At 42.9% G+C, this 126,281-nt stretch overlaps 5 protein-coding genes across 17 annotated transcripts; 4 read left to right on the forward strand and 1 right to left on the reverse strand.

The window, feature by feature from the left end:
• Positions 1-2,576: 2,576 nt before the first annotated feature.
• mocs1 (molybdenum cofactor synthesis 1) lies at positions 2,577-13,316 on the forward strand. Of its 3 annotated transcripts, none has more exons than XM_041059968.1 (12): positions 2,577-2,867; positions 4,154-4,265; positions 4,791-4,958; positions 6,013-6,177; positions 7,807-7,868; positions 8,127-8,238; positions 8,562-8,674; positions 8,937-9,047; positions 9,159-9,279; positions 9,394-9,441; positions 9,579-10,731; positions 13,178-13,316. In XM_041059968.1, exons 1-11 carry the CDS (start codon positions 2,658-2,660, stop codon positions 10,697-10,699), a joined length of 2,343 nt encoding a protein of 780 aa, XP_040915902.1. In that variant the 5' UTR covers positions 2,577-2,657; the 3' UTR covers positions 10,700-10,731; positions 13,178-13,316. The 3 variants fall into 3 exon arrangements, with proteins under 3 accessions (XP_040915902.1, XP_040915903.1, XP_040915904.1); XM_041059969.1 differs by lacking the exon at positions 13,178-13,316 and adding an exon at positions 11,688-11,895; XM_041059970.1 differs by lacking the exon at positions 13,178-13,316 and having other exon boundaries at positions 9,394-9,456; positions 9,579-9,719.
• Positions 13,317-13,406: 90 nt separating this feature from the next.
• On the forward strand, positions 13,407-17,269 carry LOC121196831 (cilia- and flagella-associated protein 100-like). The gene is made up of 8 exons (XM_041059981.1): positions 13,407-13,487; positions 13,971-14,058; positions 14,983-15,025; positions 15,141-15,295; positions 15,492-15,621; positions 15,829-16,031; positions 16,874-16,967; positions 17,038-17,269. Coding segments are annotated over exons 2-8 (750 nt in total). The 5' UTR covers positions 13,407-13,487; positions 13,971-14,056; the 3' UTR covers positions 17,161-17,269.
• A 436-nt stretch (positions 17,270-17,705) lies between these two features.
• On the forward strand, positions 17,706-20,056 carry LOC121196828 (interferon-inducible GTPase 5-like). 2 transcript variants are annotated; one of them, XM_041059971.1, is made up of 4 exons: positions 17,706-17,860; positions 18,215-18,778; positions 19,157-19,774; positions 19,810-20,056. In XM_041059971.1, the coding sequence occupies exons 2-4, from the start codon at positions 18,223-18,225 to the stop codon at positions 19,857-19,859; spliced, it is 1,224 nt and encodes a 407-aa protein (XP_040915905.1). In that variant the 5' UTR covers positions 17,706-17,860; positions 18,215-18,222; the 3' UTR covers positions 19,860-20,056. The 2 variants fall into 2 exon arrangements, with proteins under 2 accessions (XP_040915905.1, XP_040915906.1); XM_041059972.1 differs by having other exon boundaries at positions 17,707-17,860; positions 19,157-20,056.
• Positions 20,057-20,742: 686 nt separating this feature from the next.
• LOC121196829 (interferon-inducible GTPase 5-like) lies at positions 20,743-25,199 on the forward strand. Of its 7 annotated transcripts, none has more exons than XM_041059973.1 (5): positions 20,743-20,919; positions 21,246-21,258; positions 21,591-21,763; positions 22,218-22,792; positions 23,391-25,199. In XM_041059973.1, the coding sequence occupies exons 4-5, from the start codon at positions 22,225-22,227 to the stop codon at positions 24,026-24,028; spliced, it is 1,206 nt and encodes a 401-aa protein (XP_040915907.1). In that variant the 5' UTR covers positions 20,743-20,919; positions 21,246-21,258; positions 21,591-21,763; positions 22,218-22,224; the 3' UTR covers positions 24,029-25,199. The 7 variants fall into 7 exon arrangements, with proteins under 7 accessions (XP_040915907.1, XP_040915910.1, XP_040915909.1 ...); XM_041059976.1 differs by having other exon boundaries at positions 21,640-21,763; XM_041059975.1 differs by having other exon boundaries at positions 21,643-21,763.
• Positions 25,200-29,133: 3,934 nt separating this feature from the next.
• daam2 (dishevelled associated activator of morphogenesis 2) lies at positions 29,134-113,747 on the reverse strand. 4 transcript variants are annotated; one of them, XM_041060172.1, is made up of 26 exons: positions 113,603-113,747; positions 90,581-90,630; positions 78,988-79,275; positions 70,746-70,835; positions 63,240-63,314; positions 59,606-59,700; positions 51,889-52,222; positions 51,132-51,242; positions 50,854-50,957; positions 49,976-50,042; positions 49,699-49,816; positions 49,447-49,585; positions 46,927-46,985; positions 46,547-46,731; positions 46,021-46,320; positions 45,570-45,677; positions 43,956-43,985; positions 42,015-42,121; positions 40,952-41,036; positions 40,527-40,633; positions 39,564-39,652; positions 37,843-38,119; positions 37,572-37,632; positions 37,185-37,316; positions 33,180-33,350; positions 29,134-33,048 (listed from the first exon to the last, which is right to left on the reverse strand). In XM_041060172.1, the coding sequence occupies exons 3-26, from the start codon at positions 79,153-79,155 to the stop codon at positions 32,836-32,838; spliced, it is 3,225 nt and encodes a 1,074-aa protein (XP_040916106.1). In that variant the 5' UTR covers positions 79,156-79,275; positions 90,581-90,630; positions 113,603-113,747; the 3' UTR covers positions 29,134-32,835. The 4 variants fall into 4 exon arrangements, with proteins under 4 accessions (XP_040916106.1, XP_040916107.1, XP_040916105.1 ...); XM_041060173.1 differs by lacking the exon at positions 113,603-113,747 and adding an exon at positions 98,182-98,942; XM_041060171.1 differs by lacking the exon at positions 90,581-90,630.
• Positions 113,748-126,281: the final 12,534 nt, after the last annotated feature.

Raw genomic sequence — 126,281 nt, forward strand, 5'->3', positions numbered from 1 at the left:
GTCAGGTAACTGTGTTTAAAGGTTAAACTGTTGAAAACAACTTCCCTCTGAAATACAGGGGAGTACCTAAAAATTGTAGTTTCGGGCAAAAGTTCAAGAATCCAAATGATGTATTTTTAAAACTTATTGAAAGATGAATTGGGGCACTCTGTAAATAGATCTGATTCTGCTGGTGAACAGCTCCCTGTAGAGCTTGGAGTGTATAACACCAAGACAGCCTGTTGGAGGCTGGTGGAAGGCCAGTGTGTCTCAGGAACATAAGCTTGGTCTCTAAGAATTCACTCAATTTCCCTCACATTTAGAATAAAAGTGCTTAGCCTTATAAAGAGGACGTGTTCCCCCCCTCTGTCTGTTTGTAAAAGGGGAGTTTGATAGAGACAGTTTTGACAGACACCTCATTTAATTTTAGGTGCAACTATGAAATGACATGGGATGTAGACTCGAATTCATACACAGGTTATGTTTGCAGTGTCAATAAATCAATTTAATCTAAATGTTAAAAAAAAAAAAAAAAACTGTAGTAATGTGATGCATGGAATGAGATGTTGAATCACTGATCAATGGTGGTGGAGCCCCGTGACCTGTGCGGGCTCTCTGCCACCCACTGCTGGACCTCTTTGGCCTGTGCGCTGAACCAAGACATGAACTCCTGAGTGTTTTCAGGAACAAGATCAGCTCTGATGACCTATTGGTTCATTGCCATGAGCACCAAGTCAGTGAGAACATGGTTCACCTCACTGCTGAAAGAAAGGTAAAGCATTGGTATGACAATGTGAACACCAGATAAACAAGCTTTGTTTTTGCTTATGAACACATCACATGTCGATTCACATGATTTAAATAAAACTGAACTTTGCAGACCAACTAATCATGGTACATACTTTTTATTTAGCAGATTATCATTTTGTGGCGCAGCATGAAATAGACTTACAATACTCTGAACTGGGTTACTGGAGCTGAATGCGTTATTTTCACACTGTGGTTCACATGTAAATAAGGCTGGTTTATTAAAAAGCACATGTTGTTCAAATGGAGATATATGTACTGGCAGGGCTGGACCCAGCAGGGCTACTAGAAAAATATAGACCACAGATAAACAGCTTTTTAGCATGAAAGAGGTGCGATGATTAGAATACAATACCCCTCATCAGGAAACAGAAACCCTGTGCAGATCCAACAGTTGGTTATCCTATTTATAGCTCTGGAGGGGAATTGTTACTTTTCAGAAATGTGGACTGGGTTGTAGGTGGATAGGAGTGTAGAACTGTGAAAAACGACATTACTGCAGTTGTGTTTGCCAAAATGCTTCGCCACACTGGCATTTTACAACCAGAACGTTCACCTTCCTCTGCTTAATGTTGATTCTACACAACCACAGTCTGTCATTTTATATTATTTTATGAACCAGTTGATTATGCTGAGAGCTCTTCCAAGAGATTACTCCAGCAGCAACATTTTCTTTTTAATTCAATTAATTTAAAAAGTCAGGGTTGTACTGCCACCTAGTGGATACATCACACATTGCAAACAGCATCCTCACAATGACCACATTGCTATGAGAACCATTTGGCTCAGTTGTTATCATGTGACCTAAGCATGAAATTTCATCCATATGATATCAGGATCACATTGCCAAATGGTTAGCTGTGGGCAAATTGGTCAAGGTGCAATATGGGCTCTGGAAAACAAAAAAGCACATGACATATTATTAGAGATCATTGGTAACAGTGGATGACTAATTTCCCTGCCCTGATCAGCTGTGATCCAAGTAACTTCTGTGACATGACAAAAGGTACTTGTATGTGGGGTGGGTGTGGTCAGATGTGGACCAAGAGATAAAGACACAAATGTCCCAGACTCCCATTATGACAAATCACTGGTTGTAATTTCTATTATTGTTTTCATTACTGTTTAACTGGAAAGTGTATTATTTATATAGTTCAGAGAAAAACAATAAAACCTGGCACAGCTTTATTATAGGTCAGCAGTACGTGCTTGATCACTCCACAGAACACCTGAGGATCATGGGAGGCATTCATATCAGAGCTTTATTGGGGTATACGCTTTAAAAGGTGTTCCATGACAATTTACTGACTCCAGAGACTGATCTTTCACCAAGTCCTTGAAAAGATAATGTTTACTCTTTGGCTTTAGAGAGACAAAGTGAAATCTGTGCTAACATGCACAGCAGCAATGCAACTGCACACAAGAAATTCCAATACTGCGCAATTTTGGAATACTGAATGGACAAATGTGGCAGCTGTCCCGGGGAAGGCCCATACCTCATTGATGGCTACAGACTCACTGTGTGTGAAATATTTAAAAGCAATTTAACGTGGAATATGCAGTACAAGAGTAAATAAAATAAAAAAATATAGAAATAAAAGAGGGAGTCACGCATTAATGATCTCTCAGAGGGGTTCTGAGTCAAAACTTTGATAAAAAAAACACAAAAACTTTTGTTCCTCTATTCCCGGACTACACTACCCAACATGCACCAGCACTTGCGTACGTTTACACGATTGGCTGACGTAACCCCGCCCCTGGTACTCCCTCTCCAGTGTTCGGGTTAACTGACATGTTCACCGCAGAGCAGTTCTCACCACGAGCTCAGTGATTGTGAACCGGAGAGGATCCCGGAGCCGTGACATAACACCATGGCCGCTCCCGGTAGCTTGTTCCGCCGCTTATTTGACAGACATAACAGTTTAACTCATCTCAGAAAACTCCTCGTACAGAGTGTAAACGGGAGCGGTGGGCGGCCGTATTCCAGTGCTACTACGCACAAGGAAAATGAAGTTGAACTTGGAGACTCGACTTTAGCTGCTCCCAACTTTGCCGCATCTCTGAAAACCAGGTCGAGACAGGTAATGACTCCACGACACTGCCTTACAACTCACACCTGGTGGAGAGGTGGACAGCGTGAGCGTCTAATCTCAGGCTTGGTACCGGATTTACTAGCTAACGTTAGTTAACGACTAAAGACACGTCGTGTGACAAGAGGTGCGGGTCTGTAACGGATCACAGTCCAGTCTACGGGGACATTAAAGGCTAAACTCTCTTAGGGACTAAATATTAAACCAGCAAGAAAATGATTTAGACACTGGTGCAAAATGGCTAATGGCAAGTTTATAACAGCTTCTTTATAGCTGATTAATTACAAAGTAATCCTGATACTACCTAAAGATTTGCTGTTATTACTACAAGCCTAATTATCTTTATTATCACTACTATCACTGCTTCACTCCTAAATCAATACCTGTGTAAATAGTTTGCAAATGGGGAGGTTCCTGAGATCAGATTAGAGGAGTAAATATCATACAGGGCTGTGAGAGGCATGGCTCACTTGTCTAACTGTAAACTTGGTTTCCTTATTAAACGCTACTGTAGGCCTGTAAACCTCAAGATGTGATCAACTTACATTGTGGTAGATAACAGCCTTTGCTATGTTAAGTTCATTGTTCAGATAGTTGCTTTGTCTAGCATTGACTAGGTGAATTAATCAGGAACATTTTTTTCGACAGCATTTTTAATGGTCTTTCTGAGATGGAAAGGTGGCTGCTGGTGAAGTGGATTCATGAATTTAAACTATTAAACTTGTATTGTTGTTATTGGTTTTACACACAGGAATATAAAAAAGGGGGTGCATAAAGATTTGGTGTCTGACTGGGTCCTGTCATTAACTTTATGGTTGAGCCTACCGCTGAGTCACGTTTGCCTTTGTGTAGATAACTTCTAACAGCAGCCCACTGTTGACAGTCAAAGGTCATGAGTCGTTACAAAGCCATGTGCAACTCACTCAGTGTGTCTGATTCAGTGAAACCTTTTAATGTGATGATGCTGGTATTTAAATGTAACTATTTAAATGTAACTAATTCAGCATTATCGCATATCACATGTTTTACTCAGCATGCAGCTCTGGTTTATCATATCCTGCAAAAATAAGAAATGGTTTAACTGTTTTCAAGTTCAGGGACACAGATTCAGCCTCAGACTAAGGAATCTGTGTTCTCTGATAAGGCATGAATACGCAGAAAATAAATGCACTGGATGTTAACAGACGAAATCTTGTGTCTGATTAAAAAAAAATGTTTCAAACAAGACATAGCAGATCAGTTCCACAGTGTATTTTTCCTATTGTCTGTATCCCCAGGAGAGGCTTAGACCTGACAGCATACTACCCTTTTCAGCGTTCTTGACTGACAACTTTGGCCGAAGGCACAGCTACCTACGGATCTCCCTGACAGAGAAATGCAACCTGCGCTGTGAGTCGAGTTTAATTCAAATCAGACAGAATCAAGGAAAATGGTTGCGGCACTGTGTCAGATTTTGTTCAGAGTTTGCCTGCATGATGTTTGGGTCCCAAAACTAAGTCCTGTTCTATTCCAGTGTTTTTACATATATCTCAAAAACAGCATATCTGTGAAGCTAAGTTTAGGCATTAACATCCTGAAACTTTGTAGGTAAACATATTCTTGATATGACTGAACCATTAAAAGTTTGTGCTAAATGCCTGTTGATTTTCTTTAGGCTATTTGGAAACAAGTGCATATTTCCTAAAAAAAAATATTGAAATTAAGGGTGTTATAAAAAAAAATGTGCACCCATATTATAGCATCATTATTATCCTCCAAGCCACTTTTATTTCAGTATTATTTCCAAAAACCTTGTTGCTTGAATACACCCACAGAAAAATATGTGCACTCTTTCATTGTATAGGATAAAGGCATCTATTACATTATTACACCTATGGTACCATGTTAATATTTGACTCTTCTTCCCATTGTCAGGTCAGTACTGCATGCCAGAGGAGGGGGTAAAGCTTACACCACGGGGCCAGCTGCTGTCCACCTCGGAGATACTGACCCTGGCTCGCCTCTTTGTCCAGGAGGGGGTGGATAAAATCCGCCTCACTGGAGGAGAGCCCCTCATCAGACCTGATGTGCTGGATATCATTGGTAAGAAATAAATTTAAAAAATAAAAATTGAGTTGATAGAGGCTGGTTATTTCAGCTAGTATGGAGGTGCGATGTCCTTTTGTGATCCTGGTGTGCTGCCAGTCTGTTCCATGATGTAGAAACATTGACTGAGCGACTGCTTCTTAAGAACTGCAGTTCCACCAAAAGCTGCTTTGAGTTGTTTTAATACTTTCTTTTCAAAGAGATGATTCAGCATGTGGTATCCAAGGCTATCAGCGATTCGTTTGCTAACTCTGTTGACTCCTCTAGAGCTTTTCTAAGTGACATGAGAGAAGAAGAGAGAGAGAGGAGGAGAACTAGTTTTTCATGCATGCCTTTGGGTTAAGACATATGGAGGGGGAAATTGTTTTTTTACGCCTGATTTGTAGATTGTAGATTGTGGGAGCAACATTAAAGCATGACATGAATGAACAAAGCAGGCTGCCAACAGCCCCCCCCCTAAAGATCAGCAGTTATCAATGTCACGTGATAGGCCATCACTCTGACCTCACATAACCCTCATGAAAGTTAACTGGAGCGAATCATTTTAATTAAGTGGAAACAGTGTCCAAGGTTTTGACCAACTGCATTTGTTTCCTGACAACAAGTGAAAATGAGCAGAAAATATACAGTACATATTTTTAAACTTGAATTATGTGTCTCAGGGATGGGCTGTGTGGTGAGCATCCTTGACCTTTGTTAAAGGTTAGGGTTTGGTTTTTTTTGACATATCTCCAAACATACATTTAATGTTTCTCTTCTTGGTGCAGTCATCTTCTGGAGAATGCTTTACACACATCCTCCTACTCTCATCACAGTCCGCAGAAGTAGTTTGTTAAGTACGTTGCTGGAAATTTATGAACAACAACCCCATAATTTCGTCATCAGTACAACTCTAACATACATTGGCTTATAGATCGATATTGGAATGTTTTACTCCATAAAATCGGCCCCAAAAATCCATTCGGGCTCTAATCCTCATGCTTCACCACAGTTCTCTCTTTGTGTCTGACTCTTTCTCTCTTTTGTTCCCACGTTTGCTTTCCCTCTACAGCAGAACTGAGGAAGTTGGAGGGCCTGAAAACCATTGCCGTAACAACCAACGGCATAAACTTGGCCAGGCTTCTACCTAAGCTGAAGGATGCTGGACTTGACCTGATTAACATCAGCCTGGATTCACTGGTCCCTGCCAAATTTGAGTTTATTGTCAGGAGGAAAGGTAGGGAACAGTATCTGACCCATAATGTCAGCTGGAAGACAGAAGGGAAGATGTAACAGTATAAAAACAGATATTAGTAAAAGGTCACAAGGATCTGAGAGGGTCTGAGAGTTTTTGATGCCGTTCAACAGGATAATCTTAGAATCATAGTGAATGTTTGCTACTGTGGCTACTGCAGCAGTGGCTTATGTTGAATAAAGTACAGATGATCAGTGTCAAGTCGTGTTATTGCCCTTGTTGCTGGTTCAGTGTTACATTTTCAGCACCCCTCCCCCGACAAACTGTGTTGTTTAGTCTGCAGTTTCTTTGACAAATGTGATGGCTCTTATCTCAAGCTGTTTCTCTATGTCTCTGTCCAAAACCACAATTATGTGACGGTATATCAGTACTGTGGCTGTTTTTTTTCTTTGGGGCGGGGGGCCAGTTCCATTAGGTTACAGAGGGAGCCTGCAAGCCCTAAACACACATGTTCTGGAGTTAACAGCAGGGCAGAGCGCTAGGTGGTTGGCTTGTGGAAGGCAGACACAGATGGACCAACTGAGATAAGGAAATGAGGGAGAGAAACAAAGAGCGATGGCGGTACTGGCAGTAAGAAGAAGCTACGTCTGAGCCAGCCCCCTTCCACAGCACCTGATTTTTTTTTTTTTTTTTTTCAGGAAAAGGTTAGGCAGACATTAGGTGCTGTAGGTATAGTCTGAAAAAATCTTGTCTCTTAACATTCACTAAGCTTATTTAGGATATGTGGACAACATATGCAGTATTTAACTGCTATAAAGAGAATTATAGATGACTAAACATAAGCCTCATCCTCTATTAAGAAGCTCACCTGTGAGAGTCTGCCTGGATTTGTGGGATTTGTGCAGATGAAAGCAAACGACGAGTCTGACCTTGGCAGTTTGTGGTTAAAAAGCTGCGGTTGCTGCTGAGGGATTAGTTGTATTTGTTTCCATATCAGTGGTGTGCGGCAAATTGTGGACTTTGTCAAATGTTAAAAGGCAGTAAACAGAAAAAGCAGTCCACATTTCAGAAACCCACTCTTATATCAAGATAGTTTTGTGCCGGTTTGGCTCTGTATATCCATCCATCCATTCAAACCTATGAGAAAGTTAGAGTCACCAATTAAAGGACCAGTGTCAAGGATTTAGGTGGCTCTAATGGCAGAAACAGAATATAACATTCGTAACTATGTTTTCATTAGTGTATTATCACTCGGTGTGACAACGGATTGTTATGTTATTGTTAGCTTAGAACGAGCCCTTCAAAGGGAGCAGGTTGTCTTCCATGTTGCACCATGGATAAATCAAGCACTCTGTCTAGAGAGGGCCTGTTGTGTTTTTACATGAGCTGAAGGCGAGTGTACAGTAGGTTCTCCTATATGCATGGAAAGGGAAGGTTGTGAGGAAGGGTATTCACCACTAGATGTCACTACATCCCTATGTGTCTTTTGAAACGCGACAGAAAACTGGAGCACCTTTTGACCTAAAACTTCCCACGGATCAGACAACATATCCACCTTCCATTTGAACTGGTAGCACAGAATTTGAAGATACCAGGGTACTGTTAATATGTTAGATGTTGAATGTTGACATCTCATCCAAGCTCAAACGTTTCATCATCAATTTTTTCCAGGGTTCCACAAGGTCATGGAGGGCATTGATAAGGCCATTGAAATGGGCTACAACCCTGTCAAGGTATTTCATTCACCTTTTGAACTTTGCTTTTACCTAAAAATGATATTTTAGCTTCTACCAAAATATTAATTATCATTTATTTACTGGTCATTTAGTTAGATAGTTAGTAAAGACTGAGACGGGATGAGAAGTTGCACCTTGCCCTGTCTACACTTTAATTGCTGTCTGCAGCATTCTCAAGTGTCTTCTTTACTGTGTATATTTATTGACGTACAGCTTAGCAATCAACGGCTTATTGTTTTGTGCTGCCCTCTGTAGGTCAACTGTGTGGTCATGCGAGGCCTCAATGAGGACGAGCTGCTAGATTTTGTGGCGCTGACGGAGAAGAAGCCTCTGGAGGTGCGATTCATCGAATACATGCCCTTCGACGGTGAGTGCTCACCTCCTACAGTGTGTGTTAATACACAGGTCTGGAAAGGAACTGGGCCATTTTCATGGCCCATACTTGCTACAACAGACAGATTTTAAATCATTCATTTGAGTGTTTTATATACAGTGCTCTGATAGCTTATTTAAGAATCAAGTCACATCAGTAAAATGGAATTGTTTTACTGCTCCTTTCCTCTGTGAAGAAGATGTGGCCTGTTCAGCTGTGCTTTCAGAAGCAGTGCTGCTGATGCAGAACTCAGTTGTAAGATGCTGTAGCATGTTGCACCCTACACTGACCCACGCTGTCTCCTCTCCTCTCTGCAGGCAACAAGTGGAACTTTAAGAAGATGGTGAGTTACCAGGAGATGCTGGACCACATCAGGCAGCAGTGGCCCAATCTGGAAAAGCTTCAAACTGGACACACAGACACTGCCAAGGTTAGTGTCTCCAGCTGTGCTGTATGCTCACCAAGAACCATACTAAAGCTGGGTAGTTCCTCACTTTGCTCTCAAACAACTCTATTCATTTTCTCCCGTCAAGAGCTGGAACAGTGGAAAAGATGATTTATTTAGTATCCTGAGTTTCTTGAAAAAAAAAAGAGTCAGGATCATGCTAGCACTATTCATTATTTTAAGGCTAGTGTGCATTATTTAGAAAAAGTGGTATAATTGTTTGACACACTTCTCTGTCTTGCCACAGACATTTAAAGTGCAAGGCTTCAAAGGTCAGGTGGGCTTCATCACCTCCATGTCTGATCATTTCTGTGGCTCCTGCAATCGCTTACGCATCACCGCAGATGGCAGCCTGAAGGTAAAGCTACAGTCGTGCTTCATTGGAGCTGTGAGAGGTTGGTGTTTGTACCCACCCACGATTCTGTTTTTAGGGTCTTACCAACACTCTTCCCTGTCTGTCTTTTCTCAGGTGTGTTTGTTTGGTAACTCTGAGGTGTCCCTCAGAGATGTCTTGCGCTCTGGGGCATCAGATGAGGAGCTGTTTCAAATCATCGGAGCAGCAGTGGGCAGGAAGAAGAAACAGCATGCAGGTAGATTTGAGAAAAGTTAATTTATATATGTATCATTTGTGGGCTATACCCACAGATTACTGAGGATTTTTAAGTTCTGCTGGAAATGTAATCTCTTCGTGTTTGTCTTTTCAGGCATGTTCAGTATTTCCCAGATGAAGAACAGGCCTATGATCCTCATTGGTGGGTGACTTTGCTGTACGTACGCATCTCAGTCAAACCTTTTTTTCTAAACTGTGAATAATGCTCCATCTAAATATTATTTGTTTTGTTTTGTTTTTGTTAAACAGCATCCTTGATATAATCTCTTTTTCCAACAGGCACCACAGGCCAAAGGCCCTTGTCTCTGCCAGAGTCACAAGACAGCCAGAGGGCTTTCCCCATTGTCTCCCAGCTTACAAACAACACATCCCTCTCTCCAACAGCAGCTCCTCACATGTGTAATTCAGTAAGCAGGAGAGTGCTGAATAGAGGGGGGGGTCCGTGCCTTCCAGGTAGCACTTCTTTAACACAGACAGCCCGTGTTTGCTGCTCTAGAACCTTAATGAGTCGGGGTACCCACACTAAGTCACATATCTACAAAGAAGAACCTAATGCAACAGACGACCTCCACAGTGTAGCACCTCTTCACTCCTCTGAGCTTGGTACTGGTCTCACTTTCACCAGTTGTCACACCAAGACTCCAAGTTCTACTATACGCACAAATGTCATGAGCAGCATTAACACAGACTGTCTCAGATACGCACAAGCCAGAAGTCCTAGTGCTTTGCAGAGCCACTTACTCAGGACCTCAGGCACACCCATGTTTTGCACACTAATGAATGCCAAAATAAACCTTAAACACCACAGTGTTAGAATGTGCCACAGTCAGTGTTCCAGCGAAGACCCCAGGGTCACACAGTGTGTGAGTGATGAGACCAAGTCAGGCACAGATGTGCCCAACATTCACCTGGATGAAACCACCAAAGTCCAGCTGACGCATACAGATGCCCAGGGCCGAGCCATCATGGTGGATGTTGGGGGGAAAGTTCCCACACGTCGAACGGCTACAGCCCGTGCCACTGTCGTCTTGGGCCCCACTGCTTTCCGGCTTCTTCGAGATAACCAGCTGGCTAAGGGTGACGCCTTGGGTGTGGCGCAGTTGGCCGGCATCATGGCTTCCAAACAGACCTCAGCCCTTATCCCACTCTGCCACCCGCTCCCCTTAGAGTGCACCTCTGTTACCTTTGACCTGGACGAGCTGCAGAACGCCACGGTCATCACAGCAACGTGTAGCACTACAGGCCGGACAGGAGTTGAGATGGAGGCTCTGACAGCCGCTTCCGTGGCAGCACTGACCGTCTATGACATGTGCAAGGCAGTGAGCCATGACATCACCATCATGGACGTCAAACTGGTCAGTAAGACAGGCGGGAAGAGGGACTTTCATCGTCATCCTTGACCACCTCCCCTACAAGTTAATCTGAATGAGTTGTGAGTATCACAGCAATTGTCCCGATTTTCACTGGCATTGTTAAATTCGTCCACAAACTAAAATTGATGCTGTCAGAATAATGTGAAAGATTTTATAATCTCATAAGAAATTCCACACACTTTTACCTCTGGAGTTTGCTAGATTGCCTAATCCAGTGACATTTTACCACTTTAATTACCTGACCCCACACAATATGAGTTCAAGTTCAGGGAGCAGGAAACTGGAGCACCCAGAGGAAACCCACACAGTTACAGGGAAAACATAGAAACTATGATAATCATCTAGGAAATACCACAGGGTGTGGGGCTGCAGGATCCCGGAGGAAGGAAGCTGTCACTTACTAAGTCTGAGGCTTTTTGGACACACTGATATTTGTAGATGGGAGCAAGAGTGGGGAAAGAGACAACAGAGACGTGAATCATGTCATGTGAACAGTGCTCAAGTTTAATTTTTTATTTAGCAATGCTTTGCAAATAATTGAGTGTCATTCATCTGATTGTTTATTTCTTGGAATACACGTGCAGCCCTTGGAGAGTTTGGAATAGATAGAGCTGCAGTGTTTCTTCTTGTGTCTAGTGTTTCATTCACAAGCCTCCTATGTTTTTCCGTAAGGAACAAACAGAGGGTGTCCTCCGTACGTTGAATTTATTTGTTGTTATCATTAGCCTACATGAACTTTGAAGGCATTGAAGGAAGGGACAGCAGAGTAATGAGAGCAGAGGAGCTTTTCTCATGTCTGCTGTGACTCTGTCTGCCTTTACTCACCCGATCAGCACTGTAATCCCATAATTAACAGCAGTATGAATGTTTTTGATGATGAATTTTGAGTTGAATTCATTTGTATGAAACCTATCTCTCCTCAGAGATGTTGGTTTTCTGATTTTGACTGCGATGATCATTGATTCATTGTTGTTTGGTTGTTGTTGTTTTTTTTTTTTTTTCCCGCTCTTTCCAGAAAGAACTTGAATGCTTGTGTTTGCTGATTTCATGTCAGCTCAGGAGGAAAATGAATAACTCTTAATATGAGTGAACTGCCTGGTGAAACGACCACTGATGCAGCGTCCATGTATTGTACGCCACATTTCGTGTTGCCACTGTTAGCTAGTGTCTGAAGGCTTTATCATTTGTTTTCCCTTTTAAAATATTAAATATTCTACAGATTCTCCTGTGTTGTCTTGTGATGTCTTTGTACACTGAAATTTGAGTATTGTGTGATTCCACAAGGGGGTGTCACTCAGTTACAGTGTGTTCCATGGTGTTTTATAAGCTAATTAAAGAACACAACATGTTTTTTTTTTGGTTTCTGAAATTAAATACAATACTATTGTCCTCATTGGTGGTTGATGGAAGTGTACACATGTATTTCTCACACTCTCACACAAAACCATATGAATACTGCTGTGTTTTCTGATTTAGCTGCTATTGTTCCTCACTTTACTTGGGTAATACCAATATTGCCTCCCTCTTTCTTCCTTTGCATTTGAGGAGCTTCTGCTTTGTGTACGGGAAATTCTTCCCATCAAATGAAGGTTAAAAATGTTGTGTTATAATTGCTTTTGTGATTATTTCTCATTAAAAGTAATGTTTTTTTTTAAGGCGGCAGTCACCAGGTTACTGTGACAACGGTAAACATCGATAGAGCCCAGTTTGAAATTTGTTGTTTGTTTGTCTCGGTTGTGATAAAGTTGTAAAGAGCCGGAGGTCACAGTAGGTTGAGTTCTTCATTAATATCACATTGTAAATTGCTGAAAACATTTTCTCTTGTGCTAACCTGTAGCTGTTTGTGACAAGCTAACAGCACTGCTAGCCCCAAAATGTTGATAATAACAGTATCTGATAACTTCGCATTCAATACACATTATTGCATTTAATAGATTGTTAACTCCTGGCTCATATTTTTCAAGTGCACCTGCTGTTTTGTTTCATGTAGGTGCAGCAATGTTAAATGTAAAAGGGCTGGGGGAGGCTGACCACGTAGCTTAGCGAGACTGGGAGCAGGAAGGAAACAACAGAAAGTTGTGCTTTTACAGGAGCCTATTGCCCACATATGCAATGTTAGCTATTGAGCTTAGCTTAGCTAAGCAGCTGCTCTCTGTAGCTTCATATTTAACAGGCACATGAGAGAGTGTGACATCAATCTTCTCATTTAACACTCTGCATGAACGCAGCGGAAAATGTTTCCTAAAATGTAATGAAATAAAAACTGGGAATACTTTGAAAATAAAGCTGCACAAATTTTAGTAATATTTTGTTCCGGATGTTTTTCATAATTAAGTAAAGGCCAGCATCAGCCTAATACAGGGCTGCACTGTCAGTTAATTCCATGATTACACAGGGTGCTGAACAAGTACCCTGTTTTTTCCTCTGGCCGTTTGTATCTGGCTTTACCCTCCTCTCCTTTGATTATCTCCAATATTCCCTTTACCCTCACCCTTCTATCCTCAGAGAGATAAAGAAGATGGACAAGGCCATTGCAAGAAAGGAGCGTAAACTCAAACAGCTTGAACAAATGATTGAGATAGAGAATAACATCTTTGAAGAGCTTTGCAGGAGGACTGGGAAGAAATACTCGGATGCCAGAGAACGGTAAACTGCAGTGGATTGTTGTTGTAATTTAAGACTGGATTAAATACTTTTTCCAATTTTGTAATAATTTAAATGACTCTGTTGTCAGTTTTGAAAAAGAGAGGAAGCTCAAACAGGAGAAGAATGCAGTGATTGAGGAGCTCAGTGACAAAATGAGGACCAAAAAAAGGTAGGTCTATGATTATGTTGTATATTTAATATAAATATATGCACATTCTCCCTTTTAAATATGTCTATTTGGAGGCATTAATCTGCAATGACTGCGTTGTAGTGGGATGCAGTCGAATGCTATATGGATCTAAATTACTCTTTCTTCATAGTGAACTTGCTAAGCTTGAGGAAATCCTGAATAATTACAAGAATTACAAGATCATGCTGTCCAAGCTGTCACCTCTGGAGTGGCAGGAGGCACAGGAAGCAAAGGCTTTGAAAGCTGAAGTCCTGTCTGACAGAGATGCTCAGGATGAGCAGAACAGGGAGCCACAGGGGTCAGCTGTTAGGCAGGGTGAGTGTTAAAACCCAGTGACTCAGCATGAAATATATAATAGAGTAAAGGCCAGGGCATGCTAGTTTAACCCCTGATATCAGTCTGCAGCACAGCATGGGCTCACATACCCTGACTTGTAAGTGTGAAATGATAACATGCACACAGGTGTGGAGAAAGGTTTGGAGTCCAGTCCAGGTAGAGTGCTGCCTTCTACCGAAGAGCCCACACTGTCCTCATCCCACGACGACACAATGTAAGGAAACACCAACCCACTCACTCATTTTAATGTCGACATGGATCTTGTCATGACCAAGGCAACCAGAAACATGAGGGACAAGAGGACCCAAATGCAAAAAAACCCCATGACAGGCAAATGAGTAAACTAAAAGTATCTTAATTTCAACTCAAAAATCACTGGAAGAGTCCAGGGCCAGGGAACAAAACTAAAACAACTAAAAATCAACGGCTGGAAACATAAAACACAAAGAAAACTCCTTACAAGAAAACAAAAGGCAACCAAGGTAATTTCATGAGGGGGAAGATGCAAGGCACAGATACCAGAATGCACATGGGGAACTAACACAGGTAAAGACACAGGCAGACTCAGGTACAGACAAAGACAAACTGACAAGGACACAGGGAAACAAGGAGACTTAAATGCAGGAGGTAATGGGCAACAGGTGACACCAATTAGGGCGGGGCAGACAATCACAAAAGGAGGGAAACCAGACAAAGGCAGGAAGTAGAACAAGACAAGATACACAAGGGCTATGACTTCAAAATAAAACACGAAATACACAACAAAACTTAAACACCCAAAACAAGAGTAACTTGACTTAAAGCAGGAACTACTAACAGAACTTAGACTAAACCAAAGTCCAAAAGTCCATAGAAGAGTTCAAAACAAAAGGGTTCAGAAAACAGCCCTGTTAGGGGCTGGTCATGACAGATCTGATGAGTGTCATGCTGCACATCCATCCAGTCGATTACTTCCATTCAGTGCTCAGCATAAGCCAAAAGAATTACAAGTTTAAACAAAAGTATGCGTTTACAAATTGCTTTACCTTCTAAAGAGCTACATCCCTCCATGTAAATCGAATTGTTTTTCATGTGGATATATTTTAAGTTTATTTCATTGTTTCACATCTTGTTGCTTAAACTCTTTCTGACCTTTCAGGGTCACAAATGTTAAACTGGACAGCGAGAGATCAGAGTATGAGGTCAGTTTCCCTAAAAGGTGCACTGAAGCACTACCTCTTCGTACGCTACTTCTTCTTTATCTTGTGTGTTATCCTGCAGTTCTGACAGTGTGGTTTCACCTTCCCCTTCCTAAAGGAGAACCTGGTGTTATACTTCTCGGATTCCCAGCAGCTACAGGGTCTGGTAGAGGAGCTGACAGAGCAAAATTTGTCCCTTGTTCAGAACTCCAACAAAGTGAATGAGATACATGAGGAGCTCCGGCAAACTGTTTGTGTCAAGTTGAAGAAAATGTAAGCATCATATTCAAATATCAAAAAGGCTCATTTTAAACTTCAGGTTGATGAATATTGAAAATTGCAATAAATGAAACCAAAAAAAAAAAAAAAGGACATGTATGATGAGAGGATACAATATAAACAAAAAATGCTTTGATCAAGTTGTGGCAATATAATCCTGTTGGCAATGCTAAATCCCCTCTGTCTGAAGGGAAGTGGAGGAAGAGAATCTGATGTTGCAGGCCAAAGACATGAGGGACAGAACTAACCAAGAAAGGTTGAGAATTGTCCAGCTCACAAAAAAGGTTCAGCTGCACGACTCATTAAGAACAGCAGACCAGGTAAGGAAGCAGAATGTATGTTTGACATTTCATTTTCCAGCATCCCCCTAAAATCACCTCAAAATCACCCTTATAACACCGAGGGTGGCATCAGTAAAGTGCATGCTAAATTTGACCGATCCTAGCTGGGCTCAGATGTTTTCTGTCTTGTTCTATCTCCTCTCCTCCTGTTCATTCATCTACCCCTCTTCCTCTCCTTGCCTGCAGGATATTATGTTGAACGCTTTGGGTGTGAAGGTGACGGAGGTGCATCGCTGCTGCGTGGATAGCCGGCCGACCAGCCTCAGCACCCTGGAGAAGCTGTCAAGCATCGAGTACCATATGGCTTTGCTGCTCCAGCACATTGAGAACATCCCTGAAGAAAGCTTGGAGAATCTGAGGCAAATCAAGGACAGTGAGAGGAGGAGCAGGTTTGTCTCACCGACTGTAGGCCTGACAGGAGACCTGTAGGATAACATTTATGTTTAGATAAGTATGCTGTTTATTGCAGCATAACTTACATAGTGTCAGATAGACTGCAATGCTTTGTCCAATGGTGTCTGGTATCTCTCTCTTATTATTATTATTATTTTTTTTTTTTTTAACATTTTCCACTAAACCAGGGGTGAGCAAACTGTTCCACAAAGGGCCGGTGTGGCTGCAGGTTTTTGTTCCAACCAAGCAGCAGCACACCAGACTTGACTCATTTAATCAGCTGATCTCACTTTTCAGAACTTTTCAATCAAGAGCACACCGTTTGACCAATCAACTGTCTGAAAAGTGAGATCAGCTGATTAAATGAGTCAAGTCTGGTGTGCTGCTGCTTGGTTGGAACAAAAACCTGCAGCCACACCAGCCCTTTGTGGAACAGTTTGGACACCTCTGCACTAAAAAGTTCATATGTTTTCTAAATGGTGTAGATTGGTTTAAACAAATTTTAAATTCACAGCAGTTGTGGTGAGGACAGCTTAGCATATTATGCTTCCACTAAAGAAAAATAATTCAAAAACAGATGTAGTGTGGTATTTAGAGTGGTATTTAAATGTTTCATATTTTAATAATTGAATGCTTACTGGAGTTTTGGGGTTTTGGGGGTTAGTCTTGGCATAGATAGACTTCTCAGTCTGGATTTTCTGTCTTCAGTACATTGATATATTGATATATAAATACAACAGTGTAAACACCACGTAATGTTAGGAACTCTGAGAAGATATATATCCCCAGGATAGACATGAAAACCCCCTCTCTTCTTGTATCCTGTATGATGTCCCAGGCTGCGTGAAGAAAAACTGAGACTGGAGAGAGAGAAACAGGAAAAAAGGATGGAGAAGTGCACGCAAAGATCCCTGAGTGATGCCAAGAAAATAGTGAGTAACTCCACGCAGTTGTTCTGATGAACTGAAGTTACAGTTAGAAACACACACATTTTTCTTTCAGAGAGGAAGAAAACTCATGCCCAGATGTATCCCTGTCGAGCAGAAGACCGAAGTCTACAGTACGGACGACCTCCCTGCCGAAGATGAGTTCCAGGCCCACCTCTTTAACCCTGAGGACGTGTAGAAAAACATATTATATTAGTACAAATTCTAAAACATAATGTCTTTTTGAATGCCCAGGATTCTGGTTATGAGCTGAATCAGAATACATGCAATAAAGCAGTTGGATTGTATATGACTGTATGTTCAGTATGTTTGTAAGTGATTGCTTTCACATTCTTGTGTCATACATTATGTTCCCACCATGATTTCATATACTCTACAGGTCACATTTACCATAGCATACACTGCTATTTCTGATATAAACAAATACCTGACAATCTGAACTTTGCCCCTAAAATCAATACATTTTTTTTCTGCTGGGTTTCATATCTCCATATGATGCTCTGGCTGTTCCACTGCCAGTGTAGAATCGGGTCAGGGCACAGTTGCTGACATTGGGAGGGCGAGTCAGTTTATTTTACAGTTACAGTCCGTTCACAGGCCGATTAACGTGTAGATCAGACACGAAGCACTGAGAGTGAACTGTTCATATTCGAGGTCTGTGAGACGTGATGCCCCTAAAACCAGCTGCGGGACCCCTCCTCTCTGCGCTTCTTCTAAACCAGCTGATTTACAAGAAACACGGGATGAGGCAACCTGACGGACTCTGATTGGTTTAGACTCTCTGCAGCGTTTTTATCAGTCGCTGACCGGAGGGGCTGATCTCCCAAACCGTACGAGGATCAAAACTTTTGCTGAGCAGTAACGAAGTTCCTCATACAGTAAGTCATACATTTACAGTTACACACTGCACTATACTGTGTATTACGGTGTATGGATTATGACTGGTCATCTGTTTAATAATTAGCATTAGTTTCTGACCGCTGAAGTTAATGTAACACACGTCGCACCGTCCTAGTGTAGGGTAATGAGGACACAAAGTCCTGGGAAAAGACGCACTAGAAAAACATTTCTGAATTTATCTTTGCACCTTTGATGCTTCTGCTTTTATTTTACGTGTTCAATATCATAACTTTGCATGTTCTTTTTCATGCTTGGTTAGATAGGGTGATCTTATATTCTGGAATTACAAAAAAGAAAATTATGAAGTGAGTTTCTGTTTCTTCCTTTTTCAGGGAGTGCCATGGAAAATCCACTTGATTATGAACCAATAGAAGAGTTTAGAGAGGTGCTGCTGACTGCTGGACCTGCCTCTGCAGCTGCAAAGATCCAGGAGTATTTGGATGAGCAGAATAATATTCCACTAAATATTGCTGTCACAGGAGAGTCTGGCTCTGGTAAATCCACCTTTGTTAATGCCTTTAGAGGCATAAACAACAGAGATGAAGGAGCCGCTCCTACTGGTTGTGTAGAAACCACATCAAAACCTACAGCATACGCCCACCCAAACTATCCCAATGTTACATTATGGGATCTCCCTGGGATTGGTACCACCAATTTCCCAGCTGATGAGTACCTGAAGTATGTTGAATTTGAGAAGTTTGACTTCTTCATCATCATCTCAGCTGATCGCTTCAGAGAAAATGATGTGAAACTTGCTCTGGAGATTGAGAGGATGAAGAAGAAGTTCTACTTTGTTCGCTCAAAGATTGACAGCAACTTACGTGATGCGGAAGAAGATCAGAGGGATTTCAGCGAGGAGAGGACTCTTGCACAAATCAGGGAGAACTGCATTCAAGGTAAGGTTCAGTCATTTTTAATGACTGTTGTACTTCCTGTGTTACTGCTATTGAATCTAAGAAATATTATCTTGTGTATTTGCTTCAGGTTTAGAAGCTTCCACGTCCAGCAGACCCTGACACATTCTGCTCTCTCTTCTATTTAATTACAGATCCAAATTCAAAACATGAAATAATTAGCAAGGATATAAATCTGATGTCTTAGAATGAGACTGTTTTCTGACTTTTCCTGATCCTTCTTATGAAATACTGACTAGTTTTAAGATTCCAGGCCACTAACAGTCAGGTGAAGCTTATCCTGACATGATGAAACTCAAGAGGCTTTTTCTTTTTTTATTTTAATTTCCTCACCTGATATCCATTCTCTTTGTGACACAGGTCTCCAAGAACAAGGTTTTGAGTCTCCACAGGTCTTCCTGGTGTCCAGCCGTAAGCTCCACCTGTATGACTTCCGTCTGCTGGAGGAGACATTAGAGAGGGAACTTCCTGCACACAAGAGGAATGCTCTGCTGTTTGCCATGCCCAATGTCAGCCGTGGGATCATCGACAAGAAGAAAGATGCTTTACAGTCAAAAATAAAGTACTTGGCCTCTCTATCTGCACTCATAGCATCTGCACCAGTCCCTGGGCTCTCGATTACTGCTGATCTAACCATGATAGTTAAAACCATCAAAGAGTACCAGGTTACTTTTGGCCTTGATAACGAGTCACTGGAGAATCTTGCTCGTAGCACACGTCTGACTTTGGCTGATCTTAGAGCAGTGATGAAGTCACCTCTGGCTGCAACAGAAATAACCAAAGAGCTTATTGTTAAGGTGCTGTCCTTTTCTGCAAGTGAAATTGCATTAATGACAGCAGAGGAAGGGTCCAGATTCATCCCAATAATTGGAATCCCAGCAGCAATGACCTGCTCTTTTATCTCCACCTACAGTGCACTCAAGACTTTCCTCAACATGCTTGCTGATGATGCTCAGAGGGTATTTACAAGAGCACTGGGTTTAAACACCACAGTGTGAAATCAGAAATGAATGGAAATATGGAACATTTAAGACTGTTAGAGTACAGAGCAATGAGCCTCTGAATTATTTTTGTGAGCACAATGTAATTTGTTATTAATCACTGATCACTTAATCATAATTTTCTAATCTAGTTGCACATTTTAGCAAACACTTTGAGTAAGTCAGGTGATGTGATTATTCCTGTCTAAATAATCTATTTTCATCTGATTGAAATGTAATGAAGGCTTTTGATTGATCAATAAATTGTCCATTGCAATGAGCTGAAATTAGTTGTTTTGTCGTTACATGAAAAACCAATTCTCCAGGTCAGATACCAAAGGGCTACACAAACACACAGGACGTCCTGTTCCCTTGCTACTATAGTGTGGACATATGCTGTTTTTATATCATCATGAGACACCATAAACTGCAAAATAAAGAGGGACACTGTAACCAGGTTTGTTATGTTTCATATCAACTTTATCAAAACCAAGGTAGGAGGTGACAGGGACTAGTGTGCATGTAAAGGTACTAATAAATAGATTATATCCTGCTGACTGCATGAAACAGAACACAATGGAATTAAGTCACATAAGTAAAATTAAAATGATTAGAATTGTTATCAAATGTTAAAATGAAAAGAACCATCAGAGGCACCAGTTTATCTCTTGGCCTCAGACACCAACACGCCTAGAAATATCCCTGCATCAGTGAGCTGAAGCAGCAGTGGACTGCAGGTCAGAGAGAAATGTATTCATTCAGCATGGAGCTTGTATTTGCATGTTGTGTCTCTTACAGTTTCAGGTGACCTGGTCGAAACTGCCAAGCAACTAATACCAACAACAGACTTTAAAATCCAAAGTCCAACAGACAAAAACACAGCAGGCTCCTCCTCCTTCTCTGTCTTTCTTGGAAATCTCCTCCCTTACTGTTATCACTGTTGGCTCAGCATAAATTCAAGGAGAACATTGTTTGCTTCCAACTTTCCATCACAACAGGAGGTTTAGACTGGTCTGCCTGAAGGACTGAATTCAGCTTAAACATCTGAAACAGCCTCTTCTCTGAGTCTCCATTGAAATGTATATGGTGTAAATCAGGACAGTGTTGTTCCAGCTTCAGTTTCAGCACCTGGAAGAAATCTGAGTGAGTAGCTGCAAACATTCAGCAGAGTTTGACCTTGAATCTTAGTTCAGAGAAATAAGAAACTAACCAGAGTCAGTGGAAACATGAAATCAAACATAAGTGTATTTATTATGTTACACCCTGAAAAGGGGAGATATTAATAAAGACTCTCCAACACAAAGCTTCCTCTCTGGCAGCAGGATTGAGAATTGTATTGTTTTCAAAATTGTTCACAAAGTTACAAAATCTCTTTAGATGCAACATATTACAATAAAATTATCGGTTTCCTTTACAGTTCTACAATGATTTCAAATTTAATAATTTTTTAAAATCTTATTTTCTTCCAGATTTCTTTTCCAGGTAAGTAAAGAACATATATAATAACATTTCTCTTTCTTTTCAACAGGAAAAAAAAAACACGAGGTCAATATTTACGAAATTAATCTATAATCAAATAAATATAAGCTGACACCATCAAACTCTACTGTATTGCAAATAAAAATGCTAGCTACTGCAGAAACGGGAATTAGCTGCCTGCTCACCGTACCTCAATTAACAGTCAAACAGTATAAATAACGTCAGTCAAACTTGCTCAAACACTCAAACTGGCTAAGAGAACATCAGCAATATGTGTCAGCAAACATATGTCAAAGTTAAGGAGGAATAATACTCATTTTTTTTTATCTGAAAAGGGGGAGATATTAATAAAGACTCTCCAACACGAAACTTCCTCTCTGGCAGCAGGATCGAGAATGAAGCATCGTGGCGAGAGCTCCCCCTGTCGGACCCCGCAGACGTAACTAATCAATAACAGATTTTTAATCTCAAAGGATCAACAAGTCGATCATGGATTCATTTATTAAATGTAGGTATATTTAAACCTTTTTACATGTTTTTGAAATCCACATGATTTTTTACCCATTTGCACTCTTTTTCTACATGACTTTGCTTTTTTTATAGGACATTTTTACCTTTATAGCCATGAATTATCATCAATGAATTTTCTGTGTCACTGTCTATTTTAATGACATTTTAAATAACAGTTTAAATGCTTAATGAGCTTCTGTACTCACTGAATGGACAATCAAAAAAATAAAAAAAAATCTTCAATCTATCACAATTACAGTGTTGGAATAAATCGGATCTGGATGTTTATCTAAGTGATTTTATAGCTCACATGATTTCTTTTTGGGATATAAACTTCCTTGTTTTGTAGCATAATAATATCATTTCAAAGCAGGTTTTTATATTCTGCTACTGTATTTCCAAACCCACGATTACAATACAGTGATTTTCACATCTTTTTTTTTCTTTTCTAGAATCAGCATGGATGATCCATTTGATTCATATCCAGAGAAGGATGAAATTAAAGAAATTAAAGATTTACTGGAGAACAATGATGCTGCTGCTGCAGCTGCAAAGATCCAGGAGTATTTGGATGAGCAGAATAATATTCCACTAAATATTGCCGTCACAGGAGAGTCTGGCTCTGGTAAATCCACCTTTGTTAATGTCTTTAGAGGCATAAACAACAGAGATGAAGGAGCCGCCCCTACTGGTTGTGTAGAAACCACATCAAAACCTACACCATACGCCCACCCAAACTATCCCAATGTTACATTATGGGATCTCCCTGGCATTGGTACCATTAATTTCCCAGCTGATGAGTACCTGAACTATGTTGGATTTGAGAAGTTTGACTTCTTCATCATCATCTCAGCTGATCGCTTCAGAGAAAATGATGTGAAACTTGCTCTGGAGATTGAGAGGATGAAGAAGAAGTTCTACTTTGTTCGCTCAAAGATTGACAGCAACTTACGTGATGCGGAAGAAGATCAGAGGGATTTCAACGAGGAGAGGACTCTTGCACAAATCAGGGAGAACTGCATTCAAGGTATAGTTGTTGGTTTTTTTTATTTCCATTGTGAAGAATGTAGTTATTGTATTTAATGAATATTTATTGTTGATATCAATCTGGTGTACATGCAACACTGACATCTCAACTGTATAAAGGTTTAGAGATTTGATTGAGTCAAAGTGATGCATGGTGAATCTTATGAATCCACCAGCAAATTTGACAGTTGAAGATTCAGTATGTAACATTTGATATTAAGTCACATTAACATATACTTTCTCACTGTTAGCACAGTTTCTATTACTGTGGTTTTCTAAATACCAAAATTCAAATCATTTCTTTTTCATCCTGCCACTTTGCCCCTCACATCAAATTAAACTGGCACGGAGTGAGACAAGTGTGACCATTCATTTTTATTAATTTTATTATCTTTTCTAATGACTATTGTACTTCCTGCATTACTGCTATTGAAACTAAAAAATACTATATGTGTATTTGCTTCATATTTAGAAGTTTTAATCACATCTGTCTGATCCTGATACATTCTGATCTCTCAATGCAATGTTATACATTTAAATTTTTTTTTCTTCTTTTATTTTAATTTCCTCACCTGATATCCATTCTCTTTGTGACACAGGTCTCCAAAAACAAGGTTTTGAGTCTCCACAGGTCTTCCTGGTGTCCAGCCGTAAACTCCACCTGTATGACTTCCATCTGCTGGAGGAGACATTAGAGAGAGAACTATCTGCACACAAGAGGAATGCTCTGCTGTTTGTCATACCCAGTGTCAGCCGTGGGATCATCGACAAGAAGAAAGATGCTTTACAGTCAAAAATAAAGTACTTGGCCTCTATATCTGCACTCATAGCATCTGCACCAGTCCCTGGGCTCTCTATAGCTGTTGATCTAGACATGATGGTTAAAACCATCAAAGAGTACCAGGTCACTTTTGGCCTTGATAACGAGTCACTGGAGAATCTTGCTCGTAGCGCACGCCTGACTTTGGCTGATCTTAGAGCAGAGATGACGTCACCTCTGGCTGCAACAGAAATAACCAAAGAGCTTATCACTAGTATACTGCACTCATTTACATCTCTCAAGTCCTTAATGAAAGCAGAGGAAGGGTCCAGATATATTCCACTGTTTGGAATCCCAGCAGCAATGACCTGCTCTTTTATCTTCAGCTACAATGCACTCAATACTTTCCTCAACATGCTTGCTGATGATGCTCAGAGGGTATTTACAAGAGCACTGGGTTTAAACACCACAGTGTGAAATCAGAAATGAATGGAAATATGGAACATTGTTTTGCATTGTTATTTTTACAGAAGTAAAGAATCTAAATACTTCTACCACTGTGAGTGGCCCACTGAAATATATATATAATATATATAATATATATATAAAAACAGGTGTCTGTAGTTTCAGCGACATCAAGCAGGTGAAACACACCTTTACACTGGTCCTACTGGTTAAAAATAACCCTAACCATGAGCAAAGTGGGCTTCCCTTTGCTGTGACAACAGCCTCAGCTCTTCATGTCATGGATTCCACATGTCCAGTAAAGTTCACTGAACTCATTGTCATGTTCATGAAACCAGTCTGACGCGACTTTTAAAGGGATGAACATGTTTGGCAACAATACTCAGATCATGATGTGACATTCAGACCATGACTGATTGGTATTAAGACTCAGAGTGAAGAAAGAAAACATTCCCCACCCCAGCACACCACCACCACCAGCCTGGACTGTTGACACAAGGCAGGTTGGGTCTGGACCCTGATGTGGTCTCAGCTGTTGTCGTCCATCCACCTCAAGGTTGGATGTGTTGTTCAGTCTGAGATGCAGCCTCATTCTGATTAAACTCTAGAGACTGTTACCACCGTTTAGAAATTAGTCAACAAACATTTCACAGAGTCACTCAGATCATATTTCTCCTCAGTCTGATGTTTGATGTGAACATTAACTGAAGCTCCTGATCTGTATCTGCAGGATTTCATACATTGCTCTGCTGTCACATGATTGATTGGACTGATTGGACAGTTGCAAGAATAAGCAGGTGTACAGGTGTTCCTAATAAAGTGCTTGCAGAATGTGATATGTCTGGTTAGCACCTGTAGAGGATTATGATGAGTGACTGCCCTCCTGTGGTCACTGTGAGGAACTACAGATGTTACAGATTATTCAGTCATTGCTCATATTATCAGTGTGTTACTGCTTTAACATGTTAATACTAATGTTGGTTTTATGCATGATACATTTGTTCATGGTATCCACCTCTACTTATGTTTTCTCTGATGGTGAAAGGCTTCTCTGGTTGTATTAGAGTCATACTCTTTCTGATTGGATGCTGGTATGGAGCATCCAAGTATTACACTGTGTGCTGTGTTAATTCTATATTTGCTATTGATGATGATGATGTTAAGTTCCAATAAAAGATGTGAAAAAGAAGAAGAAAATGTGTCTGAATGATTTCTGCTGATGAACTAATCAATTCATCCACTCATAGTTTCAGCACCATTAGAGATTCCAGACCTCAGAATCCAGTTTTAGAGAATGAGACACAGACGTCTTCTACTAAAGAGTGAAAGCATGCAGAAATCCCTCTCTCCTCCTGTATATGCTCACATCACTGAGTTCTCTCTGTATGGAAAATACACCAAACACTTTCATCTCAAAAATACTAAACAAAAATAAAATTATAGGAATGAAAAACACAGACAGACAGGGATCATACACAAAATTAACAGGTATCACAAGAACTATAACCACCAAAGGAACACTGGAAAGCTTGGCAGAACCACAAGGAACACACAAGACAATCTGACAACGAGTGCAGGGAGGACGGGGACTAAATACAATGGGAGGAGGGGAGACAATTACACACAGGTGAAACACATTAAGGGAGGGAGGGTAATCGGGGAGGAAGGAGCACACGGGGAGAGGGAAGTCAAGTCACTGGAACGAGAGGAAAAACAGTGAACAACCAGAAACTGAAACATTACCAAAATAAAACAGGAAACACCAAATAATCTAAATAAAACCACCCTGGCTCCCAGGGTGAAACCTGACAGTAGGAGCATCACCTCTTTGTGTATATGTCCCCACAAATTCCATCTCTGTCATCCAACAGACTACTGCTGTGTTTCCAGCGGCCCAGCCAGAGTCCCCTAACTCACTTGGCCTTTTCCTGGCTTTCCTCTTCACACCTTGTTTTATTCACCAAAAAAAACCTTCACACATTAACATATCAATTTATTTTTAAGTTCTCCACACAAACAAAGAAGCTCTGGCTGCGAAGGAAAACTCAAGATGTCAGCACTTGATGAAACTGTGCAGCTAATGTAGTGCAAAACATACAGGAGCTGATCAACTCAGGCAGGGCTGAGTAGATAAATAAAATAAAACAACTATAGATGATAATAAAAAGTAAATAACATTTTGATTTCAGCACAGTTTACATTCACTTCAGGACGGTTAAAATTGTTTTTTGGGACGTTCTGGGACGATGGTGAAAAATGTTAGTCTGGAGCCCTGAATGATTTCTTGACTGGAATACAGGCTTCTTCGTTTTATAGCATATAAAGTTATGAGGGTAACACGGAGAAGAGAACCCAGTGTAGCTGGCAGACTGATGTATGACAATATTTTAATAAATAATAACTTGCTTAAAGGTCCATACAGCCAAGAACAAAAATCAGGAACAGACACAGCAGGAAACACACAAGTAAACTCAGCAACCAACACAGACAAACTGACAAAGAGACAGAAGAACACAGGGACTGATATTCACAAGAGGTAATTGGGAACAGGTGACACAGGTTAGGGTGGAGCACACAATCACAGAAGGAGGGGACAGGATGACAGGAAGTAAAATCAGAACAGAGGCACAAAGGATGTGACTTCAACATAAAACAGGAAAAACTTAACAGAACACAAAAGTCAAAACATGAGTCCCAAGGAGTCACTCTGGGGTCTGATCATGATTATCTTTTTTTTTCCTTTTTTAGGATCAGCATGGATGATCCATTTGATTTATATCCACAGAAGGATGAAATTAAAGAATCACTGCAGAACAATGATGCTGCAGCAGCTGCAAAGATCCAGGAGTATTTGGATCAGCAGAATAATATTCCACTAAATATTGCCGTCACAGGAGAGTCTGGCTCTGGTAAATCCACCTTTGTTAATGTCTTTAGAGGCATAGACAACAAAGATGACCAAGCTGCCCGTGCTGGAAACCACCTTACAAGTTACATCATACGCCCACCCAAACCATCCCAATGTTACATTATGGGATCTCCCTGGCATTGGTACCACCAATTTCCCAGCTGATGAGTACCTGAAGTATGTTGGATTTGAGAAGTTTGACTTCTTCATCATCATCTCAGCTGATCGCTTCAGAGAAAATGATGTGAAACTTGCTCTGGAGATTGAGAGGATGAAGAAGAAGTTCTAATTTGTTCGCTCAAAGATTGACCATAACTTACTTGATGTGGAAGAAGATCTTAACTTCACCTATTAAGAATGTTCAGGTCATTATAACAGGGTCAGGTGCGTCACCTGAGCAAGCTGGTTCTTCCACAGTCAGATGTAAAATCTGGATGAGCAAACATTCGTGACTTACAAATGTGTAGATGTGGAGCCACCTGGTGGGTCAGTAGTGCAAATGTAAACACAGTGTTCATGATGAGGCGGCACGGTGATGCAGTGGTTAGCACTGTCAACCAGCCTGACCTCTGACCTATGACCTCTCTCATCAACAAGGTGTTTCTGTCCTCAGAGCTGCTGCTTCACTGGATGGTTTTGGTTTTTGGCTTCATTCTGATTAAACTCTGGAGACTGTTGTGAGTGAAAATCAGCAGTTTCAGAAACACTCAGACCAACAATCATGTCACAGTCAGAGTCACTCAGATCATATTTCTCCTCAGTCTGATGTTTGATGTGAACATTAACTGAAGCTCCTGATCTGTATCGGCAGGATTTGATACATTGCTCTGCTGTCACATGATTGATTGGACTGATTGGACAGTTGCAAAAATAAACAGGTGTACAGGTGTTCCTAATAAAGTGCTTGCAGAATGTGATATGTCTTGTTAGCACCTGTAGAGGATTATGATGAGTGACTGCCCTCCTGTGGTCACTGTGAGGAACTACAGATGTTAAAGATTATAGGACAGATATTAATTGGAATGTTTATTCAGTCATTGCTCATATTATCAGTGTGTTACTGCTTTAACATGTTAGTACTAATGTTGGTTTTATGCATGATACATTTGTTCATGGTATCCACCTCTATTTCTGTTTTCTCTGATGGTGAAAGGCTTCTCTGGTTGTATTAGAGTCATACTCTTTCTGATTGGATGCTGATATGAAGCATCCAAGTATTACACTGTGTGCTGTGTTCACTCTGGAGTTTCTGTGCTATTGATGATGATGATGTTAAGTGACAATAAAAGATGTAAAAGTGGTGAAAAAGAAGAAAATGTGTCTGAATGATTTCTGCTCACATCACTGAGTTCTCTCTGTGTGGAAAACACTTTCATCTCAACAAATGATTGTGAAGAACAGAAGGAACCATCACTTGTAAGGGACAAAAGTTTATTGTAACCCTACAAAAGACACAGGGTGAGAAAAAAAAATACTAAACAAAAATAAAATTATAGGAATGAAAAAAAAAATCTCATTCTTATACAAGTCTCAAAACTATCCATCATACACGGACCACAGTTTAATTATTCATGTTCATATTTTTAATATAACATTTTGTTGTAATGCTGTGTGTACATACAAAATATAGCAAACTAAATAAGGCAAATAAATAGAGGTACAATATACAGGAAAATGGAACATTCCTCAATGTTTTAATCTTTTTTTTAATCTTATCTCAAACATCAAGAATGGTGTACAAAATGTTTTTGTTTTTCCAACTGTACATCTTTCTGTGGAGGATACTTCTTTCCTACCATAAAAATACTGACTCCTCACAATTATACAACCTCTAAAACTGGGTGCAACTTTTCTCAGGCAGTACAGATTGTGTCACAGGTGTGTGCTCCATACTGCAAGCAATTTTGGATTAAAGGTTAAAGTCAACACATCACACTCTGTGCACCCTTTGTTTAGACATGCAGGTCGACGCCAAGTGTCTGATTTGACAGAAATGTGGTGATGTCAGAGACCAGCCCCCACGCCCCCACCTCTTCTTTTCTTTACACTACGAACCAGCTGACACTCAGTCCACTCATGTTGTGTAGGAGCATCACCTCTTTGTGTGTATGTCCCCACAAATTCCACCTCTGTCATCCAACAGACTACTGCTGTGTTTCCAGCGGCCCAGCCAGAGTCCCCTAACTCACTTGGCCTTTTCCCGTCTTTCCTCTTCACACCTTGTTTTTTTTTTTTTGTGCATCACTCTTCCGTTGCATCCTTATCATTTCAGAGGCATGTTAGCCCTCAACATGGTGCTGCAAATGGAAATGTCCCATAGTAAAAGTGCATCGAACAAGCTACTAATTTCATTCCTCTGATTTCCATCTTTATGCTCCAAAATCAGCCAGTCAATGGCCAAATAAACATCCAAACATGTAACAACACAAACATGTTATAATACTGACAATGTTGCAATACCCCTCAGTAAATAGTCTGCACTACAATACGGGTTAAAGCTCTGGATTAAGAGTTTAAAGGGTCTGCCAAAGTCTGATATACTAACTCTGATTAACCTGAAAGACAAAGGAGCAGAGGTGAAAAAATAGATTAGCTCAAATATACATGAGATTGCTGGTTAAAGAACAAGCAGTCATATGACATTTCCCCCTCAGGACTTTAGGAGCTTTTCAGATTATTTTTTAAAGTGTCTGAAAGTTTGAATCTATTTGGTTTACCAGTTATTCTCTAAAGTGTTGGACATGGGAACTCCAAGATCCTCTATGCACTGTCTCAGATCATCTTTTCAACCTCACACCAGCTTCTCTCTGCTTCAGTTTGTGGAGGAAAAATCCAAAGAATAAACCTGTGACAGGATGTGCTGCGTCTCTGTGAAATAAGTGGTCAGAGCTAAATTAAAGCTTTAGGAGAAAATGCAGTGGGATTTTCTCAGTACAGGTAAAAGGTAAACACTCTCTGAAGACATGTCAGCCACACTGAAGAACACATGATGGAGTTATTTAGGAAACAGTGGTGAGTTATTGTGCCTAGAGCCGGGGTCAGGGGTCACATCATGTTAATGCTAAGGAGAGGAGAGCTGCTCGTAATGGCTTGTGATGTCAGGTCTAACACAAAATGAACTATGGGGAGCCACAAGATGGTGCCACTTAGTCTAACTCCAACTGTACGCCTCGTTTCATGGAAATACTGTGCATGTTTTGGAAAGTCACGAGTACAGAAACACACTAACAGGAACGGTGCACGTGTGAAAACAGGGTCAGAGGCACTTAAAGGTGAAAGTTACAGTGTGTTTAAGAACAGAACAGCTGGCAGAATGAATGGACAAGGACTCACTGGGAGAGTCACTACTAGAGATACATGTAAATACATAAGGTTGTGGGTGTTAAGTAGCACGTCTACAAGATCATTCAGAATTACTAGAAGTTCAAAAAGATTTTCAGTAACAAAATTCACTTGGAAACTTGTGTTTTGTAACATTTCTGAAAATGTACCATTTGCTTACTGAATCCAGTGCAGTGGGAGGATTTCTATTTTGAGGTGTTGGTGAATGAGGAAAGGAACAACAATGGAATCAAACTGAAGCTAAATACAATCATAAACTAAGCTAGTGATGTTTCATTTAAACTTCATGTGTGGTTGGCCCTCTGCCTGCTTACATGGAGACGTAGGTTCGTATAAACTGATCCTCCCTGTCATCTGATGATGTGAACCAATCAGCTTCCTTATCTTCCTGAGCACCAAGAGCAGGAGACATCCGACCCATAACAGAGAGCTCACCCCAGGATTAGAGGCCTCTCTGTGGGTACGCTTCCAGCCCTTCTCTGTAGCAAGCTACTGTGTGTCCATCTTCAAGAAGATTTAAATGTTTCACTGAGGTAAACACATACATTCCAGCGTTTTTCATGCCCACTGCTTGTCCTCAGGGTTGCAGTAATGAACTGCTCATAGAAACAGGGTCTAACCCCATGTAAACAAATACTTGAGAGAAGCTGGAAGGAAAGATGGAAGTAAGGACTGTTTCCTAAGATGTTCTCTGAGGCTGCTGTCCTCCTCTTAGTGTCCTGTCAGTGTGAACCAGTAAAGAACCCTGAACATTTGCATCGAGCCACAATAAGAAATTTCTCCACGCTGTAAGTGCTTTGTTGTACCTTGAATTTGCAGTAACAGACTCAGTACATGGGGTGGTCTGATGTTACACTATGGTCTGAAATAAAAACACAGATACTCTCTGATGAAGAGATCAAGCACTGGTTTAACTTGAGTTGAGGGTAAAACTCCTCAACTAGGCTCATGGCTCTGTGTAGAGACCACATGTTTTAGCACCAATGAAGAAGATCCCACACATGCTATGGATGACAGTCATTAAAGGAGAACCGCTGTGCAGCATCCTTTTGGATCCTACTGAGGGTCCGTGTGGGCTGCATTTTATTGCAGCCTATAGAGCAGAATACACAGTGTAGACACATTCAGATGCGTATCGGGCGAACTGACGGCTGAGCAGGGAGAGAGCTTTGTAAACTAATTTGCAGACTGTGCCTTTCAGATTAAATGAATACATGGCGTTCTTTCATCACCTTTGTTTTAGATAAAGGTAATTTAAGAACAGAGAGGACTTTCTCCAGAGGGACACGGTGGATCGCCTTGTGGAAACCTATGAGTGTAAAGTTTGTCAGAAAAGCTACAGTGCAAACAAGACGTACAGGTGTGAAAAGGACGAGCAATTATCTTTTTGTTTTTTTTTTCTTTTTACATAAAGCGCAAAATGTATAGAAATTCACTTCAACAGCAATGTGAACTTGCAACACCAACAAATAATGCATTGCGTGTACAAAACCCCAAAATGCCATGAAAACATAAAAAAAACCTCTACATCTTTGCAATTAGCTTGTCTGCTTCTAAATATAAATATATATATATATATATATATATCAAGGCCTAATTGCAGTATGTTTTGTATTAATACATTTACATTTGTTTTCTCTTTGCTTTGGCACTGGTTTATGCCAGAACAATGATGTTGAACTCACTGAAGAGTGTAGGTGAGGCTTGACCCTTGTGGCACAGTCATCGTTTTGTCAGGTGGATCAAGCTGAGAAGTTGTGGTTTTTCTTTTTTTTTTCCTTGAGAAGAGTTGTATCCTCTGAAATTGCAGCGTGGGATGTACGTACATCCCGCCCCGGAATGCTGTGCGCTGGAGGAGGCCACTGGGATGGATCCCCGTCATTATCTGTCCTTCCTCCAGTCTTTCTGAAGCCTACAAAGAATTCTGGGATGCGGTGACTCCATGTCCTGCTTTGCAGTAAAAGAAGTTGGTGAATATCCATCCATTCTGTGGCAGAGAACTCTCTTTTCTGAGGGACACTTGAAGCAACCATGACTGTGGAGGTTATGGCTTAGTTCCCCCTTTCCACCTTCTTCTTCTTTTTTTTTTTTTTTCTTCAGGTTCTGTCCGGGCTGATCCAGCACCAAAGAACTTACTGACTGAGGAAAAGCGGGTGTTTGTAAGGAAAGAGGAGCAGTGAGAAATGGAGAGAAAGACTACCAGAAGCTTGAACACAGTGTTAAAAGGATATGGTCAAAAGACATGGGATAATGTGTCACAGTGGTCTGTCCATCCATTCATCCATCAATCCATCCATCGACCTTAATTGTCCTTTGTCCAGCTCAGGAGATCACACTTCCAGGAGTAACAGGTTGGAAATAGCTCTACAAGACCAATCAGAGGAGAGTGTTTCATCCTTCAAAATGGCGTGGCTGTCCATACATGTCACTCCATGTCCAGTCCAGCCATTATTTACATTCTCTCCAATGTCAATGGTCACCGTTCGAGGACCTGGACTAAAGGTGCTAAGAAATCTACACCGCGGCAGAATTTAGGTCTATAGTGTTTTTCCCCATCCTTTTCCCCAGCCTAGTAGTTGACCTTGGTGACAGCTCGTTCGCGGCCGCCACCCTCCACCAGCTGGTTTACGGAACGCTTGCGGTTACGCTTGAACTTGTTCAGGTCTTTGTCGAAGACCTCGCCGGAACGCAACGCCGAGACCAGGTCGTCGAACTCGCCGCCGACCTCGTCTGAGGCTCCGCTCTTCTTGGCCCGCCGTTCCCGCTCCCTCTGCTCTTTGAGCTGGAAAGGGTTAACACAAGTCACACACTTCAGTTTTAGACTTCTGAAGCAGAAAGTGTTTAATTCTCTCTGGCAACACGATAAAACAAAGTAAGAATGTCTCAGGTTCAGTATGTGTATGTGTGTCTCACCATGGCCTCCATTCGTGCCCTCCTCTCCTCCTCATCCTTGCGTCGCTGCATGTTCTCCAGGTCTTGCCGTGCTTCACTGAACGACTGTAAAAAGGTGTCGAAGATCCCGAAGAACTCATCAGGTTGCATCCTCCCTTCGTCCTCCCCAAAGTGCTTCAGAGATTTGGAAAACTACAAAAAAAAATAATAATAATTTTTATAATTTAATAGGATGTGAACAAAAAGGTAGATAAACATGGACATGGCTGATACATGCACCAAAACCGTTATTGTTTATATCTGACCCGGTGTATCACCTGTTCAAACCCAGATCCTCTCATAGTTTGTTCTTGTAGTGAAGTGCTCAAATTCATATGCTGGTCTGTAAATGCCTGATGTTCTTAAAAACCGAGAAACACACATTCACACACATACACGAGGTGGGAGAGTGACTGCATGATTTGACCACCGTATGTCCACCCTGTTCTGTTCAAGCTGTCCAGCAATCTGTGCCAGGACGATGCCTGCGGTCCAGCCTCCTCTACGTCTCTATACGCACGGATTTACACTGCAGTATACAGCAGAACACACAGTTAGACATCATGTGGCTTTTGAAGCTTAATACAGTCGCCACATAAAGGTCAGAGTTAGTCCTTCCTAAGAACTGAAGAGACTCACATTGGTCTGGACTCCACCAAATGCTCGACTATGTTCACAAGCTAGTCGCTAACTTGTTTATCAGAGTGTTGCTGCCAAATGGGGAGATGATGAGAGCAGTAAGAGAGAAAAGCAGTAGCAGGGTCGTGGGCCACAGAACCAAAACAATGAGCTTAAAGATGCTAAAAGTCTCTGTACTTTCTTAACTTGAACCACTTATGTTTTTCTTTCCTAACAATGCTGGCTGCTACTTAAGGCTTGCATTTTTATTTTGGATGTTACACATTAAAAGGTTGTGACTGTGCACAGTGGAACTTTCAGTAGAGTTAATCATGTCATATCACTTTCTCACGCAGCAACTCAAAATCACAGTCAGTCCGAAAACAAAAGAGTCTTCCAGCTGGAAAGCAGCAGTCTCTGCTGTGCTGCGCTTCAGTACTCTGCTCTGTTCTCATCTTATGTGGGAGTAAAGTGACAGAAAACATCTTATCATTCCGCTTTATGTGAGGATAGTGTACTGTATGTGGTCCTAATGCTGAGATATAAAGGAGATGGGGCTCGTTCTTTCCTGAGGATTCAAAACCATCCTGTCATTATGGGCTGGTCGCCATGGCAACCCCCACCATCATCCCTCTCTCTCCTGTAATTATGTGTCTGGTCAAATCTGTTTCCTCTCGTCCCCTCGGGTCTGTGCTAAATGAGAAAAAAAACACACAAGCGAGCTCACAAACACACACACAAACACACACAACGAAATGGAGAATAAGACAAAGTCACAAAGATTTAGCTCATCACACTTACACACACACACACTGCTGCGCTCTTTGAGATGCTAATTATCTTTTTGTATTCTTTAATGTAATAGTTGTTTATTAGGGATGTTGAGGTGACACATTTTCAGACACTTAGAGCTAAAGTTGTTAAAACTTTGCAGGTGAGGTGGACCTGCTTGGCACCTACTGCTCAACCACCGCTTAAATATTGTTACTTCTTATGCAAAGGTGTTGTATCTGCTCTGCAGTGAAATCTTGCTGTGCAGATGTTCTTAAAGGAAACCTAATTAACTAAACCGCATCTATTTACAAATAACACAAAGCACTTTTTTTTTTATCCTGCACAAAGGACAGGAAGATGAAAGACAGGGGATGTCCTCAGACAATCAATGTGGTCTTTTCATTACTTCTGATTTCATGTGATCCCTCACCATCCATGGACACTGATCCAGTGAAGACCTGAGGAAATGAACACAGCTTTCAGCGGCCCCGCACCCTGAATGGATTACAAGGCTGCGAGGTGGTAGGTTCAACAAAAGTCGGCAAGTGGGAAATAAGTTTTGGAAATTGCCGCTGAGCTAGAAATGGAAACATGAACAAATTATTGCACATGTGCAGAGAAACTGCAGTGAAGTCAGTTTCTGCAGAGCCTTGGTTAGATGTTGCTGTATAAAAGGATCAAAACGTATTTTATTTTTAACTGTGTTACGTGGCTTTGATCCTTTCATTGCACACAGCATGGAAACTCCATTTGTTTTGATCACATGGTTAAAAAAAATCAGATACTCCACTGGTGTGAAAATCTAACTAGGCTTTTTAAATGGATCATACAGGCTGCATGCTTTAGCCCATTTACTATAACTCACATGCACTTTCCATGTACACAAACTATTTCCCAAAGCAAAGCACAGCAATTTTTGGTCCAGATTAAATCTTTAGACATGTATTGGTAAAGACATTCCCCCTCTGAGATGAGGTAATGTTATCATGCTGACATGATCTGGTGTGTGTGTCTGCTAAATGTGTTGTATTATTTAAATTACTGACTGGATCTACATCTTCTTATTCTACGTGTACCACTAGGTCTCAGAATTCTGTCTTTTATCTTAATAGCTCCCTTTAGCAGCACATGTGAGACCTTGAAGCACTCCCTGCTCTGTTTTCTGTTTGAGACTCAGCTGTTTTGTTCTTGGATAGAGACAAAACGTTGTCTCGTATAGTCTGTGAACAGACAAAACTGTATTGTCTGCGAGCATGTCGATGGGAGGGTGCGTGGATGTGTTGTTAAGTATAAACCCAACCGATCCCTCTGGATAAAAGAAAAATCCCTCCTCTCGCCTCTGGAAACCTCTGTCCCAATAACCCACATGACCGTGGACAACTGTAATCCTTTGTAATGTATGTAGTAGTGTCTGGTGCGGGTGTGTGTGTGTGTATCTTTCTCAGAGACACACACACACAAACTTGTTGCCATGGAGCTTTGGGAGCCTCGGTGGACTGCCTGCTCTGTTTAGTCATCCTCCTCTCCCTCCTGAAGACCGAAACGCAGAGTGCACACCCACACTTCCATGTTTGTATTCCACTGGAAACCTAACAGAGCGTCAGAGAGTCTTGACAAGCACTGAGTTAATGCGTCAGACTCCCCATTTACCAACCACACACACACACGCAGACACAAACACACAGTTGTGTTAAGAAAAGTGTGTGTTCCGAGTCTGGGCCGGTGAACACAGGTTCTTTTGTTTTACAGCAGTAACCAGCAGCCCCTGCTCCTCCAGTTCTTTTCCCGTGACGTCCCAACTGGGCCCATATTCCCTCCAATTTTTTCACCGACCTCCTCCTTGAACAAATAATTAAGTTGAGGTGAGGCTCTATACGGAGCCCAATGGCCCGTCCTCCTGTCTGTCTCACTCAAAATGTGTTGACCCTTTAGAGAACGTAGGCAGTTTGGGCATTAAGCATCATTATATCAATTATTTTGGAAAAATAAATGCCTCATAACAAAGTAGAATGTAATAACTGTGATAATGTAACTACTGGATGCAGTCAAAGCTTCCAGAGTTGTCAGGATCAGGATGCTAAATGTGCAACAGAGCACCGAAGGTCTGCAAATTAAATAACATGTTCACATAAATCTTTTCAACACTGTCTCACTTTGGGATTCCCACAGTCCCACTGATATCTTCAGCTTACATACTTCTGCCATACATCAACACATGAGCCAGCAGGGTTCAAAAGGCCTTTTGTCCCAGTTGTACGAATGTGTGTGTGTGTGGATTTTAAAACACTAACTTTGAAAGAGACAAACACAAAGAAAATACGTGGGAGACATCCAGAGTCGTCTTTCAGTGCTGGGTTTCCCTGGCGCTGCTGAAGTCATCACACTGGACCAAGAGGGACGCACAGAGGTTTCATAGCTTTTCCCTTCAGTATTTTGTCATCCTCCACCTCTCTGCTCTCTGTCTGTCTGACATGATGGTTTGGCAGTGAGGTCTACTAACAAAGGATGTACTAAAGCCACCCACATGGACATATGAACTTACACTTAAAGTATGATCTCGTCTCACATTCACACACACACAACTCTGTTCACTACCTTTTCCTTGGCTTCACTCAGCTGGTCCTCCAGTTCAGAGAAGCTAAAGCCAGCCACGGTGATGAAGTCACTGATCACAGCCACAAACTTATCCCCACGTTCCCTCGTCCTGCTCTGCTGGTAGTGGAGCTCCTGGAGGGGGAGGGGGGGAGAAAAGAAAATTGGTCAACTTAAGAAATCGATGCATGCTTCGGAATTTTTTCTACTCACTTCAGCTTTCTGTGAAGTGCAATGTGTGTGTGTGGTGTTCCATGTCACAGCGCGTGGAACATTACCAGCATTTAAACACCTCACCCTGCTGTCCATCTCTGCCCAGCTCGAAAACATAATTACAGACAAGAGAAGAACCAGTGGGAGGGAACGTGACACAGACGCACAACAACTCACCGCCTCGAGAGCCTTTAGTCCACTTTTGATATTGTGTACCTCTTTTTCCAACTCAGCCAAACTAAGAGAAAAACAAACAAAAAAAAAGGACATGGACACTCTCTTTGTTAGTATATTCTACTGCACTTCCCTTCGTCGTAAATAAAATCAGTAAGAACTGTAAATAAGGTAAAACTGCAATAGGTGAAATGCACATGCACTTAGAGCTGAGAGGGTGTTCCTCCATGCTGTAATACAGATACACAGGTGTGCTGTTATGTTGTGCGCTCACTTGACTTTGGCAGCCTCTGGTACACTGCTGAGGTCCCCCTGGACGTGTAACGTGTCTGGGTAGTTCTTCTCAAAGATCATGATCAGGTAGTGCAACATGGTGATGCTCCTGTCTATGCTGGACTTGGTGTCAGCGATCTTGTTGAGGCTGGAGACCTTGAAGCCGTAGGCATTGCCTCTCTGGCCCTTGTTCATGAAGTTACCGAAGGCCAGTACCACCTCCAGGATCTGAGTCAGCCGCTTGCTCCGAACCACCTCCTTGGACGCGTTCAGGATGGCTGGAGGAAAATGGAGAGAGAGCAGCAGCTGGAAATCGGTCGGTGACTGATACGTACGAGCTTTGCTTAGTGCATCGCTTTCATCTTACATAACAGACTGGCCCTTTTCCATTCTCTACACAGCCCCCGTTGGACACGCATGCAACTAAACGTTCTCATCCTTTCCTTTCCTTCATTTTGAACATCCTTCATGATGATTGATCAATATTCCCCACAACAACTGGGCAGCTCAGTGGGGAAACCCATCAGACTCTCCCATCCATCCATTAAACAGCAGGGGGAGGGGAATATTCCAAACACAGCCACATGCTGTCCGTTTCTTTCCCCCTCGAGAACAGACATGTCTGGCAAAGTGCAGGTGGTTCCCCCCCGTCTCCACAGAAGAGATCTCAGCGTGAATGTGAAAATCATTAACAAAATCCATACCGTTATTGTTACAGTTCTCTCTGCTGTGATGCAGGATGGGAACCATTCTTCTGGCTGTGCTGACAATGTTCTGTTGGACGCAGAAAGACTTGGCTGCACACTACACTGTCCTCTGAAATGCTTCTTTTGAACATACTGGGTGGTCCAGGGAAACATACTCTCATCAAGACTATATGACAAAGTAACATGAATAATAAGAGGAGAAGGAGAACTCTATTATGGGAATCGATGAACACTGTGGTCCGGGAAACATCAGGATCCAACAGCAAACATTCTGGGGGCTTGAATTAATACTCCACTTCACTGGATTACGCCTCTGCTGGTACTTTCTTTCCATCCCTGGCAGCAAGTAATGTATGTCAGGAGATGTCTTTGATTTGATCTCAGAGTGAGATGAACTATGTGACAAAAAAACAAACAAACAAACAAAAACAGCAGGACACTCAAGGCTCCAGAAGGGCGTTCAGACCACCAGAGAAACGTCTTTATCTCAAGCGGACACTGTGACAGCTCAATCATGACACATCAATGTGCACACACGTGCATGCACACATGTCTCACTGGAAGCCTTTTCCCTCCGTCTTTGAAGTGAGCTACAGTGTTTACGAGAGAAGCTCTCCCCTCTCAACGTGGGCCAGCTTTCCAAAACAGCCTCCCTGGTAACCTGGAAGCTGGCTTGCAGGGGGAAAACCTGCAGAGGGCCAATGCACAGTTGGCCACCCGCTCTCACCATGCACATACACGTGCACACGTAACACACAAAGGGGATTTCACGAGGCATTGTGAAAAGAATTGGTCCAAGTGTTCGAAGCTGACAACATTTTTTAGAGTTTGAAACTTTTTGGGGGTTATTATAATGTTATTATAATCCATTAAATATTGGTTTTGGTCTTTTCTTGGATTTTTGGCAATAAGAAAAATACTGAATGTAATCGTCTTATCCTTTAAATAAGTAATCACAGACAGTTTACACCTGCCTCCTCTGCCTTTTAGTGGCGTCCAAGGTGTTTGTCCTTACCTTCAACTTTAGGCTTGGCTTCACCCAGACGTTCTGCAAACTTCTTCTTAAAGAACAGAGCCTGCAGCCTCTGCTGGTAGTGGTCAATTCTGATGAAAGAGAAGAAAGAAGTAAAAGGAGGAGAAAGAAAAAAGGGAGGTGAGTTACATTTGTCTCTAGGGGAGTGTAAGTTCAAAGCTAGTCAAGTCACCCAGTCGTACAAAACTCCCTCTCTCAGTTTTCACAGGCCTTTTATCATCTAATAGGCTCCCATCAAGCTGGAAAGTTGACAGATGGCTACGTTAAACTTGCCCAAAAGTTCACCAAAGGAGGGGGTGGGAATTTCAATGAGGGACCGGGGCATATTAAATGGCGAAAAAAATCGGAAATAACTGAATCCCAGATGTATTCCTCAGACCAAAGGAGATGTGGTCGAAAGGAAAGAAAGGACAGGATAGGGTAATATTTCACTGAAGGAAATGAAAAGGATTAATTATCTTGTACAAACAGAGCAGGTTCTGAGAAAAGATGGAATGCAGAAAAAAAGGCACTGATTTAAAATGTCTCCGCTCTCTGATGCGACCGGAGTCGTCAATGGGCGGCCATGACTTCTTTTCTCAGCTAAAAGATGAATCACCCTGACGTCTGAGTCCCGCCACCTCCCCCCCCACCTCCCCCCTGAAGCCCAGACACTGTGCTTTTCAATATCTCTGGGTCTATTTGTGCTACACTGGCTCGATTCGGCACAAATTCTGCATGTTGTTCATCGATCTTTCATTTCAGCTGCATGCCACAGACTGTCAGACATCTGTTTTATCATGCACACTCTGACCTTTGTGTAACTGATACACTCAGTATATTCATCACCATGTCTCACGTTCTCACAAACCCAGCATCGTAAAAATGAACCAGCTCAGCGAACTGCCCGACCTGTGCAGTTTCACACCTGTGCAGAGTATTACAGAATAACGTAGCCCTGTGTACCTGCTCATTTCAAAGAGGAAGCGATCGGCCCGGGCCATGCGCTCCAGCTCGTGTTTGTGCTCCTCCAACAGATCAATGTCACTTTTCTCGGGGACAAACTTCAGCAGCTGCAAAGACGTAAAGAACGCTGTTAATCCAGATGTTCATGAACGTACCTGTGGAGCAGACTGAAATGTTTAGCACTAAACTTTTTCCAGGAAACTATGCACTTGTCTTCTTTTAATGCTGAATAGCTTTATTACTTTAAACACTTAGACTGGACCAAACGCTGATGAGCCGTATGTTGAGAAGTACATCAAACCCCTCTGAAGCCATTTTTGAACAATAAAAAAAAAAGAGAAATCAATTTTCTTGCCCTATGAATCAAATCCATACACCGACCCACTGCCACCTCCCATGGTCGTTCATTAAACACTGAACCTTACCTGCTCCAGCATGTCTTTGGCTAGCTCCTCCCTCTCGTCCATCTCAAGGATCGCCCTCTTAATCTCTTCATTGCTCATTTTTAACCTGCAAATGAAAGAAAGAAAAACGTTTATTGAAAGTTGTTTCAATTACATTCATTCATTAAATGTAACAATTTCCCCACATGACAAACACATAGTCCACAGTGCAGTATAGTGAGTTGTCTGATACACTATACTCTGGATACTGGTCTGGTCCAGTGTCAAACCCAGGAGCACTGCCAGCTGTTTTCAGTGCATCCGATCAGAGTTAAGTGTGCCGGGCTGTGATCAATAACAGCATTGTTAGTCTGTGCATCAGAGCCTTATTGACCAACTGCTGACCCCATTTGGGTCTAGTTTGTACCCTTGGGTCATTTTCTATTGACACGAAAGTGAGTTCAGAGAGCAGTAGCTGTTTATTGATCTCTAAAGGGAGGGAACGGGATTCAAATCCACTAAAGAGCTTTGGATCATTGCTGTTTGGAGACATACAAAGGGTATGTTGTAGAGTGGGTCTTAAATGATGACAATTGATTTCGGTTCAGATAGTGAGTGGGACTCCAAATCCCTTGGGAAGCGGGGTCGACTTTATGTGTCTTGATTGATTTTATATGGTGATATGTGGAAAATAGAAAACTGGAAAGTTTAAAAATAGACAAAAATCTTGCTGAAATCTGAACACTACTTTCTGAGATGTGTCCTCTCCTGGGCAATACTTCCTGTCTGTTATATTACAGTCACTTCCTCCGAAAAAAAAACCATAGATGGTAATTCAATTACACTGACAGATGTCCTTGTGTGTCTATTAGAAACACATTTCCTGTACCAGACATAAGGAGCGTCTGCCTCAGGCAGCTCCACACGGAGTTACAACTCAGCCTCCTGACCCAGGAGGTTACAGCTCAACCTCCTGGGTCAGGAGGTTACAACAGCCAGTGCTTAGGCCATCTCCTCAGAACTATAATGTAGTGAACACAAAATAGCCAGCTGTTTACTGTGGGTACGATGTAGCATCATAAATCATCCTGACTCAGACCCTTACTTTGAAAGCAGGATGACACAATTCTGTGCACGTCTACCGTCGATGACTGACAGCTCTTTGACCTTCCGTGTGCTGACATATATGTCATCCATAGAGCCCGTCTCTTTCTGCAGAGAGATGAAGACAGAGACACGTTAACTTTGCAACACAGTTTCATTTATGTGCTCATATTACATGCAAAGCCTGCACAATGAGACCTCTCCCCCTCACATCTGTTCGACATCTTTATCTCGCTGAGAGACGACATGACCCCTTCCAAGCATTTAACATGGTGTTAATTTGGAGCAGATAAAAATAAAAACTTCAGACAACTTAAAAAAAAAAAAAATAACCAAGGACAGTTGTTACAGTCTAATCACTGCCTCTATAAAGTGCAGACAAAAAGGTTGCACTCCAGCCAAATACTTTAGTTTGGCCTCAGGTCAAGTTTCCTGACCTGTTTTTGTGCTGACTGCGACTGTCAAGTGTTATGCATCAATTCTCAGAGGCCATAATGCAACGTTTCATTAAAAATTAGAAAGCCTGGGCCTGGCTTTATATGAAAACACATTTACAAAAAGCTGTGGAAATTTAAAAAAAAAAAAAAAAGTCTCAAATTCATTCTGGTGCGAGCAGAAAATCTAAAGCAGGTCTTGGGAGAGGAGGTTTTTTTTTTTTTTTGGTGAGTCACTGCTGCAAACACAATGCAGGCAGGCCTATAAACCTCTCAGCGGAACAGGAAACACTGTTCAAAAGTGGATTCAGGCCAGTCAGATATTTCTGTAAGCTTCACACAAATGTAGTAAATTAAATATCCACAAGGGGAGAGAATACATGTCTGAGAAAACTGGTTGGGGCTGCATGTTAAACACGTTCTATTTATGGTCCGAGCTGGTTTCCTGCTTGCCAAAAAATGTCCATTTTGAGGTCGCAGGGTATGACGTATGTAAAACAGATGCGGCTTGTAAAGAAAGTGTCGTTTTTCCATGCCCGCGTTGACCCACTGTGCCTGGCAGCAGACTGAGGTTGGCACTGGGTTATGGGGACAACTCCCATTCACTGGGGCCCGCCAAAGACCTCTCTGCCCACGCGCTTAAGGCAATTTTGCCAACTTGTGTATAGCATGTAACTGGAGACGAGCCCCTTCATCTTTTATAACAGCTATTAAGTAGCGTGATCGAAATGCGGTCAGGTGTTTGAAATGTTTTCTTCTCTTGTGCAGGGCAGCATGATTGTGAAGCTGCATTTATATTCAGACTTTTCCTGTTCAGTTCAAGACGATGAATTATGACAATTAAGGCAATGAAAGATGATGATGGTAATGATGGCAATCAACACAATGACCAGGATGAAAATGGAGATGATAATGAAAAATAAGGCAGTGATGATGAAGATTAATGCTCCATTTACATTTGGGTTTTCTGAACTTCCACCAAGGGAAACTGTCCAAGTCTGCAGCCAACAGCTATGCACCTTCTTTCCTTTGCTATATCCTCTTAATTCATATCATGGTAAAAATTATGTTGATTGCTAAGATTGCAGAGTAAATGTGTTAGCCTATTTACACATAAAGCACACACAGAGCAACACTGCTGTTCATTTGGAGCCATGTTCCTGGCTACCTGATGAATATTCACTCTCTTTTTAGCTCTGTTTTTGTCTTGTCAGCTCCTGTGTGCTGTATGATATTGTGCAAGTAGTGCAGAGTGAGTTTTTTTTGCTAACAAGTGCCTGCTGCTGGAAACAATGCTAATGAGAGAGGTGAGACTAAACTAAAACAGTAAAGTTGCGAGCTGTAAAACATTGAGCTGAAAGATGCTAAAAAGCTCTGTGGAGCTCAGGAGCAAAATAACCAGACCGCTGGCTGGCTGCTGCATTGCAGAGGAGAAGATGACAGAGCAATGAAGGTAGGTAACCATGAGGAAGAAAAAAAAAAAAGATGCTGGAAGACCTTTAACTCACCTGTTTGAAGGATTGGTTAGTGAGCAGGTCCTGCCCAGGCAGTCGGAGAGTGCAGAGAGACACAAAAATTGAAAACACATGCAAAGATTAGCACTTCAAGCAGAAAAAAAAAAGTGGTGGCTAGAGCAAAGAACTATAACTATGCACACTACAAGCTGAAGCTGGAAAGCCCTCTGTGAGAAAAACAACAATCATCTGCCGTCCAAGTCATCGGGAGCTCATGAAATCTGGGCTGAAATTCTGAAACCTCTCTGTGCTGCACAGGTGAACGAAAAAACCCCAAAAAACTTTTAGACTTTGGTTTCTGTCTTAAAGAGGTCGCAAATGTTTTAATGTATTCTTTTGATTGCATCTACATCTGTCCTGACGTGCAAAAACAAGAACATGAAAAATGAGTGCGGTAACTAATCCTACAGAGGGCAAATGTAAACAAAAGCCCATTTTTTTTTGAAAGGCAGACCAATGACAAGCTTAAAAAAGCAATTATGCCATGTATAAATATTACAATATCGTCCAGTTGAACTGGATCTTGCTCTTGCCAAATGGACCGAGTTGTCAAAGCCAGGAAGATCTTGGGTTTTTATGTTGCTATATCCATAGAGAGCTACATTTAACCGCTGGCCTGTGCCAATAAAAACCTGCTCTGTATAAATAAATACCCACAGTAAATCACTGTCAGCAACAGCCTCAAACGACCCATTACTCTTAAATAAAAGCCTGCAAAGAGTATTGTGCTTTGAGCTGTCAGGAGGCTTTTAAACATGGCAGTAAAATGCATTACACAGGAATTCAACAAGTATAATGCTTTTACAGAGATCACGTATTGCTCCTCCACTGAGCCTTAAGGACCTTGCTTTAAACTGTGATTACTAGAAACCAATTAGGACACATTAACATTCCACTTAAAAACCATTGGAGGAAGTAAAATACATCAATTTATACAATTGCACCCAATATTATCACATGACAAGTGGTATGTAATTAGTTTGTAGCACAGAGAGAAGTAATTGCTATGTACTGTATGGTATCTCCCCCAAAGGCGTGCATACTACAATTATCCTATTAGTCAGTCCCTGGTTTAACATGATTTAGTGATTTAGTGCCTCTTTATTTTAGTGAACTAGCTTCAGGAAAAAGTTTCCTGTATAGTCACTCCTCATGACTTCAATGGTGTTGATTGTTTCCTGTGTGTTGCCCTGATTCATGAGCCCACGAAGACCCAGTCAGTTCACCAGTTCTCACACAAACGCTCTGCAGATACAAGGGCAAAGCTTGAGCTCTGTGACATCTCTAAAGTAAGGCATTCAGCAGTGAACAGCTGCTCATGTAAGCCTGGAGCTGTGGACCCTGAGACCCTTGGCAATCTCAAGAGTCCTCTTCCAACATCCCACCGCTCAGCCCATCACACACACACACACACACATAAGAAAAAAAAAATCAAGGCTAAATTCAAACTTCAAATGTAACTCTAACAGTTATTCAAACAACAGGCACGCAACAGATTTCTGTTTCTATATGTTAATGCTCGCCAAAACAAACATACACACACACTGAACCTCGAGCCATTAAACTATATTCCAGAAAACTGTTTTCCAGTTGCTAACACATCCAAACCTGCTGTCTCTGATAGGCTGAAAACATCTTCTCTATGTCCTTGAGGTCAAGAATCTTGAAGGCTCTCAGGTCATCAATGTCGCTCCAGATGGTGCCATTGATCACATTCTGAAAAGAGGTAAAGCGACATCAAGAGATTAACATTTAAACATGTGATTAACAGTGAAGGTACTGCTACTGAGTTTTGTGCCGTTGGACTAATTCAAATCAAGTATGAGAAGATACTCTCAATTAACTTTGATTTGCAATTCTATTACATTTCTTCTAGACTGGCAAGGTAAGTGCTGTTAATGCAAACATCGGCTATGCAGCAACAGCATCTTTACCTTATTTATTTTCACGTACTATAGTAATGTAGTTGCAATTTATTTTTTCTTTCAATTCCCTCAATTTTTCACTTTTTTTGAAAAAAATGTTTCCACACAACAGCAAAGAGTTTGTGTTCTCTCACCTCTCCTAGTTTGGACCAGTTGAAGGACTTCAGGGGATGAGAAGGCTGAGGGATGGACTTGGAACGCATGGTGGTCGCTGAGTTGAAGGAACAGGGGATAGGAGGAGGCGGGGCTCCAAAAATGGGAGGGGCGCCTGGAGGAGGAGGCGGGGCACCCGGTGGGGGAGGAGGAGGCGGAGGAGGCGGGCAGCTAAACGGTAGCGGAGGAGGTGGCGGAGGGAAGCCACCGATCATAGGTGGCGGAGGTGGGGCCACGGGGCCGCCAGGGGGTGGAGGAGGTGGGAAAGACACGCTGCCACCCTATTGGACAGGAAACGGACAATAAAAGGCAAAGTTGTGATAAATTACTTCATGAATAACTTTACATTACATTCATTTGTGGACGCCCACTAATTTAAATTCATTCAGTGGTTACTGATAGGACAAGCAAACATTTAGCAATCAGCTACATTAATTACAGAATTAATGAATTATTACTGGTTTATAAAGTGTGCTGTATGTCGTGTTGTAAGACAGCAGTGCTCACAGCTATGTCGCTGATGCGTGACGACAGGTCCAGGACTTGTTCCCTGGCTGAGCGCAGCTCCACACCCTCACGCTGCAGTTTGTCCTTCATCTTGTTCAAAGTCTTCATCATCTCCTCCTTTTCCTGGGTCTTGGTTTCACACTCTCGCTCCTTCCTCTCTAGTTTACCTAGCAGCTCTACGTGATCTAAAAGGACACAATGGAACAGAGATTTGTTCATAGGATGCAGATTCACATAACAAAATGCAAACCGGAAGAGTTACATACAGAGAGCATACAGAATGTATTAAAAACCCATGAACCGAGATAAAATGCATGACGCATTTGATGATGCATTTCCTTTTTTAACCTGCAGAGTGCAGCGTGTCAAACAAGTATTACCTTTCCTGAACTTCTCTGCCTGGTCTCGCCACTGTTTCACCTCATTCTCATTAACCAACCTGTGAAGCAGGCAAACAAAAGTAAGAACCAGCACAGACACAGGTAGATAAACCGAGTAAAGCCTTGAACAAAATGCTTGCACATAGGGGTCAACTGCAGTCCAACCAAGTCAAGCCTCTGCATTTTGAGGAAACTGGATTCACTGGATTGGAAATCCACTGATCACTGACACTAATTCTTGACTTTCTTTTGTAAGATGGAGTCACATCCACTATCGGCATTGACTTGGTTGATGCAGATTGCTCATTTAAGATGCACAGAATAACATTAGTGCTAAAATAAATCCTGCATAGATGAAATCAATTATATTTTTATATAAGTTATGAAGTCTTGCGCTTAGTTCTGCGGGAGGTTTGAGGTTAAACAGGGTTATGCTGATGCCCCGATGTGAAATTGGGAAATCTGGTGGTGAGAAATGATAAAGAAGCAGTCAGAGAGAGGAAAACATGAAGCCCACTGAGTGACAGAAAAGTGAAAAGATCACTGAACTGAAAGTTTTGAGGAATTAATTTAGATGAATAAAGACTGGAAAGTGAAACCTTGAGCATCGGCGGTAGCCATAGCTAGAGTTGAGAAGAACAGATATGATTCAGTGTCATTAAGCACAGAGTATAAACAAACAATAAAAAGAAGGAGAGAAGAAGCTACTGAAAAGGAACAGTACTGAGGCTGCCAGTGAGGAGAAAGTTACCTCACTGTGGTGATGATTCACACTTAAACACTTGTAATCAATTCACACAAGGACATCTACGAGGCCATTTAGAGGCAAATTGGTCATTAATCAGATGTAGGTCTGTGTTAGCGAACAGGACTGTCTGAACTTGAGTACAAATTCAGTACTGCTGTAATTACAGCTCGAGCAACGATCCATGGATCTAACCCATTAAAACGAAAAGGCACAATGACTTTATTGTTGACTAGTCAAACAAATACTTTTACACAGCTGTGGAAAAAAAAAGATTTATACAAGAGTGTTAATTTTGGTTCAGGCACGCGTGTCAGTAGTCAGAGCCGTCGTCATGGTAACCGCAGATGATGAATGGCTTTGTCTCCCAGTTGTTTTAACAGTTGTTTTAACGCAGCCCCCCTCCCCCTCGCCCTCTGAGCCGCCACGGCACGAGACTGTACGTTTTCACCCGTTAACCGTCGGGGCCTCGGGCACTGAGCCAAAACAATGAGGAAATCTCACTTTATTCACTCTTTTTCCAGGCATAATTTTACTCTCGGAGAGTTTATGGAAACACAACAATTCTTTGGCAGTAATGTAAAGTGAGGGGCAGGTTTTGACCACCGTGATGAATCTGCAGCGAGCAGTAACGCACGTCTGGGCTTAGATGCAGTGTCCAGGTTCACTCGCTGTACCGCTACTGGAAAGAATCACGCTCAAGTGTGCTGATTGCACAAACAATGGTGGCTGAATCAATGAACAAAGTAGGAGCTGGCAGGGGCCAAGGTTTACCACGCTACATATTTCTTGGTGCTTTCACCACTGAGACTAAACACGTTTATCACTGATCTGAGAGTGGAAGAGTGGAGTGAAGGAGACGAACGACAGCACGTCAGAAAGAGAAACTGAGGTCGACCTGGGGGAAGAAACACGCACCAAATGTACTGTATGGACAAAGCCCTGAATGTCATCTTTTAACACTATCTACACTCAGCACACACCACAGGCTTTGGCTTCTGAACACAAGTGCAGATTAGTTTCAATACTCAGTGAAACCCAGACCCAGGAACTGTGCCCATGATGACATATGCAAAACATCTACTTCCAAGTCATAATGCTTGGTTTTCTTCTATAAAATGATTACTTCTACCGGTTGTCTCCTACATGAAGCCAAATGACTGCTTCGCCGCATCTAAACATGGCTGACTTGGCTGGCCTATCCACTTAATGCGATTAGAGCAGTTTCCTTTTGATCTCCAGCTTCCGCTTTCATGCCAATTCACGCTCAGAGCACAGCTTCCTCCGAATCCGCCCAGGACCCCTCACGGCCACCTTTACTTTCACCTCATCTTCCTGTGCAATCACATTCTCCACTCCCATCACTGGCACAATGGCTCAAAATGAAAAACAGACAGACTGAGAGTGTTAAAACAAGTCTTTTCACACGTGAGTATTGGTTTACTGTAGCTGTCTCCCTACACCAAAGCTCTGATGTATAACTCATGATATTCCACAGCCTCTCTGCCTCCTAGCCATGCCTCGATCATTCTGACACAAAAGCACATAATGTTGATATCAGACTTGTCTTTGATCTTAGTTAGAAGTGATGCTGATTGGACCCATTAATCACAAGATTTTGTTTCCATAAATGAGAGCGTGTCTACAGCTTCAGAGGATGAGGAGATAAGGAGAAAATATACTGTACAGCCCCTTTCAAGTCAATGAACAACCAAGACTTGTGGTCGTGAGTCCATTGTTGTATAAAGTGTGTGGAATAATCAGATTCCACTTACATGCGAATGATGTTCTTAACACTGAAGTTGTCCAGAGGGGCAACATCGGGGTCTTCTCCCTTGTCGTCCTGTAGGACTATCTGCTGGAGGATCCTGTCTAAGAGCTGCCAGTGCTGCAGGCTGCCACCACCACGCTTATCTGGAAGGCACAAGTAGTAAGGCAATCCCATTAACTTGGTATGAGTTCAATGTAAACACAAGTTGGCCTGCGATGATGAGGACACTCAAACAAACATGTATGCGGCTACTCACAGGGCATCTGCAGGCAGTGTTGGAGGATGGAGAGGAGGTGGGGGTAGGAATCCGTGTGGCTCAGCTTCTTCTTGATCAGCTCAAACATGGCACCGGCACTCTTAGTATCTAGATGGGTCTGTGAAGGGAAAGAGAACCACTCTTGAATGTATTTAAAGTGTGACAACCGCTCTGCTTAACTTCTGATGAACTGAATTGCACAATCAAATATAGTCTCTGATATTGTAATCTGACAAGAAAATAGACTGCTGTCTAAGGGTAATGGTGGATTACTCACCATATCAAATCTTTTGGCCAGCTCTGAGTCATCTTCATTCCGCACCATCTCAAAGAAGTCCAAATGCCTGGAGAAGGAGAAATAATAGTCTCAGTATGAAGAATTTACTACACCCTTCATTTAACCCTGATGTTGTGTTCGCTGTCCTAGAGAGCCGAAACCCTCTTTGACAGCGCAAGGAACCCAGACTTTACTTTATTTTATCATCCTAATACTGATTTTTCCCAGTTTAATGATAACTGAGACTAAACATTTTTGAACCGATGACAAGCTGATGATACATTACTTCTGTTCGGAGCCTCAGAGACTCCAGATGTGAAACATGGTTAAATTCAGAGGGACTGAAAGAACTTGTTACACAGACCTACTCCTCCCAAATCTACAATAAGTCTGTCTGGATGTCTGAATTTTTATAACTGTTCGTTCACAAGAGATCGAACCGGGAATTTGACCTCTCAGTGCTTTACACTTATTTATTTGTGAATGACTTTTTGGCAAACAAACATAGTGTGCTACATATTTGTTCGTGCGTAGCCTGTGAAACTTATAGCACATGAATTATTTCCCAGTCTGGTTTTGCAACAATGCTTTATGGTTATTTCCAAAGAATTAAATACTTACAGAAATGGTTGGTCAGAATGGAAACTCATACCTCAGGTGGAAGCAAAGTTCCTTGATATTGTGATTTTAATACTACTACTACTGCTAACATCATCATTATTATTATTATTATTATTATCTTTAAACATAAATTAGTGTCATTTGTTGGACCCCAAACAATAAGGACGAAAGGCCAATCTCAAAAAACACACAAAGGCAAAGTATTTTTTCTCTGGTCTGCAGAATACTTGCTAAGGAGGATGATAATCCACTCTCACCTATCCAGGGTGGCGTTTTCATGTTCTCTGAGCTTGTCGATGACTGGCTGGATGCCTAACATCAGGAACTCGTACCTTAGGTGGAGGCGAAACTCCAGGTTGTCCTGGACATAAGACATAAGAATTAACAATAAGGCAAGATGATAAAATTGCTGGCACTGGTGAAACTACAGAGGAAAGTTTGTAATATACAAATCATGTGATTCTTTTCCCACTATATTTAACTACGATTTGTTGATAGTGTGTATCTAAAAAGGCATGTGGGTGTTCATGCTGACCTCCCCAGCTCCAGCGTTCAGCACAGCATTGATGAATGACATGATGGCTGTCTTCAAGTTGACCTCGTCTCTGTAGCGGCCTGTACTCCTGTCCAGCTCATTCAGCAGCGTCTTAACGGTCAGGAGAGATGGGAGAGTTAGTCAGCAGGTATGAGGTTCAATATAAAATCGTCTATCATTGATAGGATCCATTCTGATTGATCAAATCTGAGTTGTTGTAACCCGACATCAGAGAGAACCAGGTCAGTGTTCTCACTTCTCACACCCTTCGCTCTCTCTGAAACTGACCCCCGACATACTTTAGCAGCTTCATCATAACTCAAACCAACATTAAAAGGCCTCATAAGTTCTGAATCACTCAGCTCCTGTGGTGTTAGCTTAGCCCGAGGTGGCATGATTTACCACACACCCCGGGGGACGTGTGAGATGTGGCATGTTGACTCAGTCCTGCTAAAGCCACGAAAGCATTACACATTCCCTGACCTCCATAACTCTGGATGTCCTCACCTGCCTTTAATATGGCCTGTGTGCTGACTTAACCTGAGGCCAACAGTCTGAGGCGCTACAGCACAAGTCTCCAGCTGATCAAAGTGACCACAGTTTGATGTATTTGAGCATTACTCTGAAATATTTCGTCTGCCCCATGTCTCCAGCAGAGGCTCCCTAAGTACTGGACATGATCAACAATTCAAGGAAGGTGACAGCTGTCTTCACCTCTAACACTTTCCTAACTAACGGTCACTTCAGTTGCTCTCACCTGGAAGCGAGTCCTCTCGGCAGCGTATTTCTGGTAGTGTGCCATGGCCTGCAGCACCTTCTTGTGTCCGTCAGGCACGAGGCACACCGCCCCGAGGATCTCCAGCACCGCCACTTTGGTCTTGATGTTCTCCGTCCGCAGGCTCTGTGAGATGGTGTTGATGCTCTGCGGGTGGGCGAGGACGTGGGCGCGGCCCTGCGAGTTGTTCATCAGGGCCTTGATACAGCCGATGACGGAGGTGTGGACGCGGCTCTCTGAGGTCTCGTAGTCCATGCTGCGCAGGAAGTTGAGGAGGCAGGTGAGGCCGTCCAGCTCAATAAAGCGTGTGACAAACCTGAGGCAGGCAGGGAGAGAGAGGGGGGGGGGCAATGAGTACAAATTTAGTGTAACAGTTGGAGGACAGGGTGTGAACATTGAATTTAAAGGGCAAGAGCTGGTGGAGTTAGTGAAGACTGTGCAGCACTTAAACTCTGCAACAAGGCAAACTTCAGGGATGTTTGGTGTTTGGCATAGCAATTCCAAAAGATGGGATACTGACAAGAGACAGATTAAAAACAGGACTGAAGCAGCAGCAGAGGCTGAGATATCCTGTCTGTAAGTCCCAAAAATCACCAAAAACAATGAATCCTACTAATGTAACCCATTACATCTGTCAGTTAAACCCCTCCCCTGCCTTGTAAATGTCCATATTTTTCAAACTTCACATCTCCGGTTTGTAACACAGGCTGTCTGTTGTAAAGTGATCATTCACAGCCCGAAGCAGCTGTAATGCTGATCACATCCCTGCAACATCACAAGGGGCTATTTTATTTTATTTATTTTTTTTTTTCAGATCTGCCAAAGTTCAGCCACAGCCACTGTTTTCACAGACTGATTAGGCACTCCCAAGGAAACTGGCCCTAAAGTGCAAAATTGGTGAGTTCCCCCTTTCATAGACTAATCATCATCAGCACTAAGTTAGATGAAGAACTCCCTCTTTAATACATTAAACTATAAAATTTCACGCTCAAGAGTTTGTCCAGGTTCCTGCTGACAGCCCTCATTAGCTGAACTAATTAGAAAACAGCGAGTCATTAACCTCTCTGTGAGAGAAGAAGACATAGTGAATGACAGGCAGGACATGTAAACACTGAGGGATGTCACATCTAGTGAGCACACTGTGGGCTGTGTGGTAAATGACCTTCCCACTCACTGAGATTCCTGATAGGCCTCACATTATATCAAACAAGTAAGGGCTTGTAATAAGAAGGAGACAAGAGAGGAGGCAAGGACAAACACCAGAGGAAGAGAAAAGAAGGATGGAGTTAGACAGTGAAAGGGGGGCGGTGAGGAAAGAGGGAGGGAGTCTGAGACTTTAGATTTATTGCGACTCATTGTAACAGATTCATTGTTCTGAAGTCAGAAGTTCCACACCCCCTCCCTCCACCTCTCACTGCTGCCTTGGCTCAGGCAGGCATGGAAAAAAACATGATGCAAAAATGTAAATCATCCAATTATTATCCTATACTCCCCTACACACATGATCAATCCCAGATTTCCAGCACTCACACACACAGACTTCACCTGGCATGACCAGTAAAACTCTCAAAGACACATAAACCACTGATTCCCCGCAAGCGCCTGGATGAGATCAAGAAGATCACACTACATGCGTGCATGGATACAGACAGCCGTCCTTGACGATGCATTGAAATCACAGAGAACCTTTGACAGAGCAGACAAAGTGCTCCTTGTTTTTAGCACAGACGCTGCAATCTTAGCCTCCGCTCAACACCAAGGTGGCGAAAAATAAATCCAATATATTCGATATGACTTGATTCAGATGTAAAACAGACATTGGAAGTAGAGCGAGGCAGGACCGATCCAACTGTTAAAGATACTCATCTTATAACAGTGACAAGTCTTTGGCTGGCAGAGAGAAGCCAGTGATAGTTATACGCCTGTCCGCGAATTGCGGGGCCACCTCAGAGAGAGAGAGAGAGAGAGAGAGAGAGAGAGAGAGAAAGAGAGAGAGAGAGAGCAGCCTCATACTGGAAGAGAAATTAAGCTGAACATCCGTGTGATTAATGTATGGAAAGCAGAGGGTGAGAGATGTTGCTCTTGGAGCCTGGGTTCAAAAGGGTGGATGGGATTCAAGGCTTCACTCGTTGCCTTCTTCGCTGGCTTGCCAGAAACATACACACACATGCACGAACGCACCCTATGCACCATACCCCAATGTATGTGTATGTGCGTACACAGGGGAAGAGGGCGGACAGGTGCATGCACACCAAAAAAGTTCACACAAACATACATGCATGGCTCCTTAAAGGCCGTTCAACAGCGACTAATCCTCCTGTACTGTTAATAAAACCTCGTCAACTGTTCTCTCTCCTCCTCCCCCACCATCGGTGGATCCCATCTCCTCTGACTTTCCTCTTGTCTTCTCCTATCCGCTGACATTCGCGCTCAGCCGGGTGGCGTGCAGGCCTCCTCTTTTTCTTTTCTTTTTTTTTTTCTTCTTTTTTTGGAACAACCGCTGCATTCTTGAAAACCCGCTGGGGTTGCGTTTTAAGACAGCGAGTGCTCGACAACTGCTGCATACGATATGAGCTCAGGCAGAGCTGAACAATACCGAGGCCGAGCCAACCACACACACACACACACACACACACACATTAAGTTCCTCAGACAGACAAAAGAAAGAAGTGAGGAATATAACTTGGAACGAGACAAGACTAAACAAAAGTGACAATGGAGAAAAAAATGACTGCAATGTGTGTTGAGTCAGAGCCAAGGGTGGTCAAAGGTAGTGTTAGGTTAGCTGCAGATCCAATTTTAATTAGAAGCATGAGATTTTTAAATTATTAAATGATTACCAATGTTGCGAGTGAGCCATTGTTAAAGAAAGCATCGAGGGGCGTGTAATTTCCATTGATCGAAAAAGTTTAAAGCCCCTGAACTAGAGGCGGACGATGTTCTAAATGAGCAGGAAGGACAGTGTGGAAAACTAATCCAGATGCTCAAATTTACAGTCAGAAATTCAGTCCAACCAAATGGGTTGTTTGAGGTTTGAGCTACACAGGAAAAACATTCTGCCTTTCTGAACTGCGGATGACCCCCGTGTGGCAGACAGTCGGTCAAGAGTTCAACCCTTGCCGCACAGCGTAACCACACAAACTTCAAATCTTCATGTGCACACACACGCGCAAACTGAAAGCGATCACGTGCTCTCCGCGTCTCTTCCCTCCTTCATTTAATCACCACGTTCACACACACTTAACATTCACTTCAAATACCCGCTCACCAACCCCCGAGGCACAGACACACACACATGCATTCACACAACGCTTATTCTGCTATTAAAATCCAGAATATGGACAAGGGCCCAGGAGGTTCTTCAGAGGTGCCGGGTAAAACTAGTCGGCCGAGTTGTCTGCAACATCTGGAAGAGAAGTCGTACAATATCACAACGGCTCTCCCTCAAATAAATTTTACTTGCTGTGAGGCCCAGCGTATTACTGTGGTAAAATAAGGGCTGAACAAAGGGCAACATGGTTTTTATGGACTGGGTTTATCATCGAATCCACAAGGAGCAGTTTGTGTGTGTGTGTGTTTGTATGACGCAGTCTTCAGCGAGCCATGAGTCCACAGTGGTTCCTGTGACTTGTTGACGAGACAGAGACATTAATCAAATTAGAATTGTGCTCGTAACATTGTCGGGCTCCTGATGGACAGTTAAAAACAAAAAAAGGGATCAAAACTGATGCAGCAGTAGAGATATCGTCTTTTTGTTCACAACACTTTTTCTAATTCAAACCTGGCGTCCCCATTACCCACAATGCAACTCGACTGCTGATAGTTCAGTTGGATGTGTTACACTAGTAGGGGCTAATGCAGGCTTGAGCTGCTAGCCTCAAGCAGAGATGAGGAGCGGGCCACAGAGGTCTGAAAAGCTCAGGTCTTTCTAACTCCACCCCCACAGATTTGATTCAGTTTCAAACTTATAGTCTTCCATTTTTTTTTTTTACCTCCATGTCACTCTGTGCTTTATATGTGTATTAGTGACTCTAAGCAGAACCACATAGGATGTATGTAATTACATGAAAAGGGGATTAAAGTGAGGACAGAGTATAACCCCTGTGCCTCACTCCACCTTTTTCCCAACTCTCCGTTTATTGCCATTCCAACACAAACCTCCCTCACCAGCAGGATCGGTCTCTTTAAACCTGCCTGTGTCTACCCACCTGGCCCTCTTTTCTCTCCATTTCCTCCGTCACTGCTAAGTAGCAAAGGGTGAGAAATCTGCGCTCTGAGAGCAGCAAAAACATTGCTCCATCCAACACTCTTTAAAGGTGTGATACTCTGCTCCCCCACTAATGTATCTGGTAATATGCGAAAACAGATATAAAGTTCACTCTCTGTTAAGCGGAACCTTTGAGAGATCCGGCGGCAAAATGTTTTGAAGGATAATATTTGCATGTGGTGGTAGCGAATCGTCCAAAGGGTTATTGACACAGGAGCGAGGGGGGCGGCTGCAGTCGACTCGAGTCAATATTCTTGCTGGATGAGATTTGCAGAAACAATGGCCATGAGAGCTGTCCTGGGAAGCATTGCAATGCTCCGCTGACATGAGCCTGGGTCCGCAGTGCATTCTGGGCCAGCACGGCCTCAGTGACCTCCAGGAAAGCTTCATTTCCTGTCCTTCTGAAGTTATTTCACCCTGGAAATGACAGTGATCGAGGGCTGCGACGTCTTAGATATAAGAATGCCCACACAGCACGCACTCATCAGCACAGGCATTAATATCACTGCAGATGTGCAAATGACTCAGTAGGTCAGCAGTGCTTATGTAAGTACACTTAACGGTGTAGTTAAAATTCCACTGAGTTCCTACGAGAGAGTGTAAATATTTCAGTGTTTGGAAGCTAAATTGAAATGTACACCAGAGTGCAGATTTGATTTGACGACACAGCTGGCTGTGGCAGCTTGTCTTTGAATACTGGCCCTCACACACCCATTTGAGTTAAGCCTCTGCTTTACGTGAGTAAACATACGTTTCCCGACGTGATGGTTCAAGCTCCATTTGACAGCAGATAAACAAAGCCATAACTGCCGGCAGAGAAAACGAGATAAGCTGTAAATTGAAGAGAAAGAAAAAGCCAATTTTCGAAATGTCTCCTTTTTATGGCTGTTTATAATCAATCACACGGATATTTGAATTAAGACATCTGGGCCATTAAATTGGCTTAACGATCATAACTATTAAAAACTGTTTCTGGTAAATGGCAGAGCACAGAATCACTCAGGGCAGGAATAAATCAGTGACAGAGGTAATGTTTGATGAAGTCCAGGTGTCCTGAAATAAAGTGTTGGGATTTCATTTGTGTTGTACCAACCTTGCTGTTGTCCTGTCTACTTTAGTTCAAAATACCTACATTACCCACAATGCTTCTGACATTTTAAAGACTGCAGGACTGATATGCTGGCATAAAGACAGGAGAGAGCAGGAACCCATCTCAAAGCACAGCTCTTTGTGGATTTGTTGACAGTAGCAGATGTATGAAATGTTTTTTTGTTCCGTTGTAGCCGAACTGTAAATGTGATAATACATAATTTTATTTGACCATAAAATAAAATTATCTTAATTTTCCAGAGCTTTCTCTAATTTCTGTTTATTTGCTTGTGGAAACTTATTTACTGGATGCTACTTGCTTCTTAAGGCCTCTGCAGAGCTTTAAAATAAAACAACCTGAGAGCAGAATGAGGTTATAATGAGGTTGGGGTGTTGAGGGGAATCCGCACTTTTAAATAACTCTGTAGTCTGTGTTTATATCCCAATCCATATACAGTAACATGCAGGAGAACAGTGAAAGCAGTGGGTGGCTTGTTGACAATGTGCTCCTTTTGTGCGCTCTGCCTGGCACCCCTCAGACCCAATATGTGTTTGGGTCTTGTGGCCCTGCAGAGCGGGCTGAGGGCACAAGGGCACCTCTCAACCACCAGACCCAGCTGCCTCTCTGAAACGCCAGAGGGAGGGAAGGAAGGAGGGAGGGAGGCTGTTTCAGGCAGTCATCCAAAGGCAGGCATGAATCACAGCTCAATACGGACAGACACCACCATGTCTCACAAAATGCTGCCATAAAGACAGTATACACTCACACACAAAAGAAGCACAGAAGTGACACACAAAGGGGGACATGCTTCAGTCTGCTTAAGCCATCTTTTAGCCTTTAGCCGCCAATCTGTCACAGAGGTGAGACTTGGGCGGGACATTAACACAGTGCCCAGGCTTCCCCCGAACACTCACATTCTGTGGGACGCACCTGCCACCCACACCACTGCCACAGTCCTTAAAAACATCTGTGTGCTAATGAGCAATAACTCAGTCTGTGGACTGTATGGGTGCGAGTGATTGAGTCATTACAGCCACCTTTGATGAGGTCAATTAAGTACACTCGAATATAATACAAAGGAGTGAATGCATGAGAGACTGCTACCGTCACAACTTATTCAAAGCTGATCTTGATTCACCCTGTGGTCTAAGGTCATGTGACTGCAGGTTTGGGGTCTTTGTAGCATCTCATATTCCCTCTCCATTCTCCACACATTTGTAGTTTCCTAGAGAACATAATCATTTTAAGAGAATTCTTGTCAAACTCACATAGCTGGTAAGTAGTCAGGTGAGTCAGGACTCGATAATTTAAGTCACTGATCCCAACATTTTCATCTCCATGGTAGATCTAAGATGTTTAATCTGAGTATTTTGTTTATCACTTTACATCACAAAGGACTTACATAATTCTACAAAGATGAGTGTTAACTGTCCAACATTAGGCTTTATTGCCTCGTTTTAGCTTTAAATGTCATGTTCAAAATATTAAATATAGTTATAGCCAATAGCTGTGGGCTTTTACAAACATATATTTAACTGTTGTGCCGTTTGATACTGATATGGACCTGTATGAATAATGCGTACATCTGGCCATTCTTAGCCCTGATGAAGGAATACAGTAAGGCCACATCAGTAAGAAGCAGCAACCTCTCTAATGGCTTCCAACTCTCTATCCAGACCCTAGAAGCAGGCTTCTTACCAGCCCTGTTTCCAGTTACCGTGGTCTGGATACCCATACACGTGCAGATACAAACACAATCGCACATACACACGTGTCCTAAAAACACACACAACCCAGACATGACCCAGACACTTGCGGGCTCTCCTGAGCTTTTGTCACTCTGCACATTAGGCCTGTCACTTCATATCTTCCCTTGAGAAAACTCAACACCCCCACTTCAGTCCAGACCACTGCATCATACAACTGGCACAGGCCGATGGACAGATCCAAAGGAGCTGCTGAAGGGGAGACAGTATTGGACAGTATTAGGGGGCTGTCCAACGTCCTTGAATGTTTCTCTGTGGTGATGAGTGAGGCCTAGCAGCTGCTGATGACCATGTCAGGGGAAGAGAAACTTGGAGTATAGATCTAAAAATATATTTAATTGGAGGTATTTCAGTTGGAAGTAAGTAGGCCCCTTTGCTGTGACAAGAGACAGACCTCAGAAAGTAAATCTTTCCTGCAGCATGTTACATTATTAACCGGGTTCAGTACGCATGCATTACCTCAACAAGTCAAATAGTGGGAACGCATGATTGAAAAGGACCGCACAATGCAGAGCTCTGTACTGTCTGCCGCAGAGGAAAAGGTCAGGGTGTGTGTAGAGGTAGAGATTTACTTACCTCATTGGCTGAGTCCGAAGTGCTGTCTTCAGATCTTCCACCACCTTGTTCCTCATTTCCATTTCCTCCTCGTCAAAGGCAAACAGGGTCTGCATCTGTAAACATTGTGATATATGGAAGATGGAATTTAGAGGGAAAGGCAACTTTTTGATATTCCTGAATTCTGGCTCTGTAATGACACAACTACCTACTGACATCGATTCTGTATTTTGCACTTTTCATTCATTCTTTTCTACAGGGTCAACACGAGAATGTTAATCTTAACTTGGCAGCAATAAGACAGCAGCAGTTAATATTTCGTCCTCTTTACAAGTAAATGTTTGTTTGAATTTGTCCTAGCAGCACACACACAGTATAACCAGAGCCTCATTAGTAGACAAATGTTTCAGGCACCACAAATCAAACAGATCATGTGTATTATTCCCCCTCACTTTCATTCTCCTTTTAAAGAACTGTTTTAAGCTACACAACATGGCAAAGCAAGTCATGCAGACAATTAGCTCCAATCAAGCTTTCAGCAAATAGGGTAAATCATAAAAAACACTTAAACCAGCGCCAGTGTTAATGTGCATTTCAACATCACTTAAAGGCTTCCCTCAGCGACATCAAAGAGCTACTGTGCTCCCATTAGTCAGGGCCACAGGGCTTCTGGTTAGCCTCTCCAGGCTTTTTCCATGGCAGCACGCTGCCAAGTGCTAAGGTTCAAACAATAAGTGTTTCAACAGCGGAGTAAGCTAGTCACAGAGGCTGCCCATTACTTCAAAAATACATTTGGTTAAATGTTACTCTTGTTTTCCAAGCCTTAAACCCTTAAAAAGGCATACAGGTCAAAGTTGGGTGCAAATATTCCTCAGTAAGAGCAGAGAGTTTTTGGGCAAACAGCACCGACACGGCGACCTTAAGCCACCCCATGTTTGACTACCTAACAACAGCTCAGGTCTGTCCAGTGTGTGAGAGTGTTTAATCTAGAAACAGTGCAGTCAAAACATCCATCGTGTCGACTTAGCCTCAAGTCCAGATGGTTCAGGGACCCCGTGCCAAGAAGTAAAGGCTCTGGCTCCAGTTTCTCTCAGCGAATTTGTTCATAGTCAATGGGAAGTTGGACACAACAAGTTGTTGGGGAGAGTGAATGATTTGGTCGTGCTGTGAGCCAGTTCACCATGTCAATGAGCCTGGCCAAATGGCTCCTTCCTACATCTGCTATTTGTAAGCTCATTCTAACCTGTGGCCAACATGCACATAAGGATACTATTATAACCGGTTGGTAAACCAGCAGAAGGCACTTCCCTTATTATGGGAAGTGCCCCCCAGAGCCAGAGCTATGCCTTCAAGCCGCTCGTCAGCGCATCGTTAACTGCGTTGAGTGATGAGTGCAGTTAATTAAGACCATGTGCGTCACTGATGCATCAAGTAAAAAAAAAAAAAAAAAAAGCAGTTGTTCAAAATAAATGAATGTAAACAAGATTATTTTCTCTAAAATAGTCATGCAAAGCCAGACAGGGGCACAAAACCTAATTAAGCTAACAAAATACCAGCTGAAACCTGGCTATTATCCTGTTGTTCCTACGGGGCTAAAGACTAATGGGAAATTGTGTGGAATGATGTGACGGGAAACAAGTGGAATTAACAGCCCTGTTTACACATGTTTACTAGCCATTCATTATAAAGTGGTCATACCATTTTGGGTGAAATCACCACAATCGTTTCTCCTCTATAGCCTTTTGTATGTGTGCAAAATAAAGACACTGATAAGAATTCCCTTAGCCCACTGAAAACTACCACTAATGAAAGCAGTTCTTAATAATAAGCTGCAAAAAGATGTTCTGTGCATTTCTTTGCATCACTGATATATAAGTCAGTCCATCTACAGAAAGCCTTATCCAGGTGGGAGCTCTGAAGCGAAGCACACTAGCCTGGACACAGCAGGGCTACAGAAACTCTTGTCAAAGTCACGAGGACGTTTGAGTTATCACTCTGTGGCCAACGAACAACCTCAGGGCTCTGACATGGTTTTATGAATGAATATCAAGATGCTGGTTGTATAGTAATCTCTCTGCGCGGCAAAGCGAAAATGAGCTCATCCAGTAACTCAGCTACTGTGGAAGGGCTGTCCCTGGTGAGCTCGGCCTGTGAGCCAAGATGTGAAGTCATGGACACGCAGAGCACCTCCAAATTTAAAAATGCTCTCTTGTCAAGATGCTGTCTGAAGCACTGCGGTGGAGAAAATGGAAGACTGTTAGCGGGGGTGAAAAAATGACTCAGGAAGGGGAGGAAATGGGTTGGAGTTACGGTGAATAAGGGAGTCTGATGCAGCGGGGCTTGAACAAGAGACCGCTTGTGCAAAAAAGGGGGAATGGAGACTGCAAAAAATATCTCTCTCAACAAGTTATTTAATCTATTACAGTCATAAACTCTTAATCTTCTCTATGCAAGCAAAACCAGTTCTGCCAGTTATACAATATAATTTCAGTTGCTTCCAATTTGAATCAATTAGTTTTTTCTTCAAACAAATTTTTTTCACTGATATTAGTTCAATTATTTATACTGACATTTTCTAGACCACTTACACAAGGCACAATTTTACACTTGTTTTAAGAAAATGTCAATTAAAAGAAAAAACAACTATATACTATACAGCAGTCTATATACAAATGATTTGCAAAGACTCTGACAGCACAGAGGCACCGTTACAGCCCTGTCTGTGTGTGTGTGTGTGTGTGTGTGTGTGTGTGTGTGTGTGTGTGTGTGTGTGTGTGTGTGTGTGTGTGTGTGTGTGTGTGCTCTCTGCTTGTTAAGAAAATGACAGAAAAATTGTCTCTCCAGACTTCAACACTAAGCTCAGGTATTGGTTCAGAAGTCGCTCATTCTTGTCCCCTGTGTGGACCCGGTAAACAAACAAAAAAAAAAAAACAGCTGTAAAAATAGCTTGCGTCTCTGTTGACACAAAGAAAAGTCTATTACTGATATGAGACACTCTTGCTAGAATTGCAAGGCTGCCTCAACAAATAACTTGCTAGTCTCTAAATTTCTTGTGTACATGTCATCCTTTAAGAGCCATACTTAAAATGTCATGTTTTATGATTTCCAAACATTTGGGAGCCATCTTGTCGCCCACATAAGGACTCAGGATCAGAGGTCACTGGCCAAATGTACAATCAGATCATACAATTTGCACAACAGCAGTAATTGTATAAAATGATACTGAGATCATGGTAGAAGACAGCTTTGTAATGGTATCATGTTGTTGATATTGGCAGCCATAGAGGCTAGAAATAATGAATATTGTCATCCTGGCTTCGCTCCGTGTCTTTGACAGTCATTCCCACTGACTGAACTGCTGAGTGTCTAAATAGCCTGTTTGTCATCACAGTGTGTGTGAATGGCGGGGTCACAGCAAAGGAATGTGGTCGTGCACATAGAACAGGCAGTCAGCAGGGAGATGATAAAAAGCAAAGCCAAGAGAGAAATCTGAGAAAGAACGACTGAGCGAACGGTGACCTCTTAGGGGTGGCAGCCAGAGGCCTGAAGTAAGTGATATACACTGTAATAGCACAATAAAACTGACAGGGGATATTCAGCAATTTGGGGGTTTCAATAGAAGAGAACAGACATTCAGTCAATGAGTTTGACTTACAGCAGCCATGGAGTTGATGCGGTCAATGTAGTAGTCGGGCCAGCTGGTGGCCAGCTTGTTGGGGTCCTCTTGCTCCTGCGGATGGACAACAAAGACAAACTGAATCAAACACAGAAGCATTTGACAATGTCGAAACTCACTTGAGCTTAATGTTTTCCAGTTTGCACCACACGCGCTGTCATTTTGTGTGGTTTTGCCCTGACATCAGTGTTATACCCACTCTGCCGACAGGATTTTCAGTTGTGTGGTGGTTGCTATGGACACTTAATGTCTTTCACATTGATCAAAGAAGTATGTTGATTATTAAGTTAATAATTCACTGAGTTGGATTGCAATGAACACTGCAGCTGCAATGTGTTTCTGCAGCTCTTTGACTTTGTGTGTTGCTTCAAAAGAAGTTCTGCAGATATACTGTTTTCATACTGTCTCACTTTCCTTGCTCCAGTCTTCCGCCTACTACCTTAGCTCCATACCTCAACATACACATGAAGACTAAATGGATCAGGCAGTCCAGTCCATAATAACTGGGTCACAACATCTCAGACTGTTTCACTTGTCTTAGCTTTTATTACACAGAGAGAGAGGAAGAGAGAGAAGGAAGAACCGCCTTGAGCAACAAAGTGCACACCACAATAGTTTTCAAATAGCTCTGTCTGAGATCAATTTGTCCTGACCAATCCGAGGAAGCGTGATGCCACGAGCAACCAAGGCACAGGGGAATACAGAGACCATGTCCCTCATTCACATCTGGTCTTGTTTAGCTCAGAGCACGAGTGGAGAGCTCTTGTTGTTCTTGTTACTGTGTGCATGTCAGCCAGAGGTGGAAAGTTACAGTATGGCACATTCATGCAAAACTGCATAGTTTTCTAAGGTAAGAGAGAGAGGGAGACACTGCTTTAATGATTTAATTTAAATCTTTTCTTCTTGGTATGTCATTTATTAAATCCACAGACACCAGAGACCTTTGAGACATTCAGTTCCCCTTCCTACATACATCTACTAAAACCTACAAAAAGCTGAAACTGAGATCACTGATATAATAAAGGCGACACAACATTCAATGGCAGATCATCTACTTAGGATAATAAGAATCCTATGAAAGTTATTATTATTAAGTTCCACTCTTGAAGAACCTTAACAGCTTCATTTACTACAAGGGCATCTATGATGCAGCAAGAGCTCATCATCTCTCTCTGTGTTCCCTCCTGACATGGAAAACCACTATTTTACAGCACCCGGTCCTTTTATTTCTGAAATGTTGCTTCAATATTGAGGCATGGTGGCACCACACTGCCAAGAGCAAATGACCTTTTCTGTTGATTAAACGAGGCAAACTTCATTCTGGGACCATTCTCTTATTATTTCCATCCACCCAATGAACTTCACACATAAAGGTGAGCACCAGTAACAGAAAATCCACTGATTTAAGAATCATACACACTCAAGAAGCTTCGGTACGGATTACTGGGCTGGTCAGTGTGGATTACAGTCCTCGTACTGACCATTGTGTTCTGATCTGCAGCGCTCTGCGCCAGAATCTGAGCTCAAGCTAAACGGCTAAACTAAAACAAAAACAAAGGAACTCACTGTACTACTCAGCGTAGTGCTTTCCACTATACTGCTGACACACTCAGGACGCAATGCCAGACAGATTCTGACGCTGAGATTAACAACTTAACTGCCTCTCTCTGGCCCTTCAGCCAAATTACAGCCGCCGACACACCCTCAAAAACATGTCGAGTCCAATGCAACATTTACTCTGGCAGTTTCACGAGCCCAAGTAAAGTACTGTAATTATTGTCTTGTTTTGGAACACATGAAAAAATTATGACAACACAAGGTTTGTTTTGGGGTCCTACTCATATCAGTCCGTACACTTCCTGAATGTTTGCCCTCTAAATGGAAATTCCAAGAGATGAAGTGATGGTAAGTTTGTTCTCGTGTGCTGCTTGTTGATCAAACCTTTGTGGGAGTTAATCGCAGTTGATGACTGGTATTAAAATCTCCTGATAAGAAGTCAGGTTCCATAGAGTGGAGCCTGTTACAAATGAAAAGTGCAAACAGCAGACTTTGGATGTAAACGGAGAGAGTCAGTGCGGGTCTGTACGTGGGAGCTCTGCTACTTATGGTCCTCTGGGTGAAAACATTCCAGTCGCGTGCTCCACTGCGACAGTTTAAGGTCAAGCCCATCATTCTATTACAGCAATTACACACTTACACTACACTGTACATTCCTCACGTCTGGTGACATTAAATATGATTTACAGTCCGGGTTGCAGCAAACGGAGGACAGGAATCCCCAACAGTGTATCATTCTTCTATTTCTCTTTAAGGTGCTCCTCTTGTTACAAACATCTGTTGAGGGATATATTGTTTCTGCGACGGCCCAAATACCGGACTAAAGCTGGAGTTCAAGAATATTTCCCCGTGTGTTTGTGGCAGGCTATTGCGTTTTTTGGGGGGGGGGGGGGCACCTGTTTAAAGAGCAGGTGAAATTACATATTTCGGTAAACCTGCTGTCACGTAACAAGCTGTCTCAAAGGTTTCACTCCTTCTGAAAAGCTTCAATAACAATGATAATTGAGCTCACAGTCTGTGAGAGTTCTATACACACACACAGCACATTTCAAGTCACGGTTTTCAGGAGCAACAGGGGATAAAATGCCTAAATACTCCATTAAACACAGTCAAACGTTACGCACTTTGAAATGCCACGGGTGGTTTCTACTGTTTGTTTGACTCTCAATTACATTTTTAATGATAAGCAAGTGCCTACAGCACACGTGCACATCCATATTAGCATGTTCTGCGCAACAAAGAATCTGACAACAGCACATTTTCACTTTCACGTTTCTTTTTGGCTTTGCCAGCCAACTTGGCCCCAGTGCCTCCTTTGAGTGCAGTTCAACTGTTCTTGGTGTCAGACGGGGCCAGGATCTATACATCGGCTATAAGTGACATGTTTCCTCAAGGTCTCTGGCAATTGGAGTTCTTAAACACTCTGTTCCCATGTGCTCAGAGAGGCCCAGGGGGACCCTGGCTGTGATGCGGGGACCGTCCAAAACCATGACAGCACCGGCAAGCAGCACAATACGGAATGAAACAGCCCATATTCAAAGACCACTTCATGAACAAAGGAGAGAACTGCAAAAGACTGTGTTTAAAAAGAAAAAAAAAAAAAGCCCAGTTAGAAGAATTTGTATTTGGCAAGAAATAAAAAGAAAACTCTGCCGGAAAAGAGTTGAATTTGGTGCAGTCAGTGCTTAAATACCACACAGCTGCTAATTTGCAGATCAGAACGAAGACCTGGGCTCTGGGCTTCAACCCGATCATATGCTCTGCATCGAGTGGAAATGAAAAATCAATTAACTGATTAATTGAAAGAAAGAAAGAAAGAAAGAAAATATAATAATATATATATTATATAACAATCAACAATTCTCATAACTGATTAATTGGTTCATGTAATGTAGTGACGTGTTTTTCTTGTTTTGGACTGTTGGTTTAACAACACAAGACTTGTGAAGACACCACCTCGGACTCTGGGATGCCATGATTTTTTTTTTCTCCACAGGTTTTTGACATTTTATTGACCAAAGTAACTGAAAAACTCATCAACAGATTAATCAATAATAAAAACAATCTTTAATTGCAGCCCTAATTCTTCTAAATATTTCAGAGGCAAACACTTGGTGAACTGAATCATGTTAAGATCAGGAATCTGTGGGGGCCTTACTGTCTGCTGCAGGATTCCTTGTTGTTCTTGTGGCTGGAGAACATCTCAGCTGCCTAAAGTGTGTGCTGTAGACAACTAAATATTCTAGGGTGCAGACCCTGAATTGTAGTGGGTGAAACTTTAATGACACTTTGGCAACGTCAAAAACATTACGCAAATAAATCATAAAGCAAAAATGAGCCTGTCACACTCTCCAGTGAAACACTTTACATGTGTAATTTGTCCTGAATCAAACATACGAATGCTGTGAAATATTCCAGGTGCACATATCAGATTCTTCACACTGTAACCCCCGTGTAGCGCAGTAGAGCACAAAGTAGCACATGAGCTATGCGGAACAACTAGAACAGCACTTTGTTGCAGCACGACACTGGGATACATTAGCTGTCATTTAAGTCAGTATTTCTCCCATATTCTCCGCTCCAGCTGTCACCGCAATATTCCCGCCTGCACAACGAGGGAGACGGTCCAACATTCCAAAGAGCCAATCTCTCTGCAGGGAATATTTATCTACGGAAGCCGGGATATAAAGTCTCACCTAGAGAGGCAGGAAATGGACAGGATATTGAATTCTGGAAGATTATGTAATGCCTTGCCATCTCTTACAGGTAGCTAACATGACACAAGTTTTAGCACATGCTCAAGCACAAACCTTTGCCTGGGGTCACATTAGTTTAAGTGATGGGGATTTAAGCGCATGTGGCTAATAACTGAAGACATATGCTTCTGCCACTTGAGGAGAGGGCAGTGATTGGGTGCACATAGTATCATCAGCCGGCTCATGTTAAGCGATGGCATTCCACTCACAGTGAGATGAAGAAAACGTGCGGCTGGGTGATTTTGAGTGAAACACAGAATATCCTCTTTTTAGGGAAACTTGGGACTGTAGATGACAGATCAGTGCTAGTTTTGTCAGTGTTTTGCCACTGATAAAGGGCCATATTGTCTGACCATGGGCTGAAAGCACAGTGTGTGTGTGTGTGTGTGTGGGGTCAGTGGAGCGCTACTAATGTGAGTCAGGAGACCCTGTTTGGCTCCCAGCACTGAACGATTATCAGGGGTTATAAGATGTTACATCGTGTTCCCTACCTGGAGGCTGCTGGATGCAAGTCATGCTTGCAAAAACAAGTATATGCACACACGCACGCACACACACACACAACCGCAACCACCACCACCACCCTCACTAACAGACAGGAATGCACTACATTCACAAAAGATTTATTCACGCCATCTCCGTTTCACTTGTACACTGCACATGTATACAACCGTCACTTCATTCTCACGCTCACCAAGAATGAAGTCCACTCTGTCTCTCTCTGTCTCTCTGTCTCTCTCTCTCTCTCTCTCTCTCTCTCTCTCTCTCGCTCTCTCTCTCTCACACACACACACACACACACACACACACACACACACACACACACACATGGACAGCCAACACCCCTGGCTGTGGCTGACTGGGTGGCTGCGATCAGAGGTGCAGATATGGTTATGTATAGTCTGAAGGCCTTGACAAGATGTTCTAGTTAGTCATGGTACACAGAGACCGTATTTACACTTAACCAACTAAACTGATTTTTTTTTTTAAACAATTACTGAATCTGATGCAATTGGAGCAGAGCACCATCTTTTCCTTTTACTCATATGTTCTGTGGGCATTCAGCATCAATCTTAAAGGTGCATTATTCAATATGTTTTCACTTGACTGCGGCAAAACAGAACTGGCAAAGGTTAAACGGTTTGCAGGAAACGTGTTGGCCAGTTTGTTTTGCAGGTGAACAAAGTTAGTTTGTCCCTCTGTCGTGCCCTCGGCGGCTCCCTCCAAGTGTTATCTAACCACAACAACTGGAGCAGGCACTTGGCCGGAGGAAACAAGGGAAGCAGTGTTTGTTGCTGTCAGGAACGGCTGAGGGAAGTTCTGCTGTCCTCTGCTTTCCATTCAAATCACTGTCGTTCTGTACCTCTCAGAAACACAGGGCAAGCACTGTGCGGTGTGTATCTGTGTGTGTGTCTGTGTGTGTGTGTGTTATGTCTGAAACGCCTGTAAGTGCGCATTTTCCTGAGTATATGGTCGTTCATGTCTGTGTGGCTAAATGCACACGAGGCTGGTATTCATGCCTTCCTGCCTGCATACTCACACACAGACATGCAGGTTATTATCCGATATTGAACCGCCAGTTGTTTTTTTTCCCCCTCGTTCTCCATTACGCCGCCTTTATCCATGAATGAGGGGTTTGTTTGGGTTTTTTTTTTCCTCTGGCTTTCTGCTATGCACTGTTACCCCAGTTTTGCTCTCCATTTCCTGGCCTAGGCACATGGCTGTTTTTTTTTTTTTTTTTTTTTTTTTCACCTTAGTCTTAGAGGAAATGATTTCTGACTGGGAGAGATGGGGGAGGAATGACAAACTAATATATCCTACCTCTGAACCCGGCTTAGGTGCACACTGCAAACCATTCGGTTCCAATATGCCCGGGCCGTTGCCAAACTTTTGTTTCCGCTACTTTCTACTACAGCACAAAGAGTCCTCATAAACGTCTGCGGTTGCTTCAGTGAGATATTCAATGACTGATATTGGAGTATTATTGAACTTGGGCCTTTTATGTGGGTTCACATGTGCAAATACACATTCTGCCAACAATTCAATCCTCTTTGATTCTATGCAATGTATTCAAGGGCCATAGCACATTGCGAGTCCTACGGATATCATTATGTATTAAAAGAAAGATTATATCTCCCTCCTGTTTTTTTTTTACCCGTATTCCATTTCATTGTAAACTGTTGTGGTGATCCAGCTTCCATCCTCGCCTTGACATCCCTCTAAACACATCACAATACCACTGCTCTTCTTTTTCCTCATAACTCAATACTGGCCTGAAAATAAGTATAAACTTTTTACACGTGCAGGTGCGCACACACCAGTACACACACACACAGACACAAAGCGGTGTGTGTGTTTACTCTTTTTTTTTTTTAAAAAGGCTGTCAGAGCATATCACATCAGCTAAACTGAGCCTGCATGCTTTGGAAAGTGGAAGGAGGGGCCTGGTCCTCGTCCTGCTTCCAACAGAAAAACCCTCAGCCAACAAACAAATTAGCAAAGAGACACAAGGGAGGGTTTATGACTATTTATTCAATTTGCTATTGAGCGAGAGAGAGAGAGAGAGGGGCCGAATTCCCCCTTTTTCTCCAAGCACAATGTCATTTCCTGGTGGATATTTGACCACAAAGTGAGCCCAGAGTTGTTGTGGAGAGACACGCTGAAGGGTACGAAGAGAACGAGAGATGTTTTGGCGAGGGGAGAGGGGTGAAAGAGAGGGCTAACCAGAATGTTCTAGTGCTTCTATGGTATGTTGACAATTCTTAGGCAGCATGAGGAAACTTCTCTCTCCAACGTAGGGAGGAAGACTTGGAAACCGAGGACCTCGAAACAAGAGCTGAGAGTGCATTTGTGTACTCCGTGTTGTTTACATGTGTGTAGTGTATGTGCAAGTAAAGTCTCCCATGTTTTACAGCCAGCAGAAAATACTGTGCAATGCGTAGCTGGCATCACATGTGCATGTGTTTACATCAGTGCAGAAATGAGACATTGGAAAGGAGGCTGACTGTGCGGTTGAGATGATTCAAAATGGGCTCTGGTAAGAAGGCTGCCCTTGAATAACATTCACTGCTGACAGTTTAGCTCTAAACTGTGGGTTCGGGCAGCCAGTCAACAGACGGCCAGCCAGAGATCGGAGCCGATGCGCGGTAAAGTACAGCAGAGGCCAACTCACCTTCTTCTTGCTGCAGTAGATTTGCCATTTCTTCTCATCAGGCAGAGCAAACATGGCCTCCCTGTTCTTATCCGTCAGGTCCAGTTCATCCTACAACGACAGGGGAGGTTGTTTTATAGACACAGAATTCGCTTTTAAACCACACATTCAATTTGGTAAATGTGCAGAAAAAAAAAACAATAAGAAAAACACACAATAAACAAACATAATAGCCAAGGCAATGACCATAAGAAAAGGACACAGTCCCACAATCCCTGTTGTTTTGTCATCCCTACAGCAATACAGACATTCAAGTGATGACTACAGATCACTGGGGGGAGTCAAGTTCACACAGAGCCATTTGATTGTCCAGCCTTCCCACTACCTAACAGAGAAGTGGTCTCCACAGACTACTGAAGAGTGTTTTGATATTCACCCTGCTGCTCTTCTCAATTCTTCAGCTTGGTACAAGGAGCCTCCTGCACCTTTTGAAATGCATATGAACCCAGGAAATGAGTTTCTGTGTGCCAGGGAGGAAAAGTAAAGTCTTGGAAAAGAGAGGTGGATAAATCAGAGTTGAAGAAAGAGCGATGCATTGATAGCAAAAGAGGAAGGTGTTGAATAAAGAAGAGAAAGGAAGCTATGTGGTTCTGGAAATGGATAAGCACTAAAAAAAAAAAAAAACAGAGGAGAGGGAGAGATGCTAAAGCGCCAGGGCTTTGTGTACGAGCTCGCACTAATCTCATCATAATGGTTTTGATACCATGACGTCAGCCAGAAGTGCTGGGCCTCCAGGGCCCCCCAGAGTGAAGATGGCTACCGGTGCCAGAGGTGGGGCCCCCTTAAAGCTGGCCAGTAGATTCACAGGATTTGTTTTCATCCATTCAGCTGGACGGGGTGGGCTGAGGTGGCCCACATTCCAAGTGTCCGACACTATGAAGAATGACATCATCTCTCACCCAGTCCTTTCAACAGGATAACCAGCAGCAGCTTGACAGTGGTTTGGAAAAAAAAAAAAATCTCAAGGGTGTGAACTGCAAGGGACGGGGGACGAGGGGGACGGACTCATGCAGACAGAAACCACAATAGAGCTTTGGAATCTTTGATCAAACCATTTTTAATCTCAACAGTGTTTTTTTTTTTTTTTTTTTTTTTTTAAATGGTTATTTGTGACTCACACCCAGAGCCGACCATCCAGGCTCCACATTACCTGCTACAATAAATGCACACTGCTGTGATGTGTAACCCTGTGTGGTCTTCACTGTCAAGCAGCCAACATGTGCTGAACATCGACCCTCTGACTCGCTGTAGCTTCAGTCTTTACAGCTTTCAGCTTCAGCTTGGATCAACAATCTGTTCTCCACGTCCTCAAGCTCAGAAACAGAGTCCTCGAAGCGAACTCGTCTCTGGCCTGTCGCCTGGTTGCCGGGTCAGAGCCCTGCTGTCTAAGCTGCTGCTGTTTTGGAGGAGCTGATACTGGGAGCTGAGGGGTAAATGAGTGAGAATGAGACCCCTGGATTTGAGCCAGATGGGAGTTGAGCCCGGTAGCTGATCTCTATGCTCCTTCGTGTTCTCTCTATTTCCCCTCCTGCTACTCCTCAAGCCTCTCAATTTTTAGGTCTTATATGGTGGGGAGTTATGTGAGAGCACAATATACATCAGCAATGAAGTGAGGATTAAGGCGTCTGCGACATGTGCTTTCTACAGTTTAAGGGAGCAGGTAAGCTTTTTTAAGAATTCCATTTAGAAATGGATAAATGATGATATCATAAGGCTTTGGGGTGTATGAATAAAATAATGTTCAAGTCAAGTATGGGAGCAAGAAAAGGAAAAGAGGACAGGAGTGGCAGGGTGAGCTAAGGGATAATGCATCTGCATGTTTCATTAAGTTATTTTCAGGTACCAGCTTGCATTCAAATCGGAGAAAGGGGAAAAGTGAGACGAAATCGAGGATGAGGACATGGGGTGGGTGGAGGAATGTCCCTGTCGTGCCAGCCAGAGGCCTTTCCACCATCCAGTTATGTAATATCCCACCATTTTCTTCCACCTTCACCCCTCCTCCCCCCAATTAAACTGTGCTCCAATACCACATCCGCATCACATGGCCTCTCCTCATGACCGTAGTAACACCCAGAAAACACCCAGTCCCTCTCTCAGTCTTCCAAAACAAAACCACTTTCCACTTTGCTGTGTAAAACCTTCTCCTGATGTGCCCCGGTCCTCCTACGCCAGCACGCTCCAGTTGGAAAATTCACATAAACCAAAACTAATATTGTTACACCTGCTGCTCGAGAGGGGAAAGAATACATACCTAAGGCCTCTGAACCCCCTTCTTTCATATCTGGTCCAGAACTGCCTATCGAATAATGTTACAAATTATAAAAAGGGTGTTGTCGTGTGGCTGTGAGCTTTGACTGCCATGTCCCCTGCAGACTGACTGACCTTCTCTGTCACTCAAGTTCCTGTTTCTCAAGACAAATGTGCTGAGATAATACAAAAGATATGGTGGAGGAAAAGAAAGAGAGAGACAATTAAAAGAGACTTCATGTCATCATTCAACGATTAAATAATACATTTAGCTTCTAGAGCGAGATGAGAAAGTCTGTATCTTCAGTCTGTGCTTTAAGTACAGAGCTGGAATCAGTACATATTTAACATTAGCTTAGTATGAAGGCTAGAGGTAAGTTTGTAGCTAAAAACAGACCTAAAAACAAGACAGAATCTGGTAAGTTAAAGGTGTGCTCAGAGAAAAAGCAAAGCAAATTTTTGTCCTGCTTTATTTGCACAAACTTGCCCACTTGGCGCTTTGTGCAGTTTGTGTTTCTATGCCAATTTACCAGCTGATCAGGCATTAACTGTAGCTCGCAAGCAACTCAATAGCCGACCATTTATTTTCCTCCAGTCTCTCCTGTTTGCTCCGATCTCTGTGCCTTTGTTAAGTCCCAGCAAAAGCACAAAATGTTCTCTCACTTTGAAACATTTTCAGCTTGTCCTTGCCTCAGTTTGTGGCATCGAGAATGAATTTGTGCCCACTTGAGTGTTACACCGCCGGAGGATTCTGATGAAGAAGAGATCTTAGCACATTTGCTACCAATCATGACTTTTCATCTGCATCACATCACAGGAGTCAGATGACACAGTGGAAAGAGAGTAAAGGTGGAGATGGGGCTGAGTCTCACTGAAACATGGGAGTGGAGTCGGAGCAATGTGGGAAAACCTAAAATCCTGCTACTGCTCTTGAGACTACAGGAACTGACTGGCTAAGTGTATGGGGACAGTGGTGAACCACAGGAGCGGAGGCAGCAACAAATCCATCAACCTAAACGGCCATATAGGTCGTTTGTCTCCACCCACGTATACAAACCAGCGTACTACCTGACCTTTGTCGTCATATTAACAATATAAACAGTCATGGTTTGGTTATACTGAGGCACAAAAAGAAGAAGGATTGTGGTTTGGGACACAAAATAAGTACTTTGCTAAGGTTAATGGTCGTTTGTCGTTATGGTTACGAGAATAACACGCAGTTAAGTTTGTGAAATGGTCAGGGCATCTCCTGCGCTACTCGCTGAATGAAGTGAACGAGAACGTTGTCGCAGATTTTTCCTCCTAAATGGGAAATGTGTGTGCATCTGTGTGGCATTTCCACACTGGAAATGAAAGTCTTTAATCTTCATGTGAAGTGTTACTCTACTAGACTAGAGGGTCAGCCTGATGTAACACACAGACGTTTGCTGTATATACTTATATGTATATCCTGCAGCAGTCTCTGGACGAGACAGGAAGGCAGAGGAAAGACAGGCAAGATGGCAGGAAGTCATATGAGGCCTCCAGGGGACCCACAGGAAGCTGTAGCTGCCATTATTGACCCAAACAAGAATCGAGTGTGTCTGTGTGTGTGTGTGTGTGTCACCAGACTACGTGGACTTTTTCACACAAGGCGAAGTCTTGCTCTGAATCATTTACCACAGCTAAAAGAGGACTTCAGATCAATTCCTTATTCTTAAAATAAGGTGAGAATGGATTTAGCCGCTTCACATCACCTTACAAATCTCACACACGCAAACACACACACACACACACATACTGACTCTCTGTGCTCACACCACTTTGCAGCATTCAGATGAGTCATAGTAGCCTCTCTTTGATGAGTCAGTCAGTAGACCCTTGCTACCCTACGGTCTCTTCCCTTGGCCAAATAAGGCTCGGGACAGTAAGAGCTGGCTTTACAACAGAGGTGGGAAGACAGTATTAGAAATGTGAAGCCAGATGAATGTGAGGGAAGGAGGGATGGAAAAAGAAAGGGTAGAGGGTGCATCCCGGGGTGTACAGCGGAGGAAACTCACTTCCAGCGGCTGCGAGGGTGGAGAACATTTCCATTCCCTCTTGTTATGTAACACATTTTTGATTTGCGTCCGGCTTGAAAGTCACACTGGAGGGAACATTAGGACAGGATTTATGTTTGAAGGAGTCCGGTTTTCCTGGAAGCACAAGTTGAGGTTTCAGAGGAGAATGGATAATTTTACCATCACTGCTTTGAGAACATAATTTGCATGCTACTAAAAAACAGCAATCGGGAGTTATATGGACTGGACGCTATTAAAGGTTGTGGCGCGCAGATGCAGTGCCTGACACCGGACAGCTGGACCACTGACCAGACTGGTTGGATTAAAACTGTCCCAAATTACGAGACAGAGAAAGAAAGAATCAGGCTCTCACATTGGGAAAGAGACAGATAAAGCAGATAAAAAAAAAGAGGGCACAGAGAAAGGCAGAGAGAACACAAACACTAATCTGACGTCTGCCGGCACTGTACTTGCCAGATGTTGGCCTAGTAGACACAATTCAGTTGCACCAATCTGGCTAAATATGCTGTACATTATATCCTCTCTCAACTCAATCAGCTGCAGATGGGTGAAAGACCAGGTCTTCCCTTTTAGTAATCAGAGAAACACTGGGCAGAGGATTCACTTGCTACCTGTGTAGCTGTATGCCATGCAGATGCTGAGCCAGGCTTGGCAGCTTTCTTTCTTTACAACTACAATCTAAACCGAGCCACTGCATTCAATTCTACTCCACAGGCACATTCTTCACACCCGAGTGCCTCTGAACCTTTTGATTTTGTCCTCTTGGGTGTTTACGTTTCTCTCTTTTGAAAATGTTTGTCTGTAGTGGTTCAGCGGTACTGCGTAGTTGGGTTCAGACCGTTGCAAATGTGTCGACACATACGCGACCATATGCCAGTCTTTCCACACTAAACGCAGTGTGTTCATTGCTATCAGCTGAAGCTTGTAAATGCCAGCCGAGTTGTCCCCAAACAACCTCACACTTTGGTCAACCAAATGCAATTTTTGTCTCTTCAAAGAGAAACCAAACTGCCACCAGTGAGAAGAATTTTCAATTACCTAAACATAAGAGCGATTCCACATTTGGTGATAACATGTTATTAGCAGGGACTTGTCTCGATAACCAAAATAAAGCCATCATTGTTCTCGAAGCACCACCCAACTTCGCACGTGGCCTACATATCAGCTATGCGTGCGAGCCTTGAAACACTTGCACCCAGATCCAAAAAAACTGAACCCAGCACTGCAGCACATTTGCTATCAGGAAATTCTGCGGCCAGATGCAAATATGTAGCTTAATTGATGCGATCCATTAACCTCTCTGATGTGGTGTTTGCTCATTGTGTCCAAATCATTGGCGATTGCTTCCAGGTTCATTTCCATGGGTTTGTGGAGTTCATTATCAGGCACAGGAGGCTTTCACGCAGGTTTCTGGCAGACTTGGAAGCAGGTTTATTCCTCAGACTTTCTCTATGATGAGTTGTTGCACATTTAGCAGTGTTTACACAAGGAAACCAAGGATGGATCCCACACAAGCTTATTGTGCAAAATTAGTTTTGAAAGTTACACAACAAGGTCAATAAATAATCTTGTTTGCATTACAGCATTACTTATTCAGTCCTCCTGCATTTTGCATGAAGCAGCAAAGTTCTTAGGAGATGCTTAAAGGTTATACAGGTTTTAGCTTATACTTGGTACCAAGTTTATCACCATAGTAATACGTCTGTTTTCTGTATCACATCATATCGTGTATTCCTTTAAATATTCCAAGCAACAGCCAGCCATGGTACATTAGACAAGTTACAATGAAGAATATGCTGGATAACAATTTTTCATTTAATATTCCAGGGACAAGGCAGCTCTAAGACTTTTTCCCCACTAGCAGTGTAAGCTGAATGTGTCCTGTGCAGTCTCTACACACAGTGGAAGGCCCCATAATGGATGTGAGGACATGTGGAGGTGGTTTATTCCTCTGTTTGGCCCAGATCTGTCGCTCCCACACCAGAGGCTCCACTGAGTCTCATTCTCCTCCTCAGGAAAGGCTTTCATAATAATAATCCCTGTCTCCCGTTTCCATGGGAACACACTATGTTATGTTATTTCCTATTTTTCTTTATTTCCTCCCCTGTGGAACAGGTCCTTGCCTCCCTACATCGACTCTCTGCTTGCGTTACATGCAGTAACTGTCTGGTTGTACAGATTTTTGGACGACTGGTCAAATGTGTCAGCATGTTGACTGCAGGATCCGTAAAACAGATGTAGAGGACCGATGGCTTGGCCAGATGACCATCGTTAGGTAAAAAACAGTTTGTGCACTGGTCATCCAATCAAAGCAGACATGAATCAAACTGTCACAGGCTGAGTGATCATCTCACTGGAACATCATTTTTTCCTTTTCAAACTTTCTAGTATGAGATTTTAACCTTTTGAGTGTTTCATTCAATGCAGCAGAACTAAGAAAAGACGAGCCAGAGCCCAACACAGACATTACCCCAAAAAACTAAAGATCCAAGCTTGTGAACGACACCATCAGATGCAGCCGTCCAACAAGCATCTTAAAAATAATCTATTCACAACATGTGGGAAGGCCCAGATCCAACGAGTGAACGCCAAATCCTCTTTCTCTCCTGGGTCGAAAAGCTGCAAGTCAAGAGGTTTTAAAGTCAGGGACGAATCCTTCTGCTCTGCTTCTTCCTCAGCTCATGCATCTGTGTCAGTTTCATTGTAAGCTCAGATAATTTACCACCAAATAATTTGTGGGTCATTCAGTGCTCTCAGTGAGAGGACTGAATGAACAGTGCAGTAATTTGGCTAAGCGCTCCCATGTTTAGGTTTTTTTGTCCCAGCAACACAGATCTCTGTTTGCTTTTCTGAAAGTTTTCTCCATGTCAAAATCCAATTCATGTAAACTTGGCATCAAGTGTGTCAAATAGCAAACTGCTGGCCCTTCAGAACTGAGCTACAGTTATTACACAGCTGTAAGGGCATTATGTCATTTCAGTCCAGGAATACTGATTGAGGCAAACAATGTTTGATTGCTACAATCCTAACTTTTAATTTTCTCTAATCAAGCCAATAAATATACAGCAACTACTGAGGGTTAATAGCCTGTGTATAGCCAGTGACTATAAAGGAGCCTAAACCCCTAAACAAATTTAGGGTCAAATCTGGTCAATTAGCTGGAAAAAGGGGGAAAGGATCACCATTGGGAAAACATCTGCCTTGATAACAGTGAATAATTTCCTATCACAAATGGAATTCCGCTTAATCTCCTGAATTGCTTCTGACAGTTGGAGGAGTGATATATCCTGCAGGCAGTGAAATTTAGCGTTCTCCAAGACTAAGACTCGACAGCCCCAGAGGCAGTCCTGTAGCAATGCCGCTGAACACATGGCTGAGAGAGGGAGGAAATCTGAGGTTGAGGGAGGACGACAGAAACGCCGAGATGGAGACAGACAGGACCGAAACAGACAGGAACTGAGCAAACACAGAGACAGAAACAGCAGAGCCCTGTTCTTCCAGTAAAAGCTAGAAGCAGCTTGCATGGCAGCTGAAATCCACGGCAGACTTCTCCATACTGACAGCTGTGCCCCGATCCCTCTTCACACCACGGGTGCATGCCAACACAGCCATGCCAGTTTGGCACTGGTACAGACCAAAAACCTTTGGCTAACAATAGTGATCTGTGCACGAGATGGGAAATGTAGGAAAAGGGTGGTGGGGCTTCCTGCACTGGGAAGATGAGCTTCTGAATTTGTTAAATGGAGTGTCAGTGGTGGGGTTGGGGCATGGCCTCACCCAACCATCAAGACGCCTTCCACCCAATCCCTTCCAGTTCCTGTCCCTAATCCTGTTTGGTCGGGACAGTGAACAACACTGCTAAGCATTAAGAAAAAGAAAACTCCATGTTTACTCACCACCAGTTCGGAAAAACGTGCATGCAGCTCCTCAGCCGGTGGCATGGGGGCGCTGAACTCCAGCAGCTGCAGAGGCACACTGTCCTTCAAGTTAATCTCTGGGGGCTCGCTGCTACCGAAGCAGCAAAGGAAGCCAAGGCCTGGCCGCGTCCTCTTCCTGGGGGGCATGATGGCTGTGGTGACACAGGTGGTAGTGGTGGCGCTGGGACCAGGAAGGTGGAGGAAGGGGGACAAGGGCAGGGAGGGGGAGTGGAGAGGTGGATGAGGCTGCTATCTAGGGGGCATGATCTGCAACAGAGAGGAGAAAGACAGAACAGGTTAGTCGGAGACAATGCAAGCTGGCCTGTGTTTGGTTTCCCAAGTATTATTAAGAATGACTTGTATGCATAACAAGCATGTTTAATATCACAATACATGACAATTCTGTGTACAGTAATATTTTTTTTTTTAAATCCAAACACAGCACAGCACTCAACCTATCTACACGCCCAGTATCTGGTCGATGTTTCCCTCGGAAATAACTATTTGTAGTGCACAGGAAGCAGCCCTGGCTTGTTTGGAAAAAATACAGGAAGATACATGAGCAGCAACAGCCACTGTGGCCAAAAAAAAAAAAAAAAGCAAAAATGCTGCAGAAAGAATCTTCATCAAGGGAAAATGCAAACATTACAGTCCTGGAAAGAAGCAGGGATAAGAAGTACAGAGCAGAGACGATTTGCTGGTGAGGGTCTACTAACAAAGACGACACTAACATCAACAAGGGAGCAGAAAGTCCGAGACAGTTAACGACTGTTTATTTCATCTTCTTTATTCCCTTCACTCTGTCCATGTGAAAACGGGTAGAGACGTTCTTGCTGTGAGGCAGGAGGGCCCAGCGGCAGCCATCATATCCTCGTCTTGACATCGGTCGCCCTTGTGCCTCGACAAAGAAACCTCTTGTCCGTGAGGTACAATGGTGCCTATTGCAGTGTGTGTCTGTGTGTGTGTTGTTTGCACAGGCTTGCTCCGAGAGCTGCCCCAGCAGTGTCCTCACCCCTTCAATGGGGCAGACACTGTGTATATGTACAGTATGTGTGTATGGACTGTAATGAATGACACCCACTACAACAGGAGCAGAGGACTGAATGGGCCAAGACACCCTGGTGGATTTCCTCAGCATTACGAAAAGGATATGGGTGGTCTTCACTGTGTGAATAATACACTCTTTACACTATATTACATCCTATCAGGCATACACACACTAACACAATGTGAGCATACACCCACAATGGCTCACACAGTTGCCAAAGCTCTTCTTTATGCAAAAGTTTTCTGCATTTGTGAATGAATGGACTTTGAGCCTGTTATGCAAAATACCATGGAACGTGAGCACCCAGCAGAAATATTTAACCCCCGAAAAAATCCATTCTGGAGCCGTTTCTGTGAAACGTCCATGAACTTTCCAACAAGAACGCAGAACCAAGGCAAGCGCAGAAAGATTTATGAACAGCTAATACAAAATGTTGAGCCTTTATTGATATTTGTACATAACCAAACAAACATTAAGTAATAGCTGGAGCTTTGCAGCCATCTGTTTAATATGGCTGTGAAAGTTTATGACTTCAGTTTCCACAAGAAGCCACAATCTACTACATCTCGACTGAAGCACAACTCTCCGCCATCACTCTCTCACACATTTATTCAGCGTAGGAGTTCTCACTGCGCCGGGCTAAAAATAGCCGGATGGTAAATTCTTTATGAATGCGCTGGGCCCTCGACAGGAGCTTAAAGGGGAAAAAATGAAAAGAGAAAACACCACATTTCCATTTTGCCCTTTCGTCTTTTGCTCATTTACTTTTTCCGCTTCCTTGAGTCTGCCATCCCTCTCAAGGCAGTAGAAGCAGAGCTGTGCACAGCTACAAATGAACTGGAGGCCATTTTAAATGAAAAGCAACCACAGTTATCTGTGGTATTTTTTTTTAAGAGTGGAAACCCTTGTGCAACCATCAGTGGACTTATTTTCTGACAAGCACTGTATCTTAAATTATTCTTTATAATCACCTTCAAACATGGGACTGTTTCACAGCCATTGCATCAGTGTGCTCGGTGTCAGTTATAGCACGTGTGGCATCCTGTGTATGTGTATATGTGCGAGTGCAGTACATTTGATACTGCACCTGCATGTGTGTTATGATAGCCGAGGTGACAATCCCTGAAAGCCGCCCCCCCATCGGGGTGGGATAAACCTGCCACAGGACTCCAGGGCAGAAATGAGCTGTGGGCCCCCCTTTAACCCCCTGTTCCTCCCATTCCCTGTGCATAGTGTAAGTATCCTGTTGCCTTTACAGCATGTACCCTTTGGGTAGAATGGACACCACAGATTACAGATAGTGTCTTCATTATACTTTGTCCACAGAGGCTAAGACACTGTTTTCTGGTTATTAGCTGGAGAAGGTGGAGGGACAGTTACATAAACAGGGAATTTTGCACTTAAATATCTGATTTGGCTTCTTCAGACCATGATTCATGTTAGTTTGGGATGAACATGGGAATCAATTTTTACTGAATTTTGTGAATTTGTGAATTTTTATGAGAACTGTAAATTTTCTCTTCTCTTGCATAAGAATTATGTTACAAAACCCAGTATGTACAAGTGGTCGTGCAAAAAAAAAGTGAAACTCTCCTTTAAGAGTCTATAATTTCAGTTAATATTGAGCTTTAGTGGTTATCTTATCAAACAAGTCTGCACTTGCTTGTTATTGACTTGTTTTTATCACTGCATAAACAACCCTATATAATATTATTAATGCATAAGCATCACATGCTGACTAAACTCCATGCATGTTCTATATAGGCACAGACTCACTGTGGTGAGTCAGTGGGAAAAAGAAATAGTATAGCGCTTTAAAACAATGAGATGACAGAATTTTAAAAAAGTCTACTTCAGGGAGGTAAATTATGGAATTTTTTTTTCATACCATAACACTTGACAAGGCTCTGCTTCGTACTATTAACACTGACGGCTTTTCATCGTTTTTATTACTATAAGATAAAGAGTGAGCCGGTGCCAAATCTTTATGGTGGTGAGTTAGTTATTGTTGCTGTGGACAGCTGGTGGAGCCTAATGGAAAAGAGGCTGCTCTGCAGGGGCTTTAAAGCTATTCAGCAGAAAACACAACCTAAACCTCCTGTCCAGTGTCTGTGTGAGTATATATATATGTGTGTGAGTGTGTGTGTGTCTCTGCTTCTATCTTCACTCTCCCACAGAGCCCCACGTGCGGCCAGTCCTCACTCAACACCAGTTACTGCTGGCCTGCTTCCAGTCGGTGCCCATGGAAAGTGGGCCAAGGAATCCAAATACACACATTCACTATGTACACACTGAAATATAGTATATATTGCATATATACAGGGAAACCTAAAGAAGCAAAGAAAACATTATTGACTATATGCATGTGCAACCTTTATGGTTCTCTGTTTGCTGGAGTCACTGCACAATCACAACCCAAATTGACCATGTCCACTGCCATATGTGCCCTGAGAGCTCCTCTTATCCCCCATCATTTCATCCCTCTCTCCCTCTCTCTTTCTCTCTGACCCACTGTCGTCTGTCATTAGTCCTCTCTTTCAGGGTGAATGGAGAGACATCCCCTCCATCAACCCCCCCCCCTCCCTCTGACAGTAACATATGTCATTTTTCCTTGCCACTTCTTGCATCTCCTTCTGTCATCTTCATTCCCCATTTCCTACTCTTCTCGTCCTCCCTTCTCTACACTCATGGTTTCCCTGGTCCAGACATTGTACTTTTTTTTACTGCAAGTACATTTTGTGAAAAAGAGCCATGCAAAGTTGGAGTCAGGAAATAGTTTAGCTTAGCATAAAAAGCAAGCCATGCTCAGTCCGAAGTGAAAAGACATATCTACATATCAACAACAAATTTTGTTAATGTACATGTTAATTACATTGTGTACATGGGGCCATTTCAGAAGTGCCGGTATAGCATATTTTTGGTCAGTGAGTTGTCACACTGCATGCAACAATCACGACTTGGCAACCTGAACATGTGCGCTCAGACACACACAGACTTCCTTCCTTGTCACAGGAAAAGGAGCTATCACAGAGAGAGAGAAAGCTTGCGGACCTCTGTAGGCTAGTGCTAATCAAAACCATCTGTGTGCGTCAAAATGGGAGATGCTGGAAGAAGTGGGCAGACATTTGTCACTGCTAAGTGCTTATCACGACAGACAGGAATTTCTGCAAACACAGATTATTCCCTGCTCACATACAGCTGCAACAAACACACTGCATTGTGTGCGCACAGCCATGTAGTCACATGTTGACACGCTTCAAAATTCAGACACACCCACTGAAGATTCACACACATGCAGGATTTTCATACTCACACACCAAGAGCCCTGCAGCAGAGAGAGAGGAGCCTGCTGGCTGCTCTGTGTTTGAAGGGTCTGGTGAGCAGCCGAGCACAGAAAGAGAGACGGAGAGATGAGAAGGAGGCAAGGGAAGGGGGGGGCAGGGATAAAAGGAGATACTGCTGCCACTTCTCATTCAGCCCACTACCTCATCGCCTCATCCCCAGCGCCGGGAAGTAGGTCAGTGGAGGAGGAGGAGGCAGTGAGGAGAGACAGGCTGCTGCTGCTGCTGTTGCTGCTGCTGCTGGTGTGTGTGTGTGTGAGAGTGTATGTGTGTGTATACAGGCAGGAGGCAGGAGAATAGAAGAAGAATAGCACAGCAACGCACAGATCAGTCTCTCAACCATCTGCGCCTGCATAATTTCAATTCTCTCCCCAACATCTGCCACACAATTCAGTTCTATTCAACAGTATTTACATAGAACCAAATCATAACATACATTATCTCAAGGCACTTTACACAGTAAGGTCAAGATGTTACAATACTATAGAGAGAAACCAAACAGTTCCCACCATGAACAAGCACTTGGCAACAGAAGAGAGAAAAAAACTCCCTTTTAACAGGAAGAGACCGGACTCGACGGGCAGCTGCCTGCCTCGACCTTTCCTCAAATCGATGCAGGCTCCCACGGAAAATGAAAATCACGTCTTTTGGACCAAAAAAGCTCCTGCACTGGCAAACAAGAGCATCGTGTGTGCATTTACTGAAGCCCTGTTTGACAGAAGTCAAACATAGACGCCAAACATGGAGGAAGAGCTCACACCGAAATGACACATGTCGCCATGGCCCCATATTTGTGTGTCGTCACGGCTGTGTATTGGTATGTCAAACTTACATTTGCCATTTGATGTGGAAGTGAACAACTCACACTCATTAATTTGACATGAAGCAGCTATTCAACCCAGACATTGGACACATTGGAGCCATGCCACCCTTTGGATATTGCTGCCCCAGACATGCCCTCTCCTACATGCCTTACCCTCCCTTTCTACTGTCTGCCTGTCAGTCCAATGACTAATGGACCTACCATTCAACTCTTTTCTCTGTCTGCAAAGCCACTGGCTCCAGGCCAAATCACCTGGGACACCGAAAACTCATTCTCTCATGGATCCCATAGGACCTGTGGCCCACACACAGTCATGCTTCTTCCTTGGGGAGGCCATGTACACATCATACATCTTACCCTGTAAGGGTCAGAGGCCACGCCGTGGTGCTAATCAGTTACATTAGAGCGAAATACACACACAGACATACCAACACACACAGTATTGTTTATTCTTTCGCACACCAATTAAAGGGATTTTATTCATGCATCACTTCCTCAGTTACGTGGTGTTTAGCACCATGTGTGGTCACTTTAGAAGATTTATGTGAGGAAATAACAATATGTGATTGATCTGAAACAACTGGCACGACTAACAGACTAGTTCCATCCATGATCAGATTAATCCAAATATGATAAATGCACCGTGCATTCGAAACACACACACACATGCACACACACAGTGCACCACACACACTGTAACATGCATTCCTCAGGTATGACATCACCCATCTATCCCAGAGCAGGTCTCCATGGTTAGCAGTGAGTTATAGCCTAAACTGACAAATGACCAGAGCTGACAGTGGAGGAGCTGCCATTATTTCACGGTACATTTGCATGCGATGCATTCCTGCGCTCATTCTGAAAGCGCACATTCTGCTGGGGATTTCATGAGAAATCGCCTGCCTTCCAATGTGGCCAAGTGGCTTTCTTGTGCGGACCCGGACAATGGGCTAGAGGATTTGGTTCTGCTGGGGGCCTGAAAGGGTAGGCTAACGCAGGGAGGGATAGTTCTTTCACCCTGTGCAATGTTAAATTTCCTCCCCCAGAACTGGAGACCATGTGTATCTGATCTTCAAGGGGGCAGTTATTTTTAGCTATGACAGCACAGTCACTCTCCAAATATTCATGGCCTCTTTGATTGACACGGCAAACAAATTAAATGAGCAGGAAGAGAATGCTTTTAGAAATAAAGTAAGGAATGTTTTCAATATAATTTCTGGTAGTAATATGTCTGCTTATAAGTTGGATGAGTAATAAAGAAAAGGGCTTACTGAAACCAAATTTATGTGCACCATGCTCAGGCTCTATCTGCAGACACTCTAAGAGTTTAAGGCGGTTACTGATAAGGGCTGTCTGTGCTCTTATGCCTACGTGCATCTTCCAGGAAAAGAGCGAAAAGAGCCCAGAATCAGAAGATCGGGACCCCACCCTTTCCCTCACACCCCCTTCCCTTTACCCCCCACTCTTTTTAACCATTCCTCCAATCCTGCCTCATTCCTTTGCTTATGTTCTCCCTCTATCACTTCCTTGCTGTCCTGCAATCAGATAGTGGAAACTGCGAAGATCAAACAGCTGAAAATGTATTTGACTGTTGGACTAAGAGCGTGCATTCAGACGGTGTCACCAGGATATAGTCAAGTCTGAGCCCAGACTCAGAGCTTGTCTGTGCCAGCAGTTTATTACGACCCATAGTTACGTTTTATTTGAAGGCGACTGTAGTAATTACAATGGGAGCAAAGGAGGAAATAAACTGACAGAATAAAAAGTGACAAAATCCTTGTTAGGAGGAGACTGGTCTGGATGGATGAGTCCTCAAAACGTCCACAGCACTTCCACAATGGAGAGCCGCAGTTTGTTTCCTATTTGAAACAAATTGTTGTTGTTTCTGTGACCGCTCTATAACCTTAACTGCACGTCTTTCACTGTAACCATGGCAACAAAGGTCCAGTGCATGTGCTGCCATAAGGGCAGTCTTTTTGGGGACGTTCCTATGGGTCGGATCAGGGGACAGGGAAAAACAACCCATATGGTCATGCAGGCTGGAGGACTAGATACAACGTGGGACAACAACAACATGAGAATGAACTTCATGCATAGTTTCAAAGGTGCCTTAAGTTTCTAATCCCTGTTTGTAACACGTTTTAACAAAAGCAGCAGAACAATGTTAAGGAGGTGTGGCTGAGCTGGTTCCACTGGGCTATCATACAATATAGAGCCAGCTCTGTGCATAACATAAGGAAGAAATGAGTGAGTCAAAGTACCTCCATTTAAATTGACCACAACGACAATTATTATTAATTACTTTAATAGTTCATGGTTAATACTGTTGCTTAAATATTTCCAGACTGTCTCCAAGGCGAATGCAATCACATTTGGACAGAGAGGCATATTTCATTTTCTTCTGTTTACAAACAGCTCTTGTCAGACAGCGAATGCAAAGACAGTATAATTATATGAAGCTGCCCGTGGTTTGCACAATCGTCACTGATCTTGCACAGGAAGAATGCAGATATTCCCTCAGGAAAAAATGCTAAATTTATTGAATGCCTCTCATATCTCTCTACTATATATTATTGCTCCATCACTGGAGACTCTGGTAATTCTAGACAAGCTGTTCATGTTGTATAATTTCTTACCCATCAATGCATTTTGTTTAAATAATAGTAATAAGCCAGATCTCTACCCACTACACATCACCAACTTTTAAACTGTCACTTCTGTCACAGCCAACCTTTGAGAGGTTTTACTGGCTTATAGTTTCATTCAAAACAAACAGATAGGCACTACTGGCTTTAATGGGGCCATGAGGCACAGAGACCCACCTCACCCATAAAGAGGAAATGCCTCGACTAAACCACTGGAAAAAGAGGAGGGGGGGTAGATGTTTCCAATCCTCCAGGGATGTCATTAATAGCCATTTCATTTAGTTTGATTCATTAAAAAAAAAAAAAAACATTTCCCGATGTGAGGAACATTCATAATGACACAGACCATATGAAGTACCAGGGGGTTGTTACAACTGTGCTTTAAGAATAGAGTTTTTCGCTTTGATCAAAACAAATGCAGCAGCTCCGTACAGCAGTGTAAGCCCCCCGAGTGCCCATCCACGCACAGTTGAAGTTTGAAGCAAACTATTAGAAACATGTTAAATCCCTTCACACAAGCCACGGACCGCAGACGCGAGCTGCATGAACAAAGGCTGAAATAAGAACCCGTGCAGAAGCAGACGACTTGGGTGAAGCTAACAAGGGATTAGCACACGTTTGCAAGCAAACATTTTGGAAGCAGGGTAAAAAGCTCTGTTAGTGAGACACTCTCCTCATTCTTTTTTAAAAGTGTATTTCTGTTCCACCTCACTTTACATCATGTTTGCAGTAGTAGTTATATTCAGAGGGTCACCCACATGTTGCATAAGGAAAGTCCACCAGTTGCAGAGACTTTCACATTAAAGATGTTAATGTGGGCTCAGGAAGGAGGTTCTATCAAGGGGGGGGGGCGACTAAAATCAGAAACACAGACCCACTGTTGACCCACTTTTCCACTGGCCAACAGGCGCATCTCCGCGAGTCACATCTCTGCTCATCAAACAGACCAGATCACTACGCTATTAATACTGGGAATGAGAAGAAAGTCGGCCATGCCACATTCCACAGGCCCCGACGTTTCCACATATTAACAGGGCTGGGAATGAAATCCAATACTTGGCATCCCTTTCCCTCGAACCCCGAGCTCTTCCCTGCCGCGTCAAATTGTTGTCTTATTTCACATGGGAGAGTCACAAGCTCTCTTATATGTGTGGAAAACATTTCTGGCATGAGTACAACCTCAGAACTGGTTACAATGACTCCCATGTGGGAAGGGATGCTGGACTTCCCAGAGATTCCAAGTTCTTCAAACAGCCTGCAATCTCTCTGCTAGTCACCAATTAATTATCCATACACACTTATGCTAAAAACAGCAACTCACTGGTTAGCTCAGCAGTTCCCAGTAGACATGTTAGTCAGCTTGCCATTGTTTGGCGTCTCATGCTTTGCACCGAGGTTTGAATATGTCGATCGATGTCAGCGTGTGGATCAGGGCACTCCATATTGTGCATTGTTAAGCTATTAATCTTGCCTGGGTGAGAGGTCAACAGCTGCAGCATAGAGGACAGAGGGCTTCTGGGTAATGTCTGGAATGCTCTTCTGGGACAGCTAGGGACAGCCCTGTGTGACGTGACCATCATTTTTTTTAATAGCCTGCAGTAATACCGCACTGAATTGAAGCACTATAAAGAGAAGATATGCTTACACATCATAAGCCCAGAAAGTGTGTCACTGGCACAAATACAATAGTGCCATTTGACACACACATACACACACAATGTGGGGACTTCCAGCGCAGGAGAGAAAGGAACGGCAGCCTCTCCCCTAAAACTTTCTCCCTCAGACACTGTATCTACTCTACTGTAAATACTACATGATGATAATCCCATCAAAAAGATCAGATAGTTGAATTTAAGCAGCTTTTACAGTCCTCATCCCTTTTTCTCTGTGTCCCCCGTCCTAATGAGGAGGCCGTTGAGCTGCCAGTCAGCAGCAGGGCTGAAGCGATAAAAAGCCGACCGGCGTTCGCTAACTCTCCCTCGCACTCCCTCTAATCCTGAGAGAGCAGTTCATGCATCCGTAATGGTCGATAAAATATGAAAAGCCCCAAGAGCGCTGACGGCAGCAGAGGGTGTGCATGTAGGCGATGTGTGAGTCCTCAACTTTTGTTAATGCCCTCCCAGTGCACTGAATCTTTTATCGATGTCACTCTGCTTGACCCCTGGCGCACGTGAATGTTTGAGGATTTCCAGCAGACTGAGGAATAAGCCTTTAATGTGGTGGAAATGGATACTATCTTGTTCATGCAAAAACACATCAAAGAAAATACATGGCCCTATGACTGTATAAACGAGTTTTGCCTCTGGTTCATCAGCCTTCAAGCACAAGCCAGTGAAAGGAGTGAATTACTTTGAATGTTGCAGAAATAATGTTTGTCTTATGCCTTTTCATATCACTTCCATCTCCCAGATCAGCTTTTTTTTAAAAAGCCCAGGCTCTAGAAAAAACATTCACAAACGCTGAGGTATCCGTTTGGAATGTTTTCCATCCATAAACCATCGGACTTGGGCAAAACCTAAGTAGGCACCACTAACCAGTGGTGAACTTTCACCACTGTGCTTTCGACACACGCGAGGGATTTACAGTTCAGATGACAGGATAGGCTATGCTCCTACACGGGAAAGGAGGCTTCACAATTCCCTCAAATGAGGAAGCCTGGGAGATTAGGACAGGGTGTTTATGCTGGTCTGAGCTGCTATGGAGTATTGGCTTCCCTTTAGGGAAATGTGGAAGGTGTATCCCCCCACCAAAAAAAAAAAAACATACCCAAGCAAAAGCATTTAGAGGTAAGTAGAAGTCTACTTCCCTTGTTCCACACTGGGTTGAGTTGTTGCTGGGAGGAAATGTATGGCATATATGGAATGCCTGGCTGCCAGGCCGCTACTTACACCAAAGAGTTGAGTGTGTGATTGATGAACATGTGTGATCAAGCCCATGACCAGGACCTGAAATAGGCCTGTAGCCATTACATATGACACTGTCCCATCCTCCTTCAAGTCCTGAAATACCAAACATTTCCTGTATATTAAATCCTACATGTCACAACTTTTTTTTGGTTGAAACCAAATGTGGACATCAGTCTCTTCCAACTCACTCCTCCAGCACTCAGTAATGATGAACCCCCATCCATCCTTAATATCATGCAACTTTGTCCAAAGAACATGAAACTCCTAATAATCTCAGCCCAAAGTGAATCCAATCCTACCATCAATATGCAAAAAGCCCTGCTCATATAATGCACCAGCACATTTCGGGGGGTAAAGCCAGGCAGGCTGTCAACACCTCTGGAGAAAGAGCCCAAATATAACAACACATTTCAGAAAACACTGTGTGCTGCTGTTTATGACCTATAAAGCCAATGTAGTAAAAAAATAATAATAACAATAATAAACAGTAAAATACTGCCCTTCGCCTCAATTACAACAACACAAAAATGTGGAAACTTAGCAACAGTAGCTCTTCTTGCCCACCAGCTCCTTTCTTGCACAGCCTACTGACTAATGTTTATTTTATTGGCTGCAGTAGTCTGTGTTTTCCTGGCTGGATTGAGCAGGAGAACGCGGTGCTTGGGTGAACTGGGTTTACACTTAAACATCTGTAGCACATCGTGTGTGCAGTCTCCTACTAGGTGAACAGCACTACGCTGCAGTTATTACTCACAATGACCGGGAAGGGTTACAGGTATCAGTATCAAGATCAAATATCTCCTACTTACCCACATCAGACGGGCTGCCCTGAGAGATGGATTGTCCCTGTGTCACGTCACTAGCAACGGGGAAAAAAAAGAGTCTCTCTCAATAAAGAAAGGAAAGATGAAAATTTTAAAGCATTCCTACATCCTCTGGCTTTAAACCTCTTGTTTGGCCATTTGGAGTTTGTGTTTCATGGCCAAATTCCATGAAACACAAGTCTGACGATGTTTCCCGGCTGAAGCTGCTGCGTTTTGTCTGCTTCCCCTCTCTGAGCTTCTGAGCCGAGCTCTGGATTTCAGCTGACTGTGCTGGGAGCTGAGCTGTTGACACTGTCCCCACTCTCTCTCCCCCTCCCTCTCTTGCTCTCTCCCTCTCTCTCTCTCGTGTTCTGTCTTTAGATCACTCGCCTCCCGTTGCTTCCCCTCCCCTCCCCTTTTGGATTGCAGCATCCATGTGGATGTCAACGAGAAGGTGATGAGTTTTCTGTGAATATAAATGCATGTATGTACAGTACGTGTGTGTGTCTGTGTGCTGTGTGAGGCCACGGAAGAGGGCAAGATGAAAGGAAATGACCCTTCGCAGTCTGTGCCTCCCTCCCCTGCCTGCAAATCCAACTCCACCCAATGCATTCCCTCACTGGGCAGACCGTGGATGGAGGGATATCAGACACAACGCCCAAAGGAAACCCCTTTTCCTGTCATGTCTTCTCATCGCCGACACACGCATAAAAGCACACACGCCCATGCAAGCACACACACCCACACACAGACATGCCAAATATGGGAATTACCCCTGTGACACATACAGGAAAAGGATTTCCCTGAAGTCCAATCAGTTTTCATTGAGAAGAAGTTGAGACGGGATGTTTGATTGTGCAAAGTTCTGTTGGCCGTGTCAAGTTCACACCATTAGCTCAGCCACGTAAAATGTGTGTGTGTGTGTGTGTGTGCGCGGTGGGGGGGGCCGGTCAGCTTTAAGGCCACACCACAGGTTCTGTCATGTGGAGTTCAAGTGTGTTACAGTGATATAATGAGAGATCTGCAAGTGCAGACATTAGCATCCAGCTCTCGGTACTCTCAGTGCACTGGCCTGGATGCAGACATCACCTCTGACCCCACACGGCTCCAGAAATGTGCAGCATTCCTAAACAGCACAATACCAAGGTTAAAGAGGAAATGAACTCATTTTGAATTCAAATACCTGCAGCTATTCTCCTCAGTCAGTGTGTGTGGATGAAAGTCAACATGTCAATCATCAGGACCTTAAGACTCTCGACCCAAAGCTGGCTGATCAATGCAAATTCTCTGACATTTCAAGATGCTGCACATCATCACCTTTACTGCCCAATACTTTGAAGACAAGGGTCAAATGTGAATTGATTTCATACTGAGTGATCTTATCTGTCTCTGGACTGTCTCTGGACTTCTGCTGCACAGGTTGGCTGAGGTGACAGCTTGTCTGGTGGTGATTTCTGATCAATGCTAGACTATTGATTCCAGCCTTGCTTGTATAATGTATGCAAAAAAAAAAGAGCATTTGCATTTTACAGCTGATATCCAAACCAAAACAGCTACATAAAAATAGCAGTGCACATCTATTAAAAAAAAAAGACAAATCTGTGTCCCATGGCCTCTAAAGGGGGACCCAAATGCAAATGATAACCCCCCTTCCATTCTGGGTAAACCCCTGCATTTAAACTCCCGCACACACAAACTGGAACCATTGATATACCAAAGAGCAGAGAAAGGGGGAGTCATAATACCATTTGTCATCTTCCTCTAGGGACAGAAGACAGATGACACCAAATTGCTGGCGGTAATGCCTGGGTGCATTCCTGAGCGAGCCCTGGGGACGCATCCATTAGCCTGGCTCTTAGACAGAACCGGCTTATCTCCATGACGCCCACTTCCCCTACCGCCTCTTTCTTTCTGTTTCTGTGCGGCATCACAGTGAGGTTTGCATCACTTCTGCTCTCTCTCTGCCTCTCTGGGGTAATATCTCCATCCCCAAAACAAGGGAGGAAGCCCTGAGGAATGGGCTAAGCTCATGCTCCAGTGTAGCAAACTGCTCTTCAGCTACTACCCCTGTATCTTCCATCACGGCCTGGTAAATTACATTGGCTAATTGATGCAAATTGAGTGGGCCAGGCATGCTTGCGATAAACATCGTGCCTCCTTAAAAAAAAAAAAAAAAAAAAGAGGAAAAAAAAGAATAGATCCATCTGTTCCACTTTTCTTTTTTTAGAGGGTATGTTTGTTTTCGCTTGTCTTGGACAACATGCATTTTTGCAGAAAGATGTGAAAAAGAAAGAAAATAAGAGGTTACACACTCATCTGCAATTCCATCCACATTGTCACTCTGTGTTCCAAGGAGATGACCGCAGATCGTGGCCCTTACAGACTTGCTCTCAGTGAACTTGTGCCCCTGGGTAATTCCTTTATACACGAGTGAGGTTGGTATTTACCCACAGTAAATCACATGGGATGAGAAATGTCATGACTGATAAGCCAGCTGCAGAGTCTGTTGCGTGAGACTGGTACTTCAGGTAGGGTGCTTTCCCAGGTAAGGTGCTTTCCTCTTCACAGATTTATGCATGACGAAACGAAAGGTAGCTCCAGACAACCTGCCTGTCGCTTCTCAGTCAGCTGGGTGAAACTGACTGAGCTGCTGTCCATACCCTCGGTTATCCACTTGCGAAGTGGATGAAAGAGTCCCCTGAGGATTCCAGGCAGCCATCTTTCACGAACAGACATTCACCACCAACAGGAACAAGTGCAGGAACAATCACCGTCTGGCTAACAAATGCTAAATGTAGTCAGGGGGGGAGCAGTAAAAAGGAACTTGGCACTCGGTGTGGAGTTGGACAAAAGGTGAATGGAATATTGGACAAGAAGAAGTGGGTCACCCAAGGTGGTCTCCTTCAGGCTCATAAACCACACTTTCTCCTTCAGACCTCTCATACGCAGAGGCAGTCAACTTGATAACAGGCGAAGAAACAGCTGAAGGAGAGGCCGTAAAGACGTGTTTAAAACTGCAGATACTGGCGTCTCAAGCAGTCTTTCCAGGGTTGTCACTGAAGAGAAGTGGCGAGTCCTCCTCCAAACCGGCAGATGCCAGAGCTAACATGGCAAACAGTCATGTTTTACGACGTGTTGTTCCATAATGTGTTATTTAGGGTTTCTTCTGACCAGGCAGCTCTCATTTAAGTTTGTTTTGTTTAAGAAAGGAATTCCTTGTGACAGCACTTTGCACACAACCATTTCTTTCACGCCCGCACAGAGATAAATTGCCACTGAGGAAAATACCGCCACAGTACAAAGCCTGAACTCTTGACAGCATAAACACAAGGGCACATTTTTATACATGGTCTAATTGTATGTTAGCTATAAATCACCATAGAGGGGAACACTATACTATCCATCTTTCAGAAGCCTGCCGCAGAAACGTAACCTAATGACAGTAACGCCATAAATCATAAATCTAATTTTTGTCACTATATTCTTATGGTGACATTCTTTCCTGTCTATATTATTTACACACCTCCTTTATAATTTCTTACTTTCTGCTTCTGGGAGGCACTATTACTTAAACTCTTTCTACTCTTCCACAACAAAATATGTGACAAACTGCTTTTCACTGTTCCAACAGGATTACCAGCCATTTGTACTAAGTGCTGAGTGCTTTTTGGGGTGTTTTGCAAAAGTACTGGGCATCTGAATGGCTCTTTTGTCCCAGAGGCAGACTGGGCAGGGTCAGAGGTCACCCAACTGCCTGCTTCCACAGTACCTCTGCTGTCTGCCTGGATATGTGCCAGCTAAACGCTGTCATGTTTGGACAATGGTCCAGCTTTCTGCTGACTGACTCATGACAGCTTCATCATGTTAACCAATGATGTAATGCCTTGATCTTTGGGTATGAAGGCCATCACCCTTAGACTTTGAATAATGTCAGAATAATTTCATCTCATAGAGCTACAACATCAGAATGCAGTGGTGCACAATTTTGCCAAATGGCTGTCATGGCAAAATTCAGGTTTTAGAAATACAAAATGAAAAAGTACAAAGAGCCCAGATGAAAACCATAATTTCATTATAACACATCAATTCTCAGCTCTTTTTTTTTGGCCACAGTGAGTCCAGGTGTGTAAACTGCAAAAAGAAGAAAAGAGACCGACAGAGAATACTAATGGGGAAAAAAAGACTGGTGGTAAAACTGAAAGAAACGGACCTTGCTCTTTTTCCAAATGCTCCAAAAGCAAGGTTAATATATTCCATTTGTTATTACACTGACGACATGGGGACTTCACTCCACAGAGAGCAACTTCAGCTGTACGACTGACATTACAATTTATCACCATTTCTGTCCCGCCACTCAGAAGAAACTGTTCAAGAGTACCAATCTTTTCAGGACAGACTGATTTCCTTCTTTGCTGAACCCAAGACTGAGTCCGCCGTCTGAGCTTTTCCAGGTGTCAGAGCGCACCTTCTTAAAATCCATTCATAACAATGTAAATCAAGGCTTTTTACGTGCCCCCAATGCATTGCTCATGCCCGTGTATGGTGGAGCATGTCGGAGAAGTGTGATTGAAAAGTTTAGTCTAATTCTAAACAGTGCAGTTGCAGGGGGTACACTGTCACGACACACACACATGGTCATGGCTGTCACAGTATCTCCATAAAAACATCTGGGAGTCATCTGTTGTGCTAAAGGAGGCCCCCCTGTGAACAGGTGTGTGTCTGCATCCATGGCCTTTTGGCCTTTTTCTTGACCTTTGACCTATTGTTACGGGTGGCAAACTCTTTGAACCCAATGGCACCCTTGGACACAGACAGTGCTGTCTGAACAGCCAAGGTCGAGTTACCTCAGACTGCGAGGGCCAGTGATCAGGGTTTATTTGCTGATCACCCCAAACACGCACCCCAGATTTTAATTAGCCATTGATAGGCTGTGGCCAAGGAGCTATAAAGATTAGCTGGTGTTGTAATGTGCAGAAATAAGCAAACTAAACAAAACACAGTTGTAATTATACATTTGTATAATGCTGTGACAGCAAAGGCAACAACTGACCAAACCTTTGAAGCCGCTGTGACCAAAAAAAAAAAAAAAAAAAAAAAAAAAAAAAACCTGTTCTATCCCCTCTCAAAAGATTTTATCACAAACCAGAGGAAGTGGACTGCCTAAAAATAGCCCACCAATTTTGCTCCCAAACCCTTTGGTCTGGCTTGACCATAATGGGTCCAACCAACCCAGCTAAAGCCACAGTTTACTCTGAGCTACGCTGCTGAAAATAAATCCCAAACTGCCATTTTTTGACCGTTTTTTTGCTTAATCCCTCTTTTTCTCTTTCTTGGTAGATGTAATGCTTGGAATGATGACCTAGCTGGGTGTTACACTGTACAGCACTGAAACTATCTTATGAGCTCTCCAGAGATGACAGAATAATAACAAACACTTCCTGTTTATCTCTACAGTAGGTCAGAACAGTCTGTCCTAAGCCGCTGTTCATTCCAACACAAACCAGTGGTTATCATGTCTCTGATGTTGTAGGAAACACGCATCATTTCCGACAGTGAAAAAGAGATAATTAAAGAATAAACCCCCTGAAACACCTTTTAGCCACATCCATGGATCCATCACAGTCGCCCCAAAAACCACTGCAGCGAATATGAAGGGCCCACCCCCTTGCCAGGCCAAATAACTGTCAACCTTTGACCCAACAGCATCATTCAAGCACACGTGCCTCGTGTTCCATCTAACCACACAGAGAGTTTGTCTGTTCAGCTGCCTCTTATTTGGTGGGAAGACACACTGATTTACTTTCCCCCTACGTTAAGTAGCCCGTCGCCACATCCTGTTCCCCAGCTGAGAGGGGGCTCCCTAAAAGTTCCTCTTCGGTGGACTGTCACATGGATTATGCTGTTGTCCGCTGGGTCAACATTTCCCTCAGTGGCTGAGAGGAACATGCTAAGACAAAGGGTCCCTGAGATGCAGAGTTGTGGGGCCGGGTTAGGACCACTTCAGTGCTGTGGCTGATAAACAACACTCATCCCTGTCTGCAGGAAGCTGCAAGCACATGTGTACACAAACCAAGTGAGTGGAGATTTGCCCAAAGCAAAGATGATAAGAACCCAATCTTAATTTGTCACTCCATTCTTTCCCATCTATGTCACAGAGAATAAAGAGATAACACAGCTGCTGAATAATCTACCCACCCTCCACATCTGCTAATGTAGAAACTGCACGCAGATAAAAGATTCAAAGAAAACTTCCAGGATAATTCTGATTCACTAGTTCTGGTCATTTTTCCCATCCTTAACAATAATGTGAGTTATTTTCTGAACAAACTGATGGGACATGAATCAACAGTCACACAACCACACCTTTTTAAATAAACCTGCAGGTTAGCAAAGCTTGATCTGGAAAATAAAATAAAGGTGGACTGTACAGTTATTACCTAAACTCTCTGTTGGAAAGATTAATTGTGCACAAAGTCAGATATTACAGGGTACACTCACCTTTACATTTACCTCCATTACATTACCAAGTATGATGTTATATATAATGGACTGAATGCTGTGAGGGTTGATTGTCTCTTTGGGGGTGTTTATGTGTGAGAGTGTGCACACGGTGTGACTGTGGGAGCACACATATATCTTCTCACTGGTGTGTGTGTGTGTTCAAGAGAAGACAATGTAAATACATATAGCACCATGCTGTGTGGAGGGGTGCTGGAGCGGCAGAGGTGGAGGGGAGCGTTGCAGAGGGCGGCCATTGTGCGCCGATTACCCCACAAGAGGGGTAAATGATGGTGTTGATTAAAGCCAGCTGAGCCCAGGGCAGGCTCCTGGAGTGGCAGGCACACGCCCAGCACCCCCAACACCACGTGCCCCTGAAATCCATCTGGCCTCTCAATGACACACACACAGACAAGCCGGTCCTGCATACTTGTTCATTTTCTGCTGATAGAAGTGTACGCAAACACACACTCCAAATGATTGTGAAATCAAGCAAACAAACAAGACTCTCCTTATAAGAATGCAGGCCTGGTGAGCCAATGCTGGTGCTCATCAGCTGAAATCTGACCTCTCAAACCTCTCAAACACAGGCTTGTATTGCTACACTGATTAGGACTTTCCATTGATTAAAACTATTCCAGACTTTTCCTGGTCCCCCCCTTTGAAAAAGTAAGGCTGCTTTCAGAGAGACAGTAACACTGTGAAAAAAACGCAGCCATTTCATTCATTTGGATGGAGTCAACCCATCAGCAGCGCAAAGTACAGGGAAGTCTGGCAAAAAAAAAGCTGACCCAGGCTAAACTTTAGTTGCAGTTCAACACGGAGTGAACTGCTAGGGTGCTGCATCGGCAAGTTGCATACAGTCAAGCACACATTCCTGGTAGATTACTTAAAACGCCATATCTCTACTATTTATCTCATGATCTTCCTAACAAAAAGATAAAATAGCTGCAGCTGAGATAACTTTCCATAGTTTTTAAAATCCTGTCTGTGAATATTATAAATTGTTGTGCAATGTTTTGGCATCAGATGCTGCTTTAAACAAATTTATGTCTAACTGGACTTCCTGGATCGTATTTTGTATTTCGACATTTTCATATGCGTCTTACCGGTTCCTTGTACAACACGCCCTCACCGACACCGCCACCTGTGCTCTTTTAGCGCAGAGTTGTTTTCATTCTGAATCCCTGCTTCCAATGAAACGACTGCTTCATCATCAAACAGTCTCAGAAACCCTGGAGGTCTCAACCAGCCACGTCTGTACTTTCCAAAACCAGCAATGCGAGACAGGTGCCCGTGTAACACTGCGATTGGGCAGGTGTGTGAAGAATGAAAGTTGGCACAGCTTGAGCTCTTTTTTTTTTTTTCTTTCTCTTCGTACAAATACTTTCAGTTTTGTTTATCAGTCCTGTCTGGGTTTTTACCCCACACCTATTACAACCCTGTCTCCTAAAAAATTACATTTACACACAACTAACCAGCAACAGAAAATATGTGGGTTTGCATGCACAGTCTGTTAGACTAGATTTAGCCAACAAAAGCACTTTGGTTAAGTTTAGGGAAAGATTATGTTTTTGTAAATAAACATGTTGTGTCTGAGGTCACTGTGAACCTTTTCTCTATTATTCCAGACAACGACCTTTCGCTAACCTTAACCAAGTGCTGTGACAGTCTAAACATAACCATACAAAAGTTTAATAATGCTGCAGTCACTGGCCTACTGACACTTTTGTCTTCAGACATGGTCAGGACACACTTTTACATACCCCAGTCTGCTGAAATCTGGTCCTCACAACTTCAACACAAGCACACAATCACAAACACACACACTGTAACGTTCGCCAATCAGGAGTACTCAATTGTATGACCTCTACTGAACTCAGTGAGCTCTCTATCCTCAGGGACAATCTAAGTGCAGTCATGTGTAGCATCCGGCATCGACAAAGCCAAAACTATAGACTCCATTTAGTCACTATATACTGCATTCATTTAAATGTAGTGCAGATGTTTCCTTACCCGTGCTTCAAAAACGCATAGCCTTGCAGAAATATGAGTGCAGGTTATAGGTGAAGCAAACCTGTCACACAATGAGCAGCCGTCCCATTTGTTGGCCTAAACAGGCTGAAAACCTGCTCCGAAGAAAGAAAAAAAAAAAAACCTTGACCCTGTAGTACAAATCTGGGTTAATCACATCTGCTCTGCCGGCCTACAATCAACACACATTGTTCCGATTACATGCTATTTAAGTTAAATGGTCAGGTTGGGCCTCGAATTGTTGTCCCATTGCACGCTGCAACAAAAATGTGGGTCAGCATTTTTTTTTTTTTTTCCCCCGCAGCTTTTCCTCTCCCTGCATCTTAGTTTCCTTCGTAGAACAATGAGTCTGACATTTTTTTTGTACCTCCCGAGACTGTAGAACTGTGGTGAGAACCGGCATTATTATGACCGCAACAGTCACTGTGGTGCACTCAGACAGCGAGCGTGCCTGCTCTCCAAGATGCAGGGTGTGATATGAAACAGAACTCACTGACCTTGCCTCACAACTTCATCTCTTTCTTTCAACCACAGCTCAAAGCTTCCATTTCAATAATCATGAGCATTGATTGAGACTGGGCTGAAAGGAGGAAAGGAGCAGATCAATGAGGCAACTTCATGCTCTTCCACTGTCAACAGCCTCCTATTTGAGTGGCACTGCTCCTTAGGGGAACCAAAAACGGCTTAACTCAGCTTTGGCCTCGTGTTCCAGTTTTACCGGAGACGACTGTGAAAACGGGAAGCCAAGCCAAGATGATGAGGTGTCAGCAACCCGTTCATCCTAACTCTAATGCAACAGCTGCAAATACACTACAGTAAAAGTTCTGACAATTGATATAACTTTACATTTGAAGTTTTTAAGCAGAAGTGGAATCTAATGAAAAAAAAAAAAGGAAGAGAAGATAAGTTTGGGAAATGTACTGCGCACCACTGACCAGTAGCCAAAAGCATGAGACAGATTTATGACCAGCATCTGTTTTAATACTTTGTCAACTGTGTTCTGAGTGAGTCTGAGTGTACATGTGCGTGTTCAAATGTATGCGACACACAAATGAATCACAGCAGGGCTTCTTTCCTCCATTCTGTTTCAAGGGGCCAGGCCAGCAGGCCTCTGATCAGCAGATCCCTTTCCTCTTCCTCAGGCTCTTGGATGGAATGTCAGGAAGGCAAGGTAATGACGGGCAAGGTGCATGTGAGTGTTTTCATTCATGTGCGCTATACGAGAGTGTGTGCATTTATATATAGAGGAAGTGGATGACGTGCTCACGGAGCAGTGAATCTAGTCTTGTGTTGGCTGCACACTGTGAGACTTTTGCGGATGATGAATGGAAAATTCAGCCGTTGTTGAGAAAATTCCTTGAAATTTATCATACCTCAGAGTTTCCATAGCATTACTGCTGCTTACTCCTGCCTTTCCCAAACTGTTTCTTTCTTGCTTCCTTTCATTTTCAAACCAACACTTGCAAAAGAAGTGTGGGTTGCTCAGACCTCAAAGATTTTGTTTATCTCTGGCTAAAAAGGTGGAAAAAAAAAATGGACCGGATAGAAAAAATAAGGCTTCCATTTGCTTATGTGGCTCCTACTCCCTACTGAGGACTGCAGGAGGACCATCCAAGGGGTGAGAGATAAAGAATGCACAAGATTTCCTGCCTCGCGGCACAGCGCTCCCCAAACATCGCCCGGTTTATGTACTGCGGCCTGTCGCCAAGGCAACCTGGCACCGAATCAGGGTGCAGCAGAAGAGTGGTGGTGATCCAAGAAAGGGAAAGAGTGAGAAAGAGAGAGTGAGTGAGTGAGAGAGTGAGAGAGAGAGAGCGAGAGCGAGAGAGCTGAAGCAGTTTTAGAAACAGGCCTGGACCAATTCGTGAAAGTGTGATTGTTAAATATCCTCATACCTTCACCTTTGATGTTGGAGCTACAACAATGTCCATCATGCTCTCCCTGCATTACACACTGCCCTCATTCATGGCAATACCTTATTGGTGTTTCGATCGTTGCTTTGCCTTTTAATTGACTTAACAGGAGGTCCCAAACCCATACGCCCACTTACTCAAGTCGATTGGAAAATCTCATTTAATTCTCATTGACTAATTGGATTTGAGTCATTATTCCAGTAATATTTCATTGAGGCCTTGAAGTTGATAAACACAGCTCAACCTCTGTCACTCCCTGTGGCTCTTGGTATCCCACAACCACTTAACTTTCAGCACTATAAACAAAAGTCACATCCATATTCCTTCCATATTAAAGCTGAGCTCTGAGCCATTGTAATAGCCCTAATCACTCTAGCGGTTAATTGTGCATTTCAGGGATTTTGTTTGCCAGCACAGCAGGGTGGGGGTTGGGGGGTGGGTGGTTAGGGGGTGTGTGTATGAGTTGATACAGCAGCATTTGTCTGCACCAAGGGTCCGGTCTGTCTGCCTAATACCTCTAATCCACCCCCCACCGCTAGCGTCAATCCTAGTAGATGTGGTCAAGGGCATGGTTACAGTCTGGGAGTATCACTGCCACCCCCCCCCCCCCCCCCGTCCCCCCGTCCCCCTCTGAGGATTACAATATCTTTCAGTCTCTTTCAATCCCTGTGGCTGCTGGACAGTGTGACAGCAGGGGGTCAAAGAAACACAACTGTGACGATGGAGGAAGACTGGACTTTAAGAAACCATTTTCTAGATGGATCACTAACTGAAGAAATATTTCAGGTTCTGATAATGCATGCAAATGGGCAATCCATCCAAGCTGTTTAAGAATCAAATGGTTTGGCACACCGATCAACACACCTGTGCACACAGGTACTCTGCAGAGCTTCCTAGATCTGTATTTCTGTTACACAGACACGTCTTCTTGAAAACTGCCTTTAAAGACACCCTTACCCTTTAACTGCACACCAATAGTGGCAAAACTGGTCACAGCAACCACTGCCAACAGCGCTTTAGTGGAGAGGAGCACTACATAACCGTATAAGCAAACTTCAAGCATGGGAGTGAATCCACTCTAAATGACTAATTAGTCAGTGGCACGATTGGAAAGAACTTGCATCATATACCATCTGGCAGAGTCAGTGATGATACTTCAAATGACAGGAAGCTGAGCCCTGCTTGATTTTTCCAACTCATTTAAACTCACAAATGCTCAAATGAGTTTACCCTGAAACATAAATACATACGACCCACACAAACACAATGCACACAGATACAGAACCTATCCAAAAATAACCTGCTCTCAATGGTTGCTAGGACATGGTTGGGTCATCTGAGTTTCCCCTGCTGGCTCCTTTCATTTGTTTACCCACACACTTCCTGAATGCCGATGGCAGATAGTCCTCTGGTTTATACAAGTGGAAGGAGAAGGAAAACAGCACACTGCTCTGAGAGGCTGCTGCACGATGCAAGGGAGGAAGAGGAGGAGGACGGGGGGCTCTGTATTTTAGTAACCAAGGGAACAACACTAAGGGAGTCACCTGATGTCCACATGTGATATTTACCACGAGGGAGTGATGGAGTGTATGTCAGAGGAGGATGACGACTGTTTTAACAGGCTTCCTTTCACCTCCTCTCCATCTGCCAAGCTTTGAAAATGGAAAGAAAACCTAGAATCTATATGAGTACCTGTGTTCTACATCAGTATCGATCAGGGGCTGCAGCAGATGAGAAGAGGAACTTTCTGGCAACCGTGGCACGCACACGGAAAACACCAAAGAGAAGGTCAAGATGGAAAGTCAGGGTTACTGTTACAGGTGAACGTAAGAATAACGGGAGAGGAGGGGAGAAGGGATTGCCTGGTAGTGCTTACAGATGATGGAGAACACTCACAGATGCTAAATCTGGAAAAAGGACACAGTTTATAAGGCAGCACAAATAAACGCCTTGCCTTTCAACAGTCCATTTGAAGTTCACTGCCAGTGCAAACCTGCGCAAGATCAATCTGCCTCTCTGGAGGGATAAAAGCAAAAGGCCCCATTTCAACAAGCCTCTCCAGAGACAGGCCCCTATTCATACGGCCTCTGAATGCTTTAGTTGTTGCCAACCACGCGGTTTGTCACTTGGTGAAAAGGAGTTTTTGAAAAGAACTTGCCGGGGATGAAGGATCTATGGCTTGAGTCCACTGTTCAGATGGTGTTTGTCTGTTTAGTTACTTGATAGCAAAAAGACAGAACCATTTGTCATTGTTCCTGGATCCTTAACGGCATTCACTCATCCATCTCAAAGCTCAAACACAATGAGATGGCAGTTAGCTCAGATGATGCATTAGAGCCTGGGAGAGAGCCTGTAGAGAACAGTAAAAGTGCCTGTCACATCTTTCTGTTCTACATACGAGCTTTGAACAGCACCATAAAGTCATGACATGATTGCAAAGAAATGCATGAGAAGCTACAGATGGCAAATTTAGTAGTCCAAAAGTCTAAGCAAGAATTATGATGGTGTTGAGCTTATAAAATGTTTTACTGTTTAGTAATGGCCTATGGTTTTAAACAAAGCGAGATCACTAGGGAGGTTTTGTCTGATACTGTGTTTAAACCACTTTTTGCTCTTCAGGTCAAACAATTTACGGTCGTTGGGTTTCCAAAATGTGCAGGTGAAGATAGAAGAAGAATACTGTGATGGATTACAGTTGAAAATGTGATGGGTGAATGAGATGCATCTACAGAGGTTTCCGAAAGTATTCAGACAGTCACTTTTAGCACACTTTATTCTGTTGCCATTGTTGCCTGTTCCAAAAATGAAATAGCTGTTTTACAAACGTCTTCAGACACTTAATTCCGTACTTTGTAGAAGCCTTTTTGAAACCTTAGCAGATTCTCTCATGCTCCATCAGACTGGATGGGAAGAATCTGTGAACTGCTATACTTAGTTGTCTTGGCTGTAAGGTTCAGGTCATTGTCACGGTGAAAGGTGAACCATCACCCCAGTATCAGGCCTCGTACACTCTGGAGCAGCCAGTTTTCTTCAAGGATCTCTTTGTATTTGGCTGCATTCATCCTTTAATCAGTTCCTACCAATCTTCCTTGTCCCTGCTGCTGAGAAGCCAACTTGTCGCATGATGCTGACACCACAGTGCCTCATGTTTACCAGACATAGACATGGGCCAACTCTGCTGGTTCCAAATTTCTTCAGCTGGAACAAGAAGAAGAAGAAGGCCGCTGTGCTCCTGGGAACACTCAGAGTTTTAGGAATGGTTTTATACCCCTGCCCTGATCTTGATCTTTGCCTCACAATAATTTTATTCCAGAGGTCTACAGAGAGTTTTTTTTAGATTCATGACTTGGTGTTTGTCCTGATATGCAGAGTGAATTGTGGGACCTTACATACACAGGTGTTCTAAACTATGTTCGATCCATTCAGTTTGCCACGTGGACTCCAGTCTAGCTTTAGTCACATGTCACAATTGGTGTCACAACAAAGACTCTAAATACTTATGTTAATAAGAGATTTTAGTTTTCGCTTTTTAACAAATGTACAGAAATTTCTAACAAATGTTTCACTTTTTCATAATGGATTTTTCATTATGAATTGATGGGAAAAAATGCAACTTTGTTCATTTAGAATCAGACGTACAAGACAATATAGTGTGGAAATAGTGAAGGGGTCTGAATACTGGATAAACCACATTTGTCACACCACTGAAGTGAATTACAGCGGCTTAAATTGAATTGAGGGTGGAGGTAGGAGGCCTGGTTATCTGACAGCCAGTCTTATCTTTAGTAAAGAATTACAGACCATTTATTTGTTGGTCAGTATAGAGTCAAACACAAGTGACCCATTGTGGAATTTAAAGTCTGAGTCAACTCTAGAGTCAACATTAAGGTGGTGTCACACACTGTACTGTGGGAATGACACAAAACCTGTACTTCAGGGGAATCCTGAGAAACAGATGTGAAAATAAAACAGTACCAGAATCCAAATGTGAAAATGGAAGCAAAGCAATGCCAATGGCAACTGAATGCATAAAAAAGAAAACTGGAAATCGCACTCTAATGTACAAAGCCACAAACTTAGTTTAATGAGGTAATTTCCTCAGCAAAATGACATATACTGTACTTGAACCAGAACAAGTCTCATTAACAAAACTGCAAACTCAAAGCTAGAAACTTTACCTATCTCAGTTTTGGAGCCAGAACATAGTCTGCAAGGGTAGCCAAAGTAAACCCACCACAGTCTAGCCATTCTCAGAGGTCTGTGTCATATCTAGATCCATGTCTTGATCTCAGCCCCTCGTCTGAAGTGACTTATTGGTGGGGAGTGAATTTTGCCAGGCTTCTTTATCAGTGCACTGAAAAGTCTGAAGGATCTCCCCCTTCTGAAAAGATTAACTGTGTTGTTAAGCCTTTGCTATGAGGGAAGGGGGCTGCTCATACAAACAGATTAGACGAGTGGTTTGGGACCCAAAGACAGGGCAGAGGAATTCTGCTGCCACTAGGGGTTGCTGGGAGGAGAGGGGCCCCAGAGCAGTGGTGTGGCTCAGCTTTTCTGAGCCTGGACGACCCCAAGGGAAATGCTAGCCCAGAGAGCGGGGGACTCTCACGGACAGTTGAGAAATTTTCCCACAATCAAACACACAAACAGAGCTGCACAGGGCAGCGAAAAGGACCCCTGTCCACCAAGGAGACAGAGGGAGGGAGGGAAAGAGGAGGAAGATTTGATAGTTACAATAACACAGCCCAAAGAAGTATATGCTATGCCATATCTTGAGTGAAGAGGCCCCTCATGGTGAATGTACTCACACAAACACTGTTCTGCGAACTGGTCCAAGTAAGGTCTGAGCATTCTCCCAGACATGTTTAACCCATAAGTAACCTTAAGTAAATCTTAGAAACCCAGAGGGTTGTTACGGGCCTCCACCACATCACTTGGCCAGACCCACACAGTTCATTGGTAAATGACCTCATTAAGGTAATCTCTTTTCGGCACAATCCACTACTACAAATACCATCTGCTAGGCATTTAAACAGGGTGTCAGGCCACTGAGGACATCTGGATAGTTAGTGTTGAGGGGTTTAGGCTAACGTACAGAGGATTTGATCCTGGGAAACCAACAATGCAAGATAAAAAGTCAAGGGCTGATGAGCCGGGCCAAGTAGTTTGTCATCTGTTTGGCAATGGGGATCAATTCTACTCAGTTTGCAAGCAAAGGAAATTCTCAGGTTAAAGAGGAACTGGGTGAACTTTGTCAAAACAAAGCCACATGGCTGCTGACTTAGATATTGAATGCCATTAGCTGCCCAACCCAACATGTCAAGATAATTCAATGTAAAGAACATAATGACAAGCTCTTTGTCTACAAAATCTATTTCCTAATGGACCAGCCAGGCATTTGAATAGGGTCAAAGGTCACCTTTCACCACAGTTAACTAGGTGTGGAGTCTATTCTCAACAAAAACATAACTAAACATAGGTCTGATACAGAGCTGCATCTATTAAATTCTTCTTCTCACTATCCCTTATGGTGGTTTTTACTCTTTAAAGAAGAGAAAAACCAAAACCTTCAAATGCCAGGAACCTCAACCCTTTGAGTATACACCTGGTTGATACAAAAGCAGAACCCTATTGAGGGAGCTAATGGCTTTGTGTTTGGATTCTGCAGTGTCTGCAGTCAAGTATTCAATCATGTATCCCATTGTCTTTGACCCAAGCCAAACTCACACACTCTTTTGCTATGTGATTGATGTCCTTCTACTGGAAATCCAAAGGTTACATCTTGAGAAAATGTGGCATGCAAGCCTCCTTTTGAGTGGGTTGGCAAAAGTCTCCAAACTTCCTTTTATAGAAGTAACCCCTGAGCTGGATATCATAGCCATTATAAATAAGAAGCTGGAATGCAGAAGGGGAAAAAATAAACATCCAAGCTGCTCCGTTATCTACACCCAGCTGTGCAGTTTAGAGGCCAATCCTTGGAGATGATGTCACGCTGGCACTGTGTTACTGTTAAAATAGCGTTCCTATAATTTGCGTAGACACTAATTCATTCAAGGAAACACAAGAAAACTCAGCCCTTAAATTAAGGTCGCATAACCTTCACTGAAATTGTTCCACAAAGCAGCAACTGTCATGAACGCTAATTGTCCCACAGCGAAAGAATCAGTGAATTCATCATAAACTCAGCTCTGGCCCTATGTGAATGCAGGCACCACCTCATCCCTACAAGGATCAGTCTAAGTGGTAATTTGAGGTTCAAAAATCAAAGTCACAGTGGTCAGTCATGTCCACTGGATGGTGTAAACAGGCCACAACGTCCAAGCAGAACATCTAAGAAAGTGCAAGAAACTTTTAAGGATGCTTGAAATAGTAGACCTCAAGGTGTATTTATGGTTTGAGTAGTACCATGGAGCAAGGACCAATGGGGGAACATCTCCAGGTACAGTTTTTCAGCATCAAGTCAGAAGCAGAGTCAATCTGAGATGCAGAGGTGAGGGGAAACCTGCAGCCGACAGAATATGGGGGACTGACGTGCTGGAGATTTGATAAACGATTCCATATGTGCTCCAGATCCCAAGTGAAAGGGCTGCTTTGTGCTCAGAGAGGTAGCACGCGCACAGGTCCCTTTTCTCAGTAGCTCAGGGTAATACTGGCCAAGTGTAGGGGGCAGGAGTAAGGGGTTTGGATGCCTGAGTCTCAACCCTCCATCCTGCAGCCTATTTTGACGGGAGCTAATTGCCTGTGACTACACGGAGACAGGGGACTGAAACAATCGGTGCTTCAAGTTCGATGTTTGGGGGGGTTGAAGGAGGGTAGAGGGTAAAGGGGATCAAGATTGGGAACAAGCAGGGAGAGGCATGGGGGAGGGAGCTGTCAGGAAGTGAAGACATATTAGGATATAGGATATATCAGTGCTAAATCATTCCCAGTGATGGGGAAATAATTCCTAAAGACGTTAAAGAGGTAATCTCATGTGAGCATCTGCTCCCAGTGTGTTTAGTTCCGATATGATTGAAGAATCAATCAACCTGCCATCATGCACACTTAATGCAAAACACCACCTTTACTGTGGCCACAAGCTCCTGTCCGTAGAATCAGAACAATGCACGGTGAGATGGAGTCTTAAATTGCCTCTTAATTTATACCAGTGATGGAAACACTCAAGTCTAATCAGGTAGTCAAGGCACCAAGCTACTGTTTCCAAAAACACTACAATGGCGTGAGTGCACACAAGCCCCAGCTAACAATGATACATTGTGCAGACCTGCAAGAACAGAACCTAAGGTGTCTATTCTATAATGAAGTATCTGAGGTTTATGAGAGTTTAATTAACCACGTTTGGATAACTTTTTTTTGTTTAACATTGGGAGTGAGTGGGTGTATGTGGTGAGACTGAGAGGAAATTAGACCATGGGGACGGCTTGAGGAGGAGGAAAAAGGAGGAGGAATGGTGGAAGAATGCAAAGTGTCCGGCGCTGTTTTGTTTAATAGATCCCATTGGAAAAGGAGGTTTCCTCTTCAAGGAAGAGGTGTGACACATGACCCACTGGTGTTGCTTTTTCCATTCAATTAAGGCATGTAGATTCATAGTTGCAGAACAATCGCCAGACTAATGGTGTGTGTATACAGAAAGTGTTTTAGATAAGTGTTTTAGAACAGATATGTTACACAAGCCATGTAACAGTTCAGATTTTACTCACAGTATACGCCTGTAATAGCTCAATTTACACTCTAAGTCTATTTCCCTGTGCTTTTTGTGTATTACAGTGTATTGGGTTCCGAGCCGAGTGCTCCCAAAACAGGTGACTCTTTAACTCAGTGCTGTGTCTGAACTCATCCCGTGTGGACACACACACACAAACACATACACGAAGCAACAAAGCTGCTGCTACTGCTCTGCCTGCATGTCGCTCACACCACACATTCTGTGTAAAACGCAAGAGTGATGCAAAGATCAGAAAGAAAGTAAACCTTGGAGATACTCAGATTACTGGGATGAGGTGCCAGCACATGTACATTAAGATCATATCATACACTGGGTCACGGCTGAGTAAAGCCCACGCTGATCTGATCCAAATGGTTTCTAGCGTACCCGGACATTCCTGCCACGCTGCCGTTCCTCTCCAACTCAGGTTCCTCCCAGCAGAGAACAGCCTCACTTCTGTATGGTAGAAACAGACCAGAGCCTGTTGCAGCCGCCCATCAGCAAGCCCTGCACACCGTTCCCCTGCAGCAAAGGACTTGTTCCACAAAAGCTGACCTTAGGCCACCGCTTGAAGTAAAAGAAAAGCTGAAGAATTTTCAAGAACATTGACCGCAACATATTGATTTTCTATTGTTTTTTTTTTAAATTTCAAATCTTCCTCTATTGTAGAGCTGCTCTCTCTCTCTCTCTCTCTCTCTCTCTCTCTCTCTCTCTCTAACACAGTCTGGATCAGAGGTATTACCAACACACAGTACCTACAAACTTAAGAAAACTCACATGGGAAAGCTGAACAATTCAACCAGTGTGATTAGCTGTCCAGTTCATTTCTTTCAAATATTTCCAGGCTTCAACCAAAGCTGCTGTGGCAGATGAAGCAGTAGGAGAGGGTCTGGAAGGGATAGCTGTCCGTAATGAAGAGAGAGATGTGGGAGGAGGAGGAGGAGGAGGAGGAGGAGGCGGAGGACAGCAGCCAACATGCTGCTGTGAGACAGCCAGCTCAGGCAGAAGCAACTGAAGAGACTGACAGCAAACACAGAGATAGAATTGTCTATATTGTTCAGATATTTGTCATAAAGTACTTGGTGATTTAAATACTTGCACCAGAGCCCCTTACTTATATAAGATATAATTTAATAAAAACACATATAAGGTGTTTTATATATAATAATACCACCAACACTGTCAGCTACCACCACACAAACAAAAAGGAAACAGAATGAGGCTGAAAGGGAACACAAGATGAAGTTCTAAGATCTTTGTTTTTTTTAAGATCTTTCTATTTTAGCGCCTTTCCATTCTTCGTCAAATCCATCAAAAAGCAATTTAAGTTACTTTAACATATAAATCGGGTTCCACGATCTAGGTTCTTTCACAGTGGCTGAGCGTTGGTGTGCAGGCATTGGATGTACCCCGAACTAACCCTTGCAGTATTTAGGGTGCTTCTGTGCACGTGTGCAAATCTGTCCCTGGTTGTAGTGTTCAGATTCTGACAGCTGGCAGTAAATGTACTGTCCAAGCTACACTACATGAGGGCCATTTTAAAACCCATCTTTTCAGAGATTTGGCACTGCATGCGTACGCTATGTGAGTGTGAGTCATGGTGTAAAAATACGATTGCCTCCTGCAGCAAAAAAAAAACCTAATCTGTAAACCACAGCAGTTTCACTTTTTTCGACATGTACTCATCAATGAAAGTGCTAGTAAAGTGGAAGAGGTGGCGTGACCACTTGTGACTGAGGTATTGGGCTGAGAGGAAAAGCGGGGAGAGGCAGTTTTAAGATGCAACAGTGTGTCTGGTATAGGATTATACCCTCACAGCTAATTACTCCCAGACGCCTTCGCTGTGCGCCAGAAACTCTGCACAGATACAGTGAGCCAGCACGCTGCCTGTCTATCCACCACACAAACACAAGACGTGAGAAGAGTGGGCTGCAACAGAGACTTGGGAGAGAGGGCATGCACTCAGCTGTGGCCACTCAGTGTGTTAGTGATGAGTTAAGAGTAAAGAGGAAAAAGTAGAGCCAGCAGCTGGCAAACCAAGCAGGGTTTTATTAGATGAGACTGGGACGGAGCCACTGACTTGGAATGTTATTAGGTGAACTGTGAGGGTGGAAGCTCTGCACATAAGGGCATCAGTTTTTTTTTTTTTTCTAAATGATGTGATGATCAGTATCTATTGCATGTTGTTTTATTAAAAGTTAAAAAAAAAACCCTACCTAAAGCCTGAGTGAAAATCATTCAACCAATCAGTGAATTGTCTGCAGAAAGGCATTTACAATAAAGGCTGCACCAGAGATGCATAAAATCTGAACAACACGCCCTCCCTACAGCAAGCACATGCCTCAGGTCTGCTTCAGCTCCTGCCTCGTCCTGCCCACCACACCAGATTCTCACCTTACGGCCCCAGCAGACAGGAGCAATTGCCAACCAAAACATCTGGCCTGGGTGGAAGTGAGTAAACCTCTACCTCAGTGGCTGGGTTGGGAACAATGGCCCTGTCTTTCCCCCCCTGCTGGCACGCCTCCCCGGGACAGGGCAGCTTAAACTGGGCACATGCCAAAACCATGTGTGGCCACAGTGATACCTGGTAACACACACGTAGCCAGCCTGAGTTCAGCAAGACTTCCAGTCATCCTTCCACCCACAGATACACTCACGCACACAACCAAAAGTTGTACACCTTCCGCTCAGTCAGCAGGGCCACAGACAGGAGCAGAACACCTCAGCCCAGTGGCCTTGTTACTCTTGGATATCAGACCTATTTTTCTTCCCTTCCTCCCCTCTGAAAACACACAGGTAGCTGGACAAGGATTATGCACTATAATCAAAATAGTGGACCTAAAAATACTCCAGCCAAATTGCTGGAACAGCTGCTCTGGTCAGACTTGAGAGTAAACAGACAAATACCCCTGTTTTATATTTATGATTTTACATGCTTGAAGCTGAGTCTGTGAAAAAGCTTAAAGCGTATTAAAAGCTCAGTGGACCGCAGCTCTGCTTAGAGATATACAGCTGGCTATAGTGCACGGCTTTTCAATAAATCCATCCATTGCTGACATCCATTAACACGAGTCTGGGGTTCAGTGGCCAGCCTATTGATGCATGTAAAATATGTGCATTACACACTGTTAAAAAGTCCTTCAGCCGCCGTAACATGGACAAACCCTGCAAGCCACTTAGCATGATAAAAATGTCATTTCCATGTCATAATCCATTCCAATCTTTTCACCCATAATCATCATTTTGATTTAGTTTTTTCTCTCTTGTTTTCTTATTTCTCTGAACCATGGCCAAACACTTAAGGATCACTGTGGTTTCACTTGATGCTCCCAAGCAGCACAGTCTCGATCCAGTAGGAGGAATGTAGCAGATGCTAAGTACTCCTTAAGCAAAAAGCTGTGTGGGTGAGAAGGAGGGGATGATTTTGTGCTTAGCATGGCGCTGCGCTTGTAAAGCCTCAACAACTGGCCAAGAGGACCCACTGCTGCATCACTGCCAGATGTTCAGTTAGATTAAATAGCTCTTGATGCCTTTCCATCCTATAAACTGACTAGCAGCGTGGGTTTTAAGAGGTATGGATGGCCCTCAAGCGTACAAGCATTTATCTTAATTCTCCTAAAAATGCTGAATACTGTGTCGGATTCGGAACAAAACTATTTAGAAACTAACGTGAGAAACTGAATTTAAAAAAATAAATAAATAAATCTCAGCCTTTAACAAACAGCACCGTCCAGAATCTTTTCTGATATTTAGACAGCCAAGCTGTGAAGAGACACATGTTTTGTGTTACAGAGAGAAATATTTTGACATGCTGATGTCTGGATGTAAAACACAACCTGAAAAGTTGCTGGAGCCAAATTTAGCTGAAGAGAATAGGAATTTCTGTCCACTGCAAGAAGTGTCAATCAGGATGTTCTGCAAACATGAAAACATCTTCAGAAGAGGTGAAATAATTCCACGTATCCTGCTTCATTTTGAATTAAGAATTCCAATAAATCCAGAGTAAATATTTTTTTCAATTACCTTGAGTAAATTTTCTTCTTTTGGAGAAACAAGGAAACAGAAAAAAAACTTTAAAAAGCAGGTATCAGCTCACTAAGATGAAAAATCTTTCATTTGACTTAATGATAAAAACTACACAGCCCATCCTTGTCGTGAAGGCATGTTGTGCAGTCTTTTTACGTGTGTGTGTGTTTTCAGTGTGGGTAAAGCAGGCGCTGTGGGGACAGAGCAGCTGAGGTGATGCAGCGCCCTCTATGGACGGTGACGGGAACTAATGTCTTTCCGTTTCAAATACCGAGGTCAAACACACTGCCCACACCATGTGAAGGCTGAACGCAATCAGTCATTTTAAAAAAACATATTAGTACTAAGAAATGACATTTTAAATATTCTTGTCATTAAAACGTCAAATCTGCAAAGATAGCCTCATAGATGGAGGCACGCTGACATGCGCAAACAGCATATAAATGACTCAATATTCATCTAATGGCGGTCAATAACGTGGTATTTGATGGGCAACAGTCGATATGAAGTCATTAATCATTTTCCCCTTTAATAACAATACTGACAGGATTCAAATCAGGTGCTGGATCTTAATTTGGCATGTTGAAGGGGGGGAAAAAACAGCAGCCAGAAAAATCACATTTTCGTCTTAAACCATAGATAGAAGTGGTGTTTGAATCTTATTTTGAAACGGAAAATAATCCGACGCAGCTGACACTACCCGTCCATTTCCTAAATCTAGATTTCGGTGTTATAATGCCCAGCCGATGCGTGGCTGCCTCTGCATCCACGGCCGCTGAAGGGAAAACCGGGTGAGCACCAATCACAGGGCAGCCGCTCAATTCCCACCGATTTGTAAAGAAACGGTGAACTTACCTTCCAGCTTCGCTGCGGAGAAACGCTTAATGCTCGATAAGAATAATCCCTTGTCGCTGTCACCAGGTAAATATGACCAAAAAAATCACTCTCAGTGTGGGCTGAACAAACAAGAGAGCCGATGCCCTGCGTTGGCCGTGCGAGGCTGTTCATTCAGCTGAATGATAGTGGAGAGTGAAGGAACTGACAAGTCGGTCAAAACAGCAGCACCACGCCTCCCCTCTTAAAGCTACCGCACTCTGTCTGTCTGTCTGTCTGTCTGTCCCTCTGAGTGTGTGCCTGTGTGTGTGTGTGTGAGTGTGTTGGAGATGAGGTGAGGATGACCACAATCAAAACCCACACCTGAAACACAGCAGCAAAACCCCATTTCATTCCCATTAATAATGAATTGTCTCGTTCCTGTTTTCATTGCTACCCATAAATAACATGTCACTCATGTTAAATGCTCCCTGTAGAGCAGATTCAGTTGTGCAATACATGTCTACAAACAGAAACGCTGAAGTTAGATTTTATTGGATTAAAATGTGCAACAGATTTCATGTGTCCCAATGAAAAAAAAAAAAAATAACAAAAAGGTCCAATAAAGTTTCCCAAACATAAAGTGAAGGTCTGGCGGACCCAGCTGCTAAGCATTTAATCCTCTGAAATATGAAGAAACAGTATGACTGGCCGTGTTTTGATCTCCTCGCAGCCCATAATCCTTCATTAATTGCAAATTCTGGGCATCCACTTTGACCTGGGCTCAAACACGGACATCAATACTAATTCCATGTGTTGGAGAAGGAAACAGGCCCTGCTGTGATGTTTTGGGCAGAGAGTGTGAGTTAATTCCTCAGCAAGAAAATTGGTTTGCTAAAGGTCAGTAAACAGGCATGTGGCCGTGTTGTTGCAGAAGTGAATTTGGTGGACTGAACTGAACTCAACACAATCCGTTATATGTACCCATGAAATGCCAAGATCACTCGCACTGTGGAGACTGGCTGGCTGCATGTGATGGAGCGTCAGAAGTCTGACTGATATTTGTCAGGAAAACAGGTTAATACAATGAAAGAATACGCTTAGAGCCGCCTGGCATAACCTTAGCAATGTTTTCTGTCAACAGATGTAGATAATGGCTTCTACTTGGCAACAGGAAGCTTTTTACAGAATAGGTTAAAAGGACACTCCACCACTTTTACACACGAAGCTCCCTTCACCTGTCCACACAGACTACACAGCCTGTGCAAACAGCTGTATAATGTCCTCTGTAGCTCTGGAGGAAGCTTTTAAAAGTCTGAAAAATTAACCCTGGTGTTGTGGCATTGTGGGAAATGTAGGAGCCAGCATTTTTGGCACTAAATGACAAAATGTCTTTTATAGGCGGCCTGTGCTGGCAGCTTATTACGACCCGTAGTTTCGTTAAGTGTTAGGTGACCTTTAGCAGTAATTATGACGGAGTTACAGAGGAAGTTACAACTTTAACCTTAACCTTGTGTATATTATTGTGTGTACTCATGATGACGAAGGTCCTCGAATTTCGAGGAAGTGTTTTATTTGAACCCAAACTACAATGTTTTATTAAATACAACCAAGTAGTTTTTGTACGTAATTGTTACGCTCCTCCATGGGCAGTTAGGTCAGAGAACTTATTGAAAAGTCAGATCTCTCCTGCATCAGTTTTGACTGTTCTTTTTTAAATTGCATGTATACATATAGATTAGGAGTCCTCCAGTTTTATGGAAGTGGGCCTTTAAATAAGGCAACACAGACACTAGTCTTCCATTTCTGAAGGTTAATGATAAAAGTGCTATTTTATTTGACTCCCACACATTTTCATTGTTTTTCTCCATAAACCTGACAGCCCACTGGCTGACAGTAGTCCGAGCAGGAAATTAAAAAGATGCAGAGAGCAGTAATTAGTTTCATGATTATCATGTCATTAAAGGAGTAGTTTAAAAAAGTAAAGGGTTCCTGGAAGCCAACTTTAGATGTTAATTTTAGATGTTAGTGTAACAGCCTGCACCAACATTGCATTTTAGATGGTGACAAAACGAAAACAGAAACAAGGCTGCCTTCATGGTATTAGTCCAAAACAGTGTCCAAAGCTTTTCACTGTACTTCCATCTCAAGTAAAAATCCTCAGGTACATGTTCAACAGTAAGAAAGAGATTATATTCTTCATAATGTGTGTGTGTGTGTGTGTGTGTGTGTGTGTGTGTACGTGCATGCGTGCGTGCGTGTGTGTCTTTTATGAGTAGACAGACTAGAGCTGTTCAGCAGCATGGCGGCTTGGCCTGTCAAAGCCAGGATGACATTATCCAGTGGAAGCCAGTGATTCAGCCCTTGGGAGAAAACCAAGAAGGAGGCCTCGATTAATCTCTTCAATTTGGCAAAACCAGGGGGGAGGTCAAATCTATAATCCAGAGCAGATAGTATATCATAGGGGAGTTCGATTTTTGTCAGATAATGATACTCAGTCAGTAACTTTAACCTGAGTCTTTGAGACTGACCCCCAAAACTGGTATGACATATGACATTATATAATTAACACACCATTATACAGTGTGTTAATGCTGCTACCACGAAGTAAGCAACACACTGAGTGGGGACATCTGTCCAAGGTCCAGAATAAGTTCCTCCAGATTTAACACTGATCTCAGAGAAAGGCCCGCTTCTGAGACTGGTGAAGTGTCCAGGCAAACAAATCAAGCACACCTCAAATCATTTAAATAATCTGAAACCATATAGCCTTTGTATCCCTGCTCAGGTCTGACACAGAAAGCCAAGACTAACAGATTTGGTTACAGGAGGAGTCTCTGAGTGTCTATCAGACAGGAGCCAGGTTGTTTGGAGACAGTCTTGATTTGAAGGGGCTGCAGATGTGGAAACGTCCAGTCAACACCTCGGGATCTCAGGGGTGTCTGGGAGAAGAGAAGTTGTGCTAACTGAATTCACACATGTTCATATAGTATGAACAAACACACAGATGCACACGTGTGTTTTCGTGTACGCTGGAATTTGCGGACACACACATACACACTATATATACGATACATATACACAAAGTTCTCAGGTTTTGCGAAAAAAGGATTTGAAAAAAGGACCATTCACACTATCAGTTGCAACTGTTTGATATGATATGGCTGCTTGTCTGCCTACTGGCATGAAATGCCTCGGTGCCCTTGACCGGGGGCACTTACCTCAAATTGCCTGAGTAACGAGCCAGCTGAATAAATGACTGAGACGTTCAATGCAGCCAGTGAAAATGACTCTGCTAAGTGTGTCCATTCAGCTATGTGAGTGATGATGGAAAATGCAAGGGAGCTGCTGCGAAGGGGAATTACTTCATGCATTCCAAATGACAAAGCTGCGTCTAAAGCAGAATATTCCTGGACGTGTTTATTCACAGTTGTTGTCAGTTTCAGGATTTAACTACAAGAGTAAGAGCACAAAGATATACATCTGCAGTCGATCGCTCTAGAATAGAGGATGAAATGTGTTAAATTTCCACATATTATGGAGTGTTGGCCGACAAATATAAGGGCTAGTTACAACCTTATTTTGCAAAAATAAATATTCTGTATGATCTTGAGTATTGGGTTTCTGAATGCTTACACGATGCTGCAATTCAAAGCCAGAAGCAAATTATTAAAAAAACAAACAAACAATCCAAGTCTGTCCAGACAAAATGTTTTACATGCTCTGACCTGGTGACGTCTCAAAATACTAAAAACATCAGGTTTGTTTTGGCCAGGGCCGCAGCCAAGGTTTTTAATCAGACCAATGTCAGTTCCACCATTACTAAACCCAAAAAACAAACAAACAAACAAAAACAAGGAAACAGGAACAAGATTTTGACATCATGTCAAAGATGTTTGTGTATTGTTCTACTGAAGTTTGCATGTTAAACAGCTAGCCCCATCCCATCCCATCCCATCTCATAATATCACTTTGTACCTTAAGAGGTGACAGTGAGTCACAGTAGCATCCAGTCTGCCCTCAGTCTAACAGAAGAAGTGAGAGCTGGCTATAAACCTGTGTTGCAGTCGTCCTCTATCTGTGATATTCCTCCACTCTTTCCTCAAGCTCAACTCTTGATGCAGCTGCTCCAGCTGCTCTCCATCTTCCTCACCTTCTTCCACCTGTCATGGCTCATCCACTACTCCTGCCACCACTGCCGCCATCTTCCCAGCCTCTCTGATTTACTTACTGTGAAATCATCCCATCAATACTTTCAGTAAATTGGCAGCTCACAGTATCCGTTTTGCTGTTAAATGGTTTAAACATGCATAATCAACAGGTTGGTCCTGTAATACAGTATATTATAAACTGACCCTGATGGAGTTGTGTTACATAGAATGGACATATATAACTTCTACAGACAGACTAAGACTACAGAAAAAAACAGAGACAAACCCTGAATCCCTGAAAACCTCTGTCACCTTAATACACAGAAAACTTCCTGTTCCTCCTCACCTGACCTGCTCTGAACAGTTGACCTGGATGTGCTGTCTAACACAACAGAGACCCTCTATTGTCCACTAAACTGCACACTCTGCTGCTTTTTGTCTACCCTCCACACACACACACACACACACACACATATGCATACACACAGTCTCTATTTTTTCGTCCACTCCACTGTCTCTCTCCCTCTGAAACCTCTTCCTGATGGAGGCTGGAAGACAGAAGCAGAAAGTGCAGCTCAATTACGCCTCGAAAAAAAACTTCTACATTAGCTTTCACCCTGAAACCATACAAAGTCATTCGTATGTGTTGTCCCTCCCTGCCTGGCCCCTCCTCCTCTCACATTCTCCTTTCCCCTCTCTGTCCTCTGTGCATTCTGATGACTACAGTACAAAAAATCTGAGAATCAATAAGATACCACTCTGTTCTATTTCTGCCTTGTGTGATACATTCCCTTTCATTTCCTGGCTGTCATCAAAGTCTCTTTACATTTGTCTCCCGGTCTCTGTTGCACAGCAGTGGAGCTATTATCTGTTTATGGTTAAACAGATTATGTATGTGTGTTTGTGTGTGTGAGAGCAAAGCCATTACATGGACACTGATGTTGGCAGACACATTGATTCCCAACGACTAGTGAAGAAATGGGATTTGCATCGCCCTCTGGGCAACTGGAAAACAAAACAAAATTAATCAGCATCCTCACACATGTGCTCTAATCTCTCCGGAGTGGCCTACTTGATAGTGACACAATCCTAGTAGTAATCAATACACAAACCCATTGTTGCTATGGAAACATCCTCAATGAACTGTCCTTGTTCCTATTTGTGCAACAGATGCTAAATGACACCGAGACATCATGTCTGCTGGAGTCACGCTGTTTGCATTTGTACTATTGTGTAACCGAGCGGTCAGTGATGCATAGCAGTAATATCTTTTACCAAAACACATTATTTGTATGGTAAAGCGTTCAAGTCCACTTTGTGGTTTTCACCATGCATCCACTCTGACTTTCCAGAACTGTTTTCAAAATCCAAAATCTTTTGGCTCAAGTGATGTGAGCACGGATTGGCCCTGTCTGGTGTGAGACATCATGGGGTTGGCCAGGGGTAACAGTGACATAACACGGCTTATTGTGTGAGGAATGGCATGCAACAACAGTAGCCCGATGCGCAGTCCTGAATAGGACTTCAAAGGCAGTGGAGTTCAGCACCGCAAGGTATTTCATTGTAACTCTACCACACTGCGGTGGAGGAGAGGAATTTGGATGCTAGAATCCTCCATGGCAGCAGGAATTCAGTGGACCTACAGGGACTCTCATGTCAAATTTCCACTCAGCTCATTACAGTTAGCCGCAATTCTTACATAACGCTGTACGTGTGCTGAACCATCACCTGGACTTGGCTTGTGTTGGGAAGTGAAATTGAACAGGACTTGTTGGCTCTGGCCGGTCACCGCTCGGAAAGAAGGTGGAGAAAATGGATTTACTGTAGAAATTCTGCCAATATTTCCAGTGCCTTACAGTTTTTTTTTTTCAGTTTGTCATTCCAGCTACAACTATTCCTCCAGTGCTCTTTCAACCCTGTCTCCCGTTTCATATCCATTTATTTTCTCTCCATTCCTGTACTCCCTATCCTTCTTCTCCTGCTACTTACAAAAGTTCACGAGGAAATTCCACTCCTCAATAACATTACTTATGTTTTCATTATACACACATTCTCCCTGTTTCTTTCCTGTCTTTCGTGCTCTTGCTTCTCCTATCTGCATAACCGTTGAGAAGTGAAGATGTGGACTCTCAAACCCAAGTTTGTTCTATTTATACTGTGCAGTTAGAGTGGTTAGCTCTGTGTTCAGAGCTCCAGGCCTTGGAGGGAGGGCCCAATCCACCTCCTTTCCCCACCGCCAAGCACCGGCAGGCCAGCAGGACCGCCCAGCCCTGTCCCTGCCCATTGTCCAAACTCCTGACCACATGCAGCTGGGCTGGAGTGATGGAAAGGATGGAATGAATGGGCAGGAGGGAGGAGTGTGGAGCGAGAGTCACTAGTCAAGCATGCACTGTTTGCAGTGTATGAAAAGCTGTAGGACAAACAGCAAAACCTGGTGTGTGTCCATTCCCTTGTGTCCATGTTTGTGAGTGGATTACAGACTTTTCCATGAGCATAAGTTTAGAAACATCTTTTCCAAAAGTTATTTCCAAAAAAAGGTACACAAATGTCAGAGGCGTTGAAAAAGGAGAAAATAACGACTTAAGAAAAGTCTTCAGTGGTTATTTACACAGATGGCTCAATATAAATTCCAAGGGTCTAAAGTAAGAGACAAGAGAGATTTTCTGGGCTGCAATCAATGAAAACTCTTGACATAATGTCCATTATGCAAAGATGACCTAAAAATTCCCCCTTGCAACAACTGCCAAACGCAAGAGTTGCTATAAAAGGAAATGGTATGCATCAGATTTTCCAGGCAAATGGATTTTGTGTACATGCCAGTAATAGTTTCAGGACTACTTTGATCAGTATTTATCAAGACGTTATCAGGAAGCCATCAAAAAGAGTTATGTGATAACATAATATTCAGAGACAAGAGGAAATAAAACTTAAGATAATCCTCGTGTGCAAGGCTGAGTTAGGCATTAGAGAGCAAAGATACAGCACAGGGTGAGACTGGGTATTCAAATGTCCTATCAGTGAATTTTGATAGTTTTGTAATATTTCTTCAGGGTCCAGCATTTGTCTGTGCTCTCAATTTTAACTGATGACAGCATTTTCATGTTATGGGATGTTCTTAAATTTTTTTAAAAAGCCTTTCGCTCTTCCTACTCTGGACCAATCATTTTCCATTCAGACTGCCCTGAAGAAAGTCCAATTAGCAGAGCACACAGAGCACACAAAACAAGCAGTTCAAAATCAGATTCTTCTCCATTTTATGTTTCCTTGACTGTTCTTCTTACTGAGAGAGACACAAACATGCTGATGGTTCTAAAAAAAATGCTAAATGTCACCCTGTCCGTGACTTCTTGCTCATCCCTAAAGCCATCCCACAATATTGCTGGTCTTTGAGTCTTGAGATTCATATACAGTATTTCAGGAATGCAGACTGAAGTCTGATATGCCTGGGCCTAGCAAGCATAACAGAGGGCAGAAGCCTCAGAGAATAACACATAACCAAAGCCCTAAAGAATTCCCTTGGACACAGCTACTGACCAGAAAACTGTGCAGTGCAGGGGAAGACAGGAGAGCTGCTGAAACCCCAGACTTAAATAGCATGGACTCCACGGCTGGTGACTGCCCGAGCTAGACACACTCCACACTTTGGTTTGTGCTGCTCCTGGCCATAAATTGGAAATGAGCTATGTTTATAAAGTTCTTGCACTGAAAGAAATGTTAAAGATTTGGTTCTGCATATTATTATTTTTTAGCATCACACTCTTTTTCAGGTGTACACGTTATACACAAAGTCAGTTTGCAAAGTCAGTTTTTTTTTACACAGAATCCTGCCAGTTAAAATGATATTATGTCTCAGTCTGTAAAATTTCAATGTGTATAAATGTAAATTGCAATGTATGCTACTTCTGCTAAACTATTATTGCTTCCACCACGTGGAAAAGTGGGGACATGGTAAAAATAGGACGCATACAACCATGCTTACATGTATAGGTCACCACATGGGCTGACCCACTCTCACCACAGCAGCTACGATGGTTACTCACCCTGAATATAACTCTGATACCATTATTCCTTCTTTGACTCGAGTGTCCAGTCACTTTGCTTTTCCCAGGTTCACTCAATGTAGTTGTGTAAATTTAGTGCATACAGATGTTACAGAGGCCACAAGATAGTAAGAACTCAGTATAACTGAAGGTGGCGTTATGCACACCACTTGCTGGCACATCTGTATTTGACTCACAATCAACAAGGTTGCCATGTACCCAGAGTTCAAAACATGTTTTTCCATTCACAGCTGCACATGTAAACATGTGTATGCGTATTTCATGTATGTGTGATGACACTCAGTGGCTTACAGTATAAGCAAGGTACCATAGCAGCAGAAGCTTGTCTCTAATCGTACCTTTGGTTAAAGGAGCATCTTTACATTTTACCACTAAGCCTCTGTGGCCACCCTCAGACAGAAGTGGGGCAACAAACACATACACGCATGCATACACAAACACGCACAGTTACAGAACAACATATCATCCTATGGAATCTATCCGACTTCAACCACTAAGCCACTGAGAGGCAGCTACTTAACTGACGCATCATCCTCCCCTAGTCTGTAATAATGGCCTGGCCAAATCTAAACCACTCTGTTTGAGGGGAATGCCAAGATGCCTTCATGAGGGAATGATTAGCCAGGAGCAGTGGAGGGCACAGTGTTTACAGCTCGGTGGACTGGGTGTGTGCACTCACAAATAATGTTCACATTTACAATACATACCCACGCACACATATAAATGATCGCACACAGAGATGCAGAGAAGCACAAATACTCCCACAGACTGCTTGTGTACTACTTGTGCTTGGTTGTCAGGTTACTGTTGGAGCTGTAAGCAAGCACTGGCAGAAACAGCTGATGTCTCACCCACTTCTGTGCATTTACCTAACTGGACTGAATTTTATAACAAGGAGAGCAACTGTAGAGACAAGTGCCTCAAAAAGAGTAAATATTCTCATACCATGTTACCATGAGAACATTATGGTGATATTATGGCAACACATCTGACATGTAGTTCAGGATCATCTGTATAGTTGCTGGAACCACTTCTTCCTCTGTCTGCTTTTGTGTTTGGCTTCAATTTTAGATTGTCTTCACTACATGACACACTTTGGCACAATGCACCACGTTTGATCCTGTTGTAATAAGACGTGCATTGAAGTGGGTACCAGGCCATCTTGCAAACATCCAAACAAAATCGCAACCACTAACCAGACAGAAATGGTCTGTCAGGACAGCCCTGCATACATTCCCAGCCCGGCTGAAATCCTCTGACGCCGAGCACACCTTTCTGATTAATTGCCAGGCCAGCGCTTAAGAGACAAAGGTGTCGAATGCTGGCAAAGATAACTGAAAAAACAGGTTTTTTTCTTTGCTGCCGGAGCATAAGCTGTTTTTGCCTTTAAGGCTCTTCAAGTTTTGAAAAGTGCTTGGTTGAAGCAAGTAGTCTAAATCTTTATCTGTATCAAAACAACAGTCTTTACTGTACCTCACTCCTTTCAGAGTTGATGAAGTGTGAGTGTGTGCGTGCTTGCACACATGCATGCACATGTCAGCAAGTGTACCCATCATCCACGGTGATGATGCCATTGTGACACTTTCATATTTTATTTTTTATTGTCACCTGATCGTCCTGTGAACCCAACACAGGAAACAGGAAAGATGAAAGAGGGGGAAAAAAAGTGTCAGACAGTTATGGGAAATCACTGACAGGAACCTGAGAAATGACTTTTAATTGCTTCACTAAGTCGGAAGAAGGAATTCAGTGTGGTTTGCATGCATGCAAAACTTGGAACTGTTTAAGACAAAAAGAGAGTGTTTGTCACTTATTTGTTGAGAGTAAAAAAAATGCCTTGCATCCAGACCTGAAGTCCGTTTCCATGTGTCGGACTCATGCAGTACAGTTGGTTGCCTCCTTTGGGGTGAAACCACAGCTATGTCAGTTAAAGCTAAAGACAACACATGGACCAAAACAGGATATTAAAAAAAAGAGTTCACAGCTCCCAAACAAGCCCAGTCCAGCCCTTGGTTGGTGTTTACTGCATGCACTTTTCTGTCAAGGAAACAGACTTAACTACACTGTATAACTGTTTTGTAGAAAGTGGACGTGGCTGCTTCCCTCTTGGCATTCATGGACACTTTTTTAAAAAGGCTGCATTTTGTGTGCAAAGACTTTAACTTAATATCATGAGATATAATCTACACATTTGTGAATGATTTCTGCTGATATTTGTTGTCAAGGCATTCACGGGAAAAGGTTTCTGCAAATGATTACTGTTTGTTATGCGTCATATACCATGAAAAATACCTTACACACAAAGCAATGGTCACAATCAGATCATTTCAGGAGCTAGGGGAGAAAAAAGAATGCAGAGAGAAGGATCTCTTCCTAATACCTCTGTGCAATTTTGCAGATGTCACACTGTCACCAGATCCAGTTTTATTTGCTCTCAATGGAGAACAAATGTGGAGCAGGTTAGATAGATACAGATGGAAGATGTAGGTAACCACTCTAGTAAGTAATATGATGATAGCACCTCCAGTATCTATTATGGATATTTTGGAGGTCCACTGGAGTACCAACTGTTCAGAAACAGGCCCATGTTTATTTCATGTGCAAAATCAAAAACAAAAAAGACAAAGAGGTCTTGGACTAAAGTGGTGGCGTGAGTACCGATTGCATTTAATAACCTATTAAATAAAACTGAATAGCATTCCCACATTTTGAATATGTGGTTAAGAGGGCATTGTTTTCTTTACCAGCTTTGCTCTTGGCTACAAAGTGCTGCCAGTTGCAGCTTGAAAAGTCAGCTAAGGTAACCTGAACAAACAAAGCTTTTATTACTGTAGTTCTACTCTCTGAGCTAATTTTGCAGAATGACCTACAGTATATTGTAACATCCTGTTCAGTTATTCTGTGGGTGTGTGTGTTTGCATGTGTGTGAGTGTGCATGTGTATGATCATGGCAAATTGTGGACCAGGAGAGTACTCTGGCATCTGGCTGTCTGTCATTCTGTCTTTGGTGACATTTTGTCACTGGGATAGTGCCACAACCATCACAAAACTTCACAGGTGCTTCGCTAAGGTCACAATGAAGGCCGAGTTCAAAGGTGGGTGTGGTCTGAGTGCAGGTGCCAGAAGTAGGGGGCTTCAGTAGGGGCATAGGGGCCCTACTGAGCTTGTCTTTGGCTGATCTGCAACAGTGGATGTCTGCCTCTGACTAACTGAGTGACACTGACCAAGTGATGAGGATACAGTGTAACTGTAACATTACCAGAAGTGTTTTTTTTTATCTAGCCAGGGGGTAAAATGGAGAGAAAGTACATAAAAACACAAGGGGCAGGAGACTACGATATTTTTAATTGGATCCTGTCAGACTCCTGTGCTCCCCCTATACCTGATGATGGTGCAGATAATCAATCTGACCTTACTGTGAGCATTACTAACCTGAAGCTGCTCACCATCTGAGGCTCACTGAGTGCTATTTGAAAACTGAATTCTGTTGAGAGCATTTTTACTGTTTTAGTCAGTTCATACTGTGTTGCCTTACCAGCTGTGGACCTCCAAGGTGGCTGCCAGAGAGCCTGTTACACTACCTGAAAGCCATGTAAAAATGTTGCCTCTTTGAAGTTGTCTTAATGCTGCAGGGTTCTACCAACACAGCTTATGTTCAGCCATGCATGGCCAGGAGAACCTGCCTGATGGCTGTTTGAACTGAATGGTAGCACGGTGTACAGAGCCACATGTGAACACCAAGCCTTTCCTTCTCATAGAGCTCTTTCCCATTGCATAACATTTTCAGTCTAACCTGAAGGAATGCATGGTTGCATGTTATACCATTCGGACCCCTTATAAAGCACATCTTTCAGATTAGTTATCCTCATACGATCCTTTCACGGATGCTCATGCCTGTGTGAGTAGACCAACTGTTTTGGTTGTCTTATTAAGTTATGCATGGAATTTGTATCTAATTGTATAAGTTAAGAAAATGTCTGCTGTGTAAACAAGGACTAGTGGGTATTAGGGGACACAGACAGGGAGTGTTTAGATTTTTTTTTTTTTTTAAAGAGGTTGAGACACAGAGTTGAGACACTCCTGTCTGATGCCATTCAGTTTTAGTAGCAACCATGGTATATGATTATCTACACACTTAAACCAAACTACCTTCTTAAAGCAGCATAATCATGCACAACACACACACATGTACAGCTCTAAACAGGTTACCGCACAGGAAGTATTTTCTGTGGCATCAAGGAATGCACTGGAACAAACATGATACATTCTCCTGAAAGCCACCATGAAACCAAGGAGACGTCCTGGTACGCTGTCTGTGCAGCTTGGGGGTAGGCCTCCCGGTAGGCTATATTTGGGGGACATCCAGGGTTCAGGTGAAATACCAGAAACAGCGTGACACACATACACTGAAATTGGAGACAGGGTCAAAGCCACCAACCCCCACTGCACCCCACCCTCCCTAAATACAAGACATATGTTTCTGTGTAAATCAGCTGATAAGTGAATTTG

This window comes from Toxotes jaculatrix, chromosome 17, assembly GCF_017976425.1.
Source record: "Toxotes jaculatrix isolate fToxJac2 chromosome 17, fToxJac2.pri, whole genome shotgun sequence".
Lineage (NCBI taxonomy): Eukaryota > Metazoa > Chordata > Actinopteri > Toxotidae > Toxotes > Toxotes jaculatrix.

Excerpts from the sequence above, each read along its gene's own strand:
- mocs1 (XM_041059968.1), top strand. The coding sequence starts at position 2,658 with ATGGCCGCTCCCGGTAGCTTGTTCCGCCGCTTATTTGACAGACATAAC. Across the intron at positions 2,868-4,153 it reads TGAAAACCAGGTCGAGACAG|GAGAGGCTTAGACCTGACAG; the intron begins GTAATGACTCCA and ends CTGTATCCCCAG. Across the intron at positions 9,442-9,578 it reads CAGGCCTATGATCCTCATTG|GCACCACAGGCCAAAGGCCC; the intron begins GTGGGTGACTTT and ends TTTTTCCAACAG.
- LOC121196831 (XM_041059981.1), top strand. Across the intron at positions 15,296-15,491 it reads TGTGTCAAGTTGAAGAAAAT|GGAAGTGGAGGAAGAGAATC; the intron begins GTAAGCATCATA and ends CTCTGTCTGAAG. Across the intron at positions 16,032-16,873 it reads GACAGTGAGAGGAGGAGCAG|GCTGCGTGAAGAAAAACTGA; the intron begins GTTTGTCTCACC and ends ATGATGTCCCAG.
- LOC121196828 (XM_041059971.1), top strand. The coding sequence starts at position 18,223 with ATGGAAAATCCACTTGATTATGAACCAATAGAAGAGTTTAGAGAGGTG. Across the intron at positions 18,779-19,156 it reads CAGGGAGAACTGCATTCAAG|GTCTCCAAGAACAAGGTTTT; the intron begins GTAAGGTTCAGT and ends TTTGTGACACAG. Across the intron at positions 19,775-19,809 it reads GGTATTTACAAGAGCACTGG|GAAATATGGAACATTTAAGA; the intron begins GTTTAAACACCA and ends CAGAAATGAATG.
- LOC121196829 (XM_041059973.1), top strand. The coding sequence starts at position 22,225 with ATGGATGATCCATTTGATTCATATCCAGAGAAGGATGAAATTAAAGAA. Across the intron at positions 22,793-23,390 it reads CAGGGAGAACTGCATTCAAG|GTCTCCAAAAACAAGGTTTT; the intron begins GTATAGTTGTTG and ends TTTGTGACACAG.
- daam2 (XM_041060171.1), bottom strand. The coding sequence starts at position 79,155 with ATGCCCCCCAGGAAGAGGACGCGGCCAGGCCTTGGCTTCCTTTGCTGC. Across the intron at positions 70,836-78,987 it reads CACGTTTTTCCGAACTGGTG|GATGAACTGGACCTGACGGA; the intron begins GTGAGTAAACAT and ends CTGTCGTTGTAG. Across the intron at positions 37,633-37,842 it reads CCAGAGGCTGCCAAAGTCAA|TTTGGCTGAGTTGGAAAAAG; the intron begins GTGAGCGCACAA and ends TTTTTCTCTTAG.